The sequence below is a fragment of the Lepidochelys kempii genome, chromosome 2, assembly GCF_965140285.1.
Source record: "Lepidochelys kempii isolate rLepKem1 chromosome 2, rLepKem1.hap1, whole genome shotgun sequence".
Lineage (NCBI taxonomy): Eukaryota > Metazoa > Chordata > Testudines > Cheloniidae > Lepidochelys > Lepidochelys kempii.
In genome coordinates, this window is record NC_136381.1 from 99261060 (window position 1) to 99405238 (window position 144179).

The window sequence follows — 144179 nt, forward strand, 5'->3', positions numbered from 1 at the left end:
TGGGCTCCTCTAGCTGAGAAGCAAAATGGTGGGGGGGTTCCCTCTCCTACCCCTGTAGAGAGAACTGGGGGAGGGGCTGCATCTTCTGCTGCTGCTGGAAGCTGACTTCCTTGCTTCCCCCTCTCCCCTCCCAAGCACTGTGCTGATTTGGGCTGCCCATGTCTGGGTGTTCTTTACCCCATGTCGGCTATTCTGGGTGTTAGGCTGATTGTCTAGGTATGTCCGTCAGGCTCCTATCCCAGCAACAACTTCTCCCTTTCTCCGCTTCAGCTCCCACTGACAGCCTGGTTCTCAATCACACAGGCTAGGCAGTTTCAGCTTCCCCAAGCACAGATCCGGTGCTTCTGTCAGTCTGATATGGGAACTGCTTTTCTCAAGAACCTCAAATGGAATGTGGGTTAACAAATGGGTTTACATATATTTTTATATATTGTGGTAGCTTCTGTGGGGCCCCAGTTATGAATCGGTAGATGCAGTAACATATGAAATTAAAAAGACACAATCCGTGCCTCATAGAACTTACCACCTTATAATATAATGAGAAACAAGAGGTGGAAACACAAACAGGTCCAAATTTACCATGGTATTGTGATGTTTAGTACAATAAACAGCAATCACAGCATCTTGATTCCCTAGTCATTCTCAATTGTTCTGTAGGCTTCCCATTAGAGGTGAGTTTTAAGAAAGGGTGTGAAGGAGGCTAAGATGGTGGCTTTACAGATTTTTATGGGGAGCTACGGCTAAGTGCAAGGTGCAGCATGGGAGAAAGCATGAAAGCACTTGTGGAAATATTGGTCTAATGGATGATGAAGACTGGTATCACTGGCTGAATGAAGATAAGGCCAGATCAACAGCTTGATAATGCATTGCACTTTATATAAAGGGTAAGGTGAAGCAGTAGAATTTTGAGGTGACTCGAGAGAGACAAAATTTCATTTGCTGAGTCAAGAACGGAGGAGGTAGTGGTAGTCAAGATGTAAGATGGCAAAGTCATGAAGGCCTGGATAGCAAGGGAAGAAAAAATGCAGTAGGAGACAAGGTAATGGTCAGAAAGAGAATTCTAGCAACAGTGGAGAGTGGGCAGGTGAGCTGATCCCAGTTTGTAGGTGAGGGCGAGGAGATAGGCTTAGTAGTCACATGGGAAATTTCTTTGTACAAAGTTCTTGAATTGCACAATTTTATAAGATCCGTGATAACTCAGAAAACTCTCCATTTTTGCTACCTTAACTGGAAAATTCTTGGGTGTCAACAGGGACCTACCATGTAAAGAGGGACAGAGGCCAAGCAAACACAAAACTAAGGCCTAATCCTTGTTTGCAAGACAGTCATTCTGCAAAGCACAACAAAAGCAGATCTATACACAATTCTGAAATGTTCAATAGTTTCCTTCATGTTGGAGGCTTAGAGAGCATCTTAACACAGTCACTGGTGTGTTAACCAACTTATTACAGGAAATGAGTGACACCTACACATCTTCCCAACACCCTCCAGTAGTTACCCAGACTATCCTCCCTTCATTGTTCCTCTGCATGTTCCCCATATCTCCACCTTTCTTCCCTCTACACTTCCTTTTCTCCAGCAACTCCCAACACTACCCCATCTCAGTTCCACCCACTTAGCGATAACACCCCAAAGATATTCATGGATGATGGGATAGTCACACATCTCAGAGCGATTTTTCTAAGTTGTCTGAAGAACCAGATTTCAGAGTAACAGCCGTGTTAGTCTGTATTCGCAAAAAGAAAAGGAGTACTTGTGGCACCTTAGAGACTAACCAATTTATTTGAGCATGAGCTTTCGTGAGCTACAGCTCACTTCATCGGATGCATGCCGTGGAAACTGCAGCAGACTTTATATACACAGAGAATATGAAAAAATACCTCCTCCCACCCCACTGTCCTGCTGGTAATAGCTTATCTAAAGTGATTATCAGGTGGGCCATTTCCAGCACAAATCCAGGTTTTCTCACCCTCCATCCCCCCACACAAATTCACTCTCCTGCTGGTGATAGCCCATCCAAAGTGACAACTCTTTACACAATGTGCATGATAATCAAGTTGGGCCATTTCCTGCACAAATCCAGGTTCTCTCACCCCCTCACCCCCCTCCCAAAAACCACACACACAAACTCACTCTCCTGCTGGTAATAGCTCATCCAAAGTGACCATTCTCCCTACAATGTGCATAATTAAGGTGGGCCATTTCCAGCACCTGGATTTGTGCTGGAAATGGCCCACCTGATAATCACTTTAGATAAGCTATTACCAGCAGGACAGTGGGGTGGGAGGAGGTATTTTTTTCATATCTCTGTGTATATAAAGTCTGCTGCAGTTTCCACGGCATGCATCTGATGAAGTGAGCTGTAGCTCACGAAAGCTCATGCTCAAATAAATTGGTTAGTCTCTAAGGTGCCACAAGTACTCCTTTTCTTTTTGTGAAGAACCAGAGAATCAGATGGAATCCATTTCCACCTTGCTCCTATTTGGATGGCTTACTTTGCAACCATGAGTCCTAGAAACTTGCTTCTTTTGTAGTGACTTCTTTTATTTTAATGAAAGCTGAGATTCTGTGGACTTGGAACACGTTGTTTGGGCCAGGAAAATACATTGAAAGCCGTGATTGGTTGACACTATCACCTAAAAGGAAAAGGAAGTATAAAGCACTACATGCAACAAAAACAAAAACCCCTCAACTCTATCGTAATTCCACTTGGTACAAAAAAAACCACAATGAGAAATAAGCAAGCTGGGTTGAGAACTTCTCTATATTAGAAAAATTGCACTGAGTTAACTAAATTGATTTAATTAAACTAGTGCAAACCTAAAATGTAGACACACACAAATCAGTTTAACCCTTGCTTATATCAGTGTAGCATACATCAGTAAGCTACAGAATTAAGTAAACTGATTTACCCAGAAGTTAAATCAGGGTAAGTGCATTTACATTAGGGTTTTACACCACTTTAACTAGATCAGTTTGAACTCTATTTAGTCAAACAAATGAAACTTTATTAATATAGTCCAGCCCTCAGTCTAGTTCTAAAAGGACAAATTTCAAGTTCACAAATATCTCCAATGCCACATTTAGCACTCTTGTAAGGATTAGCAGAGAAGCACAGGCAATCTTTTACTGCTGTCATTTGTATTGTACTTGTAGTGTGGATGTTGTATGTACAGCTGGTTGAAATGTTTTAGACAGAAGTTTTCTGTCAAAAATAGGCAGTTTTGTCAAACATCAAAGGTTTTTGTGGGAAAGTATGGATTTTGATTAAACTTTAGAAGGGGAAAAGGTGAAACATTTTGTTTTGGCAACATCAAAATATTTCATTTCATTTTTACTTTTACATAATATGAAAATATTTATTTCAATATACTATATCATATTTATATATTATATTTAATATTCCTTGTATATAATATAACCTTTTAATATATTATAAAGGGTGAAATGTTGGAGGGCGGGGGCAATTCTAAAGTATTTGGTTTGATTTTTAGTTCATGAAAGCTGAATATTGAGTATAACCTTGTAGAAACAGGTTTGGTAAATTTCTGTGTAAGGTTGTTTTGCTTCAGTGAATGAAAACATTATTTTAAAACTCAAGGTAAGAAATTATTATACATTGTTTTATGTATCTTTATATAAAAAGTTACAAGTAGCAAGCATATGACACAAAGAAATGGAACAGTAACAACAGTAATTGTGAATGCATGCTTTTTACAATGTATCTAATAAAAGGGATTTTTGCCAACTCAAATATTCAGTAACATACATGCAGATTATTTTCTCAGTGGTCAAATTCAGTCATTTTGCTAGATGCATATCCAACAAACATTTCTATTGAAGTGATTATGAATGGCTAAATACCTGATTTCAATAAATTGTTCCTGAAATTGGGTATCTTACTTCGTAACTTTAATTTAAAAAGAGGAAAAAAACAAAAAGAAAAATGACCAATTATGATAATAATTAGAGTCTTATTGCCATCTAGTAATTTTACTCAATATAGTTTGCTGAACTTTATCATGATATGAGAAAAGGTGGTCAGAGAGTCCATAAAACCTCTAGCTGGTGTTTCCATGGTCCATAGTTTCACATTTCATTGTAGCATGTTCAAAACCACTCAGGAGCGCACTATTCTCAAGCAGTCTATATAATGAAAACAATGTACATATAACAAAAGTTCAATGTAAAATCATCTTCTTTCACATATCACACAATAGACAAGCTGATAAAGACATAAAATGTATCAACTGAAATAATACTAACATAAAAAATAAAGCTAGGATAGTTTCAGCCAGGAACTAATTTCTTCTTCAAGTTTCCAGTAAATCTCAAAATGTATTGAAAAACTAAGGAGCACTTTGTGGCCAGCAACCAAATTACAAAAGAAACATGTTATTGTGCAATGGGAATATCTTGCTGAGGAAGTAAAAAACGTCTGTAACTCTTAGGTTTGGATAGAGGCAGTGGAATGAAATTTAGAAATATATCCCCTTTTTTTCCAGACAGTTGAAATAATTCACTCTAGATTTTTCTTTTCATAGTCCCCATGTTTGCATAAATAGTTCTTCTCTGAAAACAAAACACTGTTAAAATATTTTCTCCCTATAAAGGAAAAATATAGGTAGACAAATATATTTATCTACATAAAAAACATTAAAGCATTTACACTTTCTCCCTACAAAATAGATATAAACATCTGATTAACAATTGTATATATATAACATATGTGTATAGCCTATGATCTAGCTGTAACTTCTTTATGAAAGTTGAGATTATATTTATTCAGATAAATGGTGGTGGTAATAAATTAATTTCAAATGAACTGCCTACTAAATGACAAGTAAAATGATTTGTAAATGGTAAATATTAAAATGACACTACTAACTCCCAAAACTTGAATGATTCAAATGAATTGACAACAGGTTGCTTCATATCTTCATAACTAAAATAAGTTAGGCTGCCAGGTTTTACATGCTGTATCACATGATAGGACTTTTAAAACGTAATTTTCATAAATGAAACATGAAACACCACATCCATGCAAAGCATCTGTCTTTATAATGTGTTAAAATGCAGATCACATTTAGCAGTGGGATGTTACAAAGCTATCAAGTATAAGGATTTTAATAGATTTAATGTTTAGTTTATATTGTTAAAGAAGTCATCTGCAATTTTAAATTCTCTCTATATATAGATATTCAAAACTGACTCTATATACAGAGACTTTAGCTAGCTAGCATATATCTTGAAAACTATCAAACTTTGTCAAATAAAACAACATATAATGAAATGCAACAGATGGTGCATGTGGCATTCATGTATGTTTACTTACCTTGAATTTGCCTTTTAGACCCTAGTTGTGTTGTACTCAGACTCATGTTTGCTTAGAGACCCAATGAGGCAGAACCTGGAATGTTATGGCTATTTCATTCAACATAATAATATTTGCATAGAAGAAAAGAAATATATGCATACACACACTTAATAAAAAGTATATATCTTGCTAATTTGATCAATTTGTACCAATAGCATCGAGCCATTTACACTGGCATGCAGCTAGATTTAAAAAAAACTGATGAGTTTTTCAGAGACTAGCTAGCTTAAATGTGTGCACAAACACACACACACACACACACACACACACAAACCAACCAACCAACTATGTAGGGAATATAAAACACAAAAGCACAACAATAATATATGCAAGGCAAAACACAAATACATATAAAAAGTTTCTGAGTGCTCTTTTCCAAATAAGTCATTCATAGGTGTCTCTGTTTTCCTTTTTTTTACTTGTAAACTTTTAATCATTCTTATTTACAGGCATTCAAGATGCAATACACAGTAAAAATAGCTTTTGTATTTAAAAAATGCCAGACTTCACTTTTTTTCATGGATTAGAAAGTCTCTTCTCAACAACATTTTTATATGTAAATATATAAGAATATTCTATAAGTACTGAAATGCCTCATTTTAAAAGGGAGAGAGAGAGAGAGAGAGAGAGAGAGATTAATGACAAGCAGTGATCTCATGGTTAATAACAGAAAAAATATTGTAATATTTTGAAAATATGGTCATTCAATTTGCAGAAAACAGCGTTTCATAAGAAAGGGGGTTTCCTTATCTCTGAAGTGTGTTTTGCATTGATCTGTCATGCACCAAAATAGGTCAATACTCCCCCTTTTTACTAATTTGTACTTTATTGTTTTCATGGATTATGGGACAATACTCAAGGCCACCTCTTAGCTATAAGGAAACCACATGCATGTAGCTCTTTCAAAAAAACTAGATTTGATCAAAAACTTCTTTGGATTAGTAAAAATTGTGTCCACTCTTAGTTGAGGGGTGTGTGTGAGTGTGAAAGAATGAAAGAATAAATGAATGAACAGGGGTGAGGGGCTTCAGGAAGGGAGAAGGTGGAGATAGAGAGAGGAGAGAGAGAAAGACAGAAGAAAATATTATGGCCTAACCTACAAATAAAAAGAAATGTATAAAAAAATGAGGAAAACAAGAATATTTTAGGGGCAATCAAGTCCTTATGCAATAGTCTTCATCAAAAATCTATTGATACTGACCGCTGGACAGCTTTATCATGTCTTGACAGCCTGTGACTTGTAGTTGGTACCTCTTCAATTTCATCTATCTCACACGCATCTGCAGCATCTTGTGAGTAGCTATGCTTCATGACAAGAATATTTCTCCTGTTCATGGGCTGGATGAGGGGCTTTACAGGCTGGGGTTGTATTTCTGTCAAGATAGAAGCATCTCTTGTGCTGAGGTTACTACGGCTGCCCTTAGTGCTAGACAGTTGTGATCCACAGTGATGGTCATGAATGCATTTTGAAGATGATCTCCGCAGTTTATGATAATTTTCAAAGTCATCTGCAACATCCGCAAGGTCAGCTGCAGCCCCTGTCCCTCTAAGAGTACATAACTCATAGTGAGGAGGCTCAAACACCTCCTGGAATACTGTTTGATCAAAGTCTGTTTTCCTTTGGACAAATTTTTTACGAGGTTGTTTGATCTGTACTATAACAGAGATAATAAGTAGGATGATCACAATGCAAGAGGTCACCCCAATTACAGTCCCACTGGTATTGGTAAGTTGGTCCAAAATGTTAGCCTTTCTTTTTTCTGTGTAAAGAAGAAAAGCACAGCATTAATATCCGATTAAAAAATAAATGCAGCCATGACTGTTTTGATGCTTAGCATAACATTGTTTCTATTCTGTGTTTGAGTTTACAGAAGCAATTTTGTAAAAACAAATAAAAAATGGTATTAATCAAAGATAGAGCAATCATATAGCAATACCACAACCTTTCCCATTTGCCACGTGATAATCAGAATGTAATCCAACTCAAAGATATGAAAGGCTAGTTTAGTTTTTAAACACTGTCTATAGTTTCATCCCCAAATCCCCATTGTATTGCAAAACAAATCACGAGTCTGCTACACAACACTTCTGTTTTACTTCCATCTCTCCTCACTAGATATAGGAGATTGGGAAAGGAGATCAATGAAAGCAGGACTAGTTTATGCGGTTTTAAAAATAAATATTTCTTTCCATTTGGAACTCATCTGAACTCCTAATATTGATGAGCTGAGCTGATGGTATTCAAAGATTGAGCTGAATCAGGAGAAAATGGAGGAGCTATTCAAAATAAGGTTTCCAGGAAAAATCCTCTATCAGCCTTTATTTATTTTATTTCCTAGAACCATGTTAATGAATATGATCCTTCAGAACACCACTGGCTTCAACTCAAAGGTTGATCCTACATACTACCCATACCTTTCTGTGGGCTGCCAAGTGCCAATCTCGCCCATTGTTAATACAGGGAAGAAAGAGAAATTCTCCCTGCCTGCTAAAATATCTGTCCCAGCATTAAAAAGGTTCAGTGAACTCTCAGAAAGAGAATTTAATGTCATCTCCCCCTTCTGTGTAGTTCTCTGTGGTTTGCTTCCTAATTTACAGGTGCCTGGGTGGGCTGATGGTGGCACTCAATGGGAGCTGAAAGAGTTCAGCACCTCTCAATAACAGAAACTTTAGGTACATGACTTTCAATGGGAAATTGTGAATAATGTTTAACTTTTAATTCAGCCTCATTTCTACTGTCAGTCTAATGCATAACAGATTGATGTTACTTCAAAATCAAAGGCATTCACAACGAATCAGTGACACCCACTGCTTGGCCTGCAGGCACCTTTTCTTGTGGCCTTCATGGTATTTAAAGTGATGCTTCACTCCCCATTGGGCTGCTACTGGAGGTTGGTTCCCGGGTCCTCCAACCAACTGATGAAGACCTGGCAGCAGTACCAGATTCAAAAAGCAGCAGCACTGCAATCAGCCTATTTGTTTGCTGGAGCCAGCAAATCTACTTCTCTAGTAAGAAATATAATGGGAAATAAATAAAAAATATGCCTTAGAGGTAATGGTACAGCTTCAGCATGGCACTTAAACGAGGGTAGATGAGATTCATTCTAGAAATTAAAGGGAGGAGTGGGTCCCCCTCCTTTTTTTTTAATTTATGAAGAAAAAAGAAAAGCGATATAGCTTTCCCCCAACTGTAATCCTAGCTTCTGCAAGGCATATTACTCATTTTAAGTGCTTCGTTGTGTTTGTTGCCGGTATGAGTTCATTTACATTTTATTTTCTTTCCCTGCTTGTCAGAGGATTTTACAGACTTCAGTGGACTTATAAGCTGACTGTTAAGCCACCCTCATTTTTCCCCTTGATTGGTTCCTAAATTTGGCTTATCTCATGTTTGCAGGATCAAATCTGCAGTGGCAGAATAAGCAAATGGTGTCCACAGCCTCAAAGGAGAGTTAGTTAAATCATCTGAAGAAAACAAATGCTGAATTTTTCAAAAGTAAAGGGAATCTGACATAGGCCACTTGGAAACCAGTGCCACCACCTGATCAAGAGTGCCAGTCTGTCTCCACGACACAGACGTCATGCCTGCTTTCCTGTATCTATTCTTTACATTTCAACTTGACTGGGAGATTATACATGGATTTGGCTGCTTGATACAGAATTACTCCTGCTGCGCCTGGGGTTTCAGTGCTGCTGTTGCTAGCAACAGGCATCACAACTGGAAAAACTGATTTCAAACATGATAAGGGATGCTTTTCCCTTACTTCCCCAGCCATCCACATTGATGTCAAAGTAGCTAGTGATAGCCGAAAGCTTTCTTTCTCCTCCTCGCCCACTTCATAAAAGAGCAAATAATGTTTATGCCCCACCTCCTGCCCCACTACTGTAAAGGTATCTATGACATGGACTCCAAAGTTGAGTAACAGACTAAACCTCACATATACATGCAAGAAAGCATGGGACACAGAGCCCAAGAAATCAGAGAGCCAGCCAATGGGTCATAACCTATACAACCAAGTCAAAAGCAAAGCAAAATGGCAACATTTTAGGCAAGTTCACCAGTGTTTCCATCCCTCTTCTTCCTCTCAGTTGGCTGCTGTATATTGCCCCTTATTTGCTCTTGCTTGAAGCCTTAACCCGTAGGTCTGGCACATAGGTTAATAAGTCACTGAGAATAATCATGCTGTTCCCTACATAGTTAACTATCTTGACAATTCCAGTTCTATATACCTATAAATTACCTTTACAGTGGTTCTCATCCCAAGGATACACACAGTTCTGGAGTCCATTGCAGACCAATGTATTATTAATACACATATTACTATGGCAAAAAAACGAGTTGGCTTCACAGGGGGCTAAAAACAAAAAGAAGGAAAACCAATATTAAGCAGTAAATCACTGACCTTTCAATATTAAGAACACCTAGGAATGATCATAGAACATCAGGGTTGGAAGGGACCTCAGGAGATCATCTACTTCAACTCCCCGCTCAAAGCAGGACCAAACCCCAATTTTTTCCCCAGATCCCTAAATAGCCCCCTCAAGGATTGAACTCACAACCCTGGGTTTAGCAGGCCAATCCTCAAACCACTGAGCTACCCCTCCCCCATGCTGTAATGTTAAACAGCAATTAGCTATATGACAGAGGATCCTCAGAAGCAGTAATTCTTTATTATACTAGTCGCACCACTCAGCTCTCAAGTCACACACAGCCTACTAATCTGGGGCACAGGATTTCTCTCATGTTTAACATGGATCGGACTATTGCCCAATTTTTTTTTTTATTCTAATAAATATTTCCGTTTAGAATGTGTAGAAACTCAGTTCTAGATACAATACTGGTGTCAATGAATTAAGAGATTGATCTACCTATGTACTTATTTGACACATATTACAAGCATCTGAAAATAGACATTCCACAGGAGATAAAATACCCTGAATGATAAGAAAGGAGAACTACAATGCAAATTCACCCTTCTGATAACACATGTACAAAGATTATAAAGCTCTATGAGCCAGGAGTAGTGCATAGTTCCCCAAAGGTGCATAGGCTGGTGAAATCAAGTCAATACTACTACTAAAGCCTCAGGATAAAATTTGATCTGAAGGCCATATACTATCAGTCTGCACATGCAAAATCAATGCCATCAATAGAAATTGTACATGCTTATCAATGAACTATGTTGTTCAACTGCTGAAAGTCCTCGGGTATTAGGCTGGTAAGAATTCTCCTTCAAAATGCTTTAAAATGGTAACATTAAAAAATGTTTAATGCTACATATATTAAGTGTCATTTCAGTAACACTCCTTTTATTAAAAAGAAGAAATTCAAAGAACTATTGAGCATTTTTTAATGGCAACTGTTTAGTTATATCAGAGTAAAACCAATATAAACACACTGGTTTCAGCAAATGTTTGTGCTTACATAACACCGAAATCATTTGCTTAAAAAACCTGAAAGTTGTTAAATGATCTAATCACGTTGGTTAATCTGAAAGGATTGTGATGGGCACAATAATGACTTTAGAAGTCAACTGCTGTTCTCGTGACAGCATGTGTCCTATTTTTTTTTTTAAGTAGGACTTATGGTCACACACATGCTTGGCATTCAGACAGACGTATTTTAGAGCAGTTGCAGATTTACAAACTCAGAACAGTACAAAGGATTTATACTGTGGAACTTCATGGCTTCCTATATCACACAAAAAGAAATCCACTATTTAAAAAGTGCCTAAATGCAGATTTCCATAATTGACTGTCACGGCTTCTTCAGAGCTGTTACAGTCTGTTAAGCAAATAATAAATGTTATCAAAACGTGTACATTTCCCAAAAAATACAGTCACCCAATAGAACATAATAGCTATAATGTGTATTTTCAATTTTAGCACATACACCAAAAGCCACTTAATTAGCCAAGCAGATTGTAATGACTCCAACAGAGCAGGTATGCTCCATCAGCTAAATAATATGCCTTTTAAAAAAGAATAAATATTTATCTGTCTGATCACTAATATGTATTTCTGTGATAGCACCTTAATGTTTTTAAAAGGTCCTTCATGTTTACCCTCAGACTTTCCCTTCCTTGTTTTCATCATTGTATTGCTCTTTAAAAAAAGCCAACCCTATAAATTGGTAGAGTTAAATGTATAATACATGTCAAAGTACAGCTGGGTGAAAACTTGGCCTATTTGGCTTACAGGGTCTCCAGAGGTTGGAGGATCTATTCTTCTGTTTGACTCTTTGACGGTTCCACCCCAATGACCATTTGAGTTTGGAATTTAAACACCACATTTCAAAACCAAAGTTCAGCTAAGCTGAAATGGCTGGATTTTACCTGGCTTCCACAGAAAACCAACAGACAGGAGCAGCTTTGCTAAAATCTCAGCTCAGTTTGCTCAAAAGGCTGCGGAAAACTTCCCCAACCTTGCCATGGCCCCAAGCTGAGTTTTAAGTTTGTTACAAGAAGGTTGATCTTCTAAATTAGACAGAAACATCACAATAGCTGATCGTAGGCTTGAGAGCAGCAAGAGGAGAGACTGTGTTACAGTAGCACATACCTGCTGGTAGGGATGCACACCTAGCAGCAGATATGTGCTACCTCCGCAGTCTCTCTCTCTCTCTCTGCTGCTAACCGTTGTGTGGAGCCACTTGGCAGTGAGGGCTGGTGGAGACTCCATGTTATGTCAAACAGTTGCCTCCATATGAGATATTACTGCACTTGTACATTATAGCATCAGCCAGAGATCCCAATCAGAATAAGGCACCCTGTTGTACTGTGAGCTGTACACTGTATATATACAAAGACAATCTCTGCTTCTAAGAGCTTGTGCTCCAAGGGAAAAAAATTCACACAAGAGAAGTCTGAGCAGCCAGTCATGCTGAGGTGTGTGGATATATAGCAAGGAGGAAGTAGAACACTGGGAAATGGGACCAAAAAAAGAATAGATGGGGAGAGAAGAAAACAGAAAGGGAAAGGAGAGACAGTAAGAAGTTTGAAACAACAAATTAGAATAATCAAAACCTATGGTGAGAAAGGAACAGAGAAACTAGTCTCAGAGCATGGAGAGAAAGGTCTGAAGCAGCATTCTGTCCCTGAGGGTGTAGAGACACTTAGACGCCTATGTCTTTGTTCTGGCCTTAGTAAATCCTAGCTGTTGTGGTCCTAAGCACCAGAGAGGAGACTAATGATGGAAAATCAACCCCCATAAGGGAAATTTGAGGAGCAGTTTGACGGAACAGTATGTCACAATGCACAGAAAGAGAGGCAGATCCAAATGTGAGAATGTGGGGGAGGTGGATGGGGGGCGGGGGGAAGATAAAGACTACCAGTAGAAGATAAAAGCAGCATTAAGGGGTGAGAGGAGAGCATGGGGTACAACAGAAAAAAAGCTAGGTAGAAGTGGTGGTGAAAAGAGGTGAGAAACATGAAGGCTAGAAATGAATAGGTTACAGTTGTCAAGGGATAGGCAAGACAAGCCTCAGTGTTCTCAGCAATGAGAAAGAGGAAGGTAAGGAAGACAGTGTGGTTTAGAGAAGTGGCAGCAGATTTTAGAAAAAGCAGCAGAGCCTGGACATGTGGGGGGAAGAATAGTGAGGGATTAGAGGACATCAACATTAGAAACTTTCGTGACAGGGAGGGTAGAGGAATTCTCAATTTTGAGAAAGGTGGTAGAAGACAGTTTTAGAGGAAAGAAAAATTCACTTTTTAATATATGTAAGGTTGACATAGTGGGACACTCAAAGGGACACTTAGGAGATATGGAAGTGGATGAGATCACCCAGGGAAAAAGGGAAAAAGGAATAGATCATGGACAGAATCCTGAGGGATGTCAACTGAAGTGAGGATAGAAGAAATGAAGAACCACTAAAGCAGGAGTAGGACAGAGTTTCATGACAGGGGTTAGTTCATGGTGTTGAAGGTAACAGAGAGATCTAGAAGGAGGAGTATGTAGAAGAGACCTTTAAACTGGACAGAACGGACATAATTAGTGATGGCCCTACTGAGGGCAGTTTCAGAAAAGCAGCAAGGGTGATGAACAGGTTAGAGGCTTTCAAGGTGAAGGTGGGACTTCGGTGTATCAAGAACCGATATGTTAAGAAGCTTAAAAGTGAAATGGAGGAGGAACTGAGCAAGGGTTTCTTAAAGGCAGAGGAGACAAGAACAAACAAAAGAAAAGAGAAAGGAGTAAGAGGTTGAGAATAAAAGAAAGAAAAGCTGAGTGATGGAACTCTGGAGGAAGGAAGAAGCAGGTGGAGGATAGGTCATGGGGCTAAATGTATAGAGAAGCAGGACAGCTTCAGAGCCAGTCTGGGTGAAGATGAACATAGTAACAGCAATCAGAAACCCAAATGTAACAAACTCATAAATCTAAAAAATAAGAATATACACCATGTTTTAGATGTTTAAATTAGTTTGCTCCTCCTCTGCTCCCCTGAACCTTTGGGAAGGGATAAAACAGTAAATTAACCTTTGGGATTTTTTGATTAGTGGTTCTTGTGGGAGCAAAGGATGGGATCTAGCAACACTGAGGGCGTATCAGTGCCCCAGATCACAGGGGAAGTTGCTCCAGAGCAACTTCTGCATTTTAAAGAGACACAACAGAGGAGTTTCTGATGCTCACTACTCCAGAATGTGGGCATCTCAGTCACTCCAGAAAGTAACAGAGTGGACTAGGGATGACTAGTGGACTAGCGAAGAGATTTAGCTGGTCATTAGCGTCCCCTGAAGAAGATGTCAAAGAAGACAGAATGAAGATGGCATCAGGTAGAGTGGGATGGTTGATTATAGGGTTTGGTGGGATACCTAAATGTTTCAGAAATTGATCATGAAAATGATCAGAGTTCAGGGTGTGTCACTAATGTTAGGGGAAATTTTAAATTTAGGGGTAAGTTTTATTGCTCACAAAAAGTAGCTTTTTATATCACTGGCTACAGCTAAGTGCAATATGAGAAAACATAGCACACACTTCTCCACACACCTCTGCAAATGCTCCTGCAAAACGCTTGCTATTCCAGACTGGAGCCTCTCTCAGCAGACATCCAAGTTAGGTGTAATTTCATTACTATTCAAGAGTTTCATTTGGGAACTAGACTGGCATACCCACACTCATTTTTCCCCTGCATCTCAGAGCAGATTTAGATAAAGATCCCAGAAGGAGACTGAACTAGAAGTTCGTAATGTACACTCATTCAGCACAATGACCAAACTATAACACAACCCATCATAGAATCATAGAATATCAGGGTTGGAAAGGACCTCAGGAGGTCATCTAGTCCAACCCCCTGCTCAAAGCGGGACCGATCCCCGACTAAATCATCCCAGACAGGGCTTTGTCAAGCCTGACCTTAAAAACTTCTAAGGAAGGAGATTCCACCACCTCCCTAAGTAATGCATTCCAGTATTTCACCACCCTCGTAGTGAAAAAGTTTTTCCTAATATCCAACCTAAATCTCCCCCACTGCAACTTGAGACCATTACTCCTTGTTCTGTCATCTGCTACCACTGAGAACAGTCTAGAGCCATCCTCTTTGGAACCCCCTTTCAGGTAGTTGAAAGCAGCTATCAAATCCCCCCTCATTCTTCTCTTCCTCACACTAAACCATCTCAGTTCCTTCAGCCTCTCCTCATAAGTCACGTGTTCCAGTCCCCTAATCATTTTTGTTGCCCTCCGCTGGACTCTTTCCAATTTTTCCACATCCTTCTTGTAGTGTGGGGCCCAAAACTGGACACAGTACTCCAGATGAGGCCTCACCAATGTTGAATAGAGGGGAACGATCACGTCCCTCAATCTGCTGGCAATGCCCCTACTTATACATCCCAAAATGCCATTGGCCTTCTTGGCAACAAGGGCACACTCTTGACTCATATCCAACTTCTCGTCCACTGTAGCCCCTAGGTCCTTTTCTGCAGAACTGCTGCCGAGCCATTCAGTCCCTAGTCTGTAGCGGTGCATTGGATTCTTCTGTCCTAAGTGCAGGACTCTGCACTTGTCCTTGTTGAACCTCATCAGATTTCTTTTGGCCCAATCCTCCAATTTGTCTAGGTCCCTCTCTATCCTATCCCTACCCTCCAGCATATCTACCACTCCTTCCAGTTTAGTGTCATCTGCAAACTTGCTGAGGGTGCAATCCACACCATCCTCCAGATCATTTATGAAGATATTGAACAAAACCAGCCCCAGGACCGACCCCTGGAGCACTCCACTTGATACCGGCTGCCAACTAGACATGGAGCCATTGATCACTACCCGTTGAGCCCGACAATCTAGCTAGCTTTCTATCCACCTTATAGTCCATTCATCCAGCCCATACTTCATATTAGCTAACTTGCTCTATTTTTCTTTTATAACCTTAAATCTTTACAATTTTAACTCAAAACATAAGAAAATTCTAGTTTTAAATAGTCCATATCAAATTAATGCACCAGTTAAAGGCAGTTTTTAAAACCATCTAATACTTTTTCCAACTGCCATTTGAATTGCTGCCCAGTCATTGAAGCACTATTTCATGACTGTGTATGCCATGTTACAAACACAGAGAATCTTTGCTTTCTGCTTGATTCACATCCTCTCAGCTATTGAAAATGTTGGACACAAGATGGTGCACTAAGACCAGAGGATCTAAAAACACATTCAGCGCTCAGAATATGAAGTAAATGGGTGACCTCATGGAAAGAAAAAAAAAACTGTTTCTTCTTACAGCACATATTAGGGACAATGACTAAAACCCCAATATATAAAAGATACAAAGTGGCCTCTCCCCTGAAAGCCTACCATTTGGGGGCACTCATCTGCAAAGTTCGACACCCAACTTCTAATCTCTGCTCCAAATCAGGCACCACCTCATTCTGTTTTGTAAAGGGAGCCTAAGTCCCCTTGTGAATCTACTCTGATGTTTTCCCCCAAAAAACTATTCAGTAAATTTGTGTCAAATTCTTAAATAATTTTAGTCAACATCAAACTGCACTTTTCAGCAAATAAACCAATTGTCCAAAATTTTTTGCACAGCTCTAATTGAGAGTCATTCCATAGGCCCAATTTATATAATACAAAACAAACAAAAGCAGTATTTTTTTATTTGTTCAAAGTCTAATTTGCTGCTTTTACCTATAGATAAGGTAAAGTAAAGCAAACAGTCCTCTCAGCAAGAAACATTTTATATATAGTTCAAGCAACTATGATTCAGGAATAACCCAAACCTCTACTACAACCCCCAAAAGAGTGTATGATACACACACATTTATATGCAGTATATTGGATGTCTGTGTATAATATGAGTGAAATATACTATTATTTACCTTCACCAAATTTCTCTAAGCTTACATGGCTATTCTAAAAAACAAACACTATTATACAGCAGCGTCAAAATATTTGTATAAGGTCAAATCCCAACTTGTCATTGAACTGGTGAGGCCAGAGCTTCACAACCCAGCTGAGCTCAGTTACCATGGAATGGTTAGTGAATTCTCAGAGGCATGCCCTCTTCAGGAACAGAAATGGAGCAGCTCTTCCCCATCCTCCCCCTGCCACATCTCTTCCCCTAGGATATTTCTTCACTACACAGTTAACCCAGACTCTTACCTGTTTTCTACCCAAACCTCCCTCCTAACCATCCACACAGAAAAGCCACTGACTCAGGTTTGGAGGTGATTTCATACTGGGCCAGCTGTGGGGGTGTGGGTTAGAATCTGTGCTCTGTTTAAACTCAGGCTGGAACCCACACACTAGGTGATGAGGATGCAGGCTAAATCACTCAAGAGCTGATTGTCGTCCAGCACCTTTATACAATTCTCCTGAAGGGTAGACCAACTAGTTCTCTTGCAATGCATAGTTGACTGGAAAAGAATCAAAGATTCTTAACACAAAGAACCATGGGATATTCCCCGAGACTGTATGTAGAATGAATGTAAAAATAATGAGGACACACCAATAAGGGTAGGGTTTTGCAATGGGGATGCCCATACTCAGGTACTCAAAGCAAGGTGTTGATCACCAGTGCGATCTCTGCAATGAAGATGAAACATCAGAAGCTGAGCTAGTGACTCTATCCCCCACGACAACACATAGTAATGAGGGTGTTGGGAAGTGAGTTCACATTTCACACAATCCCCCAGAGCGTCAAATAAGTCACAGCACTGTGAGCAATTATTTACATTTAGCCAACGGCTCAATTGGGACTGTTTATTCCCCACTCCTCCTTACTGAAGAAGAAGGACTTTCTTTTTACAAGATCATGAGAAGTGAAATCTTTCAGGTATTCTTCCCACCATCCTTGAAACAGTGAGAAAAGATTTGTCCTTCAAACACTGGAGAAAAAATGCTATACATCTTCCACTTCATTTATGCCATTAAAAATGTTAAAATAGCACACACTACAATACACTTGTTATTAATCATGAAGGTGGCATAATGTGTACTTTCCTTTCCTAACATTAATGACAGCATAGTACCAAAAAACAAACAAAAAGAACCAACCCACCCAGCACCTTCATTGCCATTAGGAACTTGTCAATAACAATATTTTACTTAATGCTATTCTGTCTTGTTTATGGCTACCCTGAAGCACATTTGGTCAGTTTACATATTATTTTATTATTGGTTTTATAATACCCCTCAGAGCCCCAGTCAGGGACCAGGACCCCATTGTGCTAAATAACGTACAAATACCGGACAGAAATACTGTGTCTGCCCCAAAGAGCTTACAATTTAAGCAAATGGGAATTTTGCTAAGGGTTAGCAGTAGATACACACCAGTACTTAAGGGTTTTTTAAATTTAATTTAATTTGTAACTGTTTGATTAACATTAAATAATGTGGATTATGGTCAAGATTCTACCACTCTTAAATGATAGGTCAGGTATCAACTTTGGTGGCATAAATGCGCCCAAAGAGTCAAAGGTGTTAACATGACTCTGTACAACACTTTTAAACAAGAATCAGGGTTTGGTATACAAGACCTCAGCCTGCTTAGTGCCATGGCAAACACATCATGACAAATCCTTTTAACCCTTCAATAAAGATACAGAAAAAGAAGGAAAAACAGTTAAAACCATTGAAATGTAAAGTATTAACTAAGGTTTTCATCTTAACAACATCCCTTATTCCCTATCCCTCCTGTTATGGAGAAATTTTAAAAGGAAACCCTGCTAATTGTTTTAGATGGTGTTAAAGATGATAACTTTATTTGGGGGTGGGCGGGAGGGAGAGATGAAGTTATTTGAGATGGGATGGAGACGTTGTTATTCTTGCTGTTGTTAAAGTTCAGTCCAAGTTTCTAGAAGACAAAACAAACACAAAGGGAAGAGAAAAGACAGTAAATGCAGCTTTTGTCTCTGGTGTTGACCCATTTTCAACATTACTACTGGAAAGCCGGAGGCACAGAACTCAGCCTTAACAGCCACTCCAGGGCCTGGAAAACTTGTACTCGCATCAGGCTATTTCGAGGATTGCTTTTAGCTGCCTCTTTTTCTTTACAGGCTTTCAGAAATGTTTCAAAATATACAGTCTTGGCTGGCTAAACCAGACTCTTATTAGACAGAAGGCAAAAGGAGAAAGATGGGAAAGAGAAGAAATTAGGTAAGGAAGGAAAAGGACACATGGAGGTGGGAGAGCAACAAAGTCTCACATCCCAGATGCTATTTGCGATTTAGCAAGACCTAGTGGTGTCATCTGGGCCCCTCTTTCTGACTCACTTGGGTCAGGACATCCCTCAGGGTTAGGGTGAGGAAGGTCCAACATTTTTACAGTGTATCTTGGGGTCCAAGGAAATCGCAGAAGTGGCAGCCATGATGGTGAAGCTCAATCTTTCCCCGTATTTCAGTCAGCAATTGTTGCATTAGCTTCCACCAATTTTTCTTCCAAGTCTCCTTTTTGGAGAATCACAAAAGGGATTTATGGGTGGAATAGGTCATCTTCCCTTTCTTTTGTCCACCAATTAGGCCTATTTTCTAACACACCAATTTTGGTTCATTGACTTCCAGTCCCACATTTGTCTTGTGTACCAGGCAGGATCTTAACATAGTCCTTGAATTATATCAGTAGTTTAGACTTTTTGTTTAGACTAATTCAGTCTGTCTCTGTTTTGCACCTTTTCCCACCAACATTTATTGTCCCTAAAGGGCCAACAAAATGTCCCTAAAGGGTTAAAAATCAGTTGAGGATCAGTGTGGCAAAGGGTGTCCCAAACATTCCCTCTTTCTCCTACTATCCTAGCGGGAAGGAGTGAGAGTAGCATGAGTTTTGTCTATTTACCACTAAGTTCTTCATCGCAGAGACTTTTTCTTACTATGTATATGTACAGTGCTTAACACACGGTTGGTTATGAACTAACATAATAAACATAATAAATAATAGAGTCCCTACACTGTCTCAATCCCATTGGAGGATTGCCATTACACTAGACAATCCTCTTTGGGCAGGCTAATTTGGCTGGAAGGATGGATTTAGCTGGTAGCACTGTGCAAGTAAATCTGGTCCTATATTCCACAATCAGAATATGTTTGGGTTTAGAGAAGGAAACTAGGAAGAATCGTAGAGCCTCCTTTAAGACAGCCAAGCATAATAGGACTTCTAAAAGGCTCAGTGCAATCTTTTTTTAAACTGAGGATGGTGATAAAGGGAGGTAAAAGAGTGATATTTTCTGATGGGGGTTGGATGAAGGAGATTCCCTTATTGGCAAGCATGTCCAGTGCACTCAGGATTATGGATAGAGGGATGGAGTACTAATAAATAGCTGCCAGAAGTAATAAAATGAGCATCTTGTCTGTTGTGCATACAGAGGGATTTTGGGTTATCCATATATCCAGGTTCTGAGAGTCTGCTTTTAGGTTAAAGCGTAGGTGTGGCTTTTCAGAAGCAAAGCTCACTGAAGGGGCTATAGCTCTCTGTAGATAGTATGTCTGTCATTAATCAGGCTGGAGATCACTGTCAGAGTTAAGGTAGGTGAAGTGAACAGTTACTAAGTGGGGAAGGAAACACCTATAATATTTATAAGGATAGTTCAGGGAAGAATAATTTTTCAAGTCTCATCTGAATGTAAAACAAACAGCTTTTTTTTCTTTGTTGTCCTTTCCTTATGCTCCTGTTATTCGGATTTTAAATATAATTTAAAATTCATATTTAAAGTATGCTGCAGTCACTGACTATCACATATAGGAATTATTAAGTACTATTGGGGCATGGTAAAAGGGCATTTTAAAATGAAGTTGTATTTTGAAAGAACACAAAATGGGATTGAACCATAGCCAGATGAATTGAACAGACAGAGCTTAAATGAACAAAACTCAATGATATTTGATACAGCTGATGATTCTACTCACTGAATACTGAGTTAATACTGATGTGTTAAGAGTCTCTGCTACTATTTCCGTCATATTAGAATCAGTCACTGAGTTTTGTTGGTACAATCAATTTAGACTCGCTTTGTATGATACTGTTGCCCTTACTTCCGACACTAGTGTCCAATTGTGATACCATTGTCATTCCTCTGCAGAGCAATAGCAAATGTCCAGGTTCTTGCAGGACAGCTTCCCACTGGAGGAGAAACCAGTGATGTAGAGTTTGGGAATATTCTAAAGCATAAACTTGTTTTAGTTACACATATACACCAGTCCTGGAACACAGGTACTTAAACAGCATTCAGGCAAAGCCTTCTTTCAGATTTCTCTACCTAGAATTAATGCCCAGTTCCCAGGGAGATACTGTGCCTAAAGAATGGATTCTACTGAGAAACTGAGGCAGAAAGCAAATTCTCCTGCTACTTGCAAACCATCAGGACCACTGTCACGACACAAAGCCTTGCATAACAAAAACTAATACCATCATAGAATGTGTTCCAAAGCGTGAACATTGCACTCTAAGAAATGGAACTTGGAAGCTTTGTGTAACAGTGCCATTTGGTGACACCTATCGTAATATGTAAGAACATTTACTTTGCCACTCTTTCATAATTGTATTTTGTCTATGCACATGTGAAATAAATACTACTAATAATGTGAAACCCTTACTAAACTCCACTACGAATACCACCATGGACATTTCAGAGCCCAGTTCAATAAGGCGGGAGGAGGAGGAGCAGCAAAGTGGGAGCGAGGGTGCTGAGATGGAGCACTCCAGACAGGAAGGTTGAGTATGATAACAGGACATACACGAATCTGTGATTGTACCATTCCCCACCCCACCCCCTTTCCCTTTCTGTTTCCCAAGCAGTTGTGTTTCTTTTCAATAAATGGATTTTTTTGGCTTTGAAAACATTCTTTATTATTGCATAAAGTAAAAGATACCTTACCCCAGGAAAGAAATAGGCACTGCAAGTCAGCGTAGCAAACACAGATTCCTACTAACATTGGATCCACTGCACTTCACTCCCATGCAGGGCACCAGACATTACTGGTGGCTTTCAGCCTTAAATTGCTCCCTTAAGGCAACCCTAATCCTTGTAGCCCAGCGCTGGGCCCCTCTAATAGCCCTGTTCTCTGGCTGTTCAAATTCAGCCTCCAGGTGTTGAACCTCCGATTTCCATGCCTGAGTGAATTGTTCACCCTTCCCTTTACAAATGTTATGGAGGGTACAGCACACGGATATAACCGCGGGGATGCTGTCATCGGCCAGGTCCAGCTTCCCATACAGAGAATGCCAGCAGCCCTTTAAACGGACAAAAGCACAATCCACAGTCTTTCTGCACCGCCTCAGCCTGTTGTTGAACCGCTCCTTGCTGCTGTCAAGGCTCCCTGTGTAGGGTTTCATGAGCCACGGCATTAAAGGGTAAGCGGGGTCTCCAAGGATCACAAAGGGCATTTCGACTTCCCCTATGGTGATCTCCTGGTCTGGGAAAAGAGTCCCGGCTTGCAGCTTCCTGAACAGGCCAGTGTTCCGAAAGATGCATATGTCATGCACCTTTCCAGGCCAGCCTGCGTTATTGTCAATGAAAGACCCAAGGTGATCCACAAGCACCTGGAGAACCATAGAGAAATACCCCTTCTGATTAACGTACTCAGAGGCTAAGTGGGCTGGTGCCAGAATTGGAATATGTGTGCCATCTATCGCCCCTCCACAGTTAGGGAAACACATTTGTGCAAAGCCATCCACAATGTCATGCACATTACCCAGAGTCACGGATCTTCTGAGCAGGATGCGATTAATAGCCCTGCAAAGTTGCATCAACATGATTCCAACGGTCGACTTCCCCACTCCAAACTGGTTAGCAACCGATAGGTAGCTGTCTGGACTTGCCAGCTTCAAGACTTCAATAGCCACCCGCTTCTCCACCGTCAGGGCAGCTCTCAATCTCGTGTCCTTGTGCCGCAGGGTGGGAGCGAGCTCCTCACACAGTCCTGTGAAAGTGGCTTTTCTCATCCGAAAGTTCTGCAGCCACTGATCGTCATCCCAGACTTGCATGACGATGTGATCCCACCACTCAATGCTTGTTTTCCGAGTCCAAAAGTGGCATTCCATGGTGGTGAGCATGTCTGTGAATGCCATAAGCAAACTCGTGTCATATGCGTTACTCGAGTCGACATTATTGTTGGAGCCCTCACTGTCACTTTGGATCATAAGGAATAACTCAACTGCCAAATGTGACGTGCTGGCAAGACTTGTCAGCATACTCCTTAGCAGTTCGGGCTCCGTTCCCGCAGACCGAAAGGGAAGACAGAGCGCGCAGTACAAAAAACATTGAAAGATGGCGCCAAATGTGGACGGAAGCTGGGATTGCTGGGATGCAAACCAATGTATCACGGGGCTTTGAGACAGGACCCAGAATGCCCAGGACCCGCCGCCCCCTTCCCACAAACCACAGCACCAGAATGGGAAGAGGTGCTCTGTGGGATAGCTGCCCATAATGCACCGCTCCCAATGCTGCTGCAAGTGTCACAAATGTGGCCACGCCAGTGCGCTTGTTCCTGTCAGTGTGGACAGACTGCAGCGCTTTCCCTACTGAGCTCTCCAAAGGCTGGCTTAATCAAAGCACTCTACATCTGCAAGTGTAGCCATGTCCTCATATATCTGCTTTAACTTTGAACTCAGACACACAGCAATAATCTTCTATGTCCATAATCATCTCTGGACAACTGATGTGGTAGATGCTTCTGATGGCAGAATTTAGCCTTTAATGTGTGCTAAGATTTTAACATGTCAGTGACAGTTTAGAGGAAATTAACCAGTTAATGTGACATGGAAAAATTTTCATCTGTCCTGCCAGAATATGGTTTAACACATGATGTTTATTATAAAGCGGCTATTCACCAGCTGTTGTTGGGTATGTTTTGGTTTGGGCGGGGTGGAGGGGGTTTGGCTGAATAACGTTTACAGAACTGTTTCCAGGTTTCATGGAATACACATTTTAAAAAATAGTTTTCCATGGATATGATTGAATTTTGAATTTCAAAGCCTTGTAAACATATATTTGCTCAAATCTTGGTCATAAGTTGATGATCGTATGCATTACTCTTTGGGTCTTTAGAGGCAGTGAATCCTCAATGCCTATTTCTCGGTTTCTAAGGTAACAGAGACAGATTTTTTTTTCTTTTTTCCAATCAATCAGACTTTGAATATTCAAGACTTCTCCAGACAAGGAAAAAAAGCAAAAAAACAGTATAATCTCAACAGAGGATTCTCCCTATATTTTACACACGGGCTTGATTTATAGACAAGAGAAACACAAACTACCCTTAAAACTGCAATGTGAGAGAACTGTGACAAACATAGTTGCAGGTCAGTAGAGCGTCAAGAATATTTAATCAGAGTCAAACTAAGGAATTACAAAAGCGCACCTCTACAGTCTCATTGTTTCATCATAGCATACATACAGAATGCAGATGAAGAATATATCTGATGGGATTATGCACACATTCTAGTCACTGATGGCATTCTGGTAAACCAAATCTTTTTATTTGTGGAACTCTGTCTATCTGCCTACAAGTTATTGCTATTGCCTATATTTGTGTTACCTACCCCTTCCTCCCCAGGACACTTATTACTTACTTCACTGTACTGTACATCAGTTGCAAGATGCATAGCACTAAAGATTATATGTTTAAATATAACAATAATCATTGTTCATAAATAAATAAACATATAGTCCTTTCCTAAAAAACAACCATGTTATTTTCATTAAACAAAAACATATGCTTTTATCACAACTGGTTTAAATTAATCATTTTTGGCAGCTGGCAGTGTTGACTGTATTTTCCTCTTACTCTGAGTGCAGGAGTTGTTGCTGTTTTTAGTCTACAGATTAAACAAGAGGTTGCCAAAAATGATTATTATTCAAATTTAGGTTTTTGTATCTTTTATAAACCATAACTTCATGTAAAGTTTCTGGATAACTTCTATGGTTACTAAAAAATTAAATAAAAGAATTTAAACCATCATCCCTTACTTAACAGGAATGATGTACCTGCTTATTAATATACACACATCATCTAGTGATAAAATAATCATATTGCAGTTCTCCAGTGCCCTTCATCTTAATATCTCAAAGCACTTTGTAAACAGTCAGTGATTAGGCCTCACAGAAACCTCTGTTCAGTTTGATCACCCTCACCTTAAATAAATGGAAACTGAGGTGGACAGAGGTTAAGAGACTTGCTCGAGGCCATAGAACAATTGAGTGTTAGAACTGATATCCAGACCTTCTGCTTCCCAGTCCTGTCGTCTAACCACTGTCTCACAAATCATCACACAGTGTAACATATGAAATAAAAACCTGGCTTGTGATTTTAATAGCTTGTTAAGGAACTTCTTTCAGTTCTTACTCTGTATGAAGAAAGCGTCATTAACAGTTTATGAGATATCATTTGACATATTGAAAGATAGAGTGCTTAGAGTCTTACGTTCTTGGAAAGATGTGAAGAGCATCTGGAATCGGCTGTTTCGACTGCCTTCATCTGCCCACATGCGGATTACCCCAAGACCTGTACGCAGCATCACATCATTAGCAACAGTGCTACAAAATTTAGCTTTTAAATCCTCCACTGAGCTACTTCCATCATAGACAGCCACAAAATTCCTTTTGCATTCATTTGAATTCTGCATTTCATAGTCCAAGAATCGTAAATAGATCTACAAAAGAACAACAACAATAAAAGAACTGTATAAACCAAAACAGGAACAAGAACAATTAAACAGCACTTTTCCCTGTGGTGACAAATAGACACTTGAACTATAATCAGATCACCATCTTTTTGCTTTTAGAGGTGACAAAACACAGGCCACTTTTATTGTTTTTTCATCAATACACTAACTGAGTACTGTTTATTCTTCATCACATTTTGCCTTGTTCTAAAGTCTAGTCCAAAGGAGGTCCAAATGCTTCTTTTCTTCCCTATTCTGAGACCCCGAGCTTCCAATTTAAACTCCTAAATGTATCCCTTTTTGGAGAAGCAAGTGTGTCCTCTAATCACCCAGCCTGATGACAGGTCAGAAACTTCTTCCTGTACTGACACAATATTGCTCAATTACTCACCCAGCCAGAAGAATAATAAGGCAAATACTTGCAGCTCCCTCCAGACAGTCAATGTGTGTCATCCTTGTGACATAGCTAAGCTCCACTGACTCAGGAAGTGAGAATCGAGAAGCCATTCAGAACCCAAACATTAATCTCTTCATGTTTCCTCAAGCAGTCTGGCCACCATCTCGGTCTTTATCAACAAAGCCCTTATCATTAAGTCAACAGGGATGAAACCAACCGTATTTCAGAGAAATTAAGCTAAAACCCTATGAGTCTTTAATAAAAAAATATTTTTTTTCTGAAATTTTAAGCCATCTTATCAAATGTAACTAAAATAATTATCCTGGCTAGAGAATCCAGTAAAACAGTTTATTCATTTTAAGGAAAACTTATTCTCAATTAAAATCTATATGACCTCCATTAGAGGAAGCCATATTACTGATTTGAGAGCCTTTCCTAATAAATTAAAGCAAAATCAAACATACCAGTGTTACAGAGAGTAAATCAGAGGTTAGGCAGGCACATGATATACAATTAGACCATAAAGGATAAGCAGCACACCTTAGGAAAATATTGAAGAAAGCTAAATTACAGAGAAAAAAAATCAATCAATCTATACATCTATACATGTATTTGAACCCAATGATTGAATGTATCCCAAAGCTGCATCTTTACTTCGAAACAAAAAACAAAAATAAAACCCCATCCAACTGACGTAGTAATCAGCATTACTTCTCCCTCCAATGAACTTTCTGCACAAAAAAATCTTGACTTCAAATAGTTCTTCCTATGAAAAGACAGAAGGGGAAGAGCACAATCTCTCTATTTTTGTGGCTTTGAGAAAGTATATAAGCACTACTCCTCCCAGACAATATGGAGGAATCTAGATGTCATGACACTCATGTTTCAAAACTCCTACTGCTTAGAATGAATGGGCACTATTGTACAGCCTGCCACTTCACAGTGTATATTTCCAAATTACCTATTAAATTTTTAGATACAGCATTGAATCCATTGGTACTTTTTATCCCTGACAAGTAGTCTCTCTTTAGAGAATGCTATGAATAGGATTTGTGATAATCAAGCCAGAGCATGAAAATAGGGTTGCTTGATTTCATTATGTTCATCTAGTCCTTATTTTAATAATATTGTGCATTATTTTTTATTTACATAGTATGTTTCACCCCAGGTTTTAAAGATGGTTTACAAACATTAATTGAAAGCCACAACACTCTTGTGAATGTTAACATTCTCATTTTACAAATGAGGAAACCGGGTCACAGAGCAGGTAAGTGACCAAAGTAACAGTGTATCAGTAGCAGAACTATGAGCCAGAAATCCTGACCTCCAATCCCATTCTCTAGCTACTAGCTCAAGCTCTTTCCCAGTGGATGTACTGGAGTAGTCATACACTGATGAGCATGACTGAGAGGGTTATATTCCAACCAAATTGCTCTAATGTGATTTTTACTCCTGAACAGTTTAGAGGATTTTATAAGAAACCATAAGTTGAAGAGACTTAAGTTGTGTTGATCTATACAAGTGGAACATGTTGTTTTTATCCATAAACTCTTCTGTCTGCAAAATGTTATTTCATTGAGTTCTATCTACAGTACTGTACTTAGCATGTAACACACACAATTAAGAGTTGAAGCTGACAGAAGAATTATTACACTGTTCTTTTTCGTGTGTTGTCAAACTTTCCTCACCGTACTGACCTTTTTAAAGGCACATTGTCTTGGAGACCACCTCTGCTATCACTCATGAGTATATATAATTCATCCCTGGGGCATCTATAGCAATTACTTACATAGCAAAGTAGAAATTAGGAACCATTTATGTATAAAAAGTGTATTTTTTAAAAGTTAATCTGTGTTTTGCTTTTACTGTCACCTCTCTTACTATCTGTTCTGTTCCTCTCTCTTTCCCCGGCTACCTTCTCCTGCACATGAATGCTGCCCAAACACTCATCCTCTTCTCCCTCTGGTCCTCAACTTCTTCATTCTCCTCCTACTTCCTCCCTCACCCCAACTACCCCAGATGTTCCTCTGTTACTGACAGCTTGTTTCTCTAGTCCCATAGGAGATTCCAGTCCTCACAGTAGCTCCTAATTCCTCTCCTCCACTTCTTAAATAGCATTAGCCCCTGATACAGACTACTTTGTATCCAGTAGTCTTTTACAAGCTCCAGGCTTCTCTTTGCTGGGAAGATTCGGTATATCTGTAGGAGGAGCTGGAAACAAGCAAGAGAGTCTCCAACGAGCACTCACCCAGATCTGTACAGGCCACCAGCAGATGACTGTGAATTCTAGGCAATTACTTTTCTTTTAAAGGGCCAGATTGTGAGTGTCTCCTGGCATTCCTATGGAGCAGGGAGAGGCAAACTAGAATATTTCCTCTTCCTTGCATCATTGTGCAGGGCCTCTTCACAGTAGCAGCCCATATGCTCGGGGAAGCATATGCCCCTGCCAAAGCAAGACTCTGAAAAAAGGGGTGGGTGGGAAAGACAGGGTCATGCCACTTCTGTACTGATGGCTCATATGCTGTGGAGTACAGTCTGTCACATTCTACTGAATAGAGCAGATTGCTCATTCCCTGTGCGCAAGGAGAAGCACAACAGACATTGAAGCAAATCCCCGCCCCCCAGTGCTCGTCCTGCACTAGTGCAGCTCTGCATAACATCCTGCGCTAGATGGAGACATAAATGTTTATCTTACTTTCCTATGCTCCTTAGATGGGCACTGTGGTTACAAGTTATGGTAAAGGGGGATGGCGGAATACATGGCTTTTTCTGAGGTCAGCCCCAACATCATACCGTGATCTGGCATTTGTGACAAGCAGTGTCACCCACATCCTCTCCTGGGGACTGCAACCAGTGTTTTACCAATATACCAGTTCTCGAGAAAGTGTGGAGTATGGATCTACTCTCACATGTGGATCTCTGATAGGGAACCCCAGAGGGCCTTCACCACTTCATTGAAGTTAATTACTATATTTATACCCCAACTGCACTCTCCACAAGGAAGGAGCATTTGAAAGTATGGCTGAATCTTTCATGCCAACTACTCTCCCATTCCAAAAAACACACAAATGCATTATTCTAAAAGCTGAATAATAATAGTAAGACTAGTTTAGGGGTAACAGCTTTCATTCCTGACAAAATAAATCCGGGGCAATTTTCATCACTTTTACTTAATACCATGCTCACACTATATTGTTAACACTCGGTGCAATTTATTCATCCATTCACTATCGTCATTCACTTCACACATTCCTCTTTATTTCTGCAGGCTTCTGTTTTGAAGACCTCCGGTGGTCTACCACCCTTTAACCTTATAAAACAGTAGCCTATTTCTGAAAGTAGGTTAATATGAGAGCAGACAAGGAACAAACAGGATGATAATGTGGATTTTCACCTCCCCATTGTTTGCAAACAAGCCAACAGTCTGAAGTTCATAAATAAAATATATTTGTTTCCTAGTCCCAATTCTATTTTCACACAGTTTGGTATAGTAAATATAGATTTGTCAGAACTCAGCATTGATGCATTGGATTCAAATAATTAGCGTAAACCTGTGTGTCAAGCGTGCAAAAGAAAGAGAGCTGCTCCAGAACCAAAATGTAGATTTGTACATTCAAGCCAAGGAAGACCTGATCCTGTCAGTTTCCATGTACTCACAACTCTCAGTGATCATCACAGGAGTTGAGTGCATTCAGAACGTCACATAAGGAAACCAAGCCTTGATCCAAAGCGTATTGAAATCAATCAGTGCCTTTCATTTGACTTCAGTTGGGTTTGGATCAGTCCCACAATGCTTCACGAGATCAAAGACCTAATTCAGTGCATTACTAAAAATTGAATCACAATGAAAAGGACTCTGACAACTTGGTATCTGGTCAGCTAAAAAAAAAAAAAAGAGCTAAAAGTAATCTCAGGTACTATACCACCTGCTCCTTCATGCCTCTGCTAATTTTTGTAGTTTTATCATTATATATTCCTATATTTCTCTAACCTGATGATGTGTGAAACACCCACACAAATAGTGGAAGCTGACTAACAAACTGATTATGCTGGAAGAAAGAGTAAAACTGACTGTGCTGTCTAATTCACAATGCTCATGATCGAAAACCCAAGTTTACTGAACTTTGGGTCAGGCTTAAAGTGATCCAACTTAAAATGAGAGCATTTTTTCTAATCTCATTTATTCTGATGTTAAGTGCTATTTGTAATGCCAGTACATAAGAGACTTTCACACAAAAGTTAACTGAGTCCTTTAAAATAAATGTAAGGCCTGTTCTAGCCCCCATTCAGGTCTTTGGGAGTTTTGCCACTGATTTCAATGTGGAATAACTGAGTTGCTAGCATTTGAAGTAAGCACTTGCACATGACCATATTCAGTATTAGGAGGTCTTTCTTATTTAACTATACCATATACTATAAAGTAGAAACATAACCACGGTATCTTCTTTTTCCACATTTATGTCAGAAAATTTCAGTGAAACCCTTTTCTTCAAACCACCAATTCCACATTATACTGGGGGGGTGGGGAGCAAAGGACCAGCACAGTTTTAGAGCATTCGTTTTTACAGAGCTTTGAGATGCCGCTGCAAATGCCAATGCTATTACCAACAAAAATGATAAAGCTTCACTGTAGCTGTGGCATATATAATTTATATCCCCGATCTCATTGTGGTTTAAATAATTGTCTCGTCACCTTTCAGGTTTGTATTTTTATCATAATAATGAAAAACGAAATGCTGGTTAAATTGTACTATTTTTTATTTAGCTTTGAAATTAACGAAAAGCTCTGACTGACTATATTAAAGGAAAAGAAAGATTGTAAACTGTGAATAATATATAACTTCAGTAAAACAGTCAGATTATAATCTCTTCATTGTGAATCACTTTTGATGAGTTCTTCTTTTTTAATCATTCACCAAAAGTTTGAGCTGACAATGTGATTGATGAGGCAGGTTAGGAAAAGCTTCAAACCACTTCCCAGAATAACTGCCTTAATACTTGTGTGCAAAAAATCAGTTCTTTATAAGGCACCAAAACAAAGCACATAATAAAGAAAGGATTTGTTCAACTGCCAAGAATAATGTGTGTGAAAGAAAAGCTCCTTTCGCTCTAGATCTGACTTCAAAATCCTGTTCACCTGGACCCCTGCTGCAGCTAATTCCCCTGGTGCCTAGGTGGTGTAGGTAGGCCTATGCCACCCTCCTGTGCAGCTCCTGGAATAGGAACATATCAAGGATGAGGAGGGGTGCGTGGCTGGCACACTTTGCATTCTGGCTATTCCAAACTGTGGAACAGAACAAAGACATCTGTGCAAAGCTGTTATAAATCAGAGCAGCACTGGGCGCTGCCCTAACTTATTCTGCAGGCTATGCCAGCTCCAGAAGCAGCCCAGAATTAGGGAAGCATAAATGTTGGTTTTTTTGCTGATACACCTATCAATAACTAATTTTGCAGTATGGTGCAATAATCGTTTTCAGTCTACACATTCAACATCGGTCATAGCTCTTTATTCTAGCAGAGAATGGGAATCCCGTCTATTTAGTGGAAAGCCTGTATTTATATTGCAATTATATGAAAGTAATCTAATAAATAGGAGCTTAAAGTAGGTATTTGCAATAATCCTGTTCTATCCTTTGCCACACAACATTCCACATTTCCTTCAAACTTTCACTGAATAGAGAAATGCTGCCACAAATCTGTCATCTCATGTTATGTAACTCTCAGGCACCTTTTCCTTTTGGGTACTGAATGCCAAAATGTTATAAAAGATAGGCACATTCTGTTCATTCTGCTCTGTAATAACACACAAAATGATTTATCACCCAGCTTTCTAAAGTTGGTGTGCACACAGACTCTAGTTTGCAAAGCCTGGACTCTGAGGCAGTTCTGCCGAGGGGGTAGTGCCCTCACGTCACTGGTAAAAAAACATTTTTTGAACATCAACTGCTGCGCTGCCTTTAGAAAATGTGTGTGGAAATAGGTGAGGAGCGCAAAGTTATTCCACTCCGGAAGAGAGGAGAAATGGTGTGCTATCCATCTGTAATTAATCCAAGTGTTCATTGCGGAGTAAAGCTGCAAAAATAATGTATTTTTCACTTGGTGGCTGAAATATAAAACCAAAAAAAAAAAAATGTTTCTGGTCAAACCCTAACTGAAATTTTTATTACTATTTTGTTTCATTTTAATCATTTTTTAAAAATAAAACTAGCTAAATTTCAAAATGAAACATTGGCTTGAAACTAAAAGTCAAGATGTTTCATTTCAAAAACATTAAAATGAAACATTTTGACTGAAAAAAAGTCATCAAAACTATCAGTTGAATTCAATCTAAATTTCTGAATATTTTTGTTGATCTCAAACTGGGTGAAAAAACGATTTATCTGAAAAAATTTGCCCAACTTTACTGAGCTGGCCCTGGACAAATGAGACACTATAATAAAACCAAAGAAGGGAACGATTAGATTAAGGGGAAATATCCCTTTGCTATACTCTATTGAAGAAACAATGACAAAAACTTTGACAACTACGGAGGAAAAATAAGAATGGGGAGTCTATTCATCAGTGGGACACTCTCAGAAGTATAGGGCCCAGATTAAAGATATATGAATTTACCGTGGCTCTGTTTTCACTAATTTCCAGGATGACAAACAGAAGATGATACTATTGGATTTGGCAATGTTTTTTAAACATTTCATATACTGGACACATGATCTTAGTGTCAACATAAAGATGGGGAGTAAAATATGGAAAATAAAGGGATACATCACCTCACAGTTAACAAGATTTGCTGATTCTTTGAAGCTCAGAGCAAAGATGTGTTGGAGAAAATTACCCATTATGCTGCCCACATTGTTATTTATAGCAAATGAAGGTTACTGTGACAGCAAGGTGATATATCACATTCCAACACTGAAGAAAAATAATAGTTTAAAAGTTCAACACTGCAAAATTGCTAAGCAAAACTCGTGTGTACAAAAAAAAATACACCATATTTGTATTCTTAAATTAAGTGCCAAATCAGTGAGTAGATGCAGGACTGACCTTGGATCGTGGTGGTGCTCGGATGTACCATTTACAGTCAACTGCCTCCATATCAGAAGCTTTTCCTTCCTTCACAATTTGCACAGATTCCACAATTCCTTCAGGTCCTCCCATCTCAAACTCACAAACTGAATAACAAAATACCACAAAAATGAAACCTGAACAGCAAGCAAAAAATATTTTCTACAGCAGAAGGCAAAGGCCTCCAAGTTTTATGAAATATCTAGCATACCAACCTGGCAATGGTTTCAAAACTCCCAGGTCCTTAAAGTCCGGATCTTAAAAATTTAGAAAGGAGAAAATCAATATTCAATATTTTGTTATAACATTTAGTTGAGTAGAATATTACAGGCAATTGTGGGAGAATATCTATACACTTATTTCCCAGAAATTTTTAAAGACCACAGCAACAATTGATAATGCAAAACATGTTGCCATTTTACTATTAAGCTCTTTTTATTTTCCATTATGAAAATCTGCTACGGTCATAATTGTCTTTGTCTCCATCCCTATTTCTTATTACTGAACACAAAAGATGTTTTCAGGGCAAGCGCACCAGACAGCCATCCCTTTGGTGTTTTGATGCAGCAAGCTAATGCAAGTGGTTATCTTTCCAGACATTGCACACTGGATCCCCTTGCCTACTTCACAAACCCTTGCACGGCATGTTTACTATGGCTAGAGGAACTTACACTGCAGTTCATGATATCTGAATGGTCTGCAACCCCAACTGATAGTGCACTAGTTGAGCCACTGTCATTGTCAAAAATCAGCCTCGTGGATGTTAATAACAGTACCAGTTTTCCAGGGGATACGAGTGAACAAATTTAATGAATATAATGCAGCTTGCTGTTTTAGTGAATACACACACACACACACACAACTATCTTTAATTTCTGAGAAATGTTGTACCCTATTTATAGCCAAGTGCGTGACTTACATGAAACGAGATTGGTCTCAGCTCTGTGCCCTAGTAGACAAGTGTCCACGTTATACAAATCAGCATTTCACAAGGTTTGGCACAGTCTGAAGACACTATTCAAGAGAAGCCCAGAACTGAAATGTGAAAGGGACTAAAATATTTCAAGAGAGGATGATCTCTTGAGATTAGATTAGTCTTTGTTCAGGAATCACAGTGTATCACATCATCATTCTCCTTGGCATGCATATTCCAGCTTCCAACAGGTTGTCTCTTTATCTTCATGAGAAAGAAAACAAGGGAAACAAAGGAGCTGGTCTTGATATTTTTGTCAAAATTCATAAGATTTGGTCTCCCCAGATTGGTGACAAATACTTATGACACATACTTTGTCACAACTTCTCCTGGACGTTTTAGAATTCTGAGCCACCTTTTCCCCAGACTTCACTGGGATAGTTCAAGATATAAGCCATGATAGAGTTTGGTCCAGTGCATCTATGTATTCAATAGATTTTATTTTATTGTCTCAGAAGTAGGTCACTGTATCAAAAGCCTAAAAGCATGAAAAAAATTCTTCAGAAATATGGAAATGCTGCACAATTTCTGCAATGCCATCTCAATCTGGACTAGTCAATGCAAGGAGAAGAAGAACAAGAAAGAATGTTCAGTTTATTGAATCAGTTATGCTATCTTGGCTTTAAAAATTAAATCTGTAAAATCACCCTGTGACACTATGTGTCTGTACACTTTAGTGTGCATTTATGTTCTTTGCAACTATCTGTTGTTGTTTCAGAATATAGGTCTTAGTTAAATGCCCACAAACTAAAGGGACTGCAGATATATCTGAGCAGACAATCAGCATTAATTGTTAAGCAGAAGACATTTTAAAAAACAACCCTAAATTTAATTAAATATACTAGTTAATGAATTTAGATGCCAATACCTATAACTGAAAGCAAGACATTTATATAACTGGAATCTATTTAATTTAACTACAAACTCAAATTAACATCCAAACCACAGAATCCTACATACAATGCAGCCATTCAGTTTTCTCTAACAGCTGGTTTAAACCTTCATGGGCTGGATTCTCAGGTCTGCTGAGGCAACTTTAAGGCCATTTTGTGTTGCTTACGTGGTGCACTGTGCCAGGAGAAAGGCAGTAGAGAGTTCTTCCTGTACCAGTTAACTCTTGAGTGGTAGAAGTGGCTCTGTCACCTGCTGCTCCAGATGCCCCGTCACAACGTAAGGGGAGAGGGGGCGAGATGATGTAGGTGGGAGACAGCCTGACAAAAATGAACTCTGCTGCACAAATCCTTGTAGGCATAAGTTACGGCTGCCCCAAAGCACAAACATCTCGCTTCAGGGCTGAGATGCTCTGAATCACAGAGCCACAACAACGTCCCCATAGCTCCTATCTCAGATGGAGTGGAGACTCAGGCCCAAGCTGTTTTATTCATTTTAATCTACAAGGGGGGGGGGGGATTTGGAATATTCATAATAAGATTTAAATAAGTTGGGGCAGTACAAGTGCAAGGCCTCATCAATTTCTTGTCTTCAGTTAGCAACAGAGAGCACCATCATACCCACACATACACCCTCCTTGAAGGTTGCCACAGCTTCTCCGAGAAGGAGGGTCATTCTGGTCATGTGTTATGTTTGCTGAGGATAGGGGGCAGGTGCTTCAAGGCCTCTCTTGCCCCCTCCCCAGAGTCTCTGGACAGTTCCAGAGACTTTTACAGAGGGGGAAAGAGGCAGGAATGTGGCAAGTGGTGATAGCTTCCTAAGAACAAAGTATTGAATGACGGAATAGAAAATATACTCTGACGAACTAGGAAACAAAGGTTTCAATCTATAAGCCCTTGACAGAAGCAGAATTGGAAGAATTCTTGTACTTTGAATAAAAATCTAGTGAAGATTTCCAAGCTGGAAGAAATTTTTTTGTTTCCTTTTTTTTCCAAACTGAACTTCTGAAGTGGAAGACAATAGCACAGATCTAAATGCACCAAGATAAAGTGGGACACATCTGCTGTAGTTTCTTGATGTAAAACTCACTTCACATCCTATTTCACTAGATGACCTTCACCTGTGTAACTTGTTCTTTCTTTCAAGTGGCTTGTAGATTTTAAGGCCAGAAGGGACCATAAGGATCATCTAGCCTGATCTGCTGCATAACACAGGCCCAGTATTTTCACCTAGTAATTCTTGTATCAAGCCCAATCAGAGCCAGAGTACAGGCTCACTTGTTCCAAGAGGATTTTAATTAACTCATGTGGAAGTTCCTTGGGCTTGATTTTCAGAGTTGCTGGAGACCTCTATCTCCCATTGGCGTCTACTGGGGATGTGGCTGCTCAGGACTTTTGAAAACCTGTCCTTCTGAAGCTTTTCTGTAGCAAAATAATGAGGTTTGATTTTGAGACTACAGAAAAACTAAGGTGCCCAGATGCTACTCCACATAGGCTCCGTAAAATATAAATATTGGATACACAAATACATAATAAATAAATAAAGCAACAACCTAGAATAGAAGTTATACATTATAGATGAGGCTGAATTTGAACCATGTTCAAACAGTTTGTTATTTGAATAACACATAGCTAGTAGATTTGGTTGTTCTTGAAATAATATAACGCTAAATGGTTTATTTTAGAAGACTGCTGTTTATGATTTAAAAAAAACAGATGGTGCATGTTTTATTATTAGTTCTGCTCAGTCATAGTAAAGCAGAGCAGAACCTTTGTTAAGTTATTTATATACTGAGTGGCTAAATCTTCTGATTGGTGACAAACATCCTGTTGCTAGCAGCTGGAGGAAACAATGGGCAAATCCAGGAGGATCTACAAGGCAGCAAAACAGGATAGGATAGAGGAACCTCTAAGGGAAATTGGAGTGCATCAGAAAGTCTCTGGAGGGAATCTCTAGAAGGGGCAGATGCCTTGCAATCTCTATAAAGATAGCATGGAGAAAAGCATGAAGAATTTCCATGGGAGGGTGCAGGAATGCATTTGAATCTATAAATGGAAAGTTTTGTAGCATATTTGGTTTGCTTTTAAAAAGATCATATTGAGTATTTACAGGAGCAACAAAGGTCTCTGAAAGGAATGAGAGATGTCAAGGTATCTTTAAAGTGGATGGTGTTGCAGCCCATTTCACAATTAATGGAATTCCTAAAAATCAAATAAAACTCACTGGAAAGATTCTGAGAAGCAGAAGTACAGCAGAGGCTTCTTATGAGAGAGTAAAGGAGTGCACTGGGATATTTACAGTGGGTTGCAGGAAAACAGGAAAGATGTGGGAGTTCACCGGGATCCATAAAGAGAGGGCAGGGGTTATCTATGGCATTTGTAAAAATGGATGACATCTCTTACATAAGGGGAGTATGAGAGCACTGGGGATCTCAATAGGAGACAGGGGAAGAGAACATTAAAGGTGTTTCCACGGGCAGGAGCTTATCAAGGATCACTATAGTGGGCATGTCAGTAAATTCTTCAAAAAGTAAATCAACATCATCATTTTTTCCAGACAGTTTAAGCAAACTGTAGCCCCCCGTGCAGCTATATAGCCCCACACAAGCACACCCATTAGCCCATTGAAGGTCACTGCAGCCTGGCCAATAACTAAACTACCTAGTTAATGTTTTGGTCAGACAACTTATGAAGTAATGCCTGATTCACTTTTTCTTACTCATAACAAAATAAATCTGGGGTCAAATCCTGTGTGGCGCTGAGCATTTTCAACTGGCACTGACTTCAGTGGATGTCAAGCACCCTCAGCACTTCACAAGAGTGTTATAAATTAGCAACTTCACACAGTTTCAAACTTCACATACTTATACCAAGAAGACATGATGGACAATGCTGTTATTTACTTATTATTTAAACATATATGTAGCAAATTGTGCAACAAAATTGTACAATTACTATAACGTTGCAATATGTAAGCAAAAGAAACTCTCCAAAACATGTTCAAAATAATTCTGCACCAATTCAACGTTCTGGAAAAAAAAGTACAAAATATGCCCAATATTACTTCTCAATGGACACACAACACAGATTCCATAATGCCTACTGTAGATATTTCTCCATTGTGCTGAACTAAAACCAAAGTTTCACATAACACACACCACTTCAAAGGAGACATCACTCATGACAACAAGCAACATAATACCAGATTCTATATTGCATACACATTTGGAAAACAAGCATATTTCACATTGCAGCACAGATGTCACAGACTTTCCAAATTCAAAAACAAACATTTGGTATATATTCTGGAATTTGTGTAACTGAATGCTTTATGTTAATGTAGGATGTATTTGGAATATGTGTTGGGAGAAAGTAGAAACTATTTTGCAACTGCATTGTGGAATGTATCTTGCTTTTATTTCTACATTCTTTCCAATAAGAAAGCAACACAACTGGCTTCTTAAATGCTTGGAAACTATGAAATTTAAATACAAGGAGTGTTAGCAATAAGCCAGGCCAATGGCTTGGAGTTAGAAGGGTGTAGTCGTACATGAGATTGTGTTGCTCAGACATCTTATAAAATACCTGGTTCATCATCTCTTATTTGTAAAACTCTAGGGACAAGTGTCCTTAACTCCCATTGACTTCAGTGTGAATAGTTTGGTTCTGTTCACGTAGTGACTAGCGCCCTTCTGATAATCAGGGTATGGAAGACAGCTTCCTGCTTATCTTATGCGGTTGGGGAGGAGGGCGCTAAACACAGATGAATGGTCTGGTTAATATGAAATTGAGAAGCTACTTTAGGTAGAAACTTAGAGTGTGGTCATAATGAGACCTTGTCCTTGAAGAACACTGTGATGGCTACCAAGAAAGCAGTTTTCATAAACAGATGCTGCAATTCACATGCATCTAATGGCTCAAAAGGATGTTTCATAAGGCAACTAAGAATAAGATTCAAATCCCATATTGGAATAGGTTCTCTAATCTGTGGGAAAAGATGATCAATCCTCAGAGTAATCTTGATATTGTGGGGGGGGGGGGAGTAAAAACAGAAAAGCCATCAATAAGATCAGGAAAGGCTGTTATGGCTGCCAAGTGAACCTGATAGCAGACCTGAATTTTTTTTTTAATTTCAGCAGATAGTTTAGGATGGTGGGAAGAGAAGAATGAACAGGAGAAATCTGTCAACTGGTACACCAAAGTTGATATCTCCTTCACTTCGGAAGATGAGTATGTCTCAGACCCTTTGCTGTTCAACGCAACCTCTATTGAACAGGAAGTGTCAATCATCAATTTGCAGAACTTCCAGATTAGGGTGAAGTGTCTGTCTGGCATGCTGAAGCAACAAATGGCAAATGACTGGAAGTTTCATTGGTGGATGAGAACAATTCACATGAGGTAGGGATATAAACTTGTCTCAACCAAGTTGGTGCAATTAAAATGACCTTGGCTTTGTCCAGCTTGATCTCATACTTTCAAGAGTAATGGAATTGGTGGATGTGTGTAAAGAAGACCATTTGTCCATAAAATAAGGAGGCATCCCCCAATAATTGAGTGTCCCATCTTGAGAAATAAATGCACTGTGTGTTGATGGCAGTGGCAAAGAGGTCCACTTTGGGAAACCCCTATGATTGAAATATGTTGCTGAAGATCCATGAGTCCAACTCACATTTGAAATTCTATTAGAAATGTCTGCTGAGGTAGTTGGCCATGTTACAAGGAGGTAGCAAGTACAGATGAAGATCTGGTTGGCTATAGACCAATTACAGAGAATTTTATTGCCTTAGCACAAAGCAAGAAGGAGCAAGTGCTGCCCTGGCAATTGATGCAACACATGCCGGCCACATTGTCTCTCATGACCTTGATGGACTTGGCTCTGACCAGTGGGAGGAAATGAATGCAAGCATTTTGGACTGATCTCAGTTCTAAAAGACTGCTGTGAAGATAAAGCTCTTGTGGAGATCATTTGTCCTAGATAGTGTGTGACCCTAGATGTGCAGTGCATCCTAATAGGTATGTGTTCAAAATTATAATGATGGTAGGAGGAGCCATAATGAAAGGGACTACCACACAAACCTTGGAGAGGTCTTTCACCAGTTGAGTGAGTCCAGAACCTGACAGGGAAAGTTGCTAGTCCAGATTGGGATTCTTGGTTGATAAATTGAAGCTGTAACTGAAGCAGCACTGAAGATGTAACCTGTCATGTTGGGTTATGAAGGTACAAGCTGCCATAGGACGGAATAGTTGGAGACAATTTCTTGCTAAGGTTTGAGGACTTATCTGAATCCTTGAAATTGAATTGTTTAGGGGCATGAATCTGTCACACGATCCAGTGAAACTCCTATCAAATCTATCTGGTGTACTGGTGTCAAAGCTGACTTTTCAAGATGGAGTCAAATAGCTAAACTGTGGAACAAAGACCTTGTAATTTGTATTGCCAATAGGACCTCTTAGTAAGATTGACTCCTAAGTAGCCAGTTGTTGAGATAAGAGAAGACGATTATCCCTAGTTGACCTAGGTGGGCAGCTACAACTGCCGTGATCTTTGAGAATACCCTTGGGGCAGAGAAGAGGCCAAAAGGGAGCACACAATACTAGAATGGTCGACTATAAAATGAAGAAACTTTATGAGAGGAGTGAATCACAACATGAAAATATGCATCCTGAAGGTTGAGATGTGCAAACAAACCCTGGAATCCAGAAAGGGAAACATAGCTGCAAGAGTCACCATCCTGAATTTCTGCTGTTCCACATAATTGTTTAGATGACTAAGATCTAATATTGGTCTCCATTCCCCATTCTTTTTTTGGGAACAGAAAGTACTTGGAATAGAAACCCTACCCCTGTACTGGGCTGGAACTGGTTCTATGACTCCTAAGTGTAGAAGAGAGGCAACTTCCTGTGTCAGCAACTGATCATGAGATGGGTTCCTGAAGAAGGATGAGGGGGGTGGCAAGGAGGGATGGAAGTGAAATGGATGGAATAACCAGATGTTATGACTGTCAAAACCCATTTATCAGATGTTATTCTCTCACATTCAGGTTGGAAATGGGAAAGATGGTATCCAAAGAAGGGGAAGGAAAGTAGAATGGTGCAGCAATAGATTCCTGGAGAGTGGATGGTTTGGACTCTTGACCAAGTCATCAAAACTAGCATTTAGATGACGTGGATGGCTGAGATGAAGTAGTCGTTACAGAAGCTGACTTCCTTTTTTTTTTTCTTTTTTTTAATATTGTGGTCTCTTAGATGATAGTTTAGTTGGTCTACAGAAACTAGAGGAATGAGCTAGGTGAGATCTCTATGCTGTTTGAGACCTGCTAAATTCTTTTATTTGCATAAAATAGGTGTATAAATCCTGAGGCATTTAAACAGGGGCCTCAAATACTTCAAAATATGAAGAAAGTGGTCCGAATCCCAAAACAATTGGGATCATCAGAGTATTCTGCACCTCCCTAGGGAAGCTGGACAACTAGAGTCAGGATGCTTTCTGCATCATTGCCATAGTGGAAGTGGACTAGGCTGCAGTATTGGCTTCATCTAAGGAGGCCTGCACAGATATCCTTGCTAAGATTTGCCCTTCATTTTTGATGACCTTATTGTTGACAGCACTCCTTTGGCAAAAGTTCAATGAAGATGTTGAATTTATTCTAATTTAGATCATCGTATTCGTATATAAGCACTTGTTTGCTATTCTGAATTGCATCATTGCAGAACAGTGACTCTTGTGACCAAAGTGATCAAGTTGCTTTTGGTCTTTTGCTGTAAGGGGCAGATGTTGTGTTATGCATCTACTGTGTTTATTAACCACTTCTACAACCAGAGAATTTGGTGTCACGTGTTAAAAAAAAAATCTCAGATTCCTTGGCCAGAACATCATGTTTTTTGTCGGCACATTTACAAGTTGGAGGTACCACAGCTGGAGTCTTCCAGATAGTTTCAGCAGGCTCTGGTAAAGCTTCATTTACAGGAAGGGCCACGTGTGCAGAAGCTGAAGTATGTAAAATCTCAGGAGCTAATGATGACCATCCTGGACCTCCTCCAGAGGAATCTGAAGCATATCACTGATGCCCTTCATCAGCTCCTGGAATTCTCTAAAGTTGTCTATTATGGAAGGTGGTCGAGGCATTACAGCCTCATCTGACAATGATGGAGAAATATCTGTGTGAGGAGCTGCATCCTTTTCCGTTCTTCCCTCTTACTCCTCAAAGTGCTCCTCCACTGGTTCTTGTAGGTGAGGTGGGAGTGAAGTATGAGGAGAATGGCTCTGCCTATGATCCCTGCAACAATGACTGGGGGCCCTTAGAAATTGCTGACACTATATGGCCCAGAAGTCCCAAAAGGCTACTGGGGGGCTCACCCAGAAAAGGAGGTGGCATCCACTGCTGGTCATACCATATAGACAGAAAATGAGGTTGTCTTCCCTACATTCTCCCAGAATACGTATGAGGGTGATCTCCCACAACATAGACAAGAAATCCCTGAACCAAAATCTGTGAGTCTGAGGAGTCTTCCTCAACATATTCCAGGGGAGGTGATCACTATTCACCCTGGATGGTTGAAATCGATGAAGTAGTGGGTCTGAATGAAAAACGTGGAGGTGGTGACTCAGAAGTCCTTGGTGCAGAAAGGTGTTTGAGTACCAGTAAATAATGGAGACTCTCAGCTCCTTCAGCACAAGATTTTTTGAATACTAAATTCCTCCTATACCAATGGTGCACAGACAGGAGTTGAATGTGATTCTGTGGACTCTGACTTTGGTACTGACACAGGTACCTGTGTGGAATGCTTTGAAGCTATGGGCACCGAATGCTTCCAACCAGAATCAGACTCCAATATAGAAGTCTGGGGTACTGACATAGATACTTAGGTATGCATGGTGTAGTTCTCTTTGAGGTATAGTGCATGCTTTTATGGGCATGAGAACTCAAAGTAGAAGTGGTCCTCGGTACCAAATCTCACTTTGTAGAAACACGGCTCATAGAAGTAGCTTTAAATGGCTTCCCAGTTCCAGAATGACTTGGACCCTCAATAGTACTTCCTTGGACCTGAGGTTTCTGGAGCTTTCTTTGGAGTTGGTGACCGAGGCTCCTGTACCTTCTTTCCAGTACCTGTCCACTTTTGTGGGGCTCTCAGAACCAGAGGCACAGATGAAGCCACATCCCCCAAGGCTTTTGGTGACCAAGGCTCTGAAGTAAATAAAATACTAAGTACAGAGTTCCTTGAGGCGCTCAGTGACTGGGAGCCAGAGGTAGAAAGGACACTAAATGTGCTCAGTGGCCATGGTACAGGAGGGTTTTCGGAGCCTGGGTCAGAAGCTGGTCATATGGCTTGCTCCATCATCAAGAACCTTATCTCCCTAGTTTTACAAGATCTGCTCTTGAAGGAGGAACAGATCTTACACTTAGGTGCTATATGCATGTCTCACAAACTTCGGAGACGGCAAGAATGTCCTTCACTCACTGGAACAGCCTCCCAGCAGGAAAGACAATGTTTAAATCCTGAGGATCCCAGCTTACCCCAGAGAGTAAAAGCCCAGAATAACCCTCTTAAACAGAGAAGAACAATCAAAAGGAAAACACCAACAACAAACTCCATCTATCGCAACTAAACTAAGCTAAACTATACTCTGAAAATTTGAAGTGGGCATGCTTGATTCACGATTTCAGGCTATAGGTGGTTGAGGGTGATTCTCCTGACCTAACCTATATATCTTCAGTATGGGCCATGAGGATGTGGAGAGTGCATGTGCAGGATAAACGGGCACTGCTACTGAAAATCACTGATCAAAGGCGAGGCAGGGCACATAATCGTAACAAAACTACTCAAGGAAGAGCTGTAACTTACTGCAGTTGCTAGTTGGGTTGTCACTTGCATATAAACAAAAACTGAACCAATTTGTTATTCATTTTTAAAAGATAAGTAAACCATATCATCTAGTTTCTACATGTAAAAACAGCAGGCTGCTAATGATAAATAAGGAAACCATTTCATTTGACTCATTAAATCATAAGTTAAAAATAAGCATTTAATTTTGCCCTGATTGAAAAACTGAAAAGCAGTAAGTATTCTAGTTTATATCAAGCAGCTGCTAACAAATTCCACTACTTACATGTACTTCGCTATCATGGAACTTAGAGAGAGCAGATCTTATGTACAAATGCACATAGTACACTAAACAGGGACTCAATGGATTTAAAAGCCATGGTAGCTAGGACTAGCACTTAGTTCTTTTGAAAATTATGGAGTGAGATTACTCTTAAAATTATTTCCAAAAATTTAATCTGTTCTGCACTCTCCAATGGAAGTATCATAATACTCCTGTGTAAAATCACAGAGCTTGCACAATACAATATAGAATAGTAGGATTATTTTACGATATTTCATGTGGTTTTGTCACTTGGCATTTGAGGATACAAAGAAAATACTGCCGTAAAACTGACGACAAACTCAAACGATTTTAAGGGACAACTGAAAGCATGTTAAAGAAATCTCAGAAGCAATTCAAATATAGTAGAAGAGACCTGAAAAGAAAACATCTCTTTTGTGAATTGTACAAATAAGAGGACTGAGCTGTACTATAAGAAAGAGAAAAAGCTCCTGTAAATGAAGCAACAGCCCACCCACCCACTAAATTAAAAACATCACCATCTCAATCTAAATTCCAGTGGTTATTGGTGTGGGATGTTTTAAAGGGAATTTGTTCTAATGGCTCTTTTCAGTTGTACAGTCATACTTCAATTCAAAGAAATATCCCTACATGTTAGTTTATGGTACCAGGAAATCTTCAAAAGAAAGAATGCTGTGCTTTTACTAAGAATTCATCCTAGAGTACTTATGGAACTACCTGAACCAATATCAGAACCATTGGCAGTTGTCTTTGAGAACTTATGGAGGACAGGTGAGGTCCCAGAGCACTCGAGAATGGCAAATATAGTACCTATCTTTAAAATGGGGAACAAAGAGCATCTGGTGAATTATAGACCAGACAGCCTACACTGATACTTGGAAAGACACTGGAACAAATTATTAAAAACAAACAAACTGTGAGCACCTTGAGGATAATAGCTTTATAAAGAATAGCCAGTATTGGATTGTCAAGAACAATTCTTGCCAAACCAACTTAACTTTCTTCTTTGACAAGGTTACTGGCCTAGTGGATGTGGGGAAGCAGCAGACATGACATATCTTGATTTCAGTAAGGCTTTTGATACCATCCTACATTACATTCTCAAAGGCAAACTACGGAAATGTGATCTAGATGAAATCACTGTAAGGTGTGTGCAAAAGTGATTGAAAAATTGTACTAAGAAAAGTAATTATCAATGATTTGCGGTCAGACGGGGAGGGCATATCTACTGGGGTCCCATAGGGGTCAATCCTGTGTCCAGTACTTATCAATATTTTCATTAACAGTTTGGATAATGAAGCGACGAGCATGTGAATAAAATTTACACATGACATCAAGCTGGGAGTAGCTGCAAGCACTTTGGAAGACTGAGGGTGAGAATTCAAAACAACCTTGACAAATTAGTGCATTGGTCTAAATTCAACAAAATGAAATTCAATAAAGACAAGTGTAAAGTCCTACACTTAGGAAGGAAAAATCAAATGCACAACCACAAAATGGGGAATAACTAATTAAGCAGTAGTACTGCTTAAAAGGAACTGGAGATTACAGTGGATCATAAACTGAATGAGTCAACAAAGTGATGCAGTTGCAAAAAAAGCTAATATTCTGCGGTGCATGAACAGCAGAGTTTTATATAAGACACGGGATGTAACAGGCCCACTCTACTCACCACTTGTGAGGCTTTAGCTGGAGTATTGTGGTCCAATTCTGGGTGCCACAATTTAGGAAAGATGTGAATTAATTAGAGAGAGTCAAGAGGAGAGCAACAAAAATAATAAAAGGTTTAGAAAACCTGGCCTATGAGGAAAGATTTAAAAAAATGGGCATGTTTACTCTTGAGAAAAGAAGACTGAGGAGGGAGGACCTGGTAACAGTCTTCAAATATGTTAAGGGCTTCTATAAAGAGGACTGCGATCAACTGTTCTCCATGTCCACTGAGGGTAGGACAAGAAGTAATGGGCTTAATCTGTAGCAAGAGAGATTTAGGTTAGATATTAGGAAAAACATTCTAACTTTTGAGTAGTTAAGATTTGGAATAGGGTTCCAAGGGTGGAATCTCCATCACTGGAGGTTTTTAAGAAAGAGGTTGGACAAACACCTTTCAGGTATAAAGAAAAGGAGTACTTGTGGCACCTTAGAGACTAACCAATTTATTTGAGCATAAGCTTTCATGAGCTACAGCTCACTTCATCGGATGCATTCAGTGGAAAATACAGTGAGGAGATTTATATACACAGAGAACATGAAAAAATGGGTGTTACCATACACACTGTAAGGAGAGTGATCACTTAAGATGAGCTATTAGCAGCAGGAGCATGGGGGGGAGAGAAAACCTTTTGTAGTGATAATCAAGGTGGGCCATTTCCAGCAGTTGACAAGAACATCTGAGGAACGGGGGGGTGGGTGCAGGAGGTGGAATAAACGTAGGGAAATAGTTTTACTTTGTGTAATGACTCATCCACTCCCAGTCTCTATTCAAGCCTAAGTTAATTGTATCCAGTTTGCAAATTAATTCCAATTCAGCAGTCTCTGATTGGAGTCTGTTTTTGAAGGTTTTTTGTTGAAGAATTGCCACTTTTAGGTCTGTAATCGAGTGACCAGAGAGATTGAAGTGTTCTCCAACTGGTTTATGAATGTTATAATTCTTGATGTCTGATTTGTGTCCATTTATTCTTTTGCGTAGAGACTGTCCGGTTTGACCAATGTACATGGCAGAGGGGCATTGCTGGCACATGATGGCATATATCACATTGGTAGATGTGCAGGTGAACGAGCCTCTGATAGTTTAGCTGATGTGGTTAGGCCCTATGATAGTGTCTCCTGAATAGATATGTGGGCGCAGTTGGCAACGGGCTTTGTTGCAAGGATAGGTTCCTGGGTTAGTGGTTTTGTTGTGTGGTTGCTGGTGAGTATTTGCTTCAGGTTGGGGGGCTGTCTGTAAACAAGGACAGCCTTTCAGGTATAGTCTCTATTGACCAGGTCCAGCCTCAGCAGAAGGGGCTGTACGTGATGACCTCTTGAGATCCCTTCCAGCCTAACATTTCTCTGATTCTCTTCAATAGAAACCCTGGAAAACTTCTAAAATCATTGCAGCTGGTAATAACCGTATACTGGTATTTAATCTTTGTTTTCTGTGTACTGTGTCTGAGATCCCTGCTGTATGCTGGCCGAGTGGAAGTAGTTTGCTAAAGGAAAGAGACACACTCCCGACACTTTCACATGGATATCTTAATTTTGTCTTACTTTTTTGGGTGTTTGTAGTGTCATTGAACTGAGAGTACAAAGTTTCTCTTTGTGTATGGGAAGCAAAACAAAAGAATGCTGAAAAGTCCTGTGAAAATTGAAATGATTTCATGTGTTATGTGACAAATTAAGCTTCATTAACAGAAACACAGCCCATTACTTGTGAATGAGAAATATGAAACAGTTATTTTAAAAGACTGAACTGATGCCTTATATATTTATTTCATTATATTTCTTATGAAATTGTCAAAATAGCTCCAACTTTCAATTTAAAAATGAGCTTTTAAACTTTCAAAATAAAATTGTTGGCCTCAGTTTGATTTCCGTGTCTCACCTTGCTTGATCTTGACCCACTTTTGTCATCAAAAACTAAATCACATTGTGCTCTGACGTACATCTTGTACAACTCCACTGACTTCAATGGGATTGTACAGTCTGAGTCAGGCAGCATTCAGTCTTACACATATAGGTTGCTGGTTTTTTTATTCTTGGTTCTTTGATATTGATGTTTCTAAATGAAAAAATTGAATGGTATGAAAAAAAAATATTTCTTCTAGCCAACTCTTCAACTCTGTTTATTTGACCATAAGGGTACATAAGCCCCAAACAGCACCTAACGCAGTTATATATTAGGCTGACCTACTCAGGCCATTGAGTCAGTTCCATGGGGACCAAGTGCAGAATGGATTGCAGGGACAGTAAGATCATGCCCTAAGCTCAGCTCTTGAGGGTAATCGAGAGGGACCAAGTCTGGGGTCCCCAACATTAAATCAAGACCAAAAATATTACCTGTGTGGGGATTCCTTGGGCGATATAAAAATTATAATAACTTCTATTACCATAACACTCAGAGGCCCCAGTCAGGGATCCAGAGTACAGACACATGGAAAGATGGCCCCATGCCCAAAAATGTGGGGCCATTTGCCCTTTCATCTTCTGATCTACTGGCCAGGTGTTATCTGTCAGCCTTAATGAGCCCAGGACTTTGCTCTACTTCAAAGATCTGTACATTTACAGTACAGCAGCACAGCTACGGCACTGCAGCTGTGTTCCTACACAGGCAGAAGGGAGCTTTCCATCAATGTAGGGATGTGTAGGGAGATAAAAGGAAGAATTCTTCCATTGACGTAGCTGTGCCTACAGTGGAGATTGGTCATCTTACATTACGCAGGGTGTGAACATTTTTCACAATCCTGAGTGAAGTAGCAAGTCAACCAAAGTTTTAGGGGTAAATCAGGTCTGAGCCAATAGATCACTCTTGGGACCACACAGACCATTTCCCTCCCTGAACAGCATCAACAGTGGAGCAAGCCACACATGTGAGAATACTGGAGAAGCACTGAATATACTGAGTGTCTCCTCAAGATCATATCCCATTGGTCAGGTCTCCTGGAGTAATGAACTCTGAACCTGGCCTGGGAGAGTGCTGGACAACCCCAAGGGCCTTATGCAGCCATATCTGAATGGTGTTAACCCTTCAGGATGGAGGATGTTATAGAGTATGGCTGAACTATGTAACTGCAGCCATTCTAATATCACAAAAGTAACAGGGCTCAGGATTTGGCTCATTCACTTTTTAGGCTTCCCTAAGAAAAGTGGCATGGTTGGGGTGGGAATAGTGGTTCATTGATGCCTACATATCCAGCACAACAGGCATCCTACAGTACAGAGATAGATGGCACAGGGTAGGCTGCCATAGCCAGCTGTTAGGTATTGCTTCTCTAAGATGGATCAGTTTACCCGGGAGTTCTGCTGAAGTCTAGCATATACTGCTGGTAGCAGTACATAGGTCAATTGGACTGACAGCGGGGCACTTGCCCTATCCTATAGATAGGATTCCCAGGGACACACTTTGGCACATAAGCTACATCCAGCCTCATAGCAAATTACTGAGGTTGTTGAGGGGATCGTGCCTGGTTACTTTATTGGAAGGAAAAGGCTGTCTCCCAATTGTGCTTTACAGGAAAGGATTTAGACTTTGGAAAACATTAATGAGAACCTATAAACAGCACAAGCCATAAATTCATCACAATCTCTAATTCCTTTGAAGGGCTACATATGAACATAATTAACCCATTGTAACAGTTTACAATAGCCAAGTATATTTACGAATATCTGGGTGGATTCAAATAGCGCTGCCTAACCTGGTGCTGGCCCCGTAATGAGACCCGATCCCAGAAGAGACAAACTGAGGTGCCAGTGTGATGTTTCCAAGTCATGCTCCAGTGCCATGTCATGTGGAATAAGAGCAGCTTCATGCCAACGACAAGCTCTGTGGTAAAAAGGGAGCCTCAAGGGGAATTGAGAGAGTTCACCTAGCTTCTCAGCTTGATTTGGGGCACCTCACAGTTTTCCTCCTGTACTTTAACAGGAACACTCATGCACGATTTCCCTAAGTCTCTACAAATGCAGACACCAGCTTTGAGTGTCCCCTTGTTCTCATCCCAATTTCGTACCTAGGAGGCATGGCAGAGCAGCCAAAAAGGAACATTTGATCTGAAGTGAAGGGTCCAATTGAATAGGACTGCAAGGGATCCCAAATGTGTATGAACCAGCCCGATGACAATATCTGCATTAAAGGTATGTATATTTGCCTCATCTTATGGCAGTACAATACACAGCTCAGTAGATTAAAATAGACATATTGCTCCTGAAAGTGGGACCAAGAGAGGTGGTGAAGATACCATAACTCCTACAGACCTTTGGATTCAAAGGCACTCTAAGAAATATTCATAGGCAAGAGAATACTTGTTAATTATTTCAGTGTCTAACGATGTTGGATTTTAAAAAGTTACAGTACGTACTGCACAGTAGAACCCTCTTATAACAAAGTTATTTCATACTCCCAAAAACCAGCATCACAGGACGTGCAGTTTTACACTCCATCAGGACTAGAAATCTGCACATGCACAACACTGAAGAGTTCTAGACGGTCGTTCTACTTCACTGAGATGTAAATTCTCTCCTCCCAAATACGTTATTCAACTCCTTGAGTTCATCTCTAGTTCTCAACACATGTGCCCCTTGCAGGTCGCGGGAGAAAGGTTTAGCCAGCCCATACAGTGAGCTACAAGTGCAGCTTCAAACGCTGTGGACTGAAGAATATGCAGAGGAAAAGAAGCCCACCCTCATAGACCCCAGAAAATCTGCAGGGAAACCCAGATCCTCTGCACTGCTGTGCCCCTGGCAATTCAGCTTTCTCAGAAGCCATGCTGCCATTGACTCTCTCCCCTGTTGTGTTGTTGGTCACTACCCATTCTGCTACTGTATCAATTTCTGCTTTAAATCGTTTGGTGATTGAGAGCACCCTGAAACAGCAGCTCTCTAGCATATCTCCCCAAAGCTTACAAAGCCCCAGCAAGAGAAGGAGCGCACAGAACTATAAAGAGAGAGATCCGCCAGGAATTTTTTTGACAAAATGCCGTTTCATTAAAAAGTGCCAATTTGTCAAAATAAACTTTTTGCAAGAAAGGGTCCATGTCAACAAATTGTCTGACTTGAAAAAAATATGAAAACGTTTCCAAATTCATTTAGACATTTTCTAAATGAAAAGTTGTGGTATTTTGGTTCAGAATTACTTTTTATTTTGGAATGTAACTTAATTTACATGATCAAAGGGTTAAAAAGAAAAAAGCCATAATCATTAGAAAATATTTCATAATTACCAAAATGAAACATGATCACCTCAGCAATGGCCACAGCTTAAGATGAGACATTGGACCGGTGGGCCACAGCTCTGAGGTGGCACCATGCATTCTCTCTCTCTCTCTCTCTCTCTCAGATGCTTGGCTGGATGGTTCTTGCTCACATGAGCAAGGTCACGCCGATCACCATATGTGGGCTTGGGAAGGAATTTCCCCCCAGGTCAGACTGGCAGTGATCTTGAGGCTTCTTAACCTTCTTCTGTAGTGTATGAGTGCAGGTCACTTACCAGGATTATCTGGGTATATCTAATGTAAGCATTTCCCTGCCTTTGCAGGAGGCCTTGAGCACTGGTGCACCTTAGTCCCTCCTATTCTCTGCCTGTGGCCCATAATAATCTAGACTCCTGAGGGCTGAAATACTTTGGCGTAATTTCAGTTGCTGGGTTAAACATGTAGCTGTTTGGTGGTGTTGGTGGCCTGTGACATACAAAAGATAAGACGAGATGATCTGGGAGTCCCTTCTGACCTTAAACTCTATGACTCTATTTTGATTGATCCACATTGTTTTTGTGTTTTGTTTCAGTTTGTCAGTTAACAATTTTTTTTTAGATTGACTTTTCGCCAAGTTCAGGATGGGAATGTTTTCTGAAATGTCAAAAATTCTCATGGAACAGGAACACCATTCCCTTTCCCCTCCCAGCCCTACATCTGAGGCATTTTTACTCCTTTCTACTCTCATTAGCTTCTTTTGGTGTTCAGCACAATAGAGGAGCAACTGGCACTGGGATTATTTTTACCTCATTCCAGATCATGGCAACAAGGTATTTCTCTTTAACTCTTATCTTCCAGTAGATTGTGTAATTCATCTTAAATCTGCTCAAATACTTCATATGAACTTTACTTTTGAGAATGCAAAACAAAATATAACATCAAAGCAGATTAATGCTATTTGGGGAGGGTGGCATTAACCTCCTCCTTCCCAATAATTATGACCTCTAAAAGTGTGATTTTTTTCATCAGAATTCTGTAAAACAGAGTATTGGAGATACAGAACACCTTAAAATAGTTAAGTCCAAAGCAGACTGCAAAAAGTTACAAAGGGGTCTCACAAAACTGGGTGATTGGGCAGCAAATTGGCAGATGAAATTCAGTGCTGAAAAATGCAAAGCAATGCACATTGAAAAACATAATCCCAATTATACAAATAAAATAATAGGGTCTAAATGAGCTGTTACCACTAAGAAAGAGATTTTGTAGTCATTGTGGATAGTTCTGTGAAAACACCCACTCAATATGCAGCATCAGTCAAAAAAGGGAACAGAATGTTGGGAATCATTAAGAAAGGGATAGATAATAAGACAGGAAATATCATATTGCCTCTATTTAAATCCATGTTGAATTCTGCGTGCAGATGTGGTTGCCCCATTTTAAAAAAAGATATATTGGAATTGGAAAAGGCACAGAAAAGGGCAATAAAATGATTAGGGGAATAGAACAGGAGAAATTAATAAAACTGGGACTTTTTAGCTTGGAAAAGAGATGACTGAAGGAGAATATGATAGTGGTCAATAAAATCATGATGGTGTGAAGAAAGTAAATAAGGAAGTTTTATTTACTCCTCAGGACACAAGAATTAGGGGTCGCTGAATGAAATTAATAGACAGCAGGTTTAAAAGCAAACAAAAGGAAAAAGAAAAGGAGTACTTGTGGCACCTTAGAGACTAACCAATTTATTTGAGCATAAGCTTTCGTGAGCTACAGCTCACTTCATGCATCCGATGAAGTGAGCTGTAGCTCACGAAAGCTTATGCTCAGATAAATTGGTTAGTCTCTAAGGTGTCACAAGTACTCCTTTTCTTTTTGTGGATACAGATTAACACAACTGCTACTCTGAAACAAAAGGAAGTATTTCTTCACACAACACACAGTCAACCTGTGGAACTCTTTGCCAGAGGATCTTGCAAAAGCCAAGATTATAACAGCATTCAAAAAAGAACTAGATATTGTCCATGGAGGATAGGGACATCAGTGGCTATTAGAGATTGTGTCCCTAGTCTCTCTTTGGTGGAAGCTGAAAATGGGCAACAGGGGATGGACCACTTAATAATTGCCCTGTTCTATTAATTCCCTCTGATTCAGTGTGGCCGTTCTTATGATCAGATACATGGCTATCCAGGATTTTATGAGTTGATTGTACATATGCTCATTTTGGCCACTTGTAATCCATGGGAATAGTTTAGAGAGAACTCATAATTATCTTAGAATGGATGATCTATCTGTATGCTCAGTGTTGTTACCCCTATTTTACAGATGGGGAAACTGAGGCACAGGGTGGGATGTGACTTGCCCAAAAAAACACCCAGAAAGCAATGGCCCAGACAGGAATAGAATCCAGGTCCCCCAAATCCCAGTCCAGTGGTCTATCCACTAATCCACACTTCCTCCCAAAAGCACCCTTTCTACTTCAACTGAAGGTGAATCTCTTTGCTCTTAGCAATGCAGAGTAATTATGACACACAGTTGAACAATTTTAGTTAAATCCAGTGGGTTCACCTACACATTAGCCAGTTTATTACAATACAGCTTAATGTTTGGTTAACTATCTGGAACTGAAACTTTCTAAATTCAGGCAATACATTCTCTATCATTATATAACGTACACAGTGTCAGCTTGAATAGGTCGGAATATGAACAAGAGGCTGCTCGGCAGCTCTCCAACACGAGTTTCTACAAGCCATTACCCTCTGATCCCACTGAGAGTTACCAAAAGCAACTACAGCATTTGCTCAAGAAACTTCCTGAAAAAGCACAAGATCAAATCCGCACAGACACACCCCTGGAACCCCGACCTGGGATATTCTATCTACTACCCAAGATCCATAAACCTGGAAATCCTGGGCGCCCCATCATCTCAGGCATTGGCACCCTGACAGCAGGATTGTCTGGCTATGTAGACTCCCTCCTCAGGCCCTACGCTACCAGAACTCCCAGCTACCTTCGAGACACCACTGACTTCCTGAGGAAACTTCAATCCATCGGTGATCTTCCTGATAACACCATCCTGGCCACTATGGATGTAGAAGCCCTCTACACCAACATTCCACACAAAGATGGACTACAAGCCGTCAGGAACACTATCCCCGATAATGTCATGGCTAATCTGGTGGCTGAACTTTGTGACTTTGTCCTTACCCATAACTATTTCACATTTGGGGACAATGTATACCTTCAGATCAGCGGCACTGCTATGGGTACCCGCATGGCCCCACAGTATGCCAACATTTTTATGGCTGATTTAGAACAACGCTTCCTCAGCTCTCATCCCCTAAAGCCCCTACTCTACTTGCGCTATATTGATGACATCTTCATCATCTGGACCCATGGAAAAGAAGCCCTTGAGGAATTCCACCATGATTTCAACAATTTCCATCCCACCACCAACCTCAGCCTGGTCCAGTCCACACAAGAGATCCACTTCCTGGACACTACAGTGCTAATAAACAATGGTCACATAAACACCACCCTATACCGGAAACCTACTGACCGCTATTCCTACCTGCATGCCTCCAGCTTTCACCCTGACCACACCACACGATCTATCGTCTACAGCCAAGCTCTGCGATACAACCGCATTTGCTCCAACCACTCAGACAGAGACAAACACCTACAAGATCTCTGTCAAGCTTTCTTACAACTACAATACCCACCTGCAGAAGTAAAGAAACAGATTGATAGAGCCAGAAGAGTTCCCAGAAGTTACCTACTACAGGACAGGCCTAACAAAGAAAATAACAGAACGCCACTAGCCGTCACCTTCAGCCCCCAACTAAAACCCCTCCAACGCATTATTAAGGATCTACAACCTATCCTAAAGGATGACCCAACACTCTCACAAATCTTGGGAGACAGGCCAGTCCTTGCCTACAGACAGCCCCGCAACCTGAAGCAAATACTCACCAACAACCACATACCACACAACAGAACCACTAACCCAGGAACTTATCCTTGCAACAAAGCCTGTTGCCAATTGTGCCCACATATCTATTCAGGGGACACCATCACAGGGCCTAATAACATCAGCCACACTATCAGAGGCTCGTTCACCTGCACATCCACCAATGTGATATATGCCATCATGTGCCAGCAATGCCCTTCTGCCATGTACATTGGTCAAACTGGACAGTCTCTACGTAAAAGAATAAATGGACACAAATCAGATGTCAAGAATTATAACATTCATAAACCAGTCGGAGAACACTTCAATCTCTCTGGTCACGCAATCACAGACATGAAGGTCGCTATCTTAAAACAAAAAAACTTCAAATCCAGACTCCAGCGAGAAACTGCTGAATTGGATTTCATTTGCAAATTGGATACTATTAATTTAGGCTTAAATAGAGACTGGGAGTGGCTAAGTCATTATGCAAGGTAGCCTGTGTCCTCTTGTTTTTTCCTACCCCCCCCCCAGATGTTCTGGTTTAACTTGGATTTAAACTTGGAGAGTGGTCAGTCTGGATGAGCTATTACCAGCAGGAGAGTGAGTTTGTGTGTGTATGGGGGTGGGGGGGATGTGAGAAAACCTGGATTTGTGCTGGAAATGGACCACCTTAATTATCATGCACATTGTAGGGAGAATAGTCACTTTGGATGAGCTATTACCAGCAGGATAGTGAGTTTGTGTGTGTGGTTTTTGGGAGGGGGGTGAGGGGGTGAGAGAACCTGGATTTGTGCAGGAAATGGCCCAACTTGATTATCATGCACATTGTGTAAAGAGTTGTCACTTTGGATGGGCTATCACCAGCAGGAGAGTGAATTTGTGTGGGGAGGTGGAGGGTGAGAAAACCTGGATTTGTGCTGGAAATGGCCCAACCTGATGATCACTTTAGATAAGCTATTACCAGCAGGAGAGTGGGGTGGGAGGAGGTATTTTTTCATGCTTTGTCTGTATATAAAAAGATCTTCTACACTTTCCACAGTATGCATCCGATGAAGTGAGCTGTAGCTCACGAAAGCTCATGCTCAAATAAATTGGTTAGTCTCTAAGGTGCCACAAGTCCTCCTTTTCTTTTCACAATACTGGAACAAAGGGATATATGTTAAATTAAAAAGCAACAATTTTAAAAACAGAAAAAGGAAATACTTTATCTAACATGTGGAATTATTTCCACAAATCATCAAGGCCAAACACTTAGCAGTATTTTATAATATTTGATATTTATATGAAAAATAACATCCACATTTCCACTAGAAGGAACAAAATGAGATGTAAGAGATGTAAACCCTCATTTCATAGGATATAATGCAACTAGTAACTGCTTCAGAGTTCAGAAGATTCTTCTCCTATGGAAAAGTTCTTCCAGTTGTTTTCATCTTATGGTTTCTTTCCTCTACAGCATCTAACAAACTAGCCACTGTCACAAAAAAGATGCTGGGTTAGATGGGCTTTTCATTTGTCTGGTTTAGTTATCCCTACTGCATAGCCCACTATGTATTTTGCTAAAATAAAGATCACACATAGCACAAATTGGCTGCTGCTTAAGCAATAAATAAATAATAAAACAAACAAACAACAATGTATGTAGCTCCCATTAGTACCAGTGGAAGATGTACACTTGTACAACAGTGAAATAGACCTATAGTATAACTTCATATAGCTGCATTAAAAAACAAACAAACAAGAAAGTGGATTTTAAATTGAGAGTTCTTCAATCTTTTCATTCTGCAGACCACTTTGTTAGACAGACAACATCCCCTGTACCTCACAGCCTTTCCAAGAAACCAGTACTCACACTGCCTGGTTCTCAAACTGTTTCCTTTGAGGACCTCCACAGATGCCTCTGTGGACCACTGGAGCCCCATAAAACACAATTTGAGAAACTTGTGTTCTAAACATTAAAAAGTAAAACCAAAACATCCTAATTATCTAAAAAGAGTCTCCTTTTTTTTCTTTTCTTTTCTTTTTTTTTTAAGTAGCTTGCCTATATTTCAAATTTGATTGCCACATTCTTTGGGATAATGGTAGGGGGGTAGACAATTATTTTTTTACAGTTGAACTGTTGTAGTGTTCTCTCTCTCTATTGCAAACTGTTGGCCTAGGGGGTTGATCTTGCTGCTGCTGAATCGGAATTTTTATATCAGTTTCAACGGGAGTAGGATTGGGACCATAATCTAACCTGGATTTAGACATCCTGATTTCATTGCTTGGTTGGTGTAATAAACCTACAGCTGAAAATGGAAACTGACATTTCATTTCAGTTCCATTTGCAAAGACCATAAAATGGCAATTGTGGGACAATATTGTCATTTGGAAAAAATGGCATCCATAATTTTTTTGGATACTCATCAACTATTATACATATATAATTTGCCTGTCTAATCCACTACTTTAAATTTAGTAAAGTAGTGGATTAGACAGGCAAATTATCTGCTCTTTGGTAGTGTTTACAAGGAAACTGAGGAAGGAAGCCCATTTTCATTTTCAGCATCAGGTCAAACATTCTAGTCCATCAGTGCGCTCAGGAGTTTAAGTGTAGGTCAGCAGCTTATTCAGTGGGAAGGCAATAAATTAAATTTCACTCAACCAGATCAGGATTTTGGTGGCCAAACAACAGGATTTTTTTCTAACTTGATCTAAAGGACCACAGTAATACTTTCACATTTAAATAAAACATTTAATTTAAAAGCACTTCACAAACTGTTGATCCATACATAAAACATCATTGTGATACAGCCAACAAGCACACCGCAGGCTATGTTTATGCTAAATATTGTTATGGTGTTAGAACCTATGATTCCAGAGAATCATAGCCAAACCTGGTTTTTAAACTACTAGGTCACCCTCACCCCAGTACACATTTCATATACATTATAATTACAATGTCTTATTTCAAAACTACTTTATACTAAAGTTTATGGTCAGTGCCAGTAATAACAATTTGCCTAATCCCTATAATGAAATCTATATATGACTTCTAGAACAAAAAACTTTTCCAGACAACTGTCCTCTATTCCCTTTTTTAATGTTCATGTATCGGAGAGAAAACAACTACAGTAGAGAAAGAGGGTAGTGGCGGGGAAATACAAGTAGTAAAAGTATCATACAATCTTTTATTAACCCACATACTGCAACCAGCAGATCTGATAACATTGCCTCTGGAGCTTCAACTACTAGATAACATCTGGCAAATGATGTTTGTAAGTCCTGTTACACAACATCTTCTGGCTTTTCAATGTCATCTAGGGGACTGATATGTGACTGGAAAAACACATTTTACACTGCCTGCTTTTGTCATGTTAGTAAGGATTTTTAATAATAAATGTGCAAGGGTGATTTTTTTTTTAATATTAGTTCTTTAAGATTCCTTGGCAGTACAATTTTTATAATCTTGTCCAGGAATTAAAAACTGTTAATGCAAGGCCACAGTAGGTATTAGATCTAGTCTTTCACTATCAATGTATTCACATAATCTTGCTAAATCTTTAACATGTAATGACTTCTGAAGCAGTCTTTTTAAAATGCTGGTCAGGAACATTTTGTAAATTGCTTATATCTTTGAAATTTTTATAGGAATTTCATCCCCTTAGGATGTCTTTCTGAGTTGTTTGGTAGCAAGAGCTCTTATTAACCTAAACATTGCAATATTTCTTCTAGCCTAGTACATATTTTAGCTTGTACACTACAGCTCACCAAAGCTTAATTCTCAACAAATGAATGCCAGCACAAATATGCAAGACACTCCTTCCCTTTGAATAGCAGACCATGATTATGAAAACAGTGCAAGTTCACATAATTAAGTCCAGTCATCAGAGCCTGACACTCTCAATCTAAAGAGGTAGCAAAAATATTTGTTGTATTGATTATGCTTTGCATTTTTAACATTAAATGGCTCTCTAAGGGAAGGACTAATGCTGTTGACAGTTATATTACAGGTTTTATTTGCATACCACTGGCATATTCTGAATGAAAGGTTCTGTATTAATAGCTATAGCAAGGTATTATACAAATACAATTGTCAATTCACTTTTCAGTCATATTGGAAGGACCACTCATACATACAACAATTGATGAGCTGTAAGCACATAAAATGGGTTTGTAGCGAAACAAACAGTTTTTTTCATTCATCTATCCCTTCTGGGCTCTGTGTTCTTTTTCTTTTTAAAGAATAGCATTTCCTGAGCCAAATGCAAAGCTGGCATAAATGGGCACCATTCCATTATTGCCAAGGGGGTTGCACCTACCTTGCAAGCAGTAAACATATCGTTGAGAGCTTTATACTTTGTCACAATGATCCGTGAAACTTTATAAAACTCACAATTGTATTAACATATTAACTGCTTTTTGAATTATTTTACCAAACTTTTATATTTCAACAGTAAAAGATGCAGGACAAAATTCAACTTGACTGAAAGTAGGTCCAACTCAATTGCTGACAATGGATTTTCACTTACTTACATCAGAGAAGAATTTGGCCAACCTGCTTGTCTGGAAATCTGCACAAGGCACTTTGCACCCATGACTTTAATTAGAAGAACTACAGAAAAGCTGGAGGAAGGCATTAAGAGGGCATGAGGAAATCTGCATGCCGGATGCAATAACCACTAGTCCCAGTTCTGATGCTTGCTTTAAATACCTGGGTGTATTTTTGGCCTTTAAAAATTATATTTCTACTTTTATTTTTTGTTTAAAATTTAGAATGTGTAATTACTAGTATATAATAAAGATTTTTTTGTAACCAAAAGGTTCAAATGAAAAAATAAAACTTACACAAACATAGAAGCATAAAAGATATAGATGAAAAATAATTAGAGAAAGGACCATGTCTTCCTAGATGTCTGTATAATGCTGAGCACAGGAACTGTGCTTAGTATGTAGTAAATTATGAATAAATAAATGATAGATAATAGGTCATCTAGCCCAGCCCCTTCTAAATGAAGGATTGTTCCTTGCAGTTCAATATACTCAGGTGCTTTATCCATTCCTGTTTTAAATATCTCAATTGGCAATGCAATGTTATTCCAAGAAATACCATAGCTAGGGAAAGAATATAAAAGTCTACAGCAAAGCTTATTTTATATTCAGTTCACAAAATCCCAGTAGCAGGGAAAATAAATAAATACAAACTGTTGCTGTAATGAGTATCACTTAATTTTACAAATAATAAAAGCTGATGTACTAACTGTGTTTAGGATAAAACATTTAGGATAAAACTGTGTTTAGGACAAAAACTAAGACAACAAATAGCTATAAAAACAGTTGCTGTAAATGCCACCTATTTTCACGTGGAGAGCACAGACAATTCTGAGATCTCTTTCAAAGGCTAGGATTTCTAGAAGAAGGATAGCATGTGAAGACAGACAAAGCAGTAACTCTGGTGATTCATGCACCAAGAAAATTCAATTTGCTCTCTCACACACAGAATAAACTGAACATGAGAATATGGAAAAGCTGGGGATTAAATGATTAAGTAGAACAAGACTGCATTAATGTATGGTTGTGAATGAAAAGGCAAATATAGTATGGATATGTATCAATCCATGTGATTTGAATAAAGCCATAAAACAAATTATTTGATGGAAACTGTTCAAGAAATGGTAGCCAAGTTTTCAGATACAAAAAATATTTTCAGAATTTGGGCCTTAATTTAGTCATTTGTGCTATTCAGCAAAGCACTGAAACCAATGTGCTAAATCTCAGTGACTTCAGTGGGAGTTAGGCACATGCCTAATTTTAAGCACATGCTCAAGTGCTTGCTAAATCACAGTCAGATTTAGTTACTTGGTATTATCCCCAGGCATATAAAAAAGTCTTTCTAGACTGTGTCATTGATTTTCTGATTTGCTACACGGGTCTCAAAGGGCATAGTGAAGAATTTCGGCAAATTTTGCTAAGAGCAAAATAATGACACCAAACAAACTAATAGTTAAAAGAAATCATTGTACTGAATGTAATTTGAGCAAAGATGTTTTAATTAGAGCTGGCTATGAAACTGTTTTCCTCTCCTGAGAAAATGTTCAAGATTTTATTTTTTTTCCTGTTCCACATTGGGATGAAAAACTGAGACCTTTTGAAATTTTAGTGAAAAACCAGAGAGAGAAAGTCATCCATCCCAGAATAGGCAATATCCCAGTGGTTAGTGTGCTCAGCTGGGATGTGATACACTTAAGATCAAGTTCCTACTCTGCTTGATTTGGAGTCTAGACCTGAAATTGGGCCTCCCACATCCCAACTGAGTGCGAGGCTCTTGACTTTTCTGGGGGTCGGTGCCTCTCTCAGACAGGAAATTACATATTAGGCCTGGAAAACCTCCCAACAGAAGTTTTATTGAAAAGGACCTTTTCCTGCAAAAAAGTTTTGTTTTTGATTAATTAGAATTTTCTGATCAAAAGCAGTAATGTCAACAAATTTCAGACTATGTCTAGTCTTAATTTTATAACCCAGATTAACAAAAAGCAATTTTTGAAATACCAACACTTCTTCATGTTAAAAAGACCTTCAGATATTTTCAGGAACAAAAAAAATGATCTGCCAAAATTAAATTCAAAGCCACCTATAGCCAATAAATACTTAAGCGAAACAGTGGGAAATGACATTGCCTGGCATTAGGAAGACATACTATAAAAGGATGTCAGACTCTAGGACACTGCACTGAGGCGATGTCTGTTGTGTCATCCTGATATTTGGTACTTGACCCTTGCATGAAAATGCAGTGAATTACTGCGGTCATATTAACAGGTAGATCTTGCTAGCTACACCAGGATTTGAGAGAGCTGTGTCTGGACAAAGGGAACTAGGGTCAGGGGCTGGTGGGGAGAGAAAGGGGAAACACATTCTTAAAACTTAATTGAACTTAGTTTTGGACCACAAACACTGAAATATACTCATCACAAAGGTATGTTTGTTTAATGGCACCATAGCAGGGCAAACTTAAGGCTGTCTGGATGCCTTAACTATACATTTCCATACTCAAAATACACGGCACTGCTGAGACTTCATCTGGATTACTGTGGGCAATTCTGGTCTCCCACATTTAAAAAAGATAAATTCAAACTGGAACAGGTGCAGAGAGGGCTAATAGGATGATCAGAGGAATCGAGAGGCTACCTTACAAGAGGTGATTTAAGGAACTTGGCTTGTTTAGCCTCACCAAAGGCTGAGGGGAGATATGATTGCTCTCTATAAATACAAAAGATGAATCAACACCAGGGAGGGAGAGGAATTGTTTAAGGGCCAATATTGGCACTAGAACAAACTGATATAAACTGGCCCTCAATAAGTTTAGATTTGAAAATTAGACAAAGGTTCCTAACCACCAGAGGAGTGGAGTTCTGGAACAGCCTTCCAAAGGGAGTAATGAGGTCAACAATATCTAACTTGCAAAAAGAAAAGGAGTACTTGTGGCACCTTAGAGACTAACCTAACTAACTTAGAGCTCACGAAAGCTTATGCTCTAATAAATTGGTTAGTCTCTAAGGTGCCACAAGTACTCCTTTTCTTTTTGCGAATACAGACTAACACGGCTGTTACTCTGAAATATCTAACTTGTTTCAAGACAGACCTTGATAAGTTTATGGAGGGGATGGTAGGATGATTTCCTACAATGGCATATGATCCATCTGCAACTACTATTAGCAAGTATCTCCAACTGCCAGAGATGGGACACTAGATGGTGAAGATTCTAAGTTACTACAGATAATTTTTTCCCAGTCATCTGGCTGGTGAGTCTCACCCACAAACTCAGGGTCTAACTGACTGCCATATTTGGGATTGGGAAGAAATTTTACTCCAGGTCAGATTGGCAGAAACCTTGGAGATTTTCACCTTCCTCTACAGCATGGGGTACTGGTTGCTTGCTGGTTTGAATTGGAGTAAATGACGGATTCTCTGTAACTTGAAGTCTTTAAATCAAGATTTGAGGACTTCAGTAACTCAGCCAGAGGTTATGGGTCTATTACAGGAGTGAGTGGGTGAGGTTCTGTGGCCTGTGATGTGCAGGAGGTCAGACTAGATGATCATGATGGTCCCTTCTGGCCTTAAAGTCTAGGAGCCTATGTTTCACTCTCTTTTAGATTTAACTTAAAAGCTTTGAATTTTCTTGGTTAGTAATGCTTGTGTTTGGGACAATAACATCCCTGTATATTTTTTTACCCTCAAGTTACTAAGATGTACTCTCAACCTTAACTCCCTGCTCGTAATATATATTAAGTTTGAGTATGTCTCAGTAATTTCTAGTTGGATATATTTATAGAGAGAGAAGGCTTGGCGAGAGGAAGGATAAATTGTACTTCGACCCTCATAGAGGAATTATGTGGTTAAATATATTAAAGATTGTGAGGTTCTTATATACTGTGGCAGTGGGTAGATATGAGAAAGAGAGAAACATGATATATATCGAAATCTCTTACCAGCCATTTAAAGGTTTGTTTAAAAATGGTTTGGGGCAAATCCTGGTGCTACCAAAGTCCATGTAAAAGTTTTTGTGAATATGATTTGGTCTTTGTCTTTAGTACCATGGGAACTTAAATGTAATACTGAAGTTGAAAGAATTACATTTAGTGGATATTTCAACAGGTCGGTAGGCAGAGCCACACTAATATCATTAGTGAGACTGATGAATAAGATATTCATGTGATGCGGCACATACCTATTACTGCTTCCAAATTTAGTTTTGTTTCATATTGAAACAGAGAGCCCATTTTGAATATAGGTTTTTGCAAGGATCCCCAAAAGAGCTAAATCACATTGACAGTAACTGAGCCAACACAGGCAATTTAATGAATAAATTAGTGAGGACAATATTTTGATAAAAGGAGAAAGCTGAACAAAAATGCTCACTAGCAGTTATCTAAATATTGAAAATGTAAGCAAAGGGCAAGAGATGCCCTGGGATGAGTGCTCACATAACTATATGTAACCGTTTTCTTAAATCATGCACACTGTAGGGTCACGAAATCCCAGAGAAAGTGTATCAAAGTTTAGAAGACAAATCTGAATTTGACAAACACTATTAATTGATTATTACAATAAATTAATGGGCATTTCAACACTATCAAACAACTAGGGTGGCAATTGCCTTTATAAAAGTCACTATGAACAGGATGTAGAAAGTCAGAAATTTTGACTGCTGGTAAAAGACTCCAATTGTCAGGGGTGGAGTTTTAGAAATTTTCTAAGTCTCACCACAGTTTGCACACATCACGTCCTTCTCAAAATAACGACAGAGTAATCGGAACCAGAATAGCTATTCAAAGTGAAACATTTGTCAAAGAAAGCTAATCATGTCAATAAGGAGCCATAGCTATCCCTGTTGGATCTTAAAAATTATCATAGTTTCAAGGTAACTACACCTGTATTTCCCTCTTCATGTTCCACCAAGGGCACCCACTTTAGGCTCCTTGGACAGAGACACACACGTCTCACTCCCTCCTGACTGGGGACTTTAAGGTTGCACAGCTCCCCGCCTTACACTCTGATACCTCAGCAAGCCAGATTGCCAAAAAAAAAAAAAAAAGGCCAGCACCTGTGCTTTGCTTTCTCTTTGAGGGCTAAGACCAGTTATAAGTTACCACACAGCTCTTTCTAATGAAGAACAGTAATTCCTAAGACAAAGAATTACAGAGAAAACAATAAAATCCCTACATGCATTCTAAAAAGCTCACTAGAGGTCACCTTAACTCCAACCTGGTAGGTTTTAGTCCTCCATAACCGTGTTTTCAGTGCTTACAAGTTCATCCCTCTTAAATCCAGAACCAGAACTTAGAGTGGGCAGATCAGTCATTTCTTTATACTGCTTGGGACTTTGATCTTAGCCTTCTGTAACAGGTAATCAACAGACAATGACTCTCTCTTCTGGGCATGGTTTCAAAAGGCTGGGTACTTGCATAACCGCAGTTGGGGAAGTTGCATGAACCTCTCCCTTGGGATTCCCCAGAAAAATCCACTTAACACTTATTGTTCCAAAAGTTCATACTTGTCCGGCACATTTTCTGTGTAGTCTTTTGAACTCCCAGGTCCCACATCTATCATATCTCCCACCTTGAAGGGTTACATACAATCCTGACACAATAACACCTAAACTTAATTCAAAAAGATCTTTGTAGCATATTGCAGGAGATTATGAGTCTGTCACATACATCAACAGAAGAACAGATGATAATGGAAACATGAACAAAGTCTTTATGTCCCACAAGACCTCAGCTATTCAGACCTAAGCAAATACCGGATTTACAAATATAACTGGAAGAAAGGCAAGGAGATTAAAAAAAAAATTCTTTGGCAGGCATATAAAACCACTGTCTTCTAAATGGACAGCCTGACAACCAGTCCATAAGAAAATTGAGGGCAACAGTTTAAAACGAGCAAGAGATATCACCCTCCTCTGCTCCTGCAGAAGGGCCACAATCATATGCGTAGAAAATAGACTGTCAGAAGTACAAGGGCAATTGTCAAGCCTTACTTGGAGCCTTTGCAGCATCTGAGATATCTGTTGATACAGGACATCATAGTGAAAATTGAACTTCTTAAAGAAGAGATAAGTGGGGGAGGGAAAAAGAACTGCCTGAGTTCCAGGAGAATCATTGCAGACATCCACATCACCAAGTGCAGAATTACCATAGACCACAGCAGTGCCAGGATGAAACAACAACATAATCATCCTGGAATAGTGCTGGTAAGGGCTATTAGAAAAAAGAAAAACTTGCCAGACATGGGAGTGATGTGAACTGTAACCGACTAAGCGACTTTGAAAAGTATTCAGAGTCTATTATACCAAATATACGGTTAAAAGTATTGTCTTAAAAGAAATATAGTAACTTTTAAAAAAGGGGAAGGGGAGATGTCAGGAATGAAAATAGCTAGTTACTACAGTGAGAGTGACTATACTAATACACATTTTAAGCCTCGGAAAATACTCATTAAGAACTAGGTGTTTTCAGAAGCCTGAAAAAACAGACTGCCCAGGCTTCCCATACAGTTAATGCTAAACCATTCTTAATCACTTAGAAAACATTAGTGGCAAAATGAGAGTCAATGAGAAGGCACAGCACAGGAGAGACATGGTTTTAAAACAGAAATGGCCAACCCACAACATTAAGCTCTGTCTCCAGATTTACAAATTTACCACAAGCTCCTGAGCGGTTCAAATCTGGGGTTTAGCTTCAGGCCCACCTCTAGTTTGAAACTGTACTTAGCTAGTATGCACTTTACTGACATTCATGCAGCAGGATGAAAGTGCTGACTCTTCCCCTCCCTGTATCTCCTTCCCCCCGCCAAAAAAAAAAAAAAAAAAATAGGGAAGCAGTTATTATGTGGTGGATATTTTGAAACAGTGACAGAACACTGCTGTGCCCACACAGCTCATTCTATAAATTGGATGTTTTTAAACATGACACCAGATGTTTTTTCAGATGTATTTCTGAGTTCATGCAAGAGTTATTCTCTTTTGAAGTGTCAGACTGCTGATCTGAGGAACGGGGATACTATTCCTTTCTAAGTAACACCTAGCAACATGGTAGTATGGTTTCATATATTCGGCCAAACTCTACTCTATTTCCTAACTCTGGGAAAAGTTGGGTATCATACGAATCTTAACAGAAAAATGGCCCATCTAATCCACTGTCCTGTCTTCCAACAGGGCAGATGCCAGATGTTTCAGAGGCAATGATCAGAACAAGGTGATTACTGAGTGATCCATCCCTTCCTGTCCAGTCCCAGTATTCAGGACTCAAAGGCTTAGAGGCATCCAGAGCATAAGGTTACACCCCTGACTGTCTTGGCTAATAGCCATTGATAGCCCTATCCCCCGTGAACTAATAGAATTCATTTTTGAACCCAGTTATACTTGTTGCCTTTCTCTGTACCTTTTCCAATTCTAATATAGCCTTTTTCAGATAGAGCGACCAGAACTGCACACAGTGTTCAAGGTGTGGGTGTACCATGCATTTATTTAGAGGCATTATGGTATTTTCTGTCTTATTTTCTGTCTATCCTTTTCCTATTTGTTCCTTACTTTGTTAGCTTTTTTGACTGCCACTGCACACTGAGTGGATATTTTAAGAAAACTATCAATGATGATGCAAGAATCCTGCCCCTGCTTCACCCAAGGGTGAAATTCTACTGAAGATTGAGTTTTGGCATTGACTTAAATGAGACCAGGATTTCACCCAAGGTACAGAGTGAGGTCTGGTGTCTAAGACTACTTCGCTGTAACTTGACATTTGCTGTAGCTTCTCTTAGCACTGGAGTCACCGCCACAACGTATTTAGCCTTGGCCAAGAGAACAGTGTGAGAACTATAATTCCATACTGGGGGTGGGGAGGGGGGGCATTGGGGCAAGAAACTGAGATGTTGGAAGGTTAGGTTGGTGAAATTAACTATATTATAGTGTCAGGAAGGCTGCAGATCTCACAGAGGCTTTGTCTATACTAGGAAATTGCATTGTGTTATAACAGGTGCTAGCTAACTAATTGTTCATTGTAGACAACAATAGTCAGTTAACGTCATGCTATTAATGTGTCTTAATGTAATAAGTTTTCTAAACAAGACGAGCCCAAAGAGGTGCATGTGTGCACACCTGGAATGCAGCCACAGCAGCTCCAAGGTCAGGATGGAGAATGGGCCTGTGTGGTGCAGCTGAACACAGAGGGCGGATGAGAGAGAATTTCAGAAAAGGTTTCAGAGTAACAGCCTTAGAGTAACAGGTTTAGAGACTGGGAGTGGCTTAGTCATTACGCAAGGTAACCTATTTCCCCTTGTTTTTTCCTACCCCCCGCCCCCCCTCAGACGTTCTTGTTAAACCCTGGATTTGTGCTGGAAATGGCCCACCTTATCATACACATTGTAAGGAGAGTGATCACTTTAGATAAGCTATTACCAGCAGGAGAGCGGGGTGGGGGGAGGTATTTTTTCATTCTTTGTGTGTATAAAAAGATCTTCTACACTTTCCACAGTATGCATCCGATGAAGTGGGCTGTAGCTCACGAAAGCTTATGCTCAAATAAATTGGTTAGTCTCTAAGGTGCCACAAGTACTCCTTTTCTTTTTGCGAATTTCAGAAAAGTATACTACAGGGAAGGAGGAAAAGGCTCTGATAGTACAAGGGGAGCCATAGATGGGAGGAGTCAGTGATTCTCTGACCATGTTAAAATACCACCCTTTAAGAAATCAGCGGGTAGTCTGTACAGGGTGATCCTCCCTGGCATACGCACAAGTTGAGACACCAAAAACATATGCACAAGTTGAGACACCTTTCCAGCCAACATGGTTTAAGATCAAAATGTGCTAGACAACAGCAGCTTCAAAATGCTCAGGGCTCTAAAAATGGAGTACATTTATTATTCTGTTTTCATGAAAATTTTGCAAACAAAAAAACATTTTAAAGAGTAAAAACACTGGTTTGTGGATTAGGAAGAACTCCACAGATTCACAGAGCTCCATGTAGGCCTCAACTAAAGCAGCTAGAGAATTAAAAAATAAAATTGAAAGGGTGGTCAATGGGTACATTTATTTAAAAAAAATATACCTTACACATCTCAGAATGCTTCAACGTTTGTATAATCATCTTGCATTCTCAAGTATTTAGTCATAAAACATTTAACAAAAAATCGGTGTAACTATTTTTTTCAGCCCAAATAGCTGAAATTTCAAAAGTAAAAAACAAAGAAATAAACTAGGCATGTGTACATATGACTTCATGAATCCACATTTTGCTTTACTACTATTTTTTAGAAAAGATTTATTTGCAAAGTTCAGTCATTTGAAATAGTTCTCCCAGTTATTAGTGAGAAAGAGATAGGTACGTTTGTGTGTACCCAATCATATTTGTAGTGTGTTTGTTTCTGAGTTTATTCATTCTGAAAGTTTTACATTATACTTGTAATTTCAGAGTATAAATTAGAAGAAAATAGCTACAGTTCCATTTAAATAGTATGACAATGGTCTCATTTGTCATGAGATGCCAGAATACCCTGTCCCCACACAAAAACCACCCCACAACTGTTAATGAATAAAATCCACAAGAGACTTCTGAAGTTTGCACTGGAACCTTTACATTAAATAGATACAGCAGAGTCTGTGTGCAAAATTTTAGGTTTCCAAATACCTCCTGGGCAGCTCTCTCTCTTGAATCAAAGCAGTTGAAGACAGGAAAGGTCCAATACTTGCAAATTATTAAACTATCCCTCTGCCAGGATTGCTCTATACCATTTCCTTTCTAGTACTTCATCCAACCTAGATTTAAAATATCTCAACTAATGGGGCTTCTTAATTTCCCTAGGCTAATAGATTTTACCATTAGGAAGTTTGTTTGTCCTGATATTCAGCCTTATTTCTCTTTCCTTAGCTTCATCCCTTTTGGCCTAGTTATACACCCTTTAGACAACCTAAAGGATTCCTCTCCCTCCTCATACATACAACTTTCAAGTAATTATAAACGGTTGTGTTTTCTGTTGAGTCATTATTTAGCCAAGTTATACACATTCTTTCTTTCAATCTTTCTTTATAAATCAGTATCTCCATTATAATTACCTTTGTTTTAGTTCTCTAAATGCCCCTCAAATTTGTCTGCATTGTTTTGGTACTGAGATGCCCAGCACTGAATGCAGTATTCTAGAGGCAATCCAGACGCAAAGAGGCATTTTAGTCTCCCATTATCACGTGAAGCCTCTGCATTGAAAGCTCTGATTGTATCTATTGTATTTGCCACCAAACCATAATGCAAGTTCCAATCTAATTTTCTGTCCATTATAACCCCTACATCTCTTTATGTATCAATGTTTTCCAAGTGTCTCTCTGTTTAAATCTCTTTGTTTTCTGCTGATTTGTTCGCAAGCCTTGTTGTCAGTTTTCCCTTGATCCTTACTTTGTAAAAAAAAAAAAAAAAGTGAGTATCAGAGACAGTTATGGCCCAGGATGAGTATAATTTCAGTGACATTAAAGGGTCAGGTGTTCAATTTACAGAGGCACATGAGCCAGCCACTCCTCCCTTTGCTCCTCTTTAACACTCCCCTTGGGATTGTCAGTTTTATGGCCGGGCTGCCAATTGCCTCTCCCCACACCCCACCCACACATTTAGGCTACAGATCTTGAGAAATCCAGCCCTGATCCCGCACGCACACAAACATCAGAAGTGGGGAAGAGGAGAAATATCACCTTTCATGGAAGCCAGACCTTTGCAGAGTATTATCCCACCCTCATCACCTCTCCAAGTTGGTAATAGAGGACCTATGATCCTCATTCGTATGTCTCCTGTGTTCCTGATGAGCTTCTCTCTGCTTCCCCTCCTCAATTCCAGTCCTCCAGCTAACAACATGAGGAAGACCTGATTTTATATAATCATCCACAGATGTAGCTTTGCCTTTATCTAGGGAGACAGGAGTGGGAACCCCTACATCCCACTCTTTTTAAAGTTATAACTGGCTATGGATCTAACTATCACTGACCTTCACAATACACAAATCAAAGGTAAGGAAGACAACACTACTCTGAATTGTGTCTGGGTGAATTATACTTTTATTTATGGCCTGTATTCCTAGACTCACTTATTTTTTTCCAAGTCCTCATATAGGATGCTTTCAAAAAAGAGCTATTCCACCTGAAGTCTGGAGTAATTTATGCTGCTACAGCAATTTACTGGCATTGATCTTGAGTCAGAAAAAAACTCACATCAGCGGAAGAGGAATGAGGAATAGAACATGGTAGCAGAAATTGTTTTTTTCAGTTGGGAAGTTTTTAGATGGAATAAAGTTGTGGATTGTGCTAACACCGTCCATTTCGACCAAAGCACCATAGCTCCTTTGAAATATGAGGGATATGGAGATCTAGAATTAAGTACTTTTTCTGAGGCAGGGAGGTGAGGGAATATGGTGAAGCCCACGGAGCCTCTGTTACTGACAGATCACAGCTAATCCAATTTTTAAGAGGTAAGCACATGTGGCTCTTCAATAAAATTTCACCCAAGGAATATTGTTCTGTCCATTCACAATTGTTTATAGAAAAACAAAGTGTGTATATATATGCCCACCAGCTTACTGAAGAATTTCCCACAGACATCAATAAGAAGTTCTGCTATTGTATATGTGAAATGCATGTCCGACCTATAGGTACACTTTCCCCTTCAAGAGACAATATCCTTCAGCTTAATATCTAGTTGAAACCCAATTGTTAATTTTATGTTGTCTCTTGTACTTGTTTCAGATAAATAAAGCTGTGTAGAGCCCTTTGAGGTTAATTCCTGCTTGCTTTAGTTACACACAGGTAGTCCTATTAACTTCTGTGGTACCACTGGAATAAGGAAGCAAGCAGGATTTGTGTCTGACTGATTTTTGCTCATGTTCTAAAAGAACATTACTGTACCCAATACAAGTTAACTGAAACATTGGTTACGTAATTGACAAAATTACATAAATAATTACAAGTACAACCCCTCTGAGCAAGCTGTATTAAAACATGAGTCATTGCTCCGTATGTCAGAGACCCTATAGAATGCCATGAAATCCTCAAGACTGCAGCGTAGTGTTACTGAAGCCAAAAATAAAATAAATAATTTGTTTATTGTAATGATCTGAGGAAACATTTAGCTGGAAGTATGACTAGAAATTTTGATTTTACTCTAATAAATTAAACAGACAAATTGATAAAGAAAGTGTAATTGTACAACTGCAAATGAGATTTGGAAACATCTTTCACTGGAACACTCAGCTGAACACATTATTCTTTGGATCTCAAGCTTCCTTTTGGAATACATGCAGCAGTTTGCCAGTTATCTCCCCTAATTAGCACAGGTATAGGATAATCCCTCTCTAATAGAGCAAAGCGAAAAAGCAGTGATGTAATTTTCTTAGAATTCCTTTTTTTAATTATTATTAAAATACTTTTTATTGCTGATCACTTTGAAGGAAAAACTACACAGCGTAACAATCAAATATAAACCATATACTTCCTGATAAAGGATTTTAAATGATTTCCTAGAATAGAACTCTGTTGAAAACAATGTGTTTTTACAATTACACAAGTCCCTCTGCTCGATATGTGAAAAAAGCTGGATGTGTTGTGCAAAATGGATAAACAAACTGGGCATCAGGAGCTTAAATTAAAAAATATATTTTCTTTGAAATTAAAATATATTCCCATTAAAAATATTGAAGTGCTGCACAATTCTACATTACTACCAAAGCAAGCTGTAAAAATCAAACCTTTTGCCAAAAGTGTAACACTTTGTACTCACCAGGTGTGAAATTATATCGAGCAGAAAAACCCATAGATTCCAGCTCACCATCAGCAAAAAATTTAATCCACAGGAATCTGCCACTAGATTTTATCATAGGTGGATTTTGCTGTCCACAGAAACGTCCAATGATTGGGGAAAAGCCAAAAGGTCCATCTCGCACTTCAATGTGATCAAATTTACACTCCCAAGAAGGCTCTACAGAATATTTTTCATCGAAGTGTAGCTCAATACATTGTCTAGGGGCAGCTAGAGGGGGAAAGAAAACAAAATGTGTGCAGTTAAAAACTTGCTAATTTTTTTACTTTCAGAATTTTGATAAATGTATACATTCTAGTTTCTCGATACACTATTACCTTTTTTTCTTAATCAATGGTTCTGGTCAGTATCTGAAAATTATGACATCTTCAGTAGCCTAACTAAATTTCACTACATTAACGTACATACCTATTCTTACCCTATGAAAAAGCATTTCCAACACTATTTCTTAAGTAAGCTAAGAAAACCATCTATGTCAAAAAGCAAAATATGATTTGGCAATAGTTGGTTCACAGAGAAGTTCTGAAGGAATCCAATTAATGGGTGAAAATCTCTCCTCAGACATCTTAAGGAAGATGTACTTTTCTTCAGTGCTTATGAAGATGAGGAATTCCTTCTTCAGAACTAGAGTATGACACTAAGGACAAATTCTGTCTCCAGATGCACTGAAGTCAATGAGAGACCTGTGTATAAATCCTACAACAAAATTTGGCCTTAAATGATTTTACCATCTTACTGGAAACATAATATTAAATACGGGAAACATCATTTATGAAACCACCCAAAGAACAAGTAAAACTAATTTCCTTAATTAAAGAACAAACAATATGCTACTGGAAACCTTGAAGATACTTTAAAATGATCACTTAATCAAAGATTTGACTATTAAAGAGATACTAAATTCAGAGATTTTTATGGCCGGTGGGGATCCTGTATAACAAAGACAAGAGAATTTCACCCAGTAATTTGCACATAAAGTCCAATAGATTGTGGTTGAACTACATCATTTTCTTAATCGTCAGTGCCACTGAAGACAAGGATCTGGCTCTGGGTGGGCCCTCCACTTTTGCTTCTGGGAGCATGACATTAATTTCATGTATTGTTTGTTTTTAATTAAACTGCCTGTGTTAGAAAACCCTATCTCTCCATCACACCAATACATCCTATGAGAAATCTTGCCAGTGATGATTCATAGTCAAACAAATGCTTGACCAAACGTTGCTTGATTTCCACGGATTATTAAATGTATTGTGAGAAACACTGCAAAGAGGATTCTGATTTACACTAAGACCTTTTTATACCACTTTGTCATTGATAAGTAAATTACACTGCAAGAGTGGCGTAAAAGGTAAGTGAGAATCAGACCTGAAGTCCTGACTCCGTTAAAACTCCCATTGGCATCTGCTGAATAAGGAGTGCAAAATTTAGTTCATTCTGTACAACAGCATTCTGAACCTTATATCAATATTGGTTTTAGGATTTCAATATTGCTACTGTTTATTTTCCTTTCCTTATATTTATTTTTAAACTGAGTTGAGAGTGTTTTGCCTATGTGAGTATGTAGCTCTGAGTAGAGGTTGTGCAGGGCCCCATTGCCTCCTGGGGTGTTCAGGGCGGGATTGTGCTTGTCCTGAGTTCTCCTGTGTACAGAACATGCACCGGCTGCTCTAAGGCTGTAATGTCTACTACTCCTATTATGCCTAGCCTACTAGACAGCCCAGTACAGAGAAGAACAGAGCTTTCAGCCTCACCCTCTCTGTTTGGGATGCAGCACTTTGTGCTCCCCCAACTGTAAGGACTGTGATTATCCCTAATCCTTGCAGAGGGTATCCCAAGATAGGAAGGGGTCCCAGGCCTTACCCCATTCTCCTATCCAGACGCACAAAGGCCAAGAACAATTTGGCCCCTAAACTGCATTGCATTTTTGAATACTGTGTTTACACTTAAAGATCAAAGTTTCAAGCTGACTACATCTCATCTGAGCAACAAAGTGATCCAAATGTTCCTGAAAATATCTATGGATGATTGAAAAAGCCACAGCTCAAATCCTCGCTTCTGGTTAAATACTGAATACACAAGAGTATGATTTCTACCAAACCTCCTCTTTGCTTACAACAAGCAATTTTCTATGAGGCCCTTCCTGTGCCCTAGCTTACTGCACAGCAACACAGTAATGCTCTCAAGCAGGCCTACCACAACTATTAGATTATACTTTCCTTCACAGTGTACAGGAAAATGTACTCATTACTGGGAGGGTCAATCCTGAAATCCTCACTCATGTGTAAAGTCCACTGATGGCCACAGGAATTTGGCCTATAGTTACAGTTTAGGCAAAGGATGTGGGTAAACACATTGCTGGTGCCTCATCAAATCTTAAAAATCTTCTTTATTAAGCTTCTAATTATTTTTCTTCTGAGACTTTAATACCATGGAAAGACTGCTTAATGCTTGAATGTCTTGTCACCTTTTTAATTTAATTAGCTTCCACAAGTGCTGTCTTTAGATTTTACATTTGCTGGGGAAAAAAAGATATTGGTTGCTAACTAGTTCTAACAGTTGCAGCAAAACTCACACAATTAAGGTTTTAATTCTGAGCAGCCTATAAGTCTGTGTAACTAACAGCTAAAGTTAAGGAAAAAAAATTCTGTTTCATTTAGCAGATTGTTTGGAAATGAGATAATGATCTAAACATCTACCTCTCAGAAATGTGAGTTGCTGCAGGACTAATGGATTTGCTTAAATCCTTGGTATCTCCAGTTGTTCAGATCCTTTTACTTGTTTTGGATAATAAATTATAAAAACATGAAACTCCATGAAATATACTATGTAAATCCACTTATATTGTTACTCAAACGGACAGTTTTTTTTAATATAGTGAAATATGACAGCCCTACAAGATTTATATACAGAAAAAGAGTATACAAGAAACTTAATGATCATTGGGAAAACATGGATGGCCTTCAAGAGATCTACCGTTCATTTTGTATTGATTATAAAGGAAACAGGCAGGCAATATTAACACCCAAAAATATATAAATTGGAAGATTTAATAGACAACTCTTCTCAAGTTCATAAAAATGATCCCAGGCACTCCCTCCTTATATTTATAAATATGCATTTAATTGGAGAATAATTATTGAATTGATCTAAATATGCAAGTAACAAGATTCTACACATCTAGCACAAAAGTTGAAATATATTTTATAATGTTTGGCTGTGTCATTCTCAGAATATATTTAAACACAAGTAAAAGCCTTAGCTCTTGAAGGTGCTCCAGGTGCACAATTCCTGTTGAAATCAACAGGACAAATTCATTGCTGGCAAAAGCAAGTGCAGTTACTGGAGTTAACCCTGAATATGCCAGCGGTGAATTTTGTCCAGCAGAAGTTGTGCATGTGTGACGCACATGCAGGATCTGTCCCAATATTAAATTAAAAAGCACACAACTTTCTTTGCCCACTAAAAAAGGCAAGACCACACCCATATTAACAGATTTTATGGCCAAATGGGACTGGTCTGATCTTCTAGTCAGATTTCCATAACACAGGTCATAGAACCTCATGCTGGAATTCCTGCATCGAGCCCATAATTTCTAGTTGATCTAGAACATATCTTTTAGAAAACATCCAATCTTGATTTAAAGATTTCTAGCAATGGAGAAACCGCCACATCCCTAGTTGTTCCAATGGTTAATTATCCTGACTGTTAGAATAATTACATCTTATTTCTAGTCTGAATTTGTGTAGCTTCAGCTTCTGGCTGTTGGCTCTTGTTACATCTTTGAAGGCTAGATTAAAGAATCATCTGCTAACAGAATCCCCTCCCTCCCCCCATTTAGGTACTTTAGACAATGATCATAGCACCTATTGTGGACACCTATTCTTTATTAAAGCAATTTTAAAATGCTAAAAGAGTGGTATACATTTAACATGAGCTACAATATTTTGAAACTATTTTATAGCAAAATAAATTACTATTTCAGTACGACAGGACAAATTCTGAAGCTCTTACTCAGTCCCATTAAAGTCAGTGGAAATTTTGCCTCAGTAGGGACTTCAGGATTTCTGCTATTATTGTTTTTATTGCCCTATTGTGTGTTTTGATTATATTATATTGGAACTGAAAGAATACTTTTAAATATATTATTCTGTGAAACTCATTGTCACAGATTACATACAATAGGATAACAATGTATAAGGCATATAAAGGCTTTGAATACAAAGGCGTAAACCATATACAGAGATAGAAATTAGCTTGAAACTTCCCCCATGTGCACCTTATTCCTTGCTGTTCATGATAGGGATTCTAGCACTGGTGTCTGAAGTTTCTGGTAGTTGCTGCTGTTGAAGACAAGATACCAAATTTGATGGATCAGTGGTCTGATCTAGTATGGGAATTCTACGTTACTATGTCCTATTTGTTAAGTTTGAGAGAGACTTCCACAGAATAACAGGTTTCAGAGTAGTAGCCGTGTTAGTCTGTATCCACAAAAAGAAAAGGAGTACTTGTGGCACTTTAGAGACTAACAAATTTATTTGAGCATAAGCTTTCGTGAGGTTCACTGTAGCTCACGAAAACTTATGCTCAAATAAATTTGTTAGTCTCTAAGGTGCCGCAAGTACTCCTTTTCTTTTTCCACAGAATAGACAGTCACATCTTTATGATGTGGGTTAAATGGCATTATCAAATTTACCAGTCATTCATCCTTCATTTAAAATACACACATACCGCTTATTCGCAGTGTTTTTGTAACCATGCTGGTCCCAGGATATTAGAGACAAAATTAAAAGATATTACCTTGTCCACCTTGTCTCTAATATGTACTGTATGTAACTTTAACTGTTCTTATCCATATCAGTGTCTAATCTTTTTTTGAAAACCCTCAACCTCAATATCTTGTGACAATGAGTTCCACAGAGTAATATGATACTTAAAAGTATTCTTTCAATTTCTTTGACTGTCATACTTATGTCTTGTAAAAAAAGGAACACTCAATTTATTTTTTCTGTGCCTTTATTTTAGAGAGCTCTATCCTGTCCCCATTTATTTGTTTCTTCTGTAAGCAATTACAATTTTTTCAGTTTCTCTTATTTTGAAACTTTACCACACCTCTATTCATTGTGGTGCCCACCAGTTGACCTGTTCTTGTCCTGCCTCTTTCTTTATTTTTAAGACTGAGAGAGAGAGAGAGAGAGAGAGAGAGAGAGACCAGGACTGACCACAGCATTGAAGGGGAGTGCTTACAATCATATTCCATAATGTCATCATAAGGCTTCAGCAATTTTTTTTAATCTCATTCCATGTACATCCTAATATTCAAGTTTTTAAATAAAAACCAGCAGTTGCTCATTAAGCAGAGAACTTAAGTGTGCTGTATACAAGAACACCTAGGTTTGTGTTTTGTTTTGTTAGTTAGCTACCACTAATTTATAACACAGTAATGTGTAGGAGTTCAAATTATTCCTTACAATGCAATGTACAGTGTATCTGTCAACATAGAATTTCATCTGCATCTTGCAACCTATTTGCCTATCTTAGTTATATGTTTCTCAAATTCCACACATATTTCTGCAATTTTGACTGTCCTAAATCATTTTACGTAAACTGAATATTTTGTCACAGTACTGTCCACTCCCATTTTTCAGATCATTCATGAATATATTCAAACAACAATAGCCGATCCTTTGGGTACCCCATTGTTCAGAGAAAAAAAAATGGTCTTGTGGTAAGGCACCAGACTAGAGCTTTGTTCTCATCTCTTCCACAAGCTTCCTCTGTAACTCTGAGAAATATCACTGTGCCTCCATTCATCTCCTGTCCAATGGGGATAAGAAACCTCAAAAGGATGTTGTGAGGATACATTCATTAATGTGTGCAAGAAGCTCAGATTCTAGGAGCATAAGTATCACAGTAACGGAAATAAGTTAAATAACCTTTTCATGTTCAAAACTGACCTACGCTTGTGTTTTTCTATTAGCCAATTTCTAATCCCTGACAGAATTTAACCTATTACCTCATGACTGCTTAGTTTCCTTAACAGATTCTTGAGAAGGAAGAATTCTAGTTGACTGGAGAAGCCCGGTTTTCCTTTATAGAAGTCGTGCTTGTTTGTCCCCATATCATATTCATCTTGCCATTTTATAATTCTCTCTATTTCTTGTTTTAATCAATTTCCCTGGTAAAGTAAAGCTCAGTAGTCTGGAGCTCCCAATACCCTCTCTACCACATGGTTTAAGAAGAGTTCTATGAAAACTCAAAAGCTTGTCTCTTACATCAACAGGAGTTGGGCCAATAAAAGATATTACCTCTCGCACCTTGTCTCACCTATTTTTCCAATATAAAAAGATTGATACAACATTTGCTGCCCTTCAGTCTCCTGGTATGGTAACAGATTTTTATAAGATAGCATACTGTTAGCAACTCTGGGCCAAATTTTTGAAAGTATTTAGGTGCCTAAATCTGCAGACAGGTGCTTAACCCCATTGAAATCAACGGTATCCTAGGTGGTTTTGAAAATCTCACTAGACACCTATCTGGCCCTCAGTTACTTCATTCTTATCTAGATAGCCATAGAACCATTATCACTGGAGCAGCTTGATTGCCTTCCCAACTCTTACATGAATTGCATCTGGTCCTTATGACTTGTTAGTTTGTTCCTACACCCACCTTTTTTGACACTGTAAACTCTGACAGTACCTCAATCTTTATTACCTTCCCCAGACCTCATCTTTTCAAGCATCTCCTCAATGTTCATCAATCTGTGCTGCAAAGGAAAGAAATCGTGTAGCTTGTGTGTAATGTCCTTAATTGCTTTCTTTGAAGCTTCCTGCTTCTACTGTATTTACATAATTTCTTAGTTGTTTTGATACTTTTGGCTCTTCATTCTTCTAAATCCCATTTTACCTGCCATAAGGTATAGTCCTTTTTATTGGAATCACTTTACTTTTATTATTAATTCTTTTTTAATTACAGACTCTTGTTTGGGTTGAATAAGCTCCATTCACACACACACTTTTTTGTTCAGCTGCACTGGGTTGGTTTTGAATCTTGCCCTCTTGCTTCCCTTTTTATGCATACCTTCTAGGATTCAGTTATAGTATGTTTAAGAAGCTTCCATGATGCTTTTTTATTCTAGGGTTTTTTACTTGTTCTCTTTTTTTAAAAAAATCCTTTAAAAAGTTTAATGTTATGGTACCAATTTTAGATACAGTCAGTCCCCAAGTGAGTTTACATAATTACATTGTAGTCGTTATTCGCTAGTGAGTTATCCATAGATAACTGTGTGTTGCTTCAGAATTAGTCAAGACTCCACTTGTGTGCACTACAAGTACCTTTCCCACAAAGCAATCATTTAAGATGTCAAGAAATTGCTTCTCTAAATCCTGTCTCCCATTTGACCAAACTATCAGACATATTTTCCAATATTTGAATCACCATACACAAATTCCCAGGACACATATGAGATGAAAGACATTATTTGTGAGAAACCCAGTTAATCTCAGAAGAATGGGAGTCACTGGCTGGTCACCTTCTATAATGTAGATGCACTCTCTGTCAGGAGGATACTTGTTGGGGTAATTGGGAGAAGTGAAGATGCCTCCTTCTGCATATTTTGTCCAAGTTCCACACTGTACTGGTTTCTGCCCTTCTGAAGTGGTTTGCTTTTCTGCTTAAAACAGGGGGAGGGGGGAAAATCACATCACACAAAATATTTAGTACACGTAACTATTTAAGATAATAAGTCCCTATTAAGGGTCTAAACCTATTTACATTGAAGCCAATGGGAGTTTTAGCATTGACTTCAATGGGAACAGGGTTGGGTTCCAGGGCCTGAATAGATAGTCTTTTTAAATGTCAAACGATTAAAAAAATTAATCATGATTAATTGCATTGTCAAACCTATGAGAATACTATTTATATAAATATTTTGGATATTTTCCACATTTTCAAACATTGATTTCAGTTAGAGCACATAATACAAAGTGTACCATGATTACTTTATATTTATTTTTATTATAAATATTTGCACTGTAAAAATAAAATCATATTTTTCAATTCACCTAATACAAGTATTGTAGTGCAATCTCTTTATCATGAAAGTTGAACTTACTAATGTAGAATTACGTACAAAAAATAACTGCATTCAAAAAATAAAACTATGTAAAACTTTAGAGCCAACAAGTCCAGTCAGTCCTACTTCTGGTTCAGCCAATCACTCAGACAAACAAGTTTGGTTACATTTGCAGAAGATAATGCTACCCGCTTCTTGTTTACACTTTCTCATGAAAATGAGAAGAGGTTTTCGGGTGGCACTGTTGTAGCCGGTGTCACAAGATATTTACATGCCATATGCACTAAAGATTCATATGTTCCTTCATACTTCAACCACCAGTCCAGAGGACATGCGTCCATGCTGAGGATGGGTTCTGCTCGATAACTATCCAAAGCAGTGCAGACAAACACATGTTCATTTACATCTTCTCAGTCAGATGCCACCAGCAGCAGGTTGATTTTCTTTTTTGGTGGTTCAGCTTCTGTAGTTTCTGAAACCGAGTTGTTGCTCTTTTAAGACTTCCGAAAGCATGCTCCACACCCTGTCCTGATCAGATTTTGGAAAGCACTTCAGATTCTTAGCTACAGCACTTGACCTATCTTTAGAAATCTCACACTGGTACCTTCTTTGCGTTTTGTCAAATCTGCAGTGAAAATGTTCTTAAAATGAAGATGTGCTGAGTCATCATCTGAGGCTGCTATAACATGAAATATATGGCAGGATGCAGGTAAAACATAGAGCAGTAGGCATACAATTCTCCCCCAAAGAGTTCAGTCACAAATTTTATTTACACATTTTTTTTAAAACGAGCGCTATCAGCATGGAAGCATGTCCTCTGGAATGGTGGCTAAAGCATGAAGAGGCATACAAATGTTTAGCGTATCTGGCATGTAAATACCTTGCTATGTATGCTACAAAAGTGCCATGTGAACATCTGTTCTCACTTTCAAGTGAGATTGTAAACAAGAGGCAGGCAGAATTATCTCCTGCAAAAGTAAACAAACTTGCTTGTCTGAGCAATTGGCTGAACAAGTAGGACTGAGTGGACTTGTAGGCTCTAAAGCTTTACTGTGTTTTGGTTTTGAGTGCAGTAACCAAATTTTTTTAAAAAAAATCTACATTTATAAATTACACTTTCACGATACAGAGATTGCACTACAGTATTTCTGTGAGGTGAATTGAAAAATGCTATTTCTTTTGTTTATCATTTTTACAGTGCAAGTATTTGTAATGAACATAATATAAAGTGGCACCTTAAAAACTAACAGATTTATTTGGGCATAAGCTTCCCTGGGTATAAAACCCACTTCTTCCGAAGCATGGAGTGAAAATTACAGATACAGGCATAAATGTACTGGCACAAGAAGAGAAGGGAGTTACCTTACAAGTGAAGAACCAGTGTTGACAAGGCCAATTCAGTCAGGATGGAGGTGGTCCACTCCCAATAATTGATGAGGAGGTGTCAATAGCAAGAGAGGGAAAATTGCTTTTGTAGTGAGCCAGCCACTCACAGTCCCTATTCAAGCCCAAATTAAAGGTGTTAAGTTTGCAAATGAATTGTAGCTCTGTAGTTTCTCTTTGAAGTCTGTTTTTTAAAGTTTTTTTGTTGAAGGATGGCTACTTTTAACTCTATTATTGAATGTCCAGGGAGACTGAAGTGTTGTCCTACTGACTTTTGTATGTTACCATTCCTGATGTCTGATTTGTGTCCATTTATTGGACTCTTCATTGTTTTTTGTGGCTACAAACTAACATGGATACCCCTCTGAGAGAGTACTGGTATACTTTGTATTCGATGTTGTAACTGAAATCAATATATTTGAAAATGTAGAAAAACAATTTTAATTGCTATTCATTTTTTTGAGTTAATCGCGTGAGTTAACTGTAATTAATCGACAACGCTAGTCCTTACTCAGAATAACCTCCCATTGCAAGATCAGGCACTGGATCATCTAATGCTATCTGCAAATTTATAAAATAAATTATATTTGAATTTTCATCAGTTCACTTTATTGATGCAAAAAATACATACGAGTACATTATGAAATATTTAAATATCTAAACAGGTGTCCAGAAATTGAGACTATACCCCATAAATAACATACCTGTTCCTTTTTTTGTTGCCCCAGACAGGTGTAGGATGATTAGACTTGCTACAACTGAAAGACAAAAATACATTAGGTACAACATGAGGTTAGTGTCCGCAATTAAAGCAACTGTAACAACCTATCTCAATATAATACAATTTAAAGATATCCACAGTACAACAACAGACTGTTTTGTGGTGGCATTATAACATTCTTTTAAAAATATGTCTATCTGCAACTGGGTTCACCCTCCTTCACTCCCCACCCCCCTTTTCAATATTAAAATAAGACACTGGGCTGCCAATATTTTTTTTTTTTGTATGTTCATGATTTGGCATCAATAAAAAGTCAAGTGACTGCTACAAACACAGTGAGCAGAAAGATTGCTATAAAGTGTTGGTGGCACAAGTCTTATTTCAAATCTGCTTTGTTGTGGCATAAAGACAGGTTTGGCCTTACGGTGGGCGATATGAGTGACTGCCCAGGGCACCATGGTCAAGAGGCAAGGAATGGTGCAGGCCTGGAGTGCGAGACCACGGAAGGGAGATCAAGGCAATGGAGAGGTAGCAGGGCCCGGGGACGCCAAAAGGCAAGGTCTCCCAGGGCACCATTTTCCCTAAGGCCAGCCATGCATAAAGAACTTTTTAAAACTAATGTGGTTGTGCAAGAAGGAGAAATCTTTTTTTTCACATCACGACCAAAAGCAACTGCAAAGTCCCACTTACAGGAACTGTTCTGTGGGGAGGGGTGGTAGATCTGGTTTATTTGAACTTTCTTACATGAGGCAATTGTTTCTTGCTGTGAGGAATTCACAACTTCTTTTGCAGATAAAATTAGCTGAATCTGGACCAAAATATCTGCACCCATAGCAGCGGATCAAATCTGGTGAGAACCAATGAAGTCTTTCTTTGCTTCAGTTCAAGCTGCTGATGCTTCCTGAGTTTCTGGAATTTGCAGCCTGAGAGTTAATTCCATGGCACTTTAGACTGGGGAAGACTAGTAAGGAGATACTGTGGCTATTATCAGAAACACTCTCTCTTTTCAGAAAAGCAAGGGGACAGTTTCTTTAAAGGTGGTTGTTAGACTTTTGCTCAAGACATCATCTCTTGATGTTGACAGTTTCTACAGTTATCACCTTGTCTTGGATCATGTGCAGGGGAATGTGACTCAACAAGAGAGTAGAGAACAGCTCCAGCAGTACCTGTTTTGATCAGGTCTTTTCCGCCCTAGTCCATTTGGTATTCATAGAATCATAGAAGATTAGTGTTGGAAGAGACCTCAGGAGGTCTTCTAGTCCAACCAGCTGCTCAAAGCTCAAACCCCAATTAAATCATCCCAGTCAGGGCTTTGTCAAGCCGGGCCTTAAAAACCTCTAAGGATGGAGATTCCACCACTTCCCTAGATAACCCATTCCAGTGCTTCCCCACCTTCCTAGTGAAATAGTTTTTCCTAATTTTCAACCTAGACCTCCCCCACTGCAACTTGAGACCATTCCTCCTTGTTCTGCCATCTGACACCACTGAACAGCCTCTTTGGAACCCCCCTTCAGATAGTTGAAGGCTGCTATCAAATCCTCCCTCACTGTTCTCTTCTACAGACTAAAAAGCCCAGTTCCCTCAGCCTCTCCTCATAAGTCATGTGCCCCATCCCCCTAATCATTTTTGTTGCCCTCTGCTGGACTCTCTCCAATTTGTCCACATCCTTTGTGTGTGGGGGGGAGGGGTGGGGGCGGCAAAACTGGATGCAATACTTCAGATACGGCCTCACCAGTGCTGAATAGAGGAGAATAATCACTTCCCTCAATCTGCTGGCAATGCTCCTACTAATGCAGCCCAATATGTCGTTAGCCTTCTTGTCTAACCGTAATCCCCAGGTCCTTTTCTGCAGAACTGCCACTTAGCTAGTCGGTCCCCAACCCGTAGCACTGGATGGGATTCTTCCATCCTAAGTGCAGGACTCTGCACTTGTCCTTGTTGAACATCATTAGATTTCTTTTAGCCCAATCTTTCACTTTGTGTAGGTCGCTCTGGACCCTGTCCCTACACTCCAGCGTATCTACCTCTCCCCGCAGCTTAGTGTCATCTGTGAACTTGCTGAGCGTACAATCCATCCCATCATCCAGATCATTAATGAAGATGTTGAACAAAATCAGCCCCAGGACAGACCCCTAGGGCTCTCCACTTGATAATGGCTGCCAATTAGATATCAAGCCATTGATCGCTACCCATTGATTCTGAAGATCTAGCAAGCTTTCTATCCACGTTATAGTCCATTCATCCATTCCATACTTCTTTAACTTACTGGCAAGAATACTGTGGGAGACTGTATCAAAAGCTTTGCTGAAGTCAAGATATATTACATCTACCGCTTTCCCCATATCCATAGAGCCAGTTATCTCATCCTAGAAGGCAATCAGGTTGTAAGGCATGACTTGCGCTTGGTGAATCCACGTTGACTATTCCCGATCACCTTCCTTTCCTCCAAGTGCTTCAAAATGGATTCCTTGAGGACCTTCTCCATGATTTTTCCAGGGACTGAGGTGAAGCCGACTGGTTTGTAGTTCCGCAGATTCTCCTTCTTCACTTTTTTTAGCCTGGGCATCATATAAAAAGACTGCACAGGTTCTTTTTCCAGTTATTAATCAGGATGGATACTCAATCTTGATTATTTTAGATCTACCAGCTGCCATTGATACTGCTGACCATGAGAATGTGCTGATATATTCATGGATCACAGCAAACCTAAATAGGGTTGCCTTTGAATAGTTTCCTTCCTTTTTGTCCTGATAGCACTGGGAAATTGCCATCTACATCAATAACTCTTTCATACAGAGTTCCACACTGTTCTCTGTTTTTTCACTTTTTGTACTCAATGTGTAAATGAAACCATTAGGACAGTTGGAGAGAAAATATAGTCTGTGGTGCTTTCAGTACCCTGATAACACCTGAATCTGTATTTCTAGGTCTTCCGACCCGAGCCTTGCAGAGGTTTGTGGCAAAGTTTAATCTCAAAGAAAGACTGAAGTGATGAAAAAACAATGCACTGGGAGCACATCCACCATTACTTTTCCAGTCCAGCTGTCTTGTTGGATCCCCAGCTGCTACTGGATATGCAAGTAGAAGTTGCAAATGGTGTAAAGCATTCTTAAATTTACACTTAGCAAGAAAATTGCAGCTTTTTTCAGATATGGATCTCTCCAGTCATCCATGGCCTTATTGCAACATGTTGTACATATTTGAACATGTAGTCTCATCTCAGAATCTGAAACTAGTGTGGAATGCAGCTGCTCATTCACTAAAGCTGTGTTCCATGCAGGAAGCACATTGCAATTGTGCCTATGATTTCCATTGGTTGCCAGCTAATTTATGGATAGTGTAAGATGCTGGTTTAGACTTACAATATGAAGCTAACTGCAGAGGCTCTCTTTCTATCCTCATGAATCCATGGCAATTTCAATCTGAGGTACTCAAGCTAGTAGCTCTATGGATAAAATGGGAGGAATCTGCTAGCAGGGCATTCATGTGAGGGGGCCCAACTCCTTAAAATTTCCCTCCCTCTATCTGCCAGAACCTAGATTTGGTGAACTCCAGATCACGCTACAGGGTGTTCCTGTTACCCCTGGCTTTCCTGGGGTGAAGACCAAGTATTACCTGACAGTGAGGGTTGAATGGCATGTGTGTAAATGTCTTTTTCTGCTGGGACAGTTTGTAAGTTATTTATTTATTACTGTTTTAATTCTAAGTGTATATATTCTGAGACTCTGGAGCTGTGCATTTTTTAAATGTGAATAACATAGCATTTCAAAGATCTGTGCTCTGCAAAGAGAATGGGAATCACTAATGAGTCAATGGAGAGGGATTATGATCTTCCACCCCAGCTCCCAATCTAGTAAACCTTTTAGCTCTCTCAGAAGACACTGATTATTAGATAATTAACAAATACCACCTTATCCTTATATAGCACCTTTCATTGGAGGCCCTCAACACACTTTTAAATATTAAAATCACCACTCTACAGATTTAGGAACTGTGGCACAGAGAAGCCAGGTGAAGGGTCCCAGCGACATTTCAGCAAAGATGAGAGGAGAATCCAGGTCACTTAAACCCAGCTTTCAGTTCTAACCACTAGAAACAATGTTTTTTTAATTAAATTACCTACATTGCTGCAAAATGGAGAGCTATGCTTACAACTTGGCATGATGGTATTGATCATAAACAGTAAAAAATAATCTTGGAATAAAATATAATAAAGAAACAAGAAAAGCTTAAGGAGACTCTGCTTAATCCTCATATACTGTATCCAACACAGCTGTACTGTTCAAGTGAAATACTTGTTCCCTTTACTTTTAATAGAGTAATTTGGATTGGGGGCTTTAAAGCATAAAAAATACTTATATTGCCACAATATCCCACTTCTTTCTTCAGTGCTTAAAGAATTATGGAAATTTACCCCTTAAATTTCAAGGCAAAGACTCGATAATATATTTCTGTCAAGCAGATAAATGTTAACCAGTGGAGAAATTTCTCAAGATGAATATGCTTATCTGCCAATGGGTTACATTTACTGGATTACAAACACAATATTTTGCATATTAAATCAACTGTAAAACCTGATGCCTTCCCCTTTTCCTCCCCTCTTACTACAGGACAAATACAATCTTTCCCATATTTAAAAAAAGCCAAAAGAAAAGTCTGATCCTGCTATCTTTACTCAGACAAAACTGCTAGTCAGGGAGCTTTGCTGAAAGGAAGACACCAATATCAGCAATCATGGAGGTTTAGAGATTTTTTTAAAGCAGGATCCCACCTAATTTCTTGTTGATCTCCCCAGTCCTCATCATCTAGCCGAATTGTAATTAGGCTTATTAGTGCTCCTCTGATTATGGACCTGTGCATATTTCTATTACACATCCATATTTGAAGAGTCTTATCATTTGGCCATAACAGTTGCTTAAGAATGTAACTTGACATGTAAGGTCTAACCCAGTAAAGAATTTTGAAAACAAGTTCTAAAAAATATTGCTATTTTACAAGCTAGCTGTATCTTTAAAGGATATTCTTTCAGAGTAGTTTAAACTACCAACCCTTCACACCTTCTCTTTTCTTGGGGAGGGGGTAGAAAATGACAATTTCCGGACCACCCATATTCATACCGTGCAATAGCCCCCATTGATATTTTCACACAAGAACTCGTGTTTCAAATGGCCTCGGTCCTGAGGCTTTTGTTTGTTTTACACACGTCAGGTTTAGCGAGTACATCTCCTGGCGCTCCTTACTATTCCTGTTTGGACAGGTGATTATTACGGAATGCGAACCATTGTCAATGCGCAACTCACAGCATTCACGTAACTGTGCTCTACAAGAGTAACATGAACTGCTGCTAAAGCTTAGCGGATTTTGGATGGAGAACGCCGCAGCGTTAGAGTAGCTTCATAACCAAGACCAAACCACCAGGGCTTTTGATTCCTTCCCATTGATCACTTCAAATCAATAGAGAACACATACTAGCATCCAGAATAGACCGCCCCCAACACTGAAAATCCCATGTAAGGGTCTGATGGGGAAAAAAAAAGTAAATTCCGAGTTGTGACTGAAACTCTATCCTTTAATCCACCACATTGTGTTAAATGATTTTGATTACCATGGGCCAAATGTAGATCTCCGTGACACCGGCGATAATCCGGAGTAATGCCGATGAATGCATCCGATGAAGTGAGCTGTAGCTTACGAAAGCTTATGCTCAAATAAATTGGTTAGTCTCTAAGGTGCCACAGGTACTCCTTTTCTTTTTGTGAATACAGACTAACAGGGCTGTTACTCTGAAAGAGGCCATCAATGGAGCTATTCTGGATTTATATCAGTGTGATTTAGGAGAAGAGCAGAATTTAGCTCCGTGTCTGAAGATCCCTCGGGTCTGTCATTTGAGGGTTCAAACCCAAGCCTCAGAGTTAACCCGGGTTAGAATCCCACAAGCAAGGAGATGGTATACCGATCAGTCCCTGCAGCACCCTTTAGCTGCTAGTTTTGCACCCCCACTGGTTACTTTGAAAGCTACTCTCTCTCTCTCTCTAATTACAGGTATACTCAGTCCTCCCTATCATCACCACAGACTCAACAAACAAGTGCATGTGTCACTGCAAACGCCAGGCTATATCTACGTCTTTCCTGCACCTCTTGCAATTATACTGCATGGGGGGGGGGGGAGAAAGTTTAAACCCGCGCCTTGAAGCTGTGAGCCCCCCAGTATTAACCGTCTCCACCTGGAAGAAGGAAAAATAGTTGCCCTGCGAAGCAGAGCGGCTTCAGGAAAGATACTTACTGTGAAACAAACTGCGCCCATGGATCATGTCTGTTCCTTACGCAAGGGGCTTCGATCTCCACTAATTCCATTTAGATACGGGAGGACTTCCAGTGGTGGGGAGAGGATGGAGTAGGAAAACTGAAGCCCACACACTCAGCGAAGGGTAGCAGCAGCCCTTCCTCTCCCTCCTCCTCGCCTTCAAACAATCACCGCCGTCTCAACCCCATCACACCAGAGCGATCATCATCATCACCACCCTCATCTTTGAATCATATCAAAAGCAGCAGCCGCTGAGTACGACAGGGAGTCTGCATAACTGGCGGCGACGGGCCAGAGAGAAAGAGACCGGAGGACAAGCACCTGGCAAAGAGCACATCAGAAGGGGGCCAGGAAAGAGGCCGGGGCAACGAGTAGGGGGGGTCGCTCGCACAACCCTCCCCCCCTAATCACCAGTTTCATACAAAACCAAAAGCCGGTCGAAGCATTTCCTATAGGATTTCAAGCCCAACGTTTCCCAGACCTTTGGGTTCTTTTGATGCATTGAAGGAAGGATTAATGGGTCCGTCATCGGCTCCCTGGGCTTGGTCCTCTGAAGGGGTGGGGTGGAGGGAGGGAGCCCAAAGGGGAGGGGGCAGGAAGATTTACCAAACAGGAGATTTAGTCATATTTGTGGGCACTGCAATCCTTATTAGAGAAGAAATCCTTTAAAATCGAACAAATCCATTTTTGCAAAACCCTCTCTCTGCGTGTTGCATAGTGTCAAGCAGCAGCGGCAAGCGGCTGAAAGCACATTGCACCGGCTCAAATCCTCCCGGCGATGGATGGAGAGATAGAGAGATGGATGTACGTAGAGAGAGATCCCCTCACTCCTACAGTCCAGGGCGAAGAGCAGAAGAAAATCCCGGAGATTCTTCCATTTATTCCACGGGGGGGAGGGAGGGGTTGCTGTAGATTGTTGAATGGGGGGGGGGAAGGGTTTTTCCTCCTTCACTTTATGTCCTAAAGAAAATGTTCATTGTTCCTCACCCCACGAACTGCATCTATCAAAAGGAAACAAGACACTTTCCCTCTTTGAGCTGAGCCTTCCCCCATTTACTTACACACACACACACACACACACACAGAGGCAGGCAGCAATAAAAGTTTAGCGGTTAATCCTTCGGCTGCAGATACGATCGCCTCTTCCAATCAATCCACAGACAGGCAGGGAAATCTTTCACCCCCCCTTCCCCAGCGTCCTCCCCAGCCAGCTCTCAGCCCAAACACAGATGGCAGAGGAATACTGGGGAAAAGGGGGTAGAGAGAGAGAAGGGGAAAATCTAGAGGAGAAGAGGACGACTCAGGAAGGCGGAAAGAAAGAGAAATGAAAATGCAAGGGGGGGGGGGGGGGAGGAACTGCAGTCTCCTCCCCCGCTCCTGGTCCTGCCAGCAGCGGCAAGCTCCCACCGCAGCAGCCCTAGGTTAAGTCCGCAACGCCGGCTCCTTCTCCACAGGGACCTCCAGTCTGCACCCGTTGCCTCCTCCCTGGCACCCTCAAGACACCGGCGCAGGAGGAAATGGAGGAGGGAACAAAGGCGGAGGCGAGGGGGGCAATGGGAAAGAGAAAGAACCGCTGTGTTTGCCCCAAGTGAGAAAGGATGGGGATGTTCCCACCCCTGGTCCTGCTGCTCCCACGCCGGCTGCGCCGGCTCCCCAGCACCTGCTGCCGCAGCAGCGAAGCTGAGGCACGGAAAGAGAGCGTGTATCACCTCCTCCTCCCTGCCTCTGGGCTTGGGGCGAGGAAGAGGGAGCTGAACAGACTGCAAGAGAGGGAAGGTCCTGACCACAGCATAGCCAGGATCAGATAGAAAACCCCCAACTCTCTTTTCCAGGCTGCCAAAGGCTGGGGGGGGGGGGGTAGACCGAATGCAAAAAGCAAAAGCCCCAGTTCTCCGTACCTCAAGCTCATTCCATCTGCAAAGAAAAAAAAAAGTGTTCACCCCCCTGCCTTGAGGGAAAGCAGATAGAGAGGCAATAACTAAACACCCTGAGGTTCGGCTTGGCAGGGTGGAGTGGGGGGGGGGGAAGTCATTCATTAATATTAATTAAATGTAAAGACCATGTCTCCAACCGATGCAAATTTGCTGGTGCTTCTAAAATGCTCCCTGAAGATTGATTTTGCACTTCGGTTTTGCAAGCAGCCCTTCAAAAGAACGTGGGTGGCTACTGCCCCAAATCAGTTGTCTCCCAGATTTTCTGGGGAGGCTTTAACGCAACCTCTGTAGTGTAATGACTAATGCGTGATCGTGCAGAGTTAATTGTCCTTAAATGGCTGCACACGTTGGGGGTAAATAGATGATCAGGTGCTGCTGCGTGATATACAGACTTGGCTCCTTTAAAAAAAATACCTTATCTTTTTGTAAAGCAGGTCTCTGTTACCTTTAGTACACCCTTGAATCGCACAGCTGTTAAGCCCAAAAGGTGGATGACAAGAAAACTTGATTTTACAGCAAACCAGCCTGGATTGATCAAAGATCCTCTTTTCCCCTTTCATATTTCCAATTGTCCTGTGGATCCTCTGCTGTGTAACCTGGAGCAGGAAAGTATCTGCCATAGAGAGTTAAATATGCAGTCTGTCAGTTCCAGCTCCATACACACGAAGAGTGTGAAATAATCTTGGCCGATGGGATTCGCACATCAATCCATCCATTTTGCCTGACTTTATGTAGTTTACAATCCTGCTGGGTGAGGAGGACACAGCAGCGGGCTACTTGTATTAAGGAATACGGAGGGAACAAGATTGGCAAGGAGACTGTTCGCTTGATCCTCCCTAGGTTTTTCTGTTTCTTGCCTTACTAGAGGCAAAAATCAAGACGGCAGTTGTTACTCTTAATAAATTGGTTACACTCGCCCTCTCTGCTTGCTCGCTCTCCCAGTCAAAAAGAACCTCCTCATCTGCGGTATATTTGAGAGGCAGCTGAGGATCAACTTCCATCATGCAGATGTGCAGAGTCTTGCTTTCTGAGACAAGCAACATGTAGCGCAATTGAAAAGGGAGGGCATGGAAACATACTGTAATACGGTTGTTTATAAGCAGATTGGCCGCATCTCCTGCAGGGCAATGCAGCCATCCATATGGCTAAGTTTCAAGCTATAATTATTTACAAAAGGTTAAGGTATAAGTAGACACAAAATAGCTGATTTTGCTGTTTTGGGAAAATGTGCTGTGTCACATTTTTACAACGCTAAGCTTCCATATTCTCCCCCTTGCTAGATGTATTCTTTGTGTTGCCATACAGGTGTTGGTTGCTTTAAAGATCCCCTAGCTTCTTGATCTGTGCAACTGTTTGAGAGTATCATCACAATATTATTGTTTACATAGCACCTGGTGTGGATGCTGGGAAGTGTGAGAAAAAAGTAACAGGTCCCTGCTCCCAAGGAGCTTTCAGAGGGAAGGCACAGAACAAATATAGAATGGCATGTGTTCATTTTAGCCAGAACACTGTTCAGAATAGCTGGGTTTTGGAAATTAACAGCACTAAAGTGACAGTCATAGTATCCCTCAGCTACTATGGGCTACCTTATGGTAGGGTTTTCATTTCAGGAATTCTGTGATCAGGTTAAATGTCACATACTACTTATTTTATTGTTTCTACAAACAGGTTTAGAAAAATTGAAGCTGTTAGAGGGAAAAGTATATGTGGAAGCTAGCCACAAATCAGTTTCTGCTGGAGGATTCATTTTAGATAGCCTTGGCAGGTGTAAACCTCAAGCCACTACAGTAATCTTCACCTTTTAATTTCCGCTCTGGGGTGGTTGTATGTTTTTTCTAAGATTTTGCAGATTATAGCTGCAAAACCTATTATGTATATGTACATAATCAGTGTAGGGAAGGTGGTAGCTTTACTGGGCCAGCATAAACCTTTCACTACACAAGCTTTTATTTATATGGGTAAGTAGTTTACATAATGAATGCCTAATGTATTTATATTAGCCTCTATCTGGCCAGCCTATCAAGTTTCAGCTGCAAACTGAAAAAGGGAGGCTTCCCATTTAATGAAACGGTTTTGAAAAAACAGTGGTGACTATAGTATATTTTAATTCTTCCCACGGGCAACTCAGTGTAGGCTAGAATCCTGTATACCTTTCATTGTCAAAACGCCATTAATTTAAAATGGAAAATTTCCCCTCAATAAGGTCATCTGAATACATTAGGGTATAACTAAATTTCAGGGGAGTTTACTTAATTTTTACTTAAGATTAAAATCTTACTTCTCAAAATGAACAATATGCACAAAGTGTACATTCTTGGTTCACACAGGTGCCTAGGGGAGGTGGTGGAATCTCCTTCCTTAGAAGTTTTTAAGGTCAGGCTTGACAAATCCCTGGCTGGGATGATTTAGTTGGGGATTGGTCCTGCTTCGAGCAGCGGGTTGGACTAGATAACCTCCTGAGGTCCCTTCCAACCCTGATATTCTATGATTTTATGGTTTAATGTGCATATAACTCAAAATGTTGTTCTGTTATTATAACCATACATCACATAATCCCATTATACCACAGCCTGGCTGGAAGCCTCTCTCCCTGAACCTTCCTATTGATTTTAAATGGGTGCTTGAGTGGAGCTACAAGATGAGGCCCTTTTAAGTACTGAGGCCCAAATCCAGAAAAAGGATTTAAAGTGCCTAACTCCCACTTCAGGAATCCAAGTCCAAAACATAGATGTCACTGAGATCCTCAAAATCGGTGCTCAGATGACACTGTGGAGGCACCTAAAATTCCTCAGTATCTATATTTTTTGCTAAAAAAATCCCCTATTTCTGCTATTGGTCATGTGTAGAACACCTCAGTCTAGGTGTCCAAGCATTTATCTCAGAGCTAAGTCCCAGCAGATCCTGAAACTAGGTGTTATCCTACCTTTCGCACCTCTGGGGCCTGATCCAGAAAGTACTCTCAGAGAATGTATAAACATCACAAATGACCAGAAGGGAGGGAGGCAGGCAACCCTCCCATATAGCCTTTAGTCCACTGGTTACAGAACTCACCAGGCTGTGGGATAGCCCAGTTCAATTCCCCCTCTTTCTGAGGAGAAGGGATTTGAACATGGGTTTCCCCACTTAAGTCCCTTTATGGATGTGGGCCTGACTATGTATGGAGGGGAGAGAGAGAAAAAAAAAAGCTGGGTAAAATAGTTGGAAACCTTGATTTTAAAAAAATAGCTAGGCTATAAATTGAAATGGAAAAATATATTCATGATGCCAGACTATCACCCATTGGTCTATTTCTTCCACAAACAACTTTACAGTTCCTTCCATGCTGTTCTTCATGTAGCAGATGCCCACCACAAATGAATCCAAAGAGCCAATTTCACCTATAATAAAAATCTCTTCTCTGATTCAATAATACGTGCACATCATTTGTCCCTGTAAACATGATTTGTCCCAATCAATGTTACGCTTATCCTTCCCTCCCCACGTGCAACTTCCATTTGTTTGTTACACCCACTTTTTATGTCTTATCCACATTTAAACCTCACCTCTGCACCTCAGTCTGTGCAGTCCAATTCTCAGGTTCACATGGGCAAGGGTCTGCCCAGGTGGATCAGCTTGCAGGATAGAAGCCTTAGACTTTCTGGGGCAGGCACTGTCTTTTATTAGGTATATAGCATTTAAGACAATCCCAAAATAATCCACATTTGAAGTAGAAATAGAAAAACAATAATGAAAGTTAAGTTTGTTCTGTGGTGAATATAGAAGTATTTTGTGAACTATGGGAAACAAGTTTCAGAGTAGCAGCTGTGTTAGTCTGTATTCGCAAAAAGAAAAGGAGTACTTATGGCACCTTAGAGACTAACCAATTTATTTGAGCATAAGCTTTCGCGAGCTAGAGCTCACTTCATCGGATGCATTCAGTGGAAAATACAGTGAGGAGATTTATATACACACAGAACATGAAAAAATGGGTGTTACCATACACAGTGTAAGGAGAGTGATCACTTAAGATGAGCTACTAGCAGCAGGAGAGTGGGGGTGGGGGGCAGGGAGAGAAAACCTTTTGTAGTGATAATCAAGGTGGACCATTTCCAGCAGTTGACAAGTGTGGCCTATCAGAGGCTCGTTCACCTGCACATCTACCAATGTGATATATGCCATCATGTGCCAGCAATGCCCCTCTGCCATGTACATTGGTCAATCTGGACAGTCTCTACGTAAAAGAATAAATGGACACAAATCAGACGTCAAGAATTGTAACATTCATAAACCAGTCTGAGAACACTTCAATCTCTCTGGTCACTCGATTACAGACCTAAAAGTTGCAATTCTTCAACAAAAAAACTTCAAAAACAGACTCCAATGAGAGACTGCTGAATTGGAATTAATTTGCAAACTGGATACAATTAATTTAGGCTTGAATAGAGACTGGGAGTGGATGAGTCATTACACAAAGTAAAACTATTTCCCCATGTTTATTCCCCCCCCCCACACACACACTGTTCCTCAGAAGTTCTTGTCAACTGCTGGAAATGGCCCACCTTGATTATCACTACAAAAGGTTCTCTCTCCCCGCTCTCCCTCCCCCCACTCTCCTACTAGTAATAGTTCATCTTAAGTGATCACTCTCCTTACAGTGTGTATGGTAACACCCATTTTTTCATGTTCTGTGTGTATATAAATCTCCTCACTGTATTTTCCACTGAATGCATCCGATGAAGTGAGCTGTAGCTCACGAAAGCTTATGATCAAATAAATTGGTTAGTCTCTAAGGTGCCACAAGTACTCCTTTTCTTTTTATGGGAAACAAGTAAGTTACAAGATTGAGCAAACATTTACTTATTTTTATAGTGATAAGAATTGATACAATATTTTCTAGGGGGAAATGATATGTTCAGTAGTATTTCTTGCAAAGATTTTCATCCTCCCCATAAAAAATAAAAATGAAAAGACATTTAGCATCAGTTATGGATAGTATTTAATTCAAGATGCATATGTGGTCATATTGTATTTGTGAAGGTATGTTTGAATTTTACTATATTCTACCTAAAACTTGAGTAATAATACTACATGCTTTGTGAATTTAGGAAACAGTGAAATATAACAGCCAAAACTATCTTAATTTGGACTGCGATAGAAGCAGCAACAAGGAAAAATTTTAATATATTCAGTTCTTACTACAATTAAGTCCCTTCTGAAAGGGGGAATGTAGTGAGGTTGAGACTCACCAGTGCAGCACCTTCTGCTGGTCGTCTTGGGAATTAGCTATTTCCAGCCTTAGGAGAGCCCTTTGCAGGCCAGTGTTTCGCCTACGGTTGGCATCCGTGTCCCTCCCAGACCCCGGTGCCCTTTACTCTGGGCTTCTGCCCCAACCGTACCCCCACATTCTGGGGAACACCCAACCGTCTAAACCCACCTTGCCTCAGTGGCTACTACCAGTCATCATCTAACCCGTGCTCACTGGGGCAGACTGCAGTGTAAGGACCACTCATCATTAGCAAGGGGTTAGGACCAGCTGCCTCTGCCTATTCCCAGGCTGCCCCTCTGCAGCCCCAGTACCTTTCTGGGTCTTTACCAAGGCCTGCAGTCTGGGGTTTACCAGGCTGGGGCTCCCCAGCTCCCTTTGCCTTTGCTCTTCCCCAGCACTACTCTTGCTCTTAGACAGCTAGCCCTTCCCACTAGAGTGAGACTCTCCCTTCTGGCCCACAGCCCTCTTATAAGGGCCAGCTGTGGCCTGATTGGGGTGTGGCCCCAGCTGTTCTTAATCCCTTTTCCCAGCCGCAGCCCTCTCTAGGGGTGCTCTTATTATTGGCTCCCCCAGGCAGCCCTATCCCAGAGCTGTTTTAACCCCTTCAGGGTCAGAGAGGGGTGACCACCCCACTACAGGGAACTTAATTTTTTCTGTTGATGAAGGTATTAGTGGCTGTTTGAAGGTGGCATAATGGCACCTTATGTAATAATGTATAGCTTGAAAATTCTCTCCTACTCCCCATTTTACAGCACATTTGTGATTTTTAAAGTAACACAAGCATTAAGTGAGGAGAACAAGAGGAATTACAAGGAATCACTTCTATGATAGATAAAACCTAAAGCACTTCTCTCAAGTTGCTTATTCATAACAAAACCCTCCCAAGACAATGCTCCAAATCATGAACCATACACTCAATATCTGAAAACAACCATGGTAAATAGGACATATGCTTTGCAGTAGGAATTTGATATGTCAATATGTAATATTTATTTAAAAACTGCATCTATTTGTATTACACAAGCTCTAGTACTCATTAACTCTGAGCACAATGCTACTTTTGCTCTAAGTATGGGCAAGGGTTTTGCCAAAGAAATAAAACATTTACATTTTTGGTCTTTTGATGAAAACCCTAAAAACATATCAATTTCCAAAGAAAACCAAACTTCCATTTTTTTTAAAGCAGAAAAAAAAATTTCCTAACCTGCTATAGTTGCAACACATAAAATGTGTACTGGGGCATCAGCATCTCTCTTAAAAGGTTCAAACTAAATGAACTCATCATAGAATCAGAGGATAGAAGGGACCTCAAGAGGTCATCTTGTCCAGTCCCCTGCACTCATGGCAGGACTAAGTACTATCTAGATCATCCCTGACAGGTGTTTGTTTAAACTCTTCTTAAACATCTCCAATGATGGAGATTCCACAACCTCCCTAGGCAATTTATTCCAGAGCTTAACCACACAGACAGTTAGGAAATTTTTCCTAATGTCCAACCTAAACCTCCCTTGCTGCAATTTAAGTTCTTTGCTTCTTGTCCTATTCTCAGAGGTTAAGAAGAACAATTTTTCTCTCTCCTCCTTGTAACAACCTCTTATATACTTGAAAACTGTTATCATGTCCCCTCTTAGTCTTCTCTTTTCCAGACTAAACAAACAAATTTTTTTCAATCTTCCCTCAAAGGTCATGTTTTGTAGAACTTTAATCATTTTTGTTGCTCTTCTCTGGACATTCTCCAATTTATCCACATCTTTCCTAAAATGTGGCATCCAGAACTAAACACAATTCTCCAGTTGAGGCCGAATCAGCGTGAAGTAGAGCAGAAGAATTACTTCTCACGTCTTGCTTACAACACTCCTGCTAATACATCCCAGAATGATGTTCGCTTTTCTTGCAACAGTATTACACTGTTGACTCATAATTAGCTTGTGATCCACTATGACCCCCAGATCCCTATCTACAGTACTCCTTCCTAGGCGGTCATTTCCCATTTTCTGTGTGTGTACTTATTTTTCCTTCCTAAATGAAGTACTTTGCATTTGTCCTTATTGAATTTCATCCTATTTACTTCAGACCATTTCTCCAGTTTGTCCAGGTCATTTTAAATTTTAATCCTCTCCTCCAAAGCCCTTGCAACCCCTCCCAGCTTGGTATCATCCGCAAACTTTATAAGTGTACTCTGTATACCATTATCAAAATCATTGATGAAGATATTGAATAGAACCGGACCCAGAACTGATCCCTGTTGGATCCCATTCATTATGCCCTTCCAGCATGACTGTGAACCGATGATATTACTCTCTGGGAATGGTTTTCCAACCAGTTTTGCACCCACCTTATAGTAGCTCCATCTAGGCATTTCCCTAGTTTGTTTACGAGACAGTCATACGAGATGATATCAAAAGCTTTACTAAAGTCAAGCTATACCATGTCTATGACATCCCCCCTATCCACAAGACTTGTTACCCTGTCAAAGAAAGCTATCAGGTAGCATTGACACAATTTGTTCATGCTTGACAAATCCATGCTGATGGTTACTCATCACCTTATTGTCTTACAGATCAGTGGTTCCCAAACTTGTTCCGCCACTTGTGCAGGGAAAGACCCCGGTGGGCCAGGGAGGTTTGTTTGCCTGCCGCGTCCGCAGGTTCAGCCAATCGCAGCTCCCAGTGGCCGTGGTTCGCCACTCCAGGCCAATGGGAGCTGCTGGAAGCGGCACGGGCTGAGGGACATACTGGCCGCCGCCGCTTCCAGCAGCTCCCATTGGCCTGGAGCAGCAAACCGCAGCCACTGGGAGCCGCGATCAGCCGAACCTGTGGATGCAGCAGGTAAACAAACCGGCCCGGCCCACCGGGGGCTTTCCCTGCACAAACGGCAGAACAAGGTTGGGAACCACTGTTCTAGATGTTTGCAAATTGATTGCTTAATAATTTGCTTCATTATCTTTCCAGGTACAGAAGTTAAACTGACTTGTCTGTAATTCCCCGGGTTTTCCTTATTTCCCTTTTTATAGATTGGCACTATATTTGCCCTTTTCCACTTATCTGGAATCTCTCCCGTCTTCACAGATAATCACTAATGGCTCAGATATTTCCTCAGTCAGCTCCTTGAGTAGACTAGGATTCATTTCATCAGGCCCTGGTGACTTGTCTAAGTAATTTTTAACTTGTTCTTTTCCTATTTTAGCCTCTGATCCTACCTCATTTTAACTGACATTCACTATGTTAGACGTCCAATCACTACCAACCTTCTATCATTAACAGGGTAGAAAAGTTCTGCTGAATGTGGGATCAACATACAGCAGTGCTTGTTTTTGATGACGAGTCAGTAGATTTAGGTTTTCATATTCAAATTATGGGGGACCCTTTAATCATGGTAGTTAACATGTAACCAACCTTTAATAAATATGTTTGGGTGAAAAGTAATGGTATTGTAAAATGCAAGATCAAAAGTGTGTTTGTTCCCTTCTGATGGTTACATTACGTAATTTCACAAAAAACAAAATGCTGCATCATTTATAGTCTCAGGTACTACGCTGAGACTATAAATAGTTGATAACTGCTTCTCCAATGCCTGCGTAATAACTTTATGCTTAAACCTACTTCCCCCACTTTACTGGAGTATGATAGATGTAAATAAATATTTTCAAAAAAATCCTCACATCATCTCTTTAAGGAAGGAAAATAATTATTGTTACTTCCCCAATTGAAGCACAGAGCAGTTAATCACAACCTCATGATGAGACAGTGACACAATCAATCAATAACAGAACTCCCTGGTTCTTGAGTTTCAGCTCTATGGTGCTCCTAATCTGAGACATCCTTAACAAAGGCATCTTAATCTGTAAAGATTCACTTTACTAAACAGCACTAACATAAGTGACAGGTTTCAGAGTAGTAGCCGTGTTAGTCTGTATTTGCAAAAAGAAAAGGAGGACTAGAAAAGGAGGACTTGTGGCACCTTAGAGACTAACCAATGTATTTGAGCATAAGCTTTCGAGAGCTACAGCTCACTTCATCGGATGCATTCAGTGAAAAAAATGAATGCATCCGATGAAGTGAGCTGTAGCTCACAGAAGCTTATGCTCAAATACATTGGTTAGTCTCTAAGGTGCCACAAGTCCTCCTTTTTTTTTTTTAACTAACATAAGTGTAGCACATGCACACAAACCCTAATGTGCAAAAAATTAGATCTAATTTTATTCATATTGGAATTGTTCTTACCTTCTGCAATGAGGACTCTAAAACAAGCAGTGAAATTACATTTCCATCTATTTATGAGTTACATCAGTTCAAATATGAAGATATAACAAAGCAGAACATACTGGAGGAGCTCATTTTCATATTTGCATAAATCCAAAAAGCATATATGAAAATGAGCTCCTGCATACATTTTCCTCAAACTTTTTTAAAAAGTCACATCTGGGTGAGACCAGCTGAGGAAAGTATCAAAAGCAATGTGTTTAGCAAAATTATAAAGAGAATAAAACTGGAGAGCTGGGATGGAAATTTTGGTCTGGATTCTCTATTAAAATCTGTCCCCTTTCCATGTTTTTTAGGAGATGTAAAGTGTCTGGGAATTGGCCAAAGATAGCCAAAAGAGAATTCCCATGAAATAGGAGAACTCCCAGCTGGGGTAGGTGTGCCAGCTCTGGGCCTGCTCTCCTCCACCGTCTGGAGTTGGGGAATGCCAAGCACGAGTCTGGCACAGAAGAGAATATGCTTCTATAATTCACATTTAACTACAGCGTGCAGTATTTACAGTAACTAAACAGAGTATTATTTTGTCTATCTGTCTTTGAGATGTGAATGAAAAATGTTTTCAGTGGGCCTTGGGCCATTAAGGTTGATTAAGTGGCTTATGGCCTAACTATGTAAGTTTCAAAGACTAACACAATATACAGGAAGAAAAGGAGGACTTGTGGCACCTTAGAGACTAACCAATTTATTTGAGCATAAGCTTTCGTGAGCTACACTCACTTCATCAGATGCATACTGTGGAAAGTGTAGAAGATCTTTTATACACACAAAGGATGAAAAAATACCTCCCCCCACCCCACTCTCCTGCTGGCAATAGCTTATCTAAAGTGATCACTCTCCTTACAATGTGAATGATAATCAAGTTGGGCCATTTCCAGGTTCTCTCACCCCCCCTGCCCTCCCAAACACACAAACCCACTCTCCAGCAGGAGAGTGGGTGTGTGTGTGGGGGGGGGGTGAGAAAACCTGGATTTGGGTTGGAAATGGCCCAACTTGATTATCATTCACATTGTAAGGAGAGTTTCAGAGTAACAGCCGTGTTAGTCTGTATTCGCAAAAAGAAAAGGAGTACTTGTGGCACCTTAGAGACTAACCAATTTATTTGAGCATAAGCTTTCGTGAACTACAGCTCACTTCATGCATCCGATGAAGTGAGCTGTAGCTCACGAAAGCTTATGCTCAAATAAATTGGTTAGTCTCTAAGGTGCCACAAATACTCCTTTTCTTTTTGCGAATACAGACTAACACGGCTGTTACTCTGAAACCTGACAATATACAGGATATTACATTTTATGCAGCATCACATGTCCATATTTAAATAACTTACTACATACATTACCTGATCCAACTGTGCTTACTATTGACACAGCTCATTACAGCCTTGCTTGCATTCCAGTTCTAGTGGGTACATTTGTATGAAAAAAATGCCAAATGTCAAGTGGTGGTTGGAACTGGATATTTTGTTTTAAAAAATAATGTGTTGTAACTAGAGACAAAGGATTTACAGTAAAATTACCTGTTCTGTCCTATACCTTAGGGCAAAACTTACTATTCAATTAAGGGTACAGTAGAATCTCAGAGTTACGAACACTTTGGGAACGGAGGCTGTTTGTGCTCAAATGTTCATAACTCTGAACAAAATGTTATGATTGTTCTTTCAAATGTTTACAACTGAACAATGACTTAATACAGCCTTTGAAACTGGAGAAAAAAATCCTGCTTTTAACCATCTTAATTTAAATGAAACAAGCACAGAAACAGATTCCTTAACAATTTTTTTAAAACTTTCCCTTTATTTTTTAATAGTTTACATTTAACACTGTACTGTACAGTATTTGCTCTCCACTCCTCCCCCTTTGTCTCTGCTGCCTGATTGCAAACTTCTGGTTCCAAATGAGGTGTGCAGTTGACGGGTCACTTCGTAATTCTGGTGCTCGTAACTGAGGTTCTACTGTACACAGTTTTTTCCACTGTTGCTTATTACACAATCTCTTTAGCCTTTGACAAAAAAAACCACCTCTTTTTATTAGGATTAACTACACTGATATAACTAACTCATACTACATAATCCTAAAAGCAGTTAATTGGAAAATTCAACTAATTTTTATTTCATCAGTTTTCTGGGGGGAATATCTTAATTACATTTTCCAGGGGATTGTTAATAGGATTTTATTTAAATTTTAGAACAAATATTTTCCCTCACTCTGGGGAGAAAAGTTAGGCCCTTTTTATTATTTTAAATAAAATAGACTGTTCATAGTATCATATGGCAGATAGAGGTCTGTGGAAATCATGTGGCACTGCTAAAAACTTCAACCTTCAGACACAGTAAATGGGACAGTGATAGACAAAACATCCCACTGATTCTTGAATTCAAATTAGTTACTGGTAGGTGTCCTGAAAAACATTAATTTCTACACATATTGCTGTAGGCACTAGTTTGTACTCTTAACTCTAGGACAAAAGAAGTTTGAATGCTGCATGCTATTTAATTTTTTTTTCTGTACCTAGAGTTGCACCATTATGTGACAAAGCTAATGTAACAGGATGGTATACCAGTAAGTAGGTTGAAACAATTGTCAATGAGGAAGGGTGCTATTCATGTGTTGAACAGGTTGCATATCTTTGGTTAATTTTTCAGCTGGTATGTATCAGTACAGTTCCATTGAGCTCAATGGAGATGCACTAATTTATACCAGCTAAGGTGCTGGCTTCACTGCTAATTTCCAGACTAACATCTACTTTAGACTTGAGGTTTGGTTTTGTTGAGAAAAGGGGCAGGGAAGAAAGAGGGAGAAGAATAGAAGGAAAGAATGCAGAAAGGGATTTAGGTGCCTAAATCCAAAATTTAGATCTTCAAAACTCCTGCTCAGCCTCTGCCTAACCCTGTAGGCACCTAACATCCCTGGGCACCTAAGTTTTGCTGGTGAAGTCCCCTAAGCACTATATTTCTGTTGCTGGGCATGTGCAGAGCTATCTATGTCCTGACACCAGGGCACGTAGTTCAGGTCTAAGACCTGGTGGAATCCTCGAACTATGCCTTCCCCTGCCTATCTTGCCTACAGAGCCCAAACCAGTAGGTATGTTCTGAGCAAGCCTAATGTATTGGACTTTGCACAAAACAAGGCCAAAGGAGATGGTGTCCCCCATAAATCTTTAGCCCACTGTTTGGTGCACTCACACAGGATGTGGGAGATCCGGGTTCAAATCTCCTCTCTGCCTGATGTGGAATAAGGATTTGAACTTAGGTCACCCACCTCCCAGGTGAGTGTCCTAACCACAAGGTATTCTGGGGGTGTTGAAGCTGTTCTACTTTGTATAAATGAATTAAATGGTTATTGAGGCAGAGCATGTGAGCATGATTCTCTAGCCTGATGGTTAGGGAACTCACCTAGAAAGTGGGAGAACCAAGTTCAGGTCCCCATTCCAATGGCTTTATTTATACAAAGTGGAACAGCTTCAATAGGAGAGATTGAGACCCCTCTTGCATACCAGAATATCCCATAGCCCAGTAGTCAGGACACTCAGCTGGCTGGTAGGAGACTTAGGTTCAGAGTCCCTGCACCACAGCAGGCAGAGAGGGATCTGAATGTAGGTCTTCCAAATCCCAGGTGAGTGCTCTAACCACTGGGCTAAAGGTTATCATGGGAATACCTGCTCCTCCTCCATTTTTTGCAAGAAAGGCCTTAGGCACCTAATTCTTGGAAAGAGTTAACAGCTATGAATATCAAGTAGAGATAGGAACCTCAGTCCAGCCTGGATTTAGGCACCTACATTCTGCAGAGAGGTGGAGCCTCACTCTTTTCCTCAGCATTTTCTTTCTATTGGCTAGCTTAGGCAGCTCTCCACTCAGCTTGCTGGGCTTTGTACAAGACATTTTTAGGTGCCCACCCCTCCCTATGCATTATATTGGGAGACCTGGATGCCTAACTTGGGATCGTGGATTCCACTAGGTTTCAGGGTGCCTAAACATTAGGCATGACAATGCTGGGTCTAAATCTCCTTTGTGGATAAAGCCCTGGAAGTCTTTCCATTGACTTCACTGGGAGTCTTTCCATTGACTTTCCCTGTGAGACTGCTAAGGATGGTGTCACCAAATAAGGAATGCAGCACTAAGCCTTTAGATTTCTACTCAAGAAAGGGAGATTCAAAAATCCACAAGCAGAGTGACCATGCAGAGTTGGGGGGGGGGGCTCCACACAGGCTGTGTGCTGCACAGTTGTCCCTTGAGCTTTCAGAGGCTAGCACTGAGGTTAACAATGGAGGTAGACCAAGAGAGATCCACCATGTTCATGTCTACCAAGCAAATGATGGGGTTGCTACACGTGGGACCAGACCCAGCAAAATAGGTACATTTAGGACTAGAGGGAAGCTTCACGCTGTAACTCTGAACTCTTGCATTTGGTTGCAGGGGAAGGGGGAATAGATTTCATATCCCTATCTTCACTGCACTGAAAAAGTGTAAAAGCCTTTTCACTCTGGCTTTACCCTGGTGAAATGAATTTCACCCTAAGTGACAGCAGTTTGTGCCAGGAACAAAATATGCGGGAAAGTTCGCAGACAGACCAGATGCAAACTAGTGACACAAAATATTGCAATAGTTTTTTCCATTAAGAAGAGGTTTAGTTTTAAGCTGTTACGGAATTGTATATGTTGAAAGGATTTTTTTCAAGCAACAGCCTAGAGAGCAAGCTTCTTAAATAAAGCAGATGTTTACCTTGTTCTGCATACATGAGGCTTGTAGGAAACTGATATCAAACACAGTGCTCTGAACAAGGTAAGCCAAAATAACTTATATTTTCCAGAAATAATTTTTTTTACAATTTTGTTGTGGTTGCAATCTCTCCAAGACGTTAACGATACATATAATTCTTTTATGAATATTGTCTACATGAATGAGTAGTTACATGATTAAACCTTTTCATAAAGTTTCATTTAAAAAGCTTGCTTTGATATACAGTTGCTATAATCAGTCTCTGTACAACAGTAAATTTGGTTATAAAAGCTCCTTTTGTAGCACATATTTTCTGTAAAATGCAAACTGTGGAAGGATAATCAGCTGTATTTCAAGTCCTTGTTAGAGAAAAAATTATTAACATTTGGTCACGAATGTTAAAATTAGTTTTGATTTCTATCTTTTGAACAACCTTTCACTCAAAGCTCACATATGAAAATTCCACAGAGGTTTTCATGTTTAAGATGAATACTACGTATTTGTGCATGACAATTATAGTTCAGCTTACTCAATATATTCTGCATCAGCTCTCTAAAAATGAACAGCCTCCTGTTCAGGTATTCAGTTGCAAAACTGCCAAACACTGTGTTAGTAAAACAGAGAGGCAATTCAAGAAGTAATTAATTCTAAGGCTCAGAGTAAACTGCTATTTTAATTAAAAGAACACTAAATACTAAAGTCCTGCTGCTCTCTACTTACAGCCCAAGAAAACCCATTTAAGGGCTAGTCTATGTTTCTTTTTTAAAAACAAAACAAACACACACACACACACACACACACAAAATGTCCCAGAACCTCATGCTTACAAGCCAGAAGTACTCAACTAAATTCAAAGAAAAATTCTAAAGATAGAAGAGAAAATAAGTGTAGAGCATAGACCTGAACATCTTATCACTGAATTCAATGGGAATCGAGAGGATCAGGCACAATGTTTCTTAATTATGCTATGGGATTCTCTCATTAATCTCCTTCCAACTCACTATGAGCAAATCAATTGGTATATAGCCCTTCCCTTCAGGCCATTCACTCTACAGGAGGAATTAGTCCCCAATTGTGAAATTCTACTAATTGCTTCTTTACAAGTTCACAGACAGGGTAAAACATAGGACAAGTCTTCCCTAGAAGCAGTGAGTTAAAATGATCTCCATCCTGTTTAAATTACAACTGCTTCAGGTTACTCAAAGTGTAAGTTACACATCAGTAAGGGTGTCTGCATCCAAAGGAGTCTGAATGTGAGGGGGGAATAAGTTTCTCCAATTGGCTAGAGGGCTCCATCTTATCTCAGTTATTTATACCTAAATTACCTCTCAGTTGGACTATAGCAATACAGTATACCTGGATACGAAGCCTTCAGTGCGTAGAAAACTCCAACTGGTGCAGAACACTGCAGCACATCCCCTCAGCAACAGAGGCAAACATGAATGCAGCAGACCTGTTCTCTGCTCTCTACACAGGCTTCCCCTAGAATCTCAAATCAAATTCAAGGTCTCTGTTTCTATCTTCCAAGTTCTCAATGGCCTGGGCCCAGGATATCTAAACAAATGAGAACCTCTGGATGAAGACAGTGGTTGATAATTTTACCTCTCTAGTACAATGGGACATTCTACAATATGAGTAAAGCGCATCTGTATGGGAGACAGATATTTCTTGGGGGTCAGTCAGAACGGTGGAGTGAACTGCCACAGGAACTAAGCACCACCACAAATCTCATCATCTGCTGCTCCAAGTGGAAGCTGCATATGTGACCTGCCTTCGCAAACAGAGCAACATGTGTGCACATTAATATATATATATATATATATTATACAAATTTTCTAAAACAAAAAACTGAACTGCACACACCAGAGAGGAGGAGAGAACAAACACATGTCAAATGTTAGTCCATTGCTTGATGTACGACTCACTGGAAAGCATTGTGGGTACATGTACACATGGCTGACCAGGTCAGCTGACTTAGGCTAGTGTGCCTCAGGCTGTCAGGCTGTAAAATTGCTCTGTAATTTTGGCTCAGGCTGGATCCTGAACTCATGGAACTGCAAGAGGGGCAGAGCCCAGTTCCTGGGGTCCAGCTTGAGCACAAACCTCCACACTGTAATTTTTAGCTCCGCAGACTGAATCAGCTGACCCAACCAGCTGCAGTTGTGCCCTGGGACTTTTATTCAGATACTATAGTGACCAGTGCAGTATAACAATCTGTATAGGATATACAATAAACCTATGTTAACAGACCTTTAAGGTTGCAAAGTCAAGCATTCAAAATTTAGGAAATGCCAGAAGTAAAGTTACCTCTGAAACTGTAATTTGCTCCCTTTCTGTGTATGTAGTATGATACAGTCCTTAAGTACATAATCCCCCAACACAGAAAACATGCATACTGGGAAAACACATTTCAACATGTGGCATCATATTGGCACCCACATGCTTCATCAGCAGGGTTGGACCATTTAGATCCACTGTAAAGGCCTCTAACACTTGCGCTTACACAGTAACTCATGGCAGTAATAGGTTGTTATCCTCTATGTGGACCAACACTAGAGGGGTATGGCACACTTTTCTAGTGAAGTTCAGAGATATTTATTGACAGCAGAGTTGGTCAGACTTGGGGGTCTTGAGTTCCATTCCAGGCTATGGAGGAGAATATGCAGACTCTTCTGCCCATTCCTCCCAAGCTTGATACCTTCTGTCCTGGCTGTTCCAACAGGTCCCTGTCCTAGTCCTGTCTTTACTTACTTCTCACCCCAGTCCCATTCTCTTCAGGCTTCTTCTCCCAGTCCCAGGATTTTTGCCCAACAAATCCTAGTCTGAACCCCTCCAGATGCCCAGACCCACCTATTCCCAGCCCTAGAATTCTCTCTCTCTCTCTCTCCCCTAGTCTCCTTCCCAAGTCACTCCCAGTTCCCTGCCCCACTCATTCTCCAGTCTTCAGTTGCCCACCTTCCTCACATTCTCTGTCCCCACTGATTCCCAGTCCCTGTCTCCCTCCATGGGCTTCTCATCCAATCTCAGTGTCCTCACCTGACTTAGCAACCTGTCCCAGTCTCTTCACCCAGTCAGTCCCAGCTCTCCCCCTACACATTGGCTCCTTGTTAAGTCTGCCAGTCCCAGTCTCCCCCAGCTCATCATTTTATCTCTGGCTCCTACAGCTGGTCTCCTTGCCTTGCCAGTCCTAGTCCTCTGCCCCTTGGACTCCTTATCCCAATTTTCTCGCCTGGCCCTCCCTTGTAACATTCTATGTCTGGCTGCTGTTACTTTGTATTTGAATCAAATGGCTGCCTCCTCCATGCTTCTGGGTGCCAGCAGGGGAGTCACAGAGAGCACAAACAGTGACAATCTCTTTGCTTTCAGTTCTGTCCCTAGACTCACCTGCAGACCAGCTCTAGTCCTGATTGACTGACACCAGGAAGGGCAGAGAAGCATTTAAAAACAAACAAACGTTTTTTGTTTTTGTTTTTAAAAGAATGTCAAAAAAAGCTTCAAGGCCAGTTTGGTTATAACTTCAAGAAGAGGTTTTAGCCCAACTCTTCATTTATCTAACTAATGCCCTTCCCTATTTAAAATATTGTTGTTCATTTCAGCGGTTTATTGTCTCTCAATACAGCCTTGTAAAAAAACTCTCCAAAGGCTATATTAAAAAGAGAAAAAAAAAATGAAATTAACTGTAATGCTGTGACTTGCACATACAAATGGAAGGAAATTCTATTAATTCAGAAGTTTTGGTATTAATGGTTTCTCTTCTGCACTACATGTTTACAGGTGTGTCTGTGATTCACCAAATGTATGATCCAGTGATTTTACAGTACCTGCCACACCACCATCTAGACACTATAAAAGTGAGTTAAAGTGGATTAAGAATAAGACTCTTAATTCTAGTCTGTCAACCCATATCCTAGTCTGAATTTGCTTTCTTTACTTGATTTAGCACAGACTTGTAATTACTACTGGTGTTCCCCCCCGCCACATGTTAATTTATTGGTTGTATGGAGGGATGACTTTTCAACTAATATTTTAGTTTGGGATATTGCAGTTTAGACAGGACACCGCTTTCTATTTGTATGAATGAAGAAATAAAGTGACAGTAGGATAAAATTGAAATCACAATAGAGATGTTAGTGGGTTTTTTGATTTCACACAAATGTAGTAAATGAAAGGGAGTGTTTGCTTCCCAGTGAAAATGACATTATCAAGAACTGTGTTCACAAGATTTGGCTGCACTCCAAAGTAAGTAGAGCTTTCTCCAGAGTGCCTATGACAACTGTGCATACATAATTTTTGCACAGTGAAAAAGAGACCTTTTCTTGAATGGCTCATCTAACTATCTAATCTACCCTACCTAAAGTACAGTATTGTATAACCACAGCCCAACTAGAAGAGTTCTTATTGTTTACAGCTAAAATAAGCATGCTTAAAACAGTGTATGTGCTCCTTTGTTGACACTGTGAATAGTTATAGCACCACTGTTCAGATGATTAAACATAAAAAGTTAGTAAATTAGATGTATTTTTGAATCATAGGTGGGGGGTGGAGTAATTCTGCAGGTTCCAAACTTGAGTGTTTCAGGGTTACTAAAAATCAAAATGACAGTGTTGGGTGGAGGAGGAAAAAGTATTTGGGATGAAATTTTGAATAGCTCTGAATGGATAGACATCACACAATGTACCAGAAATGGTGAAGGCATTTTTTTAGCCTTGATCTAACATTAGGATGCTTCAAAGACACCATAAAAGGAAAGCTTGAATGAGGATGAATAATCATTTCCTCATTATGTATATAAGCAGAGAAGCACAAAATGGTCATAATACTTAAAGTTGCAGAATCCTGGCATGCATCACAAAAGACCCCAAACTGCATGCCAAGATGGACTGGCTGAGCTGTCAGCTTATCCACCTGCTGAAATGCAGCCTAAAGAAACAATATTCAGATCTTCCACGCAGTAGGACCAGTCAGTTAATTGCATGGTTACCAGACTCCACAAGTAGATGAAATTATTATTTGAAGACCTGATGACTAAAACGAGGACTTTTCCCCTGGCTGCACGTACTGAGGGTAGGAGGGGGAAAATACATCTGGGGAGAGCCATTCTGATACTACAAAATTATTACCATCATTAGGTTAACTAAAACAAGCCTTCTCCTCTGACTTTGAAGTAATGACTGGTGACTAATTAGTCTTCTTTGCTTTGCATCTACAGTCCACCATTCTAGGGCAGGTGTTTCATTGCAGTTTCCCTCTGTATTCTCTAGTGGTTTGAAAAATGAGAGAATAAGACATACATATACTGTATATGGCCAAATGCTGATGTGGGAAAAAAGCCTGATGCAGTAGCATGATGTTGGAGGTACTAATCCAGAGTATTCTAAGGTATAACAAAATAGTGTGCAAAAAATAGACTACTCTCTGCAGAATACCCTCAAGCAAAATATAGTCCCATTCCTACAGGAAGAAAAAAAAAGCACAATGCCTCTCCAGAAGTAGTCAAAGAGACAGGCAAGAGTTCATTTACCAATTTCAACAGCTCACATGAGTCATGGAATCTCTCACCTAGTATTGAATGATATAGGTGGTGAGAATAAAAGCTCCCGAGGAACAGTAGAATATTGACAAAGAAAGTAGGAAAAACAGTAACCATCAAATAGTCTGAAGCTACATAAAATTTGCCAGTGATGCATTAACTTTGAAGGGGGGAAATATTATTCAAGTTGGTCAAGAATATATAATGGGATGGATATCAGGACTTGGGTCTGTTAGGACTTACAATAAGGAACCAATTTATTTTCCAATATCTTATGAATCATCAAGGTTGAAAATCAATGCCTCTGGAAAGCTGGCATAGAATCTTTTCTCTAGTTCTAAGGGTCTGCAAGTAGAGCAGACCACAGAGTCAGGTACCAGGTTACAAGAAACGTTCAAAAAAATATTCATTCTGAATTGGACTAAAACTAAAACCTGAATACATGTGTCACTCTATAACCTGGTGGATAGGTTGCTAGGAGTTCAGTTGGTGCCTGATTCAGAGCAGAATTTTTCATCCCAGAAAACTATCAGGCAGAGCATAGCACTGAACCTGGGTTTCCCATAGCCCAGGTCAGTACCTTAATCACCCAGGTATGGGGAGCACACATTTTTCTTATGTTCCCTTCACAGCAAAAGTTTTATGGAAACTGATACATCACTGTGAAACATTTTGGCTTTGATAAAGCAGCATTTTATTAAAATTTCATCTGACCGAAAATGTTCCAGCCAGCTCTATGAGATAATTGGTGAGACTCAGAGGTCATGATTATGTCATTCTGATTGCTCTCTTGCCTTCCCTCTCAAATGTGATCCTATTCTATCAAATTTTTGTGGCTGTTCTCTGAAGATCTGTAAAGGTTACAACCCATACTGCAAGTTAAGCTAGCTGTAAACTTTAGTTGCTATACTCATTTTGGATAAATCTCTATGTAAATTTAGGATGCAGAATAACTAAGGAGGCCATTTGGTGTTTTCCAGATGGATAATTGCAGTCTGAAGAGGGAAGCAACATTAAACTAATGCAGAGGAAAAATGTTATATCCAGTAAATGAAACACATCTGTAAAAATTATTTGAAACTCCATGATGAGAGATATTTTTCCCCCAACAGGTTTCATTTGGGAAATACAAGGTATCAAATCCTTGCCCTAGCAGCACCCTTGATGTGATGATCTCAGTAGCTCCTTGATCTATATAGGGTTGTGCTGCAGGGGTATAGATTATATGTCCATCTAACACTCCTCTCTGTCATCTACTTTTGTCCAATGTAAAGGAGGAGTCAGTAACTAAGGACACTAAATGTGTATCATGACCAAGAATAAAAGGAGTACTTGTGGGACCTTAGAGACTAACCAATTTATTTGAGCATAAGCTTTCGTGAGCTACAGCTCACTTCATCGGATGCATCGATAGGATGACTATTGGTCCTGAAAACCAGAGTAGTCCCCATTGGTTTTACAACAGCAAGTATTCTGACCTTGTATTTATACCTCCCTGTGGATTGGCCACATGAACGAGTCACTGACCATCTGAAATGGTGAGACAGACAGCAGGTTGTCTATGCATATATGCCCCTTACAGATAAGCCAGGCATATCCTATGCCAACACCCTGCTGGGACGGGTTTCCTCCCGAGGTGCCACTGAGTCCCCAGACCCACCAGCCTGGGCTCCCTCTCACACGGTACTACTATGACATGCTACAAAGCCCTCCATTCTGCACTTTCACCAGCATACATACAGATAGGGGCACACCAACCCATACTGGACACAAAGTTCCAAGCAGGCTCTCTGACCAGCACCTGCTTGGGAAGGCTACTCCCAGCTCCTCATGCATGCGCTCCATCTGGAGTATAAACCCAAAGTTATACAGTCTTGCACTATACAGGAAACTGTACAGCATAAGCTCATAAAATTCAACCCCTCCCTCAATGTGGAGAGAAATATGCAACAGCCTTTTGCCTCTGAGTTATGATTCCCACACACTTTACTTCCACTCTCTGGTTTAGATAAAGCAAAAACAAGTTTATTAACTGCAAAAGAAGATAGATTTTAAGTGATAAGTGATACCAAAGAGATCAAAGCAGATTACTTTTTTATTTATTTGCTAGGTAAACTAAGCTTAATATACTAAACAGATTGGATATGAATAGCAGACCAGATTCTTACCCTACGAGATGATACAAGCAGGCTGTAGATTCTTAAGGGGCAAACTGCATTGTTTTACAGCTTGGAATCCCCAGGTGTTTCATTCACAGGCTAAAAATCCCTTTAGCCTGGGTCCAGCACTTCCACCTGTTCAGTCTTTGTTCCTCAGGTGTTTCCAGGAGTCTTCTTGTGTGGGGAGCGAAGAACACCAGATGTCACTCCCTGCTTTATATAACTTTTGCATATGGTAGGAACCCTTTGTTCCCAAACCTTGGTTCCCAGACCAGGCTGTAGAAAAATACTGACATCCCAAGATGGAATCTAAAGACATGTGGTCTCATCACATGTCCTTGTAGAGTCACAGCAGCCATTACTCAGAGGCTGCCTGTAGCATTCTCAGGAAGGCACCCCAGGTGGGAGATAAGCTTCTCCTAAGGTCTATTGTTTTTTCCTAATGGCCAATTGCCCTGGATAGGCCCTTCCCCACCCACTATCTAAACCAAAAGCATCTTGTCTTGTGGGCGTTACCCAGGTGTAACTGCATTTGAAATACAGATACTTAGTCAAAATTCACAACTTCAGATACAAAAATGATATATGCATACAAATACGATAATCATATTCAGCAAATCATAGCTTTTCCAATGACACCTCACGTGACTTATCTTGCATAAAATACATTATAATTATGTCATAAACCATAATATCACTGAAGAATATGGGGTACAGTGTCACACCTGCATTCCCAATACACATCCTCAGGGCCTTCCAGTGAGCCTACCTGAATTGCACAAGTCCTTGAGCCAACTATCCCTTACAGAAAAAGTCAATTCCATGGGGGAAGTAGAGGGAGGGAGGTTGTCTGCCCAGGCACAAGTCTTTGATGCCCAGTGTAATCATCTGCTGCACGCTCTCACTGTCTAATCACCCTAATCTCTTCTGCTTTCAGTCACTTAGGCTCACTGCATTTTCACTGCAGTCAACTGAAAATTCAGTCACCCTGTTTCTAGCCACATTGCAATAGCTAAAAAAAATGAGGAGTACTTGTGGCAGCACCTTAGAGACTAATATTTATTTGAGCATAAGCTTTCATGGGCTAAAACCCTCTTCATCAGATGCGTGCAGTGGAAAATACAGTAGGAAGATATAGATACACAGAGAACATGAAAAAATGGGTGTTGCCATACCAACTGTAACACGACCAATTAATTAAGGTGGGTATTATCCGCAGGAGGGAAAAAAACCCAACCTTTTGTAGTGATAATCAGGATGGCCCATTTCAAACAGGTGTGAGTAACAGTGGGCGGGGGGAAGTTAGCATGGGGAAATAGTTTTTACTTTATGTAATGATCCATCCACACCCAGTCTTTATTCAAGCCTAATTTAACGGTGATCAGTTTGCAAATTAATTCCAATTCTGCAGTTTCTCGTTGGAGTCTGTTTTTGAAGTTTTTTTGGTGGAGAATTGCGACTTTTAGGTCTGACATTGAGTGACCAGGGAGGTTGAAGTGTTCGAGTAGTTGTTGAATGTTATAATTCTTGATGTCTGATTTGTGTCCATCTTATTCTTTTGCATAGAGATTGTCCGGTTTGGCCAATAGCTGTTTCACCATTCTGTTCAGCTGAAATATGGCAAACCTACCCTAACTTTTTCAGCTGTAATTGACAATGTCATGGTTTTGTTAGCTAAATGCCTATTCTGGCCCAGATGTTAATAGCAAAATTTGTATTGACTTTAGTAGGAGAGTAGCATTGGTCTCTTGGGGTATGTCTAAACAGCACACTAAATCCAGGCTCTGTGACAAGTTTCAGGCCAAGCCCCCCTTCTGTAGAGACACTAATCAGTTTGACTTGGGTCAGCAAGCACTGTGGACTCAGGTCCTAGGACTTTGCTAGGGGGGAGTCAGAGCCCAAGTCCTGTTGTGACTCGGGTCCAAGATCTGTCATTTTGCTATGTGGATGCAGTTCAAGCCACAGATCCGAGTCAGAATGGCTATGTAACATAGCCTGGATGTGTAGTACAGCTGTGAGACTCAGGTTGAGCAATAATAAACACAGGTTTAATAATGTGGTGTGAATGCTCAAGCAAAGGCTTGGAAACAGAGTCCACAAGATCAGGTCCCATCGCTCTGGGCTTCAGTATGCTGTGTCGATAGATCCTTGGTGTGTGCACTCAGCACTGTTTAGCTGAAAGCATGCTTTGTTTAGTGTAGAAATTCAGCCTTTTGGGACAAAGATTTAGTTGCTACATCAAATGACTGCCACAATCTGATTTCAGGAACAGAATTTATCAGAGCAATCAAATATAAATCTAACCAGGAGACACTGGCACACACCGTCACTGCTGCTGTTGATCACTTTCTTATTTCTATTTAGGCCTTTGGCAACTGGTACGAATCTAATGTTGCTGCTTCTGTGTTCTGTAAATTTGGCATATAGCTCAAATGACAATTTAATGGTCTCTCTTTCACTGGCATATTCATATTTACCATTCATTTTAGCTTTTTCCCCAGGATATTTTACTAATTAAAATGGCAGACTGTTGTTCTGTCTACACTAAGACAATTTGTTTTTCTTGCACAAGTAGCCATTTTTTATAGTTTTTTCACGAACATCTGCTATTGTTTTTTACTAGACACCTCATTCCTGATTCAGAGTCATCCAGCTTTGAAGTGAGCTTCAATTCGCCTCTCACCAGAGCTATAGCCAAAGTTCATGTTATGAGTGAATTTCTCTCCTCCAAGCAGATATAAGAGAACCCTGAAAGCATTAGAAGAAGGTTACAGAATAATAAAGCCCAGCCACCCAATTGCATTTTGAAATGACATTTTCAGTGTAGTTTCCTGTTATACACTTATTTGATAATCGGATATTACAGTGAATAGATTCTGAATTGTCCCCAAAAGTTGCATTAACCTCTATCCTTCTAGAACTCTACAGCCCTTACAATCTTTTGAGAGGCTTTCATATGTGATTAAATCACTTTATAATTTATAAAACCAGGACAATATATTCTTCTACACAGCAGAACATTTATTTGGGAGAAAAAAAATTGGTTAAAAAAAAAAATCTGAGTCTTCACCAGCATTACGTTTCAATGAATTTTCACTCCTTGCCTGTTCCATAAGTGATGTGTCATCCATCTGTAAGCAAGGCCTTTGCTTCATCAAGAGCTTGACTTCATTACAAAGTACAAAAAAGTATAATTTTCCTTTTTTACCCCCTCTCCTTCAGCTATTTTATGGATATTTTTAATGGTGAATTATTTAGCATGTCTTAGAAATTATGGTTAGTTACATTTTATGAATAATTTTTGAATTATTCTAGCAATCTAATATAGTGGAGTACAATGGCTTTTTTATAGTTTATTGATGGCATAGAATTTCTGTACTTAGCTTTTATGTAGTGAAGCTCACAGTGCAGACACCTTAAACCTACAAGTAGAACATGCAGAGGTCATCTCTAAAAAGTAAGAGAAGTTACTTACTAACTGGTGTTCTTTCAGAATGTTTTCACTCTATATTCAAACTCCCTGCCTATCATTCCCACTTTAACTGAGTCTCAACTAAGAATTCCTGAATTAGTGAAAGAAGCTAAAGGACAACTTATTTTACCTGCATGAGAGAGGTGGTGAAGAGGTGGGAGTGGTGATTGGCCCCAGTGGATCCTGCTATCTAAAAGATTCTGGAAACACAGCAGCAACCAACTTAGTGAGGACTTAAAAGGGCATGACAGAATGGGTTTAAGGAAATTCTTGCTCCTAATGATGGTTGTTATGGATCAGATGAAAATCATGGGGTAGAGGCAAAGAGGTAAGTGGGGTAGGATGGTGGGACAACTAACTTCATCAGATTTTCTTAGGAATTGTCTATACAGTGCAAGAATGTGTACAATGAGGGTGTGATTTCTAAAGGTGCACTAATGTGCTGCACATTAATTGGGTCGTATAGACCCTGCTGGTGCACACTAAAAATTCCCTAATGTGCTTTAACACACTACTGTTAAACACACTAGAGACTCTAAGTGAGCACCAGCAGGAACTGTGTGGGCCAAATAACCCACAACACATTAACGAGCTTTAGAAATCATGCATTACCACACTGTGTAGTCATACCCTTAATGTCCAAAGTTGGTTTTGACGGATAAAACCTGGCCCTGGGATTCAGTAATGTGTGCATTACTAAATCAAACTATGTTAGCTGTTGCTTAAGACATTTTGAATGCAGTCCTTTTGTTCATTCAAGCTGCACTCTAGGTAGGACCTTGGGATAGGACAATGCCACCCTTATGGCTACCACTGATCCTGGGGCTGTTTGGATATAGTTTGCTCTTCAGCACAATTTAGAATAGTCTCAGGGCTTTACACCATTTTAAAGCTAGGATTCCAAGCTTTCAGATTGTAAATGACATGGGTTCTCGCTCTAAAACTCTGACATAGTGTTCATTAAACCCATGTCATTTAGAAGAGGGGTAACCTGCAATAAATGATTATAAGGCTCAATGTTCCAAGAAGCACCAGGGCTATAAACAAACTTATGTACAACAGTGGAAATTGGGATATCCACCTTTCCAATGATGTATACAATTAAGTTAATGCTGAAGGTTCACAACATAACTTAAAATGGTCACTGGTCCTTCATATCAGGTAAAAAATATAGGTCATTTACTAGACAGATCAGGATGTTTTCAGTAAACCAAGTGGCCTGAACCAGTGTGTCTGAGGTGCATTATCTTCAGACAGAGGTGGTACTTTGAAAAATTAATCAACTGGCAAAGGCCTTGCTTACAGATGGATGACACATCACTTATGGAACAGGTAAGGAGCTGAAATTCATTGAAATATAATGCTGGTGAAGACTCAGATTTTTTTTTTTAAACCAATTTTGTTTCTCCCAAATACATGTTCTTGTCTATATGTTTCAGTAGAGTAAAGGTGAATCCAGTGATTGGCAGATTACTGGTAGATGTATATTGATTCATAGAGAACTAATAATCTAAAATACAGCCTACCCTGATTATCATGCATGCAATGGATTTCATTAATGTTAAGAACTTTTCAGTTAATTCAAGTTATACTGGATTTAGTAAAATCACAATGATTGATTGATGAGGTTCACCAGTGGTCAACTAGGGTATGTTCAAGTCCAAACTGAGACTTGGATTCATGTCCTCTGCTGACATTGCACTTAAGTAGCACAGAGGTATTTCTCTGTTTAAAGGTATTACACTCTGGTTTAAATCAAACTCAAGCCCAGCTATTCTTGGCAAAAATAATGTAGTTGTCAGAGTATCCCCTGACAAACTGACCCCATGGCAGCTGATTACAAAGAAGTCATGGTAGAGGAGCAAATTGGATTTCATCCCAAAACAAAAAAGGTTCCTTTTTTCTGTCCTTCACAGTTGTGGTACTGTGTATAGTAGGCTAGCCTCAGAACTATAGAAGCCCCTGTGGTACTGTGCACACCATACACATAGAGGTGTCATACTTGTGTATTAGTCTGTACTGGAATGCATCTAGTTCCAAGGGTCTGTTCTCCACAATACACACAAGAGTAAATGTGCTGCTCCCCATGCCCTATCTCACTCTGCTTCTGTGGAACCAGAACAGTTTCACTGTGTTCATGCCCTCTGCATCTACTGTGCAGGGACTGCTTACAGTGTCAGTGTTTGCATCAGGGAGTACAAAGACCTCACAAGGCTGTAGGTCTTCTGATAGGCCAGAGGCCAACAGGACCAAGGGGCCTTACTCCCCCCACACACCAAAAAAAAAAAAAACACATGCACCTCTCACCTCCCCCCAGGAGAGCTGCCTGGAACCAGATGGGAATGAGCATGGATTCATCTCTGAAGGTAGTACAATAGCTATACTCCTTCTGTCCTTCACAGGGTATTGGGTTCTGGCTAGATGCAACATTTGAGCAATAAGAGGATGAGAAGAAATTATCATTCATTAGTCTGTCAGAGATCCCTCCATGAGTGCAGGGCAGATATGCCCCATACTCTGTGTGAGCTATTTCTAAGGTACCTAGGTATCAAATACAATAATTAATATTGTCAGAGTTATCCAAAGTGGACTTTATAAGATGCTGAATCTAAAAGAGAATGCTCAGTTATTAGAGGGAGGCTTTTTGCAAGGGAAGGTGAGCATCTTGTAGAGTGGTATAAAATGACAAGGGTTTTCAGTATTTTCTCCTCCAGTATGTCATTCCATAGTTAAAGGCTTAAAATGAGAATGCCTTAACTCTGGATCTGTAGCGCATGAGTGTATTCTTTCAGAGGAACATAGGTAGGTATCTTGGTGGACCATGAAATATACACAACTTGTTTTGTCCAGACCCCAGCCAATAGAAGAGCTAAAGATCAAGTATGGCTTTGATTTGGTAGCTGAAACAAAATGGGAATATGGAAGATGCAGAGCTCTTGTGTGATGTATTCTTGACTTTTCTCCATCTAAGGAAGCAAGTCATTGTGGTCTTCATAAGCCAGAGGCTCCTTGATGTCTTCACCCTTTGCATTATATATAGTGAATTACAATTGCCTAATCCGAGGTGCCAAGCACCTGGGTCATTGTGGATAGATCCTTATTGAAGATAAAATGACAATTTTCTGGTAAGATGAAGAGAAATTTTTTTTTACTACTGTCACTACCTATATATTGAGGATTGGCATGAACCCCAGTAAGACTCTGAGGCTTCATCAGTTGCTAAACAGACAAAAGTTGCCTTTAGTCCCTGGAATCATAAACAGGGCAATCTCAGGTAGGAGTAGAGAGGTTATGGGTATGCCCCAGCAGCATGGGAATAACTACTAGTGCAATGCTATGTCCAGTTCTGATGTCCACAGTGAAAGAAGAACATTGACAAATTAGAGATGGTTCAGAGAAGAGCTCTGAGAATGATTAAAGGATTGGGAAACATGCCTTATACAATATGCTCAAGGAGGTTAAATCTATTTAGCTTAATAAAGAGAAGAAAGAAGGTTAAGGTGTGACTTGATTACAGTGTATAAGTACCTACCTGTTCCCCATGTATTTGAGCTCTTCAAATCAGGCAGATAAAGATATAACAAGAGCCAATAGTTGGAAGTTGAAGCTAGAAAACTTCAGACTGGAAATCAAGCATAATTTTTTAACAGTGAGGATAATTATCCATTGGAACAATTTACCAAAGGTTGTGATGAATTCTCAGTCACTGGCCATTTTAAACCAAGATTGGATGTTTTTCTAAGAGATATGCTCAGGTTCAAATATGGATTATTTTGAGGACATTCTATGGCCTAGTTACACAAGAGGTCAGACCAGTTAATCACAAAAAAGTCACTTCTATTCTTGGAATCTACGAATGGAAGGAGAGGTCAGTGTTCTGGGGACCTTCACAAAAATGTGTCCCTCTCTTCCTACCAGCAACACTTTAGTCTTCTCTTTTTTCAGTTTGAGAGCTTAAATCCGGCAGACATTGCCATGATAGTGATAATCCAAAATACTTTATTAAGAAAGCTTTTGGGGCATACACAATGACTACAAACTAGCATTGTGGGCTTCTTTTTCCTAGTACACAGTTGCTCAAGAGCCCACAGAGGTTCTACAGTTATAGCTACAGATTCTGAAGGATGATATTGACACTTAACCTGGGAAGGACTGCAGAATTTCTCTCCTTCAGCTGCACTATTGGGCTCTATCTGTATCATCTGGGAAGGAGGTTGCCCATACCAAGTATGCCTCTGAAGACTCTGCTTAGATGAGGGTAAATTCTTGCCCCCTGCAGGGTCACCCATCTTTAGGAATGCTTTGAATATGGGTGAAGCCACACAGCTCCCAAAACTCACCAGAAGAAGATGGAACAAAAAGGTAAGGAGAGGGAGGCCTGGGAGATGGAGATAGCTAGCTAGGGAGTCACTGTTTGTCAGCAGCAAGCTCATTTGCAAGCATTTGCACACCTGAGCTGATGTTCTCCAATAGAATGAAAGCTAAGCCCATCCAGATTTTGGGCAGATTCTTATTTCTATGTAGCTTATTCCAGTACTTGGAATTACATGTAGATAAAATCCTAACACAAAATACTAAGCTACATTCGTGTCAATACAGGAGCTCAATACTGTACGAGTTTATCCATAGTAGTACATATAATTTTCCCTTGTTTTTTTCTACCCCCCCCCCCCCCCGACGTTCTGGTTAAACTTGGATTTATGCTGGAAATGGCCCACCTTGATTATCATGCACATTGTAAGGAGAGTGGTCAGTTTGGATGAGCTATTGCCAGCAGGAGAGTGAGTTTGTGGGGAGGGGGATGAGAAAACCTGGATTTGTGCTGGAAATGGCCCACCTTGATTATCATGCACATTGTAGGGAGAGTGGTTGCTTTGGATAAGCTATTACCAGCAGGAGAGTGAGTTTTTGTGTGTGTGTTTTTTTGAAAAAAGGGGGTGGGGGGTGAGAAAACCTGTATTTGTGCTGGAAATGGCCCACCTTGATTTTCATACACATTGTGAGGAGAGTGGTCACTTTGGATAAGCTATTACCAGCAGGAGAGTGAGTTTGTGTGTGTGGTTTTTGGAGGAGGGTGGGGGGGGTGAGAAAACCTGGATTTGTGCTGGAAATGGCCCACCTTGATTATCATACACATTTTAAAGAGAGTGGTCACTTTGGATGGGCTATTACCAGCAGGAGAGTGAGTTTGTGGGGGGGGGGCGGAGGGTGAGAAAACCTGGGTTTGTGCTGGAAATGGCCCAACTTGATTATCACTTTAGATAAGCTATTACCAGCAGGAGAGTGGGGTGGGAGGAGGTATTGTTTCATGGTCTTTGTGTATATAATGTCTTCTGCAGTTTCCACAGTATGCATCCGGTGAAGTGAGCTGTAGCTCACGAAAGCTCATGCTCAAATAAATTGGTTAGTCTCTAAGGTGCCACAAGTACTCCTTTTCTTTTTGCGAATACAGACTAACATGGCTGTTACTCTGAAACCCATCTACAGTCAGAAGACTGGGAGTGGCTGGGTCATTACACATACTGAATCTATTTCCCTAAGTTAAGTATTCTCACACCTTCTTGTCAACTGTCTAAATGGGCCATCTTGATTATCACTACAGAAGTTTTTTTCTCCTGCTGATAATAGCTCTTCTTAACTAATTAGCCTCTCTCAGTTTGTATGGCAACTTCCAACTTATCTGTATGTATATATCTATCTTCTTACTATATGTTCCATTCTATGCATCTGATGAAGTGGGTTCTAGCCCACGAAAGCTTATGCTCAAATAAATTGGTTAGTCTCTAAGGTGCCACAAGTACTCCTTTTCTTTTTCCATAGTAGTAATGATTACTTGCACCCACTAAGAGTTTGCAGGACTGGGGTATTTTGCACCTTTATGTGGGCACATGTGTGTTGCAGAAGGATTCAGACACTGGAACTATTAAGTCAGTCCCCAAACAAAAAATCCAACTTGCTAGCAACTGACACAAGGGACCAGGAATTCAAGAGTATCAGTCCCACCACTGTTATATAAAATGAAAGATCCATTACTATCCATAATAGTAGCATTTATATGCTATTCCTTTGCTCTCTGCCTCCAGAGAGCAGAGCCACTATGTATTAAGAGAAAAATATTGGATAACTACCTCTAGACATATTTAAATATACACCACTGAATGAGTAGCTATATCTCAGAGATTAAAGTGTAAGAACTAAAGTAAGTACACTTTACTGTTCCAAATTCATTGAATAGTATCAAGCACATGGTAATTTTTACAAGTTTTGATTTTATAATTTTTGTTTTTATTCTAATCATTCCTGAATGATTCAAGAATGTATGAGTGGTAATAAAAAGTGAACCTGAATGTTAATGTAATTTACAGTATATATTCACTTACAAATTCATATTGCTACAATACGTGTGTGAACATGGTCTTATATGTAAATATTTTGAATATTAATTTTGTCTCCAAAGTCATGGCTAATTTATCCTCTATTCAATAGATTTTTATATTTTACTTCAGCAAAACAGTCCAAGAGAACAAAATTCTAACATTCTACTTTAGAAAACTTTGATCTTTGAAAAACTGTTCCTTCGAATTTATTTTACCATCTGTTCAGCGTATAAGTGGCTGCTTAGTGATGATCTGCTTTATGATACTTCAAGTTTTCTGCAACTTTTGTGAGTTTATCTTATAAGATCTTCTTTGGATGTTGTCCTTCAAACTAAAATTATTGCTTCTTCAGAATGGCAAGCAAACTTCTGTGTCACATTCAAAAGAAAGATTCTGTTTGCAAGCTTTAAAACTTGTGCAAACCAATGAATAATCAAGTTTATATTACATCTGATGCATTCATCAGTCAAAAGACTGTTTATGTTTAGTGAGAGTTTCTTCAGCTGGAAATAAAAAGAAAAACAGTACAATTAGACAATGGATCAGCTTGCTTAACAAAGCAGCTATGGGGAAGTCAGGAGAGGTGTTCGAGTCAAGATTAGTTACATGTATCTGAAGGGTTCTGTAGATTCTAATGTAATTCCACTTGATGCAGGATGTTGACCCTGATCACCCAAGAGGTCCTTATTATATAAGAGACATAATGGTTGTCATTAAAACTTTGATAACACCACACAGATTACTGCAGGTTTTAAAACTGAGATTGCTGCAGGTTTTAAAACTGATCTCTTATCCATGTGGCAACTGTTAACTTTTAAGTCACCACCCGTCTAAAATGAGAAGCCTTATTCTAGCTGATTGGTATTAAAGATGAGCTGGCAAAATAAATTTGGACCCATAGATCTGAAATTTGATGGTGTTTGGTCTAGACTGAGATCTGGATTCACGTTCCAAAGTTTTAGATAAAAACGCCATAAAGAATTTCCCTTCTAGGATTCAGAAGAAATTAGGTTCAATTACCAGTTTTGCTCCACCATCCCATGAGCATCTTCCCTTTTCCTGGGGTTCACTTATTATAAATGGCGCTGGGACAGGCACTACCCCATTGGAAAGCCGTCAGGTGAGGCCACTGTCCCTCTAAGCCACTAGTTTTCTTCTGTATGTTGGTTGTCTGACACCAATAGAGCAGTGGGGCGCACTAGCTTCTAGATCTATGGATCACAGAAGCCTCCTGTAGTATTAGGAGGCTCTGTCTGACCTGGCATCCCCGCTTCCTCACAGGAACTAAAAGGACTGCTTTTGAAGAGCCTCAAAGAGACTAGGTGCCTATAGCCCACTTTCTCAAAGACAGAATTGGTTAGTGGGAGCCCCACGAGGAAGGAAAAGGTGTCCAGGAGGCAAGCAGATGGACGGAGGTCAGGGGTAGTCAATTATTTTTTATCAAGGTCCAAATTTCTTGGTCAAAGTATAGTCAAGGTCCAGACACCAGAGAAAATAATAATAAAAAAAACAATAACAATGAGTAAATAAAATGATTTCAGGGTCCATTCAAAAGCATCTGTCTGTTGGATTTAGCCTGTGGTCCACCTATGACTACCCCTGATGTCGGTTGAGCACGTAGAGAGGAAAATGGCAAGCTTCTCATGAACTGTTTGAATAGTGACTTCCAGGGTTTAAGTTAAAACTTCAAATCCTCAAATGAACTTGGGCAGCATCTAGATCTGGACATTGTCAGGTCCACTCTTCTGTAATAAATATATTTTTTCACGTAAATATTTGGAACATGTTGATGAAGTTATTATTTGTCTGTGCATCATCATGCGCTTCTATGTCACCACAGAAGCAACAACATTTCATTGGTTATTCAATGAGAGTTTCACCTGAGCAAAGACTTCAGGAATTGGCCTAGGGTATTAAACAGATGACTGACAGCATCGGTAAAGCATCAAACATGCAAGACTGGAGAGTAATAAGAAACCAGTTGTATATAGCATACATTGTATAGCTATGTATGCTATGTATATAGCATGCATGTATGTATGCTGCTAAATACGGAGAGCATTTTACTAGTTAGACCAGTAAAAGTCTGACAAGTCTGGTGTATAAAATTGGAAATGTAGGATTTCATTACTATAGAAGAACCCCACAACCAACAGATTTTTTTTCTAAATACACCAGAAAATCAATTAATTAGGAACAGTTTATTTTAATGAGTAAAAACATATAAGTGTAAATTATATTTTTAGTTATTTTAGGGTCGTACACCCAAAAATATTACAATATTCTCAACATAATAGAGGACTCCAGCTTCAATATGATTTAATCAAGAAGAAGGTGGGGAAGCATTCCTCTCCCTCCATGCCAAAATAAAAGGTTATTTTAGATCTGCCATGCCCAAGTCCCTTGAAGATTTCCAAATACTGGACTGAAAAACTTCAAAATACCATGGGTTAAACTCACAGACTTAAATATTGGGTCTAAATCTGACTGTCTAAGAAAGGGTTGCATCTTAATTAGGGGACTGGATGGATCAGGAAATTAGCAATAGGTTATGGTAATTTTCAGTTCCACGTCAACAGTTCCAATTCTTCCCAAGTGGCTTGCAACCAAAAGCTGTTACGGTGAAATAACTGTTTGGTGATGGCTGTGTTATATGGAATCAAATTCCCAAAATGATAAATCACATCACAAAACACATCACCACCAATAGGCTACTTCTGCGCCCATTCAGCTAGATGGTCAACAATGCAATGGAGGAGTGAGAATTAATCACCCTCTCTTCCTCTAGAGGGGGTCTCTTTAGGTCAGAGTTGAGGGAAACTGGCAAGGTAGTATTGAGAAGCTTGCACTGTTGCATACCAGCTATATAAGATTGTGAACAAACAGGAAAGTTCAGCCTTCAGCTCTATTGGTCTGGCACCTTGACGAGCACTGAATTAACAAGTAATTAACACAGCGCACCTCCTCATTCTCATCTTCCACTTCTGAAGCTCACAAATCAATGCAATGACATAGGTAAGAGCAAGTCACATCTTTCACCACAGTTCGGAAGGTAATCATGAATCACACTTATCTAAATGTATTTTTTAAATGCATTTAGTTTGTTAAAAAAGTGCTGGAATGAGAACTCTGGAAATTGAGGTCATTTATCAATAGGTGAAGTATAGCACAAGCAGAATCAATGCAAGCTTCCCACATGAAAACTGGAACAGAGACTTATTCTTGGTGCAGTCACAGCTTAACTAAATGTTTCACACTTTTCTAGTCTCAGCCCAAAAGTAGTTTCTCTTAAAGTTGAGTTGAATTCATTCAGCTATTTTGAGTTGTTACCAGAGAGAAAAAAAAATTTGATGTTCCCTGAGGAATTTTAACAGAAAAAAAATCCACCCAAAGTCTTATGAATGGTAGGTATGACACAGAGCAGACCCTGTGAGGTGTTGAGAAAGCTCAAGTCCTATTGACCACAGTGGACATTGACAGTGTTCATCATATCACAGAACAGATTACAGAATAAATCAATGGTATTAATTTCAGCATTTTTTGTAGTTATATTACTGCCTTTGATACCATTGAGCTAAGCAACTCCATAGCTCTGTATTGTGGAACCCAAACACTAAAAACCTCAATTGTGCAACTTCAAAATCTGGTTCCTGCAGATTTTTTTTTTTGGATGGGGGGAATCCATATTTCCTCTTCTCCCTTCCAACTTGAGGGGGGAAAGAAGTTAAACACCAACAGTCAATTAAGGTTGCAGATTTGACAGGCACAAGCTATTCCATTCAGATTCATACATAGCTCTTACTCTCCAAACACTCATAGTTCAGAAGTGTTTGCACCTGGGTTTTGGTTCGGCCCACTGTCGATGTAACAGCTGCTAAATTGGATCTGGAGCCAAGTTCAGGTTCTAGACCCTCCAAATTTCAGGGATTTTGGATCCAGACCCACCTCTAATATGTCAATACATAAGTTAAAGTTCCCATATTACTGCAAATATGTAATTTTCCACATGTGGTTAGAATGAAAATGTACAACTTAACTGTGGTGTTGCCAAGTTATCATTGTTATGGAACTCTTTTGCATTGATGTGTGTGTATCCAGAAGTCTCTCTTGAATGTTGTATTAACATATTTTTTTGCATTTAATTCTGAATATCACTTCCTTAGTGATGTCTGCTTCCAACTGAAGCCTAAAGGCAGACATGTTTGATCTCAAAAGCTACCACCATAAATCCCATGGATCTACTTTGGATATGTTATCAATTTGAGCACCTGATTTTTGTAAAGAAAGTTCCAAGGTATTTTAAGTTTTCAAAAGCTGGAATCATAGCGTTCAGAGACAGAAAGGAAAGTGGCCATGCATGAGGATTTGTTTGCTGAACTAGTAAAGAAAAATCAAATCTCCTGGTAACTAGGTCAACGAGATCAGGAATGAACTGAGATTTAATAATGTACGGGTTTTAGGAATTCCTGAAAAATCTGACAGGGGATTTGTCTGACTTTAAGTGCTTGTCTGAAAATTATGGGTCAGAAAGAGGTATGTTCAAAAGGGTCTCCGGGAATCAAGAATGCACTTTAAATCACAATGGGTTCACCTTCTCTTCCTTATAAACCTCAGTGTGGGTTCAAGAAACCTGATCTGTATGAAAATATCTACCCTTCCCACTCCCTGATCTCCCTACAGGTACTCCTAGGAACCATTTGATCTTGTATTACAGGTATTTGGGAGCCTACACACACACACACACACTCTCTCCCTCCCCGCCCCCCCCTTCCCCCTTCTAGGGCAGGCTCCCAAAACACCTCTCTCACATTGCTTCACTTTATCTAGCAATTTTGGAGGGTGCTCTCCCTAGCAGGCACTTCAGAGGGTGAGGAACCAAGTGTGGGGACACTCCTTCCACACATCAGTAGCTGGACATCAGACCACACACTGGGGCAGAGAAGCCATGCGATCAGAAGTAACAGAACTCTGGAGATTATAGAATGTCAGTGCCACTCATTTTGTGTAGCCGATGGTTAGCAATCACAGCAAGAGTGTTTCCCTCCCAGTCCTTTGGAAGGCCATGTACAGATTTAGGAAGCAGTAGTCCATACTGGGAGAATCTGAAGAGCCAGCTGGGGAAAGCAGTCTCTTGGTGCCCCTGAAAACTAAATATGAAGGGTTCCAGAGTTTGGAAGTGGGCAAAGCAAGTATGGGGCAGCTCTGTTTGGATGGTTTGAGTGTGTGAATTTTTTAAAGATTTGGGCTTGTGTAGATCCAAACTTCCAAAGAAGACAGCAAGGCTTGGCTCACTGCCAGTCCAGATGAACAGCCCCATAGCAGTTCATGTGGCCCATTAACCCATACCCCTATTTAGGAGTCATCTTGAGCGATTGATTTTCTTTGGTACCCACCATTTTTCTGGTGAAGGGCTCTACTGATCCCACTACTCAACCTATTTCTTCCCATAAGATTTTGGCTGCATGTGGGAATCTAAAAGTGTACAAATGTGAAATTTTAGGACAGCGGTTCATAAAAGACCCAGAATCAAAAATTTTAAATTCAATTTGGTACTATTAAGTTATAAGAAAGGTGATGGAAAAGAGGTCCATGAGTTTGTTCTACTTGTGGTGTATATAGAATAGCAGTGTGAGCAGCTGTGAAACCCAGCTGTGAAACCCAGCTGTGCTACATACAAACTGCACATGGAGGCATCTAGATACTATAGAGCAGGAAATCTTGGACAAGCTAGTTAATAGTTTTAATTTTTGTGTGTGTCCCTGAAGAGGCTGTGTTTTGCACTGAAGGGGCTGATATAGGAAGGAATCAAACAAACAATGGTTGATCAACAGAAGTGGCTGACATTGATAAAGAATACTAGGTCTTTCCCTGGTACACGCTTGCACCTAAGCTGGTTGACAAGAAGATATATTATCATTATTATTATCAGCAGCAGCTGAAGAGGTTATTAAGTTTATTAAAAAGGCTCAAGAAGAAAAATTCCAAAGGAAAGAAGGACTAAACCAAAAGTGAAGAAAGATTGGGCAGATCTGATAGGAAGTTGACCAGGTCTCACTGTGCATTACAAACATTATTTGCAAACAAAAAGCAAAGAGGCTCAGAAGAGATGGAAATGTTGTATTTTTTGAGACTAACATTTATTTGAGTATTTGTGCTGAATGTCTAATCAAAAAGTTAGTCAGGCCAAGAAACACAATTGCTTTTCATGTCCAGCATTAATACGCATTAGCAGCTGCTGCATCCCAGATTGCATCAGATTTCCCATTATTTGAAGGTTGTGGTAAAAAACAAATGCACCTGTGGCATATTAAATGGAGACTGAATAATAGCAGTATAGTACAGTTGACTAGTGTACAGTTGACTACTGCATGAGTAAATTGTGTCAAACAGCTGGAATTATCCAGTCATTATGTCTGTATCTTATCTTATATAACCTGCATTAGACTTGCGAGTTTGGAAAGCTACACCGGCGGCTTGCCAACCCTCAAGAATTCATTGGTATTTCAAAGCCTCTAATGATCTTAGAATATAATCACTACCAAATATTTTTTTTTACAAGTGACTTTGGTTTGTTGCTCTTCAAATGCACGAAAAGATTCTCTTGGGGATTTTTTAAAAATTATTTCCTACAAATCAATTCACAAGTAACCAAGTTTTTTTTTTTAAATTGTTGATCAAATAGTGTATTGATTGGAAACAAATGGTTTCAGCCAGTCCTGAAAAGATTCTGATCCTGTACTGAAAACTCATGGGTATGATGGGCATTTTGATCATTCTTTTAACCACCATATCTTTGACATCATCCCAAATAATATTTTTTAGAATTTATGACTTCTGCATATGATGTTATGGAGAGACAAACACTAATACATTGCTACATATCACTGTAAATGGGATTTCCTGATGGACCACCCCCTGTCGTATCAACAGTATGGGTAATGGTGTACAATTGTGACAATTCAGAAGGCAAGTGAAAGTAAACTGCTAGTGGTTAAGGTGATGCACAATACAAGAGTTTAAATTTCAACAGATTTATACTTTTTAAAGAAAATATTATTACACTAATCAAATCAGGGTTCCATTTGTCTGTACCAATATTAGTTTACCATGCAACATATCAAAATTAACAGTATACAGAAAGCTCCATGGAAACGACATAGCTACAATACTTGCTCAGGAAGATGAGAACAGAGTCTGAATATTTAAGGTTTCAGAGTAGCAGCCGTGTTAGTCTGTATTCGCAAAAAGAAAAGGAGGACTTGTGGCACCTTAGAGACTAACCAATTTATTTGAGCATAAACTTTCGTGAGCTACATGAAGTGAGCTGTAGCTCACAAAAGCTTATGCTTGAATATTTAAGCTTATTAGATTATTTCATTTCAAGGAATCTAAAGGATGTGGAGATACTACTGTATCAGGATCTCTCACAGATTTTCAATAACTTTCCTCCTACACCTTATAGTCTGAAAGCTTTTCTAGTCCAGTAGGCTTGACAGATTGTAACGATCATATTCAAATACTAAAATGCTTCTTTGCTCCAGTTTGAACTACTGTTTCTGATATGGCATATAGCCTGATCCTGCTGAATTTACCCAGTTGAGTAGTCCTTACTCCTGTGAGAATTACCACTGATATGGCCAGAACTATTCCTACATATAAAGATTATTCAAGTGGGTAAGGATTGCAACAGTGCCGACACCAGGCAATTGCTTAGGGCCCTGAGCAGCTCAAGGGGGGGCCCCCTATTCACCTTTTTAGCATGTGTTACGTGTGTGTGTGTGGGCAGGCAGGTAAATATTCCTACTTACGGCCCCCAATGGGCTATCGCTGCCTCTGGATTGCAGCATCAGGCCCCTGAAGAGGTGGGATGAGATGGGATGGCAAAGACAACATGCAATTTTTTTGTCTTGTGATTGTATAGTACACTCTCTTCTCTATTCACAGTAAGAGTTCTGGAGCTTGGCAGGCTAGCTGTGCTGTGAAGTATAGTTACCACCAAACATGCCACCAAACATGATTTTGTGATAACAACCTCACAGGTTTGTGTTTCAGCCTGCATTACAGTGACTATCACTACCTGTTCCTGCTCCCATTAAAGTTAAGCTATGATTTCCAGGGGGGAGTTTTATTGATTATTGGTACCCTTCAGTTAAATTTTGTTTTAGCTCTCTTTTTCCTAAGTAATTATACAAGTTAATTTATTTTCTAGCTAGCTCCTTTCACACTCATGGTATCCCAAAGCATTTTACCAATAGAGCAGCAACTATATAAAAAAAAAATAAAGCAGCCATTATATTCTCAGCAATAGCTGGTTAACATCCAAAGACATACATCTATTTTAGCAAAAGGGATGTTGGCTAGAATCCTGGTGTTATCTGGTGGCCTAATAGGAAAAGAACAGAGCCAGACATCAAAACTGAGTCTCTCATGCGGTAGTGAAAAAGCATTACTCACAGGCACACCACTGGCATTTAAATTTTGTAATTCCTTCTAAATTTCTTAAGGTAGTTTGAATTGTTTAAATTAGTTTTTCAACATTTTTATAGAGGTTAGTGAATGATTTTTGGGTTACCAATTTGAGATGATTCCATATCTCTTCATTTATTTCATATGGTTATTTCCTCCATTTATAAAATCCCTTTTGTTTTCAGTTTTCTATTTTTGAGACAAATTAGTTTGCATATGCAACTCTTCATTTATATGTTCAGCTTGTACAGATTCATTGTTTGCCATCATCCGTATTCTCAAATTTAATTAATTTCCGGGGGTAATTATTTTTATTGTACTTGAAATTTATAAATACATTTTTCTAATTCTACCCATTTTTTTCCATTAATAAATGGATTATTTTATCTTATTTCAAGATAGAAAGTTATATTGAAATAGTATAAATGTGCTAATATTCAAGAACTAGAACTGCAGAGAAGGATTTCTTTCAAATATAAATTATTTTTGAATTTATACTTGTAAGCAGAGTCAGGAGGAGCTCCACCCTGACATCTGGTGGTGAGGTGTGGCAAGTTGTGGAAAAGAACTTCAGGGGCGGATCTCATTTGCATAGGCACACCCACCCCGCCTAGAATGAGGCCATAGCTGCCCAAATGGTCACTTTAGCTGCTGTGGGATCCCCAGTGTCTCTGTTATTGGGGCAGGAAGAATAATTTGTTATTACCCTGATTATGGGAATCAAGGATAGTAGAACTGTACTTGGCCTTTTGTTATAATGGAGGGACTCGCCATCAACTAAGTAGCACTCGCTAGGCAAGGGACATGGATTCCAAAACTCTGTGAATTGAGAGAGGCTGGGAACAGATATTAATACCTGGTGGCATGGGCCACCTGGTGAGGGCCTTACATGCTAATTGCACTTCCTCCTCTCTCCACTGTGGAATATGAGAGCTAATTTTGATTCCATTAGGAGTCTAGTTGCAGGCTGCTAAGCTGAATTCACTTTGGGCTAATGGTGCACCAGCACTGAGGCTCCCCTACTACAAGCTGAAATCACAAAAGAGCTAAACTTACTAAGAGCTGAAATCACTGAGTGTTGTGTTAAGTAGTGGGGGAGCCTGAAGATATATGGTGGAGCAGTTTGCGGGACAGCGAGCGGAGCGGCTGGTAGAGCAGAGCAGTTTGTTGGATGCCTAGAGCAGCCCATGGGGCAGCTGGCAGAGCGGAGCCCCATGGAGAGGTGGGGCCATCAGCTTTGGACCATGTAAGGTGCCCCTTAACACCCCCCCATCTCCACCCAGGTTGGGAGGTAAAACTCTGCAGATAAACTTTTGAACTCTGGGGCTGCCCTGACCAGGGACAGAGACTTTTGGGACTTTGGGTGATTTTGGATTGCTGGACTCAAGAACTAAAGGGAAAGGACATGCCCTAATTTGCTTGGTGTGGGTTTTTTGCTCAGGGGTTGTGTTATGAATCCTGTTGGTGGTGTTTCCCCAACATAATGCCACATTGTTTCTCTCTGTTATTAAAAGGCTTTTTGTTACACTCAGACTATGTGCTTGCGAGAGGGGAAGTATTGCCTCTTGGAGGCACCCAGCGGGGGTGGTATATATTTGTCCCAGGTCACTGGGTGGGGGCTCGAGCCAGTTTTGCATTGTGTTACTGGAATGGAACCCCTAGATACTGAACCCGGCCCTTGTTGCTACCAACTCTGACAGGCAGAAGGGTTACATACTTTTAACCAAAGGTGTTCATATGTCATCACAACCAGTCTTAGACTAAAAATTATGGCAGAGCCTTTTTTCATAATAAAGCTATGCAGAACATTACAGTAGTACAAAATGTTTCTTGTGTGACAAAGACACACTAAGTGGTATTATCAATTTAATAAACTGCAAGAACGATAGTAAAAAGCATTGTTAAATGTTCTATTTATTAAAAAAATAGGATCTTGAATGATCCATTGTAAATTTCGTTCATATCTGAAACCAGGACAGTGTGTAGAAAAAAAAAATCTCTCTCAATAAATCAGAAAAAGAGCTCTTCAACTTAAGAACAATTTTTTTTTAGCTGTAATCTTACTCTTATGCTTTATTATTTAAATATAGTGAATCCCTGCCATGTGTCCTGGAAATGGATTTAATACCCTCAGGGTGGAAAGCCATGAAGGTACAATGTGCCCCTATTCACTTATATTTGTAAGAGGTGGGTGCAAAGTGGGCATAAAATGCCACCCAATCAGAAGAATTAACATTTCACATATGTTTACATAGGTGGGTAGTGAGTACACAAGGTGCAAGGCAATAAGAAATGGGAGGAAGGAATGGAGGAAAGATGTATAAAAGTGGAGTAAGGAGTTCCTACAACACGAGTGCCAGTACCCTGTGTCCCCCATTCTTGCTAGACCTTAGATAATATGTACTAAGGTAAAAATTCTCAAGCTTGGGTGCCAAAAGTTAGTAGCTTAGATGTATGTTCAGGGACCTAAGTACATGGCCTGAATTTCAAAAGGAACTGAGAACCAGCAGTTAGAACTGACCTTTGGGCTCCAGCCTGTGAAAGTATTGCTGCCTTGATTTGAGAAAGCTAGCAATGTTCAAGAGAATCTATGTTTTTATTTCATTCTTCCTTTTCCTTGCAGAGCTAATTTAAAAATAACTGATAGAAAAAGGGACTAGCTGTTCACCAATTAAAAGAGCAGGTAAAAAAAATATATTTTTTTTCAAACCTTTCTTCCCCAGATGATTTTGTTTTTAGTTTTTAAATTTAGTTGATTGGGATAAGCAACTGGGCTTTTCTGCTGCAGCAGGGAACTAGAGGAAAACTAGAAAATACACTTATGTAAAATGAGTCAGGTAGGCTATACCTAAAAGAGCCTTACTAACCACCCTAAAATACTTAGCCTGGCCTCCTGCATAATAGTATGATGCTAGTGCACAGGAATCAATTATGTTAGCAGATGGAGGTGCAAAAGGCTTGGACAAGACCACTTAAATATGCTGAAGCCAGTTTGGCCCGAAGCTTGCATGGCTGTTCAGCAACTTTGAAATACCAGGCCACTTATTTGTGTAATTTTGGGCATCCGAGTTTGAGAATTCTGGCCTACGGGGAATTGGATAACTGGATTTGAGTTTTGGATAATTGGCCAAAACTTTTTGGCCCGAAATGGAAAATACGTGCTCGCAACAAAACGGAATGGTGTGGCGTCGATTTGTGTCCATAGATGGACAGATGAGGACAAGCTGGATAAAGGTGACAAAGGTGAAAAGGGCTCCACAGCCATACGTGAGAACTACAGAAAGGACGGTTGAGAGGTCTTATGGGCACATTCTCCACTTGTGCTTAATAAAGCTAATTAGTAAATAGAAGTGTAAAACCAAGTCTAAAATTTAACAGAAAGCTAGTTTTTATACCTGCAGCAAATTGGCTTCCCATAAAATAGCAACAGAAGGGCAAACATGCCCACTTGCTCCCCTCTGAAGTTAACAGCAAAACGACTATGGACATCAATAGGTCAGGATCTGGCCAAGTATGGCGGTTAATGGGCACTGACCTGTGAAATGTGATGCTACCATCATCAAATAGAAAAGGGGAAGATAAACTATGTATTAAAAAAACCCAAAAAACAAAAATTCTATAAATAAATGTTGTTATCCAAAATTCAGAGTCAACAACAGTCATGCACCCCTTTAGTCACACAATGAAAAGGAAATAGTAGGTACTAGATTTTAAATACATTCCCATCTAGAAGTGGCAGCCATAGTGCCCTGGACGTAGAACAATGGCTCTCAACCTCTACTACACCCCTTTCAGAAATCTTATCTGTCTTGCATACCCCAAGTTTCACCTCAATTAAATATTTGCTTACAAAATCAGACATAAAAAAGTGTCACAGCACACTATTAGTGAAAAATTGCTTACTTTCAAATTTTTACCACAATTATAAATCAATTGAATTATAATTCCCGTGCTTACATTTCAGTGTAAAGCATGTAGAGCAGTATAAATAAGTCATTTTCTGTGTGAAATTTTAGTTTGTACTGACTTCGCTAGTGCTTTTTACGTAGCATGTTGTAAAAACTAGGCAAATATCTTGATAAATTGATTTACCCCCTGGAAGACCCCTGTGTGATTCTCAACCAGGCACATGCATACTCCTGGTTGAGAACCACTGATCTAGACAACAAAAGTTACATTTAGTTATTCCATAAGAAATAATAAAATAGAGAGAATTATAATGCGAGAAAGTTTAAAGGTACCCATTACATTCTAATGGGCAAGTGCACACATTAAAAAAAGACCACCTCAAAAAAAGCGCAAACAAGTCATCTACCATGTTTTGAGAAGCAGATACAGGAGTCCACTAAAAGGTTTTCTATTTCTTCCCACACACATACTGTTTTTGTTTTAAAAGAAAGAAGTTCCACTCAAAACCACAAACTGATCTTAGAGCAGCTAATTGCCTCAAAGTAACAACATCAGTTTTAGAAGTATTCAATTACAGAATACATAGGCTGACTATGGCTTTTGTAAATGCTAAGCAATTAAATAGCTCTGCTCTTAGTCACAAAAGTTGGCACTCTCAAAAACGTAAGCAATCAGGAAGAATATAAAAAAAATCAATAGCATGCAAGGACCACCACCCAACTGTAGTACATATATTAAACAAACAAACAAACACAAAAAACCCCAAGAAACCACCAAACACCAACCAAAAGAACCCCACATAATGAAGGGCCAGGGAAAAAGCCATGGAGGTTTCCACAAACATATGTGGTGAAAAGCTACCTGTTTGTTAATCAACTGTTTTGAATAGGTTTCAGAGTAGAGCAGCTGTGTTAGTCGTGTCCGCAAAAAGAAAAGGAGTACTTATGGCACCTTAGAGACTAGCAATTTTATTTGAGCATAAGCTTTTGTGAGCTACAGCTCACTTCATCGGATGCATGCCAATTAGGCAGTTTTCCAACAGCAGCCAGTACGTTCTTTCATTCTCCCTTCCCTTGCACACTAGCACAAAGGACAGTCACAATCTGCCCTTTAATGAGCATGACTAAGGAACTAGCTGAATTCTCTGTGAAATTCACTATGAAGGACAGACATATGATTGGGGTGGTAATTCCACTGTACTAGTAGGCAAAATGCAGTCCATCCCCCTTGAACACCAGCCAAAACTTTCTGATTATGTACTGTAGAGCTTCTAAGAACCATTCCTCTCCCTATGGAATTTTTTGAGCACCACCAAAAAATAGGGGATGCTTAGAAGCTCTATAACTACACCTCTGAAGAAGCATTGCAGGGCGTGGCATGGAGCATGAAGCTCCACAGCAACCCTAATCACAGAAAGATTCACAGGACAGGCATGGAGCTTCAAAAGCCTGTAGCTCTTAGTTTTATAATTACAGCCCTTGAAAGAGCTTAGAGCTTGATAATTAAGCGGATAAATCATTCTCTGAGACATCTCAGATAAGTGGCTTCTATTGTTCAGCAATTTTTTTTTAAAATATATTGTCCTTTACGCAGGTGGATGACCAACAATGTAACATTGTTTTACCCTTGTAGGAAGCTGTTGGGCATCATTAGAGGCTTTCTGATGATTTATTCATTCCTTTAATGTCATCTGCTTAAATATGCTTTTCGTAAATCATTATTATATAGAGGAGCATTGGTCACAAGTTGTTACACTTAAGACAGTACAACAGTTTCCATTCTAATCCACTGGATTTCAGTCACTCCTCCTAATCTTTCAGTTTTTTCCAGGCTACCACATTTTGAGGCTAATCAAAGGACAATATTTGGTGGAAGTTTCAGCAAACATAATTCAGACATTTGAGTAATAATAGAATCACATACACACACACACACACACTTTCTTCCCTATTTACTGCCTCTGTACAACTAATATTCAAATCTGCTTCCATTCCAAAGTGCTATTTTTATTTTTCCTATAAGAAATAAGCCTCTAAGGCTTGGAAAATTGCCAGTCTGTCAAAAACTAGACAATTCACATTTAAATGACTTGTAATTAAAACATTAATCTGGTTATAATTTTTACTTCTGTTTAACTGTATATTTCAAAAATGGCTTGTTCCTACACAGCAAAGTTTTCAGTCTATTATCCTTGGAACTCATGCCAGTTATATTTGAAGAAAATAGATCATAGTTAAGCTAAATTATGAGAGAGACAAGGTGGGTGAGGTAATATCTTCTGTTAGGTCAACTTCTTTTGGTGAGACTGATATGGTTTTGAGCTACACAGAGCAATTCTTCAGGTCTGGGAAAGCTACTGTCACAGCTAAATAGAAGATCTTGTCTCTCTCACCAATGGAAGTTGGCTCAATAAAAGATATTACCTCACCCACCTTTTCACTCTAACTTCGTGGAACCAACATGGCTACAACAACAATGAATAAGCTAAGTTAACAGTTTTGTTCTGGAGAGTTTAGGGCCCGAACCTGTTGCCACTGGTTTTAGTGGGAGGCTTTTCTGATCACTTTCAAAGGGAGAAGAATCAGGAACTATAATGTATTCTCAGACCTAAACCATGCTAGGATGGAGTAACATTGAGAGAACATGAGTAAAATTTCCTAGTGCCTAATTCCCATTGATTTTCAATGGAATTTAGGCTCTTAAGTCATTTGGGTGCTTTGAAAATTTTACTCACATCAATAACTGAAGGGTAAAAATTACAAGAACATTGTAATTATCTCCAAAATCAAACATTACAAACCCAGGAAATTTAGAGTTCAGCTTAAACTTGAAGGAAATTCAGCATGATAAGGTAAGAAATGCACGTTTATGGCACGCAATGTAAAATGTCTGCCCTGCAATGCACACAATTCTAATTATTCCATTTAAGTGTCTGTGGTCCCAGATTACATGGATTTTTACAGGCATATTAGCATTTGGTGCTTTTTTTTTGTTGTGTGGGCGGGGAAGGGTTTGCCTTGTGATCACAACTACAAGGTAACTTCATCAACCTTTCTGAACAAACACTTTGCCTTTTGTTGGCTAGTTACTTCTTACAAAGAAGTTAGCTCTGTTAGCTAAGGACATGTCTCTAACACAAACGGATAGGCCTGGGACAAAATTTTCAAACATGGGTTGCATAGAGTTTGGTATCTAAATCCATATCTAGGCACCTGAATAAGTATCCTGATTTTCAGTGGTGCCAACTTCTGGTACTCAATCTATTAGCTTTTTACATACATAGAGATAGAGTGTGCTTGTAACAGAGCTGACCACTCATGTCTCCCATTGGCTTCACTGTTGTCACTTAGGGTATGTCTACACTATGAAATTAGGTCGATTTTATAGAAGTCGATCTTATTAAACGATTTTATACATTTGATTGCGTATGTCCACACTAAGTGCATTAAGTCGGCGGAGTGCATCCTCAATACCGTGCCTAGCATCGACTCACGGAGCAGTGTGCTGTGGGGAGCTATCCTACAGTTCCCGCAGTCTCCGCTGCCCATTGGAATTCTGGGTTAAGCTCCCAATGCCTGATGGGGCAAAAACATTGTTGCAGGTGGTTTTGGGTACATGCAGTCAGTCTCCCTTCCCTCCCTCCATGAAAGCAAAGGCAGACAATCGTTTTGCGCCTTTTTTCCTGGGTTACCAGTGCAGATTCTATAGCACGACAAGCATGGAGCCTGCTCAGCTCACCGCTGCTGCTGTGAGCATTGTAAACACCTCACACATTATCCTGTAGCATGTGCAGAACCTGGCTAAGAGACGCCAGCATGAGGATGATTGCTGGCACTGTTTCAGACTAGGTTAGACATCAGTGCAACCAACATTCCCATTGTTATTGCTGCTTGCTGTGTGCTCCATAATATCTGTGAGAGTCAGGGGGAGACGTTTATTGAGGGGTGTGACATTGAGGCAAATCACCTGGTGGCCGATTTTGAGCACCCAGACACCAGGGCGATTAGAAGAGCACAGCTAGGTGCGCTGCGCATCAGAGAGGCTTTGAAAACCAGTTTCATGACTGGCCAGGCTACGATGTGACAGTTGTGTACCTTTCTCCTTGCTGCAAACCTGCTCGGTTTGTTGATTTTAATTACCTGTAAGCAAACCATCCTCCCCCTTCGATCACAGCTGGCAAAGGAAATAAAGTAACTATTGTTTTAAAACCATATCTTCTTTCTTTATTAATAAAAAAAAGGGAGATAACTGACAAGGTAGCCCGGGTGGGGTGGGATGTAGGAGGAGGGAAAGACAAGGCCACATTGCTTATTGTAGCCACACTACAAATCAAAACTGTTTGAATGACAGCCTTCTGTTGCTTGGGCCATCCTCTGGAGTGAAGTGGATGGGTGCCTGGAGCCTCCCGCCATGTTCTTGGGCGTCTGTGTAAGGAGGATGTGGAACTTGGGGAGGAGGGCAGGTGGTTATACAAGGGATGCAGCAGGGGTCTTTGCTCTTGTTGGCTTTCTTGCAGCTCCACCAGATGCCTCATCATGTCTGTTTGCTCCCCCATTAGCCTCAGCATAGCCTCCTGCCTCTGCTCTTCGCGTTCACTTAACACTTTCCTGGCCTCTGCCACTGAATGCCTCCATGCATTAAGCTGTGCCCTATTGCTGCAGGAGGACTGCATGAGTTCAGAAAACATGTCATCACGAGTGCATTTTTTTCACCTTCTAATTTGCGATAACCTCAGGGATGGAGATGATAGAGGGAGCATAGAAACATTTGCACCTGGGGGGAGATAAAAGTGGGGTGTAAAATTTAAGAGGATACCTTTCTGAGAACAAAAGGGAGACTCTTTCACTGTGAATCAAGCAATCCACAGCACACGTGCTTTAGGTACAAGGTTGCATTTTGCCTTTTATATTGAGCGTCTGCCGGTATGGTGACATCACACATGGCTGGGCAACAGAATTTGGTTTCCAGGCAGCCATGGTAAGCCTTTTGGTATGCGGGGCTGGCTTCTTCCGCCTTCATATCATGTGGGAATGGTTTCAAACTGCAGCGTCCTCCTTTCCCATAGCAAGCAATGCTGGTTGGGTTTCACATTTAAAAGGAGGGGCTGTGGTTTTCGGGTGGATGTGCAGCACACACCTCCCAGCACCCCTCCTCAAGGCTATTCTCTGGGATGATCCCTTTTAGCCAAGTGCAAACAGCCCAGCATGAATGGGGTCCTTTTACTGTTCCCTTACAAAAATTCCCCTATGTCAATCAGGTGACCATGAATGATATCACTGTCCTGAGGCTAATACAGAAAGATAAAGACCAAACGTTGCTTGAATGCGACCAAAACCCAGGACCATTCGCTGCCATGCTTTGTACTGCAATGATTCCAGACTACTTGCTACTGGCTTGGTGTGGTAAAGTGTCCTACCTTGGAGGATGAAATAAGGCTGTCCTCCCCAGAAACGTTCTGCAAAGGCTTTCAGAGTACCTCCAGGAGAGCTTCATGGAGATGTTCCTGAAGGATTCGTGTTCCATCCCCAGACACGTTAACAGACTTTTCCAGTAGCTGGAAATTCTTCAGGGCAAATCAAACATTAAACACTATTGCTTTTAAACCCAATACTGTAGTTACAAATGTGCACTCATCAGAGGTGCCTTCTCCGGCTTCAGGGTCAGGGATCCTGCCCTGGGAGGGTATTGGCTCCAGCGTGAGGAAAAGGTCCTGGCTGCCAGGGAGAACAGATTCACCACTTGCCTGCTGCTCATTCTCCTCCTCCTCCTCTTCCGCATTCACAAACACACTCCTCCCTGTTGCATGAGACTCCCCCCTTGCCGGTGTCCACGGACAGGTGGTGGGGTAGTGGTAGGGTCCCCCCCTAGAATGCCATGCAGCTGATCATAGAAGCAGCATATATGGGGCTCTGACCCAGAGCGACCATTTGCCTCTTTTTTTTCCCCTTTTGGTAAATTTGCCTGAGCTCCTTAACTTTCATGTGGCGCTGCTGTGTGTCCCTGTTGTAGCCTGTCTCCACCATGCCCTGTGTGATTATGGCATATATATTAGCATTTCTTCTTTTTGATCGGAGTTTGACCTGCACAGATTCTTCCCCCCATATGGCAATCAGATCCAGTGTCTCCCTCTCGGTACATGCTGGAGCTCATTTGCGATTCTGGGGGGACTGCATGGTCATCTGTGCTGCTGAGCTCGCCATGCTGACCAAACAGGAAATGAAATTCAAAATTTCCCAGGGCTTTTCCTGTGTACCTGGCTAGTGCATCAGAGTTCAAAGTAGTGTCCAGAGCGGTCACATTGGAGCACTCTGGGATAGCTTCCAGAGGCCAATACTGTTGAATTGCGTCTGTACTACCGCAAATTTGACCCAGCTAGGTTGATTTTAGTGCTACTCCCCTCGCTGGGGAGGAGTACAGAAGTTGATTTTAAGAGCCCTTTAGGTTGATGGAATGGGGTTGGCTGTGTAGATGCATTCATTTTAAAATCGACCTAACACGGCTAAATTCTAACCCCATAGTGTGGGCCAGGGTTTAGCAATCTTAAATGGTTATGATAAGTTGTATTTTGGTTTTGGATAGAAAAATCTGACTTACGAAAAGAAAACAAACACCCCTACATAAAATGACCAAAGATTGAAAGTTGAAAACTGGCAAGGAAAGAGACCACATTGAAATGTGCCTTTTAGAGTAAGTCTGGGTACTTCTAACAGAACCATGAGAATTAGAGAGAAAAAAATCACATGCTGTGCATGGCTAGTACATTGTACTGAAGGATTATGAAGGATTATTATTATTATTAAGCTTATGAAAGCTACACCTAAATACATCTCAACTTTTGCATGTGTGGCCCTGGGCAAGTTAAGCTTATGTGTGCACTGCATCACTCCAAACTAGTCAGGACTTATTTCAAGAAGCTACATGGAAACACAGCATCTAGTAACAGGGATTCTCCCCCAGTGTAATGAGCATTTGTGGCCTTCACCTGTGAGCCAAAACACCAGGCAATCATTTCCTGGATCTAATACTTACTTGCTAGGAGATATGAGACAAGTTATTTACCTTCCTTGTTTCCTTCTCTTTGAGATTAAGATGTATTTATGGCACTGGTGGGTTATGGGGATTAATCAGAAATGTTTGCACAATACGTAATTACGATTTGCCCTGGTAGCAAGGAAGAGAAGAGTGTAGTACTATGGAGAACAAACATTTGTCCCCTATATCCTAGGTCCCCTGAGAGGTAGGAGATCTCAGGATATTCAAGGAAATAAACTGGTAAAAAAAAGTTTGGAATTATTTTCTGTGAAGACAGAGAATGATTTAGGAGAAAAGTTGTAGGCAAGGTAGACACAATCTCTGCTCAAGAGTACGGCTTGGCATCTAAAAATCATTTACTATGGCCAGAGCACTCAGTACAAATCTGGGCAAAAGTTAGCTTGCATCATTATCTCCTAGGAAGATATATTTAGTCATGGTGTTGATTTTTCAGCCCAGGCCTTAAAGAAAATTAAATTAGCAGCTCTGGCAACTAAATAGCACATGACACATGTGGTAGGTGTTTTCTGCATGTGCACATGTGTGGGACACCAAATAGAATGTTCATTCTCCCCAGAGTTGCACAAAGCAAATTCATCAACTGGCCGCTGCCCTAGACTAAGAGGTTGCTGCATTTCCATGTTCTCTGTATGCAATATATGATGTGATTTTTGGTGAAAGGTGTTACTGTATTTAAATTAAAAATATTTTTACAATATGTTAATACACTGGACAAGCAGTGTTATTAGGACATCTCCTAAGAAACAGAGTTAGCCTACTGATATTGAGTGCAACAAATGCATTTAATTTGGACAATATTAGCATAGTAGTTTAACAGCAAGTAACTAAATGTTAAGCAAGTGTGAAATTCTGAGAGAACCCTCAAAGATGGAAACATTCTGATTAGTTCAATATGGTTTCATATTATGAAGTTATGTTTTTTGGGGTTTTTTTCCCCCAACAGCAGAAACTGAGACATTCGTTCCTATAGATATTTTTCCCCTTTCCTTTTAGTCTTAAGAAAAATCCAAAAAATTCCATTAAAAAAATCAAAACCCATAGGTTGTTAAGTGTTCTTGCTGCCGAATGATTAAGCACTCAAAAAGGTGCAATTTTAATTCTGCCTCCGTGTCTATACATTCTTTAATTACATGGTTTCACAAAATATTCTGCATATAAACATAATTTATCATTCCTTTCATGTTTTTTTTTTCCCCTAAAGAATCATTCTATACTGTATTTTTCAGATACAGCTACTAGTTTCTTTAACATTTCATAAAGAGACACATTGGTAACATATAGAATTAATGTTTTTACAGAGACCATTAATTTCTCATAGATAGAGAAAGCAAAAGTTAAGATTGAACACAAGTTTAACTTTGTTCCTTTGCACACAAGCATTATGATATAGGGCCAGAGCCTTAGCTGTGTAAAGTTGCAGAGCAGCTGAGAATTGGGTCTATAGTCTGTATTTTATGATCACATAATTAAAAAGTACTGTAAGTACAAACTAATATTGCATAATTTCCCCCTCTACACTTTAGTAGTTAATAAGTACAGCATCTTATTATTCTGTGTATACCAGATGCTATGAGTGTAATTTATGTGGAAACGGAAACAGGTAAACATATTACAAGTAAAGTATCTTATAATATTTTTGTCATTGTTCTATAAGGCCTTGAGATCCTCTGGATGTCTAGGGTTTATCAGAGCCAAGCAAATCTATTTTTTGGTTTCTGACAGCTGGAATTTTTTTTTTTTTTAATAATTTCAGGTGAATCGGAAGTCAATAAATAAATAAAAAATAAAATAATTTTGGGTCAGATTTAATGTTTTGTTCAACCTGAAACAAAACATTTGGTTTCAAGTGTTGTAGCCATATTGATCCCAGAATATTAGAGCGATAATGTGGGTGAGGTAATATCTTTTATTGGACCAACTTCTATTGGTGAGAGAGACAGGCTTTTGAGTTTATGCATAGCTCTTTTTCCCCGTCCCCCAGGACAGCACCTCTCGTGTAAGCTCGAAAGCTTGTCAGTTTTCACCAAGAGAAGCTGGTCCAATAAAAGTTATTAGAGCGATAATGTGGGTGAGGTACTAACTTGTTATTGGACCAGCTTCTCTTGGTGAAAACTGACAAGCTTTCGAGCTTACACGAGAGGTGCTGTCCTGGGGGACGGGGAAAAAGAGCTATGCATAAACTCAAAAGCCTGTCTCTCTCACCAATAGAAGTTGGTCCAATAAAAGATATTACCTCACCAAGTTTGTCTATCTAATTTTGTTTCTAGGCATTTTAAACTTCTTTTAATTTTAAAAAAAGCAAAGGACATTTAGAAATGAAGGTTTGCAAGGGGACTGAGGCACCATTCACAGAACACAGGAGGAGGAGGAGTTTCCCTTCGGTTAGATCACTCACTAGGATGTGGGAAAGCTGGGTTCAAGTCCCTGTTCTGGAGTAAGGACCTGAACCTAGGTTTCCCTGCTTTCAGATGAGTTTCATAACTACTAAGCTATAGAGGTGGGTCTCTCAATTTTTCTACTGAAGTGGTGTCACTTTTAGAGA

At 39.8% G+C, this 144179-nt stretch overlaps 1 protein-coding gene across 16 annotated transcripts; it reads right to left on the bottom strand.

The window, feature by feature from the left end:
• Positions 1-3653: 3653 nt before the first annotated feature.
• Positions 3654-89844, bottom strand: NETO1 (neuropilin and tolloid like 1). Of its 16 annotated transcripts, none has more exons than XR_013635326.1 (11): positions 88499-89840; positions 82199-82252; positions 79569-79709; positions 72002-72250; positions 33119-33160; positions 32883-33010; positions 25204-25432; positions 9616-9729; positions 6579-7137; positions 5336-5424; positions 4058-4572 (listed from the first exon to the last, which is right to left on the bottom strand). XR_013635326.1 is itself a non-coding variant. In XM_073331751.2 (11 exons), the coding sequence occupies exons 1-10, from the start codon at positions 88524-88526 to the stop codon at positions 5350-5352; spliced, it is 1581 nt and encodes a 526-aa protein (XP_073187852.1). In that variant the 5' UTR covers positions 88527-89840; the 3' UTR covers positions 4058-4146; positions 5336-5349. The 16 variants fall into 16 exon arrangements, 13 of the variants coding, with proteins under 13 accessions (XP_073187844.1, XP_073187843.1, XP_073187854.1 ...); XR_013635325.1 differs by having other exon boundaries at positions 4058-4605; XM_073331751.2 differs by having other exon boundaries at positions 4058-4146; positions 5336-5386.
• Positions 89845-144179: the final 54335 nt, after the last annotated feature.

What these genes read in the sequence shown, in the direction of transcription:
- NETO1 (XM_078851584.1), bottom strand. Translation starts at nt 88,526, where the DNA reads ATGATCCATGGGCGCAGTTTGTTTCACA. An exon ending in TGGGCGCAGTTTGTTTCACA is followed by an intron (nt 82,253 to 88,498) that starts GTAAGTATCTTT and finishes TTTGTCTTTCAG; the next exon opens with TTGTAGCAAGTCTAATCATC. An exon ending in TCGATATAATTTCACACCTG is followed by an intron (nt 33,161 to 72,001) that starts GTGAGTACAAAG and finishes TAAATTTTTAAG; the next exon opens with ATCCGGACTTTAAGGACCTG.